Raw genomic sequence first — 144,179 nt, 5'->3', positions numbered from 1 at the left:
ATTGTAATGATGAAGAGAGAAGGTCCAAAGTTCAACAGAGATAACTTCAAAGTTTGGAAGGACAGAATGAAGATTTACATCAGAAGCATGGGTGCTCAACACTGGAGCTATGTTGAGAATGTTTTTGTTATTCCTATCGGTACTCTCACTGATGATCAAAAGAGAGAAATACAGGAGAATGGGCAAGTCATGGAAGCCTTATTCAACAACTTATCTGACATTGAGTTTATTGATGTCCAGGATAAAGATAATCCCAAAGAAGTATGGGACACTCTTGAGAATATCTATGGCGGTGATGAGCATGTAAAACAAGCTAAGGAAGAAAGCCTTAGAGGGAAGTTTGAAGACATGCGGATGGTTGAAGGTGAGACCGTTCAACAGTATGGAATACGGATCAAAACTATTGTTGGAGATATCAAGAGTGCAGGTGGTAAAATGGAAGATTCCACTGTGGTAAGCAAAGTTTTGAGATCCTTACTACCGGTCTATGCAATAAGGGTTGCTGCTATTCAGGAGTTGAGATCAATAGACAAGACTAAGGTATCCCTAGACTCTATCATTGCAAAGTTGACAGCCTATGAGCTAAATAGTATTGATGGCAATGTTCAAAAGACCGAATCAGCTTTTAGAGCTTTTGCTATACCATCCAGAAAAGGAAAAGAAGCAAGCACCAGTGGTGAACAAAGACAAAGAAGAGAAATGGATGATGAGGAGATCCTAATGGAATTTGAAGCTCTTCTTGCCAGGAAAATTCCTAAAGGAACCGGTAAATACAAAGGTAAGCTCCCTTTGAAATGCTTCTCTTGTAATCGGATAGGACATATTGCTATAAACTGTCCTAATGGTGACAACAAGGACAAACCGAAGAGGTTCAAGAAATTCAAAGGAGGAAACCGGAGAAATTGTTTTGTTGCAGTTGATGAAGGTGTCATAGATGAGGAATCAGAAGATGAAGAGAATGAAGATATTGTATTTGTTGCAGTAAAGGAAGATGTGTCAGACAAGAAGGCTCTTGTCTCCCACTTTGATAATTCCAATGAGTGGATTATTGACAGTGGCTGTTCTCATCATATGACTGGTGACCGGAGCAAGTTTCTATCTTTGGAAGAATATGATGGTGGTGTGGTTTGCTTTGGTAATGATGCACCATGTATGGTCTTAGGAAGAGGGTCCATCTCTCTGAATGGAAAGAGCAGTGCCGACAATGTGTATTGGGTGGAAGGTCTCAAACACAATCTATTGAGTGTTGCCCAGCTGAATGACAGTGGAGTCACTCTGGAATTCAAAAATGGAGCGTGCAAAATCAAAGGAAAGAATGGTGAATTGATGGCCACCGGTATGCAGACCAAAGGTAACTTATTTCAGCTGAATGCAAATGTAAGTACATGTCTTATGGGTAAATTTGATGATAGCTAGATATGGCATAGGAGACTCTGCCATGTAAACTTTGATAACATTGTGAAGGCCAGTAAGACCAAGGCAGTCAGAGGATTGTCGGTGCTGAGCAAACTGGAAAATCTTTTGTGCAGAGAATGTCAACTGGGGAAAATGTCTTCCTCAACTTTCAAAGGTAAATCTTTCACAACAGACAATTTACTTGATCTTGTGCATACTGATTTGTGTGTTCCTATGAAAACTAGGAGTGTGCAGGGAGATAGGTATTTTATGATTCTTACAGATGAATCTCAAGAATGATGTGGGTCACATTCTTGAAGGACAAGTCTGAAGCCTTTAGAAAGTTCAAAGCTTTCAAAGCATTGGTAGAAAAGGAAAGTGGTAAAAGAATCAAATGCCTTAGAACTGATCAAGGAGGGGAATTCACTTCCGGTGAATTCAACAAATATTGTGAAGATAATGGCATCAAGAGGCAACTGTCTGCCCCCGGACTCCACAATAGAATGGCTTAGCAGAGAGAAACAACCGGACTATGGTTGAAGTAGCTAGAACTATGTATCCAAGGAAAAGTTGCTCACACCTTTTGGAAAGAAGCAGTGAGCATTGCAATCTACACAATGAACCGGGTACTCATCAAGAAAGGAAAGGATAAGACTCCTTATGAGTATTGGACTGGTAAGACACCAGTGGTAAGCTACTTTAGAATGTTTGGTAGTAGATGTTATATCAAGAGGAGTGAACATCAGAGCAAGTTCGATGCAAAATGTGATGAAAGAATATTCCTAGGATATTCCACCAAGAGCAAAGCTCTCAAATATTTCAACAATAGGACTCAGAGAATTGTTGAAAGCATCAATGTTAGAGTTGATGAAAATTCTGGAAAACTTGAGGAAACCAGAAGTAAGCAAGTAAGAGATGAACCGGTAGTAACCCTCTGGGAACTGATTGCTAATCAGCCAAGTACCGGTAACAGTGTTCCTACACCGGTAGATGCTGATGCTGATGAAGATGAGGATGAAGAATAAAAGCAGGAGGAATCAGTCAAGAGCATTCCTCAATATGTCAAACTGAATCATGATCCAAAGGAGATCATAGGAGATAAGGATGCATGAATCCTTACAAGAAGAAAGGTCAGAGAGAATTCTTGTATGATCTCTGAATTTGAGCCTAAATCATTCAAAGAGGCACATAAAGATGAAGACTAGATCAAGGCAACGAAGGAGGAACTTGACCAGATAGAGAAGAATGGTACAAGGTCTTTGGTATCCAGACCAGAGCATAAAAATGTCATTGGTACCAAATGGGTTTTCAGAAACAAGCTGAATGAGGATGGCATAGTGGTAAGGAACAAAGCCAGACTAGTATGTAAAGGATATGCTCAAGAAGGAGAAGACTATGGAGAAACCTTTGCCCCAGTAGCCAGATTGGAAGGAGTTCGTATGCTTCTTGCATATGCAGCTTTTAAAGGATTCAAGGTATACCAAATGGATGTAAAATATGCATTCCTAAATGGAATACTTGAAGAGGAGGTGTATATAGAGCAACCAAATGGGTTTGCCCTATCAGAAGACAGTGACATGGTGTGTAGGCTACATAAAGCCTTGTATAGACTGAAGCAGGCACCTAGAGCATGGTATGAACGCTTGCACTCCCATCTTGTGAAGATTGGATTTGAAAGAACAAGTGAAGATAGCAATATCTACTTGAAATCAGAAGGAGATCGGATTCTCATCTGTGAAGTATTTGTTGATGACATCATCTTTGGAGGTGATGACAAGATGAGTCATGAATTCGCTGATGAGATGAAAAAGGAGTTTGAAATGTCACTCATAGGGGAGATTAAGTTCTTCATTGGACTACAGATTCAACAAATGAAAGATGGAATCTTTATTACTCAGTCCAAGTATGTCAAAGAGGTGTTGAAGACCTTTGGCATGGAAGATAGTAAACCTGTTGGTACACCAATGGTGACTGGTTGTAAGCTATCAAAAGAAGATGACTCAGTGGTGGTAAATGAGAAGGATTACCGATCAAAGATTGGTAAGTTGCATTATGTAGTGCATAGCAGACCAGACATTGCACATGCAGTGGGTATTACCGCTCGGTTTCAGAAAATCCCTAGAGAATCCCACTTGGTAGTAGTCAAGCAGATTCTTAGATATCTGAAGGGAACTATTGACTATGGGTTATGGTATCGATACAATAATGATTTCAACCTGAAAGTGTTCACAGGTGCTGATTGGGCTGGTAATGTAGATGAACGAAAGAGCACAACCGATGGTGCATTCTTTCTTGGTGGTAGACTGGTCTCATGGATGAGTAAAAAGCAGAGTTGTATCTCTCAGTCTACAACAGAAGCAGAGTATGTTGCAGCTTTTATGAACTGCACCTAGACTATTTGGATGAAGCATGTATTGAATGGATTCAAAGTTCCTGTATCTGAACTGGTAAGCATATTTTGTGACAATACAAGTGCAATTAACATTCCCAAGAATCTGGTTTTGCATGCTAGAACCAAGCACTTTGAGCTCAAGTATCATTTCTTGAGGGAGAAGGTTCAGAACAAGGAGGTTGTGTTGGAACATGTTTCCAGTAAGGAGCAGTTAGCAGACATATTCACCAAGCCTCTACCAAAGGCTATATTTACCTATTTGAGAGGTGAATTAGGGGTGCTGCCCCTTCAAGAGGTGAAATGAAAAATATGTGCTCCACATCAGTTAGCTATGGCAGTGTTCAATATTTTTCAGGATTGATGTGTTGAAAGATGCTATTCCTTAGAGGGAGCAGCATAATGAAACAGGGAAGCTTGTGCCCCCACTTTGGCATTGTTGTCAAAGGGGGAGAAGAAGTGAAGTAGAGAAGATATCTGCAGTATTGGGAGAGAAGGTATGAAGTGGACAAATATCTTTGTATATTGCCATCAATTCCAAAGGGGGAGATTGTTGGCATATGTGAATCGACATGAAGACATGATGACATTGTATGTTGTCATTGATGTCAATATGTTGGAGAGTGAACCGACAATATGCTGAAAAGTGAACCGGTACAATGTGATGAGCCAGTATATGTGCAAAGAAGTGAACAGGTATATTGAAGCTAAACAGTTGGCAAAGAGAACCGGTATAGTGGTATAAACCGGTATATTGAGCAATAGGTGAAGTGGTATGTTTGTCCAAGAGAACCGGTATGATGAAATGTGAACCGACATATGGAATGTTCTTTATGAAGACTTAACATGATATGACTAACCTGTTGGTAGTCTTAGCTTAAGGGTTTCCGGTTGAAGTGTTCCAAGCCTGTGTGATTCAACCGATGACATTGTATGATGAGTTAGAATTGTAATGAAGATTAACTTGAGTGCGTGAAGGATCTTGCATGAGGAAGATTGATCCTATCTACCTCGAGAATATGTGAAGTCTCTGTAAACAGTGGAGAACGCGTGATGGGTTACAAGCCGCCATGAAAGTGGTGAAGAATGAACGATGGAGAATGTCTTGAGATTCAATGCAATGTGTTCAATGGTCAGGATTGAACTGTTTGAATTACTTAATCTAAATGTTTTAGGGTTTAGGGTTTATGCTACTGACCTATCTGTTTCCTATAAGGTCGATGTTGTGTTTCTTTCTGAGGTTGTTGGCAAATGGTGTGTGTGTATCTAAGTGCAGAGATATGTGATTCTTGCCAGACTAGATGAGATAAGAGGATTGATTCCTGCATTGTGTGTGTGCAGAAGGAAGGAACTTAAGTGGATCTGCATTAGGCATTGAGTGCTATTATTAGATCATTGTAATACCTGTTGATCTTTAACCACTTCAACAGTTGGAAAATCCCTTAACCGGGTAGCTTTAATCAGCTTGTTGTAAATCCTTTAACATGGTGACTCAAACTAATTGAGTTCTTGAAATCCTCTAACAAGGTAACCTCTAACAGGGTTTAACCCTTAACCGAGTATTTAGCCATCCCTTAACTAGGTGATCCCTAACAGGATCGGTTCTTAGCATAACCTGTTGTAACAGTCTTTAACCAGACTAGGCTCCTAACAGAGCAGACTTCTAAAGAGTTCAAAAGTAGCTTGTGGGTATTCATCCCCACCGTGGTTTTTCCCAGTTGGGTTTCCACGTGAAAAATCTGTTTGTCATTTGTAGTATTTTTCATGTGATGATTTAAGTGATTTGTGTCTGAAGGTAAATCATGTTGAACTAGCTGTTATTATATTTCTGATGATAGATTACCTATTCATGCATAAGGGTGAAATGGAAGTGTAGTATTAAGTTGAGTGGAAAGTTAAGTGATTAACCGGTTAATGCTTGTCACAGTCATTCTTAGCTTTACCAATTGCAATCTATTTCAGACAGGGGTTACTGTCTATTAGACATTTGCAGTGTTTGTAGTCAAACCGGTTTGTGAAAAAAATTTGTGACTGTACTAATTCATCCCCCCTTCTCAGTACCAGTTTGGTACTTATTGTTCATCATTGAGTTATCAAGAATAATGTTAAAAATGGTAGTAAAAAATTGATCCATTATCCAATTATAGATTAACCAACAAATATCCTAAATAAACACTTGAAAGGGAGAAATTTAAAAGTTTCATAGAAATTCTTGGTCTCACTATAACCCTTGTAGATCAAGGGGGAATAAAATATCATGTAAATATTTTATAAATTATTCTTGTTCTTTTTGTAGAATCTAAACAATCAGTTTGAAGATGAATTGAATAGTTCACTTCATTAATTTATTTGCATATTTTTTTGATTAAATGGTAAATAGGTTTTATCATGTTCCTAAAGTCTATAATCAACAAAATGTTAGATTAAGCAACTGATCAATATCAACCAACAAACAACTAGACCATGCTATGAAAGGGCTTGGAATCTTGTACAACCTATCTAAACTATTTCCCTTCCTCGTAACCCACACACCCTTAACTTGGTGATGAAATTCCAAAATAGATTTAGGAAGACGTAGTTATGTGTAATTTTTCATTCAATAAAATTACTATTTTGGGTTCACACTTTCATACATTTTCATATCTGTTTTTAGTCCATTCTTGACCTATGTTAATATATATTATTGATTTACAATATTTATTCTTAATTTAATTTTAATATTAATAATACAAATTGTTTGTCTTTAATTCTAATTACTCTCAAATAAAGTTTACACATAATTGCACTAAATGAAGAAAACTTATCGAATTTTTAATTCTAATTTTAAATAAGCGGATTCCAATTTATTGAACAATAAATCTAATTATTTCAATTTTCTTAAGACAAAAATATTGCTTTATAATAAGAATTAATATTGGGTGGCAAAAACTACTCTTGAAGGCCCTGGTTGAGCTATTTGCTGGTGGGCTTTGTGTCCATAAACTTGACAAAATTTATTACTATATAATTAGACAATAATAATCTAAATAATCTAATGCTAAATAATCAAATCATATATTAATGCATATCAAACATATCATTCGATAATCAAAACACACCTATAATTATTAAAACAACAATATCTATCTCATATAGTAAGATCTAATCAAATAAGAATAAATCTATCTCCAAATTACAATTGGACATGCTAAACAACCAACATACCTATCTTTAGAGGAATATAGGTAAAGTACGCTGAAAGATATTATATTTTTTCATTATTCTACTTAAAAAAATTATATTATCATGTTATAATTAATATTAAATTATTATTATATTGTGACATTGTAATTAATATTAAATTATTATAAGATTGTTATTAAGTTTTAATATATTCTTGTTTTTGATTAGTAAAGCAATGTTAACTAGGGCGCTGACCCTTAACATAGTAAAAAACTATCAACTGCATACAAACAACATCAAAAATCATGACTATGGCAACAAAAACAACAACTCGAAGGTAGTGAGGAACAAAACATAGTCACATAGGCCAAAGAAAAACCTATCAAACCGGAAAACACCCAAAACTCCAATCAAGGAATGAGAGAGATGCCCAAATACGGACAAAGGGGGGTTTGAAGGAGGGGAGAAGACTTCCCCTTCCTCCTGCGAGAAACCACAGTCCGGGCAATGCTATCATTAGGACCATCAAAAGAGAGATCAATCGGGAGGGACCCCACATGGTTAGAATCAAAAGTGTCAACAGAGTGCTACAATAGAACAACAAGGGGCTACTGTAGAGCAACAACAGGTTGTGGCGAAACAACAACAAAAGGAGATCTAGCAGGAGTAGATCGTGGAAGCGAAGCTGGAGTGACCAGAGTAGAAACCATAGGGGTGAAAGATGAGTCCACCAGAGGAGCCTCGATAGTAGCATTAGTAAGGGGCACCTCGTCCTCCTGAGAGGAGCCATCCGAATCAGGATCAACAACATGGACAGTCAAGTGATCAGCAGTAGCGTCCTTCCACCAAGTGGCAACACCTTTGTGGCGTGAAACAAAGCAGTCTGAAGCAAGATGACCCATAGAGAAGCATTTCCTACAACGAAAGGGGACCAAAATCCAACAACTGTGACCAAGGTCTATCCCCCACCATAAGAACCACATCTCCCGGGAGAGGCAAGAATATGTCAATGTCCACGAGGATGCAGGCAAAGGTAGTGTGGTCCATTGAAGACGTAGCATCATTGACCTTCAAGAATCGGCCAATAGAGTTACCGATAGCCTCATAGCAGGAGTGCTCCCAAAAATGAAGAGGGAGATTTGGGAGGCGGACCCAAACTGGATGCACATTAAGCGGTTTAGTGAGAGGGTTAAAAGAGGTTGTCCAAGGCTTAATAGAGAGGGAGTGCACTCTCCAAGCCCATAATTTTCTCAAAACCAAATCCTGATCAGCCGAAGAAGTGAAAGAAGCAACGAAAAAGCGCTTAGCACAAGGAAAAAACTCAATTTTGTGAGCCATCAAGGGCTTCCAAGAGTCACTCACCCAGCGATGGAGGTCCAATAGTGAGGGCCAAAGCTCAGCTAATCTACACACTAGAGAACAACGTTGGTAGAACCCAATGTTGTCCAACACATCATGTCCACAAACCACCACAGGGGAGGATTTGGCAAAGGGAAGAGGACGAACCCCCTTGGAGGGTTGGGCAATAGGTCTGGCCACACGAGCAAAGCTACGTTTGCCAACAAAATAAGGTTTGGGTAGAACCTTAGCACCAACAACATCAAGAGTAGCCTGCAAAGACGCATCACCAGAAACCAGAGAGTCAACACCATCAACTCCCCTCGAAAGGGCTACAGGAGAATGTGGGCATGGAACACCCACACCACAGGCGACAACACCCACCACACGGGGCAAGTCCACAGGAACGGGAACCATGTGGGGAGCAATACCAGTGGAAGCACCAACAACCCCAACCCGAGGGGGAAGAGGCGGGAAAGAAGAATCGCTGAGGGAAAGAACGACAGGAGCAGAACCCACCGTAAGGGGAAAAGACCCCACCACCAGGGGATCATCCTGCTCAGACCCAGTAACAAAAAGGGAGGCAACGATCAAGGGCACATAGGAGCAGCCCACATCACGACCCATAACCACAACAACTCCAATAGTAGCGCCATAGTCCAACGCAGAGGAGCCGTTGCGAGTAGTGCAAGAGTTTGAAATCGCCTGGGCGGGAGACATGATTTTTTATATTTCCATTAAAATTTTTAGAAAAAAATATTTTTAGTACAAAATTATTATTATTATATTTCTATTAAACTCTTGATAAAAGCAAAAAATCTACTATGACTACGTTATTATTATATTATTATATTGATGTTAAAAAACTAAAAGAAAAAAACTGGAATGAAAAGACAAGGATGTCAAATTTAGTGAGTGTAATACACCTTCCACATAATATTACATATCACTACCTCGGCTCCCTTCTGAAAATCTAATCAATTCCAATACGAGCCATGCTTTGCATCGTGTCAGCTTGGTTGACACTCTCTTCAAATTAATATCATACCACAGTTTGATCAGACTGTTACCTGTAACTAATTTCTAGCCATGTAGTCTGTCTGTCTGTCTACTTCTTGAATTAATGAAGGTAATGTGGGGCCATGAGTATGCCAAATTGAGATCAAGTGGGGCAAAGTACCTTTATGGATTTAGATTTGTCCTTGACAAGTTGAAATAGTGATACCATTGCTTCTCCAACTGAGATAGTGGGTAGGTCTGAAGTTGTCTCTTCATCCTATCTAAGGTAAGAATTACTTTTCTATCCCTCAGATACATCTTATTCTTTTCTGATTATATCTCCTGGTTCAATAATCTGAATTTGTTGTCTTCAGTTTGAGATCTTACTGTTAATATTGTTTGTCTGGTGCAGAAGATCAAATATACAGTGGTGAACAGGATGGGCTAAAAGCGTGTGTTCATCTTGGAATAGATGGATTGAATTATATGGCACATAGATTTGATGGTGGTTCAACAAACCTTTTGTCATACTTATACTCAGGGTTGGCGAGTCATAAAATCATGTAGAAAATCCCCATAGTGGTAGTAATATTCACCTTTTCTATGGTGTTTAGAATCTTCCTTTCTTCGTTGATGGTGTAGTGATTATGGGTCACTAGCCTTATACAATTTTGTCTCATTATATTTTGTCTACCACACATCTTGATTAGCTATAGGGTTCTCTAGTTGTCTTCTTTCTTTTTTTTCAAATAGAAACAACTCATTGAAGTAAGTTTTTCTACTTTTTCAAGTGTGTGAATGATATTATCTTAATATTCTATTTAGAAAACTATTCCACAACCTTTTGTATAAAGGGTAAGCTTGGGAATAAGAGAGCAATGGTCTTTTTATGCTTTTCTTAATCTCTCCCTTTCTCTATTCGTTTGTTCCATCTAACTTTAATTTTTAAAGGTAATGACAAGATCATTAATTTCTTGAATTAAATTTAAAATCATTTGATTGTTGTAATAATTATTTTTATGACATTAATTTGATCAACTTATTGAATGAATGATTTAAAATATGGATTGTAGAGTGACACATGTTTTCAACATACTATCATCATGTCACAACAAAGTTTTGGTGACCATGGGAATAAAAATGGAGTATTCTCTCCACCATATTGCACTAAAAAAATGATCTTGGAATGAAATAATATTGTGGTATAAATTTTGGGGCTAAGTATTGTACACTCTGCAAGTCCTATTTTGTAATATTGGAACATCATTGTAATTTTGAGATAGTAGTTATGCATAGTAATATTGTAATGTTGTATGTATAGATTATTACTCTAAGGACACCTACATTATTCCTCACACTTGCATTAAGTTTGGAACATTGAAAAAGCTATTTTGGAGTCAAGATTGGTACCCATGTTAAGTGAATCTAGGTTCCTAAAATAGGGACCCAATTTAAAAAGCTAGTGTCCCAAGATTGGGGGCATATCATGCAAACTACGGTGCATGTATTTGGGTGATAATACCAATTTTTTATTCTCATGTTTTTGATTAAAAATAACAACAAAACAAGGGTGTTGATCCTTTACAAAGACGAGCCAAAAAGGCTACAAACAACTGGTCAAGAACATACCTCTGACAACAAAGAACCCATTTACAACACACTAGCAGATCAACTAGTTACCCACCTTAGGGGGTAGAAGTTTCACCCACAACTTGGGGAAGAGTTTGGGAAGAAGTGATGGTATGATGAAAGAATAAGTATCCGGTAGAATACTGAGAGGGGTGAATTGGGGGGGGGGGTGAATCAATATATTGAAAAACTGATACAAAGTTCCCAAGCTCAAACTCAGTCAAACAAAGTAAACATATCTCAGTCAAGATCAATATTCTTAGGAATACTTGACATTAATCGGTTTAACTGTTATGACAACTTTTAACAGTAAACACCTTCAATCTTGTAAACATCAACAATGCTTAATCTTAACTCACCATATTCATCTCTCATTGCTTCTACTTAACATGCCTTATCAGAAATTAACCGAATCAACAAATAAGATCACAACCACAAAAACATTCACCACTTGACACAAATGTTTATACGTGGAAAACCCAAATAGGTAAAAACCACAGTGAGATGGGACTCACAAGGATAGCTATCTGAACTATTTCGAAGTTCGCCCTGTTAGGAGCCAAAGCTTGTTAGAGATTTACAATAAGTCCTCTTAAGAACGAATTCTGGTTAGGAATCACCCGGTTAAGGGATTTACAAATATGCCTTGTTAGAAGCACAATACCCTGTTAGGAGTAACCTTGATGGAGCATTTAAGAATCCAAGCTAATGGACCACCTTGTTAGAGGATTTAATGAGTAACCAAGCTTGTTAGAGCTTACCCGGTTAAGGGATTTTACTTCTGCTGTAATTGTTAGAAAACAACAGGTTTTCTTGATCTGTCTGAGTAGCACTACATTTGCTTGATCAGATCCTTCTAAGCTTCAATCTGCCTTCACTCAAAAATGCAGATCCATTCACTGGTTGGGCAACTACACACTCAACAGGTTTTCTACCAATCTTTCCAACAACCTTTACAAACAACTTCATCGACCTTAAATACAAATCAATTAGGTCGGTAACACAACAAAAACCTAATTCTCATCATTGAGATTACAAACAAGTCGGTTCAATCTTGACCATTAGAAATCATGACAATCTCTTCACATTCTTCAAGACAATTCCAACCGCTCCATGATCATCGCTCCATTGGACTTTGTAACTCATCACACACTGTGCATTAAATGAAATCCTCTTTGCTCCTTCCCTAGACAATAAGCAAACACGCCAAACCAATTTGAATTTATCCTCATACAATGATCACACGTGTCTCCATCATTACCGCTCATTAGATAATAAACCAACAAACTTGATCGGTTAGGGTTTAACAACTGATAGGGTTTACCGGTTACATTACATAGAGAGGTTTGACCCTTTACACCCCTTCATCGGTTCAACTCACAAACTTTACATACCGGTTACAATATCATCTACAACTCTCTTCTTACCAGTTACTAGCCAATATAAAAAACAACAATATCAACAATAACATGAATACCTTTTACCTGTTCAATTGATATCAATGACAACATATCATTAATGCAATCTCTATGCAAAATGCCAATAAACTCAAAATGCCAACAAGAAGAGGAAGAACGATCTTTCCTCCTTTGACGAACAACAATCCATGCAACACTATCATTTGAAACACCAACACAAGGGGGAGCAAGATGAATCCCCTTAGTGGGATTGCCAACACCAAGAGGAGGATGCTGACCAAGCAACAAATTCACCACAGAAGGATGGATCAAAATAGGAGCAATATATAGAGAAGGGTCTACAGGTCCAGACGAGAGCACACTAGTAGCATGAGGTGAAGGAGGCACAATATTCTCATGTTGAGTATTAGACATGTACATCATTTCTATCGATGATATTTTATCAAGACAAACTCTATGAATTGAATTCTTAGGTGAATAGTTTCACACACATAGGTTGAGTGAGAGTACTTGGGCCATTCTTGTATGCTTGAAGAAGGCATATTTTTCTGCTACACAAGAGATTTAGTTTAATTTATTTGTATACCCAATATTATATTAATACACTATTTTTGATAAGGTAGGTAGAAAACTAGGGCGATGAACCTTTACAACAAAGGCCCCAAGAGATAAGAAACATAGGCCATAACAAGCCACTTACAACACACAAGCAGAACTTCAAACAACCCACATAACGAGTTGGTAGAAGTTACACCCACAACTTACACCCACAACTCGAGAATGAGAATAAATCTAGGAAGAAGGAAGACCTTTCCTCTTTTGACTAACAATAGTCCATATAATAACATCATCCAACATCCCAATACAAGGGGAAACAAGAGGTAAAACCTCCATGGATGACTTATTAGCACATGGAGAGGGTGGAGTAAGGTGATGAGACAAAAGGTGAAAAATAGAAGCAATAGGTAGAACAAAAGCTATAACAACAACAATAGAACCCATGGTTGCACCATAGACTAGAAGCACACTCACAAAAGATGACACACAAATGAAAAAAGGTGCAACAAGAAGCACAAAACAAGATGAACAAAAAAGAGGTTTTGAAGGCAACACTATTTGCACAAGAGGGGTCTAGTAGGTTCCATAAATAAGGGCGTAAGAGTCAAACCCAAAGTGAGAGATGAATCATCATCCTCGAAGGAGACACTTGATGAATCAAAAGCCTATAAGGTTAAATGATCGTTAGTAGCATCCTTCCACCACATAGTAGAGCCCTTTCAACATGAGAGAGGACAATCTGTAGCAAGGACAGAAAATGGAGAAACAAAAATGACATTGAAAGAGGATACTCTCATAATCAAGAGGTTAAGTCCAAAGCATATTCCCAACAACCAAAACCACATTTCTAAATGGGTTTAGAAACATCTATACAAATGTGAGCAAATGTGGAGTCAACCTTGAAAGAAGTAGAATCACCAACTTCCAAAAAGTGACAAATAGAGTTGGTAATGACCTCATAACACTTGAAGAGCCCCAAAAATGTAGAAGAAAATTTGGGAGTATAACCCACATTGGGTGCACATTTAGTGGCTCAGTAAGAAGATTAAACTTGGTTAACCAGGGTTTAATAGAGAGAGTGTTCCCCCAAACCCACAACTTTCCCAACACCAAATCTCTATCCCTAGAGGAGGAAAATAAAGAAATGAATTTTTTTTAGCAAATGGGAAGAGTTCAATATTATCTTCCATAAGAGGCCTCCAAGAATCCAAAACCCATTTATATATATCAATATTAGAGGGCCACAAATTGGAGACTCTACAAACTAAACCCCTACGCTAGTAGAAGACCTCATTTTTTGTTAGGAAAATGGTGTGTCAACCTTGCATTTAGATAAGGTTACTATTTATAGTAATTGTACATTTGAGCACAGATTGGTCCAAATTTTTCTCCAAATTATAGATTGGCTAAATAAGCATGTTGATAAATTTTCATTAGAAGATCATGCCTAGATTTGAAGATATTAAGGTTTTCATTTTTTAAAAATTTCATTTGAAAGTTTCAAAGTCAAATTTGAAGGCCTTAGAGGATTTTTTTCGGGCCTAAAAGTGGTCATAACTAATTTAGCTGGTTATAGCTTGATAGAGATCTTCACAAGATTTTCGACGCTTCAAATGGTTTGTCAATCGATACCTAGATCAAAATTTGTGGCCTCCAAAAGTTGGGTCTCCTGAAATGAAAAATATAAAAATGTGTTGGACACATAAAGGAGCTACAAAAGGGAGTTACACATGTTGGTGTGTGTTTTGACACATCATAGGGTATCTTGGATTGGATATAAGTTGGGCACCATTTTTTGGGTGGCTTCAACCCATATTTTTGTAATACCGTTTGATAGTTTCATGTATTTCATCCCCTATATATTAGGTGCATGTGATGGAGGTTATGCGTAAGAGTTTTATAGCTATTTAACTTTGGATATTTGGATGGCGATACTTTCGTGATAAGCTTTATTTGCATGCATATTGTAATTTATTGTTGATTTCTGAATAATATATTGGGTGGCTTTTGGAGTGTGGGGTTTTTCTCTGAAAGGGTTTTCCCCACATAAATCATTGTAGTGTGGTATGCGTGTAATTTATGTTTATTTTTATTAAGTTTATGTAACTATTACAAATATTTAAATAGTTTTCATAACCCTCCTCTCAAGGTTAGTGTAGGAAGTTGTTTCTCTACCTTAACTTCCTTTGAAGTGGTATTAGAGATTGATCACCCATGGTTTTAGTTCTGGGTTGTTGGGTTTTTTTAAACTAATCCAAATTTGAGTGGGAGCTTATGCAAAAGATATTTTGTGATGTTGTTGTAGGAATTTTAAGATGACAAGTTCATCAAGAATAATAGAGGTGGAGGAAATGTTTGAAAATAATTTTGAGATGTGGAAGTTGAAGATGGAGGACCTATTAAGAGATTGAAATATGTGGGAAGCTATTGATGAGAATACCTTTAGACGTATAGATCCTATTGCAATTGCACATAATGATGTTATAGATCGTAAATCCAAGGGTCTAATCAGATTGTGCCTGGAAGACTCTGTTTTAATCAATGTCCATAAAAAGTCCCCTACAAATAAGCTATGGAAGAAACATGGTGAGATGTATCAAGCCAAATTTTTAGGGAATGAGATTTTCTTAAGGAATAAATTGTATTCATTGAGAATGGAAGAGGACAGAAGAATTACAGACCACTTGGAAACATTCTATATGTTGGTGGCTCAATTGGCATCTATTGGTGTCAAGATGGATGAGAAGGAGAAATGCCAGATCTTGCTTTGTTCTTTGCCTAATTTGTGGGATTATCTTGTTATGGCTATCGACAATATTTTTGTTATTTTGAAGACTGAAGATGTGGTAGGCTCTTTGCATTTTGAAGAGACGAGGAGGAAGGTAGCCATCAATTCTAAGAAGTCCCTTAGTGTTTGCAAAAGACCTTAAGGAAAAAGGCAAGAAGAATGAGAAGCATAATAAATCCAAGTTCAAGGAAAAATTTAAGTCTCCTGGAAAGTCCAAAGTTGTTTTCTGAAATTACAATAAGCTTGGACACTTCCATAAGGAGTGCAAAGAAGAAAATAAGAAGAAAAAGAAAAAAAAAATGATTCTGATTTTGAGTCCAAGAAGGAAGATGCTGATGCGTTCATTGCAACTTTGGCCACTCATGCAAGTAATGACATATGATTAATTAACTTAGGTGCATATTTTCATAAGACATATGATTGAGATTGGTTTTTGAATATGAAAAAATTGGAGGTAAGGCTGTACTTGGGTGATGATTCTCATTTAGACATTGTTGGGTATGGTAAAGTTAGAACCAGGTTTCCTGATGGTATAATAAAAATGATTAATGGTGTTTTGCATATCCCTGGATTAGCACAAAATTTGTTATTATGATAAAACTAATACATGTGGGCGTGCAGGTAGTATTTTCTAATATAGGCAAAATGGTTAGAGATGTTATGGCGATTGCTAGAGACCTATCATATTTGGATCATTATATAATTTGGATGCACATATTGTTGAGTTTAATAGTACATATGTGAAAGTAAATCTGTCAATAATTTGTTGTAAGAGATTGTTAGGGTTTAGGTAGTCCATAACAATAAACAATGTTAAATACAATACAAAATAAAAGAGGCAAAAATCAAATTTCGCAATAACACATAGATTTGATGTGGTTTACCCAATGTGGCTACATCTATAGAGAAACATCTATCCACTTTATTTTATTATCTAATGCAGATAAAATTACAATCTGATGCTATTTCACATGACACAACTGTTAGGATTAATGATAGTCCCAAAGATACTGAGGGGGGGGGGGTGAATCAGTATCTAATCGGTTAACAAAATATTTAACTTTGTTAAGAACTTTGCATTCCAAAACAGTGTATCGGTAAATAAGAATTAATGCAGTAAACATGAACAGTAAAGACAACATAGAAAACACACCATAACACGATGTTTAACGAGGAAACCCGGCCTGGGAAAAACCTCGGTGGGATTTGTGACCCACAATATTCACTCACTGGCCAATGAATAAATATTACTTACAATGAGGGGCCTGAACATGCAGGAAGGCCAATTGCCTAGAGCTCACTGCTCAATAAGAGTCACATTGACTACAAAAGTGGATTATGAAATCCAATACAATGTACTACTTCAAAGTAGCATCAACCATGCCAGGTTCAGTACCAGTTTAAGCTCATTCTATAACCAAAACCTCCACTATCACTTATATCACCTTATACATACTTTTTTACTATTTCTTACACAAAATGACCTATAAGATCTCATACATATATATGAGTCTTTTACAATATGCCTTGTCGGCTTTACAAAAGATAATTACAATTAAATACAATAAACAAAAGTTTATTCCCTGTCGGCTGGGGTGGCGGTATGCATTGTTGCCGCTGCCGGTGAAGTGTCTACCGGTGTATGTAGATGTCTATGCCGGTGCCGGTGCCTGCCAGTGGCTTTACTAGATGAGTGCTAGAAGGTTGCCAGATGGTTGCCAGAAGGTTGCCATCAATGACAACACCATCATTCTCATAAGAGTGTAGAATGCCAACAATCTCCCCCTTTGGCATTGATGGCAACACTCATGAGAAAAATCCAAAAACTGTTTCCAAAAAGTGAAGTCCAAAAAGTTACCAAAAATATGTGCTCCCCCTGAGCAGATGATCTCCTCTGATTAAACATTTTTCTCTGTCCACTACTCCCCCTTTGACATCAATGACAAAGGTTGTCAAAATTGTCAAATGAGTGCAAAAATTTCAACTCAAAGTTTGTAACCGGTTGGTTACAATCTGAAATATGTCTGCCAAAACCAAATTTAAACTTTGCATGAATCTGTTGCTATCGTTTAAGGTTGCCCGAGTCTGTTGGATCGTGCCAGTGAGATGATGCATATGCTCTTTTGGTAATCTTTCTCCTTGAAGTAATGCCTTAGAGATCTCATTTCTCTGAGAGACAAGGTTGTCCAATTTAGGACCAAGTTTATACTTAAGCTCTCTGGCATTAGCCTTAATCCTTGCCTTCTCTTTCTCAAATTTCTCCAACTTTTCTTCAAAACCTGCTATTTCTTGCTCAATAACTGATATAGGTTCAGATGAACCAATTATGTTATCAGCTATGTCGTCTATCTCCTTATGTACTCTGCTTATTTCTTTTTCTATGTCTTTTGTCAAAAGATGTGCCTTGCAAGTTTCTCTGTACAACTCCTTATATTCCAAAATTGTAGTATTAAGTGCTGGTAAAAGTGTGTTTATATGTTCTGTGCACTTCTTTATTGTATCCTCAAAGAATTTTTCCTTTTCCTTCTCAATTTTCTCTTTGAATGTGTCCTCATTTACCTTATCAACTGTTATTACATTGTCAGTAATGAATTTGGACAATGTGTCCAATTGACCTAAAGAATCCTTTACATGATCTATATTACATTTTGGTGCAATCAACTTAAGTATTGGTATTGTGTTATCAATTGCTTTGTAAGCCAATGCATTACCGTCAGTTATCTTCTTGATAGAGTATGGGAGTACTTCTGTCACATTAGTAGGCCTAAATTCACTTAATGAAGTATGTCTTACCAACTTCCTTGATTACCTCTATGCTTCCAACATTTGTAACCATTTTTCTTGTATTATCCTCCGATGGATCAGTCTGAGTTTGCATTTCAACTAGCAATGGTTTGGGTTTCTCAGTGATTACCAGTTTCACTACCTCAATATGTACCTGTGCCTCTGTTGGTGTCTCTGTGGGTTTCTCTGTGTGCTCAACTATCGGTATCTTTGTCTCAGTAGGTTTCTCAGTGTTAGCATTTATACCATCAATATTCATTCCAGTATCCAATGGTTGCTCAGTTTGCAGTGTTTGGATCTCAACCTCAGTAGTCTCTGCCGGTTGCTCAACAATGTTTCCACTGTCAACAATGTTATCCTTGGCCTCTGTATTGTCCTTATCCACAATAATGTTCACTTCCTGAGTATCCACATTCATGGTGAATAAAATTTCAGAATCAGAATTAGTGTCATCATGTGTTACACTTTCACTTTCAGTAACCGGTGGATCATCAGAATGAACCGGTGTAGTATCCAAGGGTGGTGGTAAGTTGTCAGTTATTTTGATGTTTGGTATTCCACCAGCTTTACCTTTCACTTTGTCCTTATCGTTCTGATAAAATTTGAATATTTTCTTTGGCTTGTTCAATTCTTTTTGTTTTTCTTTTTCAACAAAAAAGATATTCCATTTATCAGCCATCTCCTCTGCAATCTCATTTATTCTACCTGCCATCGAACTAACTTGCTGGTGACCACTAGCAAAAGCGGATCTATTAGCTTCAAAAATTAGGTCATCAATCTCTTCTTTTGAATTAACTGGATGTACAACTAGAAGTTTTTCAACCTTGAGTTTCTTTTCCAATTCCATTAATGCAATCCTTTTTGCATCTAACCTTCTATATAATTCATTTGGCAAGTCATCCACAACTTCAATTAAGACTTTCTTATATATGTCTAGATGTAAGATAATACTATTTTCAATGCTTTCTTTTTTTGAATCCTTGAATGTGTTATACAATTTGCTCACATTAGCCAAATTATCGTCATCAGTTATTTCATTTAGTAAATTATCCAATGGTGGTATAACTTGTTTCTATTTCTTCTTGGGAGTTAGTTTCTTTGCTGGTCGCCTTACTGCCTGTTGTTTCTTCCTTAAACTCCTTGTTCTCTTGGGTGGAGGAGAGGGTACCGGTGAAGGTTTTCTCTTCCTTTCAACTCTTTTGAATTCAGCTGGTATCTCACTGTCAGAGGATGTGCCAACCGGTGAGATGTGTGCCTTCGGTTGCAGTCCTTCCAACTCACTAGCCTTTATACCAGTAATGTTCATAACATTTTCTTTTATTTCCTGTAGACACCTAAAATTGTCATGTCTAATTAAATAAATATTTTATTTATTTAATTATCTAAGCCTAATTCTTCTATTAATTAAATAAATTTTTATTTATTTAATTAATTCATTTATCCTCTTCTAGCCTTATTTCTCATTTAAATAAATACATTTATTTATTTAAATTATCCCTTTCCTAAATTAAATAAATATTTTATTTATTTAATTGTCCTACTTCTTCTATTAATTAAATAAATCTTTATTTATTTAATTAATTCATTATCTTTTTCTACACATGACACATGTCATTCATCTCTTATTTCCTACACTACCTACCTCTTTCATTATTTTGGTATTTCTTATACCTACCCTCTAATCCTAGCCGACCTCTCTTTTTACACCTCTCAATCTTAACCCTCCATTTCTTATTGTGTCTTCTATTTAAGGAGATGCTTTCTTCATTGACAAACCCTAATGGTTAATGACATATCTTAATGACTGATTTTGGAGGACTTGGCTACACTTCAATTCTACTTGCAACCACATTCCGTTCTTTATTGAGCTCTTGTGCACATAAAAATCTGAGAGCAAGCATATCAAACAAGATCAATGGAGATAGGAAGAATGGAGATCAAAACCCTAGTGGACATGTGATGGTATAATCTTTGTGATTTTGAGTTATTTTGCATTGTCTTAGGTTATCTTCATGTGTTATGGTGGATCTTTGTTCATTGTTAGGCTAGGGTTTGGTGGTTGAATCCATTTTAGTCTTTCAATATTGTTGTTTATTGCTATCCATTTTCACCATATACATTTTGGCACGCCCGGTGGGACTCTTGTCCCTTTGCATTTAACATTTTGTTGCAGATTTTGCATTTTTGAAGTTGCAGATCGGACGATTTCGACGAAATTTTAGGTTTTTTCCGCGTCTGCGAGTGTTCGGATCGCGTTTTTGTATTTCAGAGGCGTCTGTGATATCTTGGATCGCGTCTGTGTTTCTGTCATTTTTATTTTTGCAGGTTTCCGAAAGTCGCGTCTGTGATCCCGAATCGCGTCTGTGCACCATCTGATCGCGTCTGTAACAGAAAGAAGCGTCTGTGTTCTGTGACCGCGTCTGTGAATAACAGAACTGCATCTGTGAATAACAGAACTGCGTCTGTGTCAGACAGACGCGTCTGTGTCTGGTATAACAGCGTCTGTGCATTCTGTTTTGCAAATTTTTCAAGTTTTTTCGATTCGGGTTTTCGGATTTTGTACTTAGGGTTTCAGATCTGGTTTATTTTTGGCTAACCTTTGCAGATCTAGCTAACCTGATTTGTGCAGCTTGCTTTGGAGGCAAATACGTTTTTGTTGAAGGCCCCTTTTCACAAAGTCTTTTGGGTTTTCTAAAATTTACCTAACTTGTGTGCTTGCAGGAAGGGGTTATCATTTGAAACAACCCAAACTACTAACAATTTTGTTGCAGGGCCTTAGCTAGGGTTTTGTAATTTTTGTTGTGTGCCTTGTTTCATAGCTTAGCAAACACTTCAATTGGTGCACTAAAATTGAACCATTGTCTTTTGTGTCTTGAGCAATAGGCTCTTTTTGTTTACTCTTTAGAGGGCCTGTCTTCCCGTGTGGTCATTAGGACTACTAGTGAGAAGAGAACGACCCAAGTGGTAGCAAAAGAAAAGCCATCTTCTTCCAAGCCACTATAATCAAATGTATTCATGGTGAAAACTATGAATAACGTGTGCTGATTAGTTCATACCGACACTATGTCTCCCCATAAACCCGTTTGATCAAATTTATTTGATCATTTGTAGGGCGTAACCCCTACCGGCTGGGAGCCTTCTGTATTTATAGAGCTGAAAGTGCCACATGTATGGCCACACGAGCGGATGCCCTTACTAGCACCATTTTGTTTTAGATGCCCAAATCCTTCTAGTTGTTGAGGCAGGAGGTCGGACCTCTGGTAGCGGCCCACACACATACGGTTCTTAGTAGAGATACAAAGTTCGCCATGGGGAGTTTTCATGGGGACTGATGCTTGGCTGACCCGAGAAGTGAGTGCCGAGGGTGGAGCCAGTGAGGTCAAGCATCTAAGTATCCGCTCTGAATAGCGTAGCCTCGGGGGTAAAACCCCATGTGGGATCAACAATTATTGTCCTGGCCAGCCATAAGAATTGTGCTTGACTTATGATAAACATTCAAACAATCAAGACAAAACAGCAAAACATTGTGTCTTTTGTGTCTTCAAGTGTATGCAAAAAACTTTTTACATCAAACAACACACTTTTTGGAGTCTAAACAGTCTGCAAACATTGGGTCATCAACACTGTGTCCTCTTGTCACGAAAAACAGTCAAAAAATCAGATTTGGTCACAGCAAAACAAATTCATAGATAGGAAAGATCGCACTAAGGTTGCAGAAACGCGTCTGTGTCGGTTAAAATCGCGTCTGTGTCTGATAAGCGCGTCTGTGAAGTACATAATCGCATCTGTGTTTTTATCAGCGTTTGTGTCGAACAGAGGCACGTCTGTGTCTGATAAGCGCGTCTGTGAAGTACAGAATCGCGTCTGTGTCCACAATTGCAAAAAAACTGTTACAGTCTCAGCAAACATCAACAGAAAATCCCAGAATCACGTCTGCGTTAAACAGAATAGCGTCTGTGTATTAAAACCGCGTCTGTGAAGTATACAGAGGCGTCTGTGTCAGGATTTGAAAAGTTTAACAGTCAAGCAAACAAAGAAATCAGTTTCGGCATACTTGAGCTTCCTAGGTTGTCTCTTCAGGTTTCATCTAGCATTCAGCTTGTTCTAAGGTCTTACACAGTCCATCATTGCTTCATACCTCATTTTACATTCATACTAGTCTAAACTTGAGTCAAAAGGTCACTTGCTTGTCCTCATCATACTTTGTCAACACAACTACACTTTGCTAAGTGGTCCCTCATCAAGGTTTCTTACCTTTGGGTCTCATTTGGTCTTACTTAGAGTCAAGGCCAGCTTACCTCATCAAGAGAAACTATCCTCTCTTTGGAAGTCACACCTACTCTACTTCATACATACTTGGTCTTACACTTTGGACATTGCAAGTAAACTTCAGATTCATTTACATTCCATACAACTCTTGGTCTTACATACTCTTGTCATTTTCGTCTAGTCTCTCACATATTGCTAAACACCTAGTTCATGGTTGAAACCCGTCTTCAAAAATCTAGGAGAAAAGCTAAAGAAGCTCAAGGGTCCGCAAACATGAGTTCTTATGAGTATGACAATGATGTCTTCTACAATCCTGAGCACACTACATTACCAGACATGAATGTTTATAGACACAATCCAAATGTGGAAAGCGCAAACGTTATACACAACGCTACACACAATGATAATGTGGACAATTCTTCAATACTATCAGCAGACATACAAGAATCTATAATGGATCCTCAATTCAATAGATTGGTTGAAGAGATAATGAGGAGAGATCGTCAATACTTTCTAAACATGATGGCACAAAGTGGAGCTAAAATACCACATGATTTTGACTTATCTCAACTTATGGAAAGTAGACCTTCACAACAAACTCAACCTAATAGTGGGGGACCAAATAATATGATGCCGGAGTCACCATCAGTTTTGCTTCAGAAACCAGCAATCCCACATACACAAGCTCAAATGCATGATACTTACACTCAAAGACCATCATGGAGGCCTTATGTTCAATCACATGCTCAAGATATGGGTCAACCAAGACAAATGGATACTCAAGGACTTCCTCAAAATTTTGACACAAGGAGACCTCATGCCAAAATTGGGGGCAACACAATGGAAAATGAAAGGCCCATTGAATATGGTTTATATACACAAAACAGATATGGGGTCCCTCAACAAGAAATTATGCCAAGTGCTCCATACATGTCGCAACAATATAGACCTCCATATGGACATGTCTACGATCAGTATCATCCATACATGCAACAAGCTCCTCCTCAAATGGGTGTTTCAAACATGGGGTATGCTACAAGAAATCCATCTCCTCCCAAAAATAATTTGGAGCAACAAATTAGAGATCTACAAAAGAAAGTGGAAGACATGGGCACATCAAAACCCACATATACTATGAGAGATATATGCCCTTATCCATTTGATAAGAGCATTCCAATGCCTCCGTTTCCTCCGCACTTTGCAACGCCGAAATTTGACAAATATAGAGGGAGAGGAGACCCCAAGGCACATATAAGACAATTCTTCACAGCTTGCATTGAGGTAGCAGCAGAAGAAACATACTTAATGAGGTTGTTCCCACAGAGCTTAGGAGATCAAGCGATGGAATGGTTTTCTCAATTACCTTCTGGTATTAAGTCATGGGGCGACTTGGCAGAAGCATTCATTCAACATTTCTCTTACAACATTGAAACAGATGTCTCAGTTACTACCTTGTGCAATACTAAACAAAAAGAAGGAGAATCTTTTGCGTCATTTTTACAAAGATGGAGAAACTTAGCTAGCAGATGCTCTTGTGAAATCCCGCAGAAACAAATGGTGGAGATGTTTACACAAAATGTTAACAAGGCTATTGGCTATGATCTCAGAAAAGCTTGTTTGTCTACATTTAAGGATGTCATTGAAAAGGGCCTAGCAACAGAAAAGGTCTTGATTGAACAAGGAGTTATCAAACTATTTGAAGAAAACAAAGAGGACTTTAAGGGAAAGGACAAACCAAAGTTTTGGAACAAGAACAAGAATACAGTTAATGATGGTGTTGTTGATGCCAACACAGTGAGACCAAAGTTCGTCTTTTCTGGATCAAGTTCTACCAACAATCAAGTGAACAATCAAACGGCTGCTAAACCACGAAGGAGATATACTCCATTGGGAGAACCACTTGAATCAGTATTCAAAAAGCTTGTAGCAAACAAAGTGATCACGGTCCCAGACTTTCCTCCATATGAACCGAAGGTAAAACCAAATTGGTGGAATGATGATGAATATTGCGAGTTTCATAAGAGCAAGGGTCATAAGACAAGTAATTGCCATCGATTGAAAAACATAGTACAAGATCTCATTGACAGAGGAGATATTGAGATTGAGGGACATTCATCTAACCAAGAGCATGAGGTGTTTAAGGAACCATTCCCAAAACATGACAAGGGAAAAGGCAAAGTCACAGATGATCAAGCCAATTACACCAGAACATCTTACAATTATGATTCCACTATTAATCACATCTCAATGGACAATCATATTTCTACCATTACTATCAAAAATAAAAATCCTGAGAATCCTCCTCAGCGACCCAAAATTGTCCTGAAAGGTGTGGGATCTTCATCCACATCTACCTCTGAATGTCATGTTACAACCCGTCGAGGTAAGATCACATTGCCAGGTACCTCTACTAAGAATACCAATCTTTCGTCAACTAAGCCTGAGTACGATCTTGTAGAGCAATTAGGGAAAACACCCGCACTCATCTCTATTCTTGAGCTCTTACGTATATCTCCTGCACATAAAGCTATCCTTGACAAAACCTTGAGAGATACTGCTGTCCCTACTGATCTGAACGTGGATCAGTTTCAAGCCATGGTGGGATACCTATCTGTTCCACACTCCCTCACATTCACAGAAGCCGATGACGCCTCCATAAGTCAGCCTCATAATGCACCTCTACATATTGAAGCCTTCATACATAAACACCGAATAAAACGAGTCCTGATAGATGGAGGAGCAGGTCTTAATATTTGTACATTGAGCACCATCAGACAATTGGGATATTCTGACAAAGCTGTGAATTCTATGAACCAAATCACCATTAAGGCTTATGATGATGAAGAGCGTTCGTCCAAGGGCACGGTCATCTTACCACTAAGAATAGGGCCAGTCACAAAGGACGTGATTTGTCAAGTCCTGGATCTAGACCTCACGTATAACATATTGCTAGGACGTCCGTGGATTCATGAAATGAGAGCAGTCCCATCAACGTACCATCAGTGCATAAAATTTCCTCATAATGGAGTCGAGGTAACGGTCAATGGTGATCCAAATCCATTCATATATTGCAATAACTTGAGATCACATACTGAGATTATCATTCCCAACAATCGTGAGGCTACTCCTTCTTCAGCATATATTGATCCTGAGTCATTAAAGCCCTCGACATCCAAACAAGGTGAACTTAGAGCCAAGTTTCAAGACAAAGGCATGGGAGAATACACTCTGAATCAGACAATGTTCTTACGACAAGTCATGAACTCCCCCAAGGAATATGGGAGGCCACATCCTAATAAGCAAATCTCCATCATGCTACTCAAATGGGATCCTACCGTCTTTCAAAAATGGGGCGAACTAGAGGAAGAAAATTTATATAAAATGCTATATAAGGACGCTGAAGATGATACACATGATCAAATTATAATACCCTATGAAAACTATGGTAAAGGTTTCAAAATTCTGCAGAGATTCGGGTATGATGGAAAAAGCCCTCTCGGACTACGCAAAGTAGGTGTCATGGAGCCTTTACAACCTGAGCTAACTACAAGAAGGGAACGCTCCAAGGGGCTTGGTTTTCTAAATCCCAAGGTTCAAAATAAGAGAACAAAACAGATATGGCGAGTCAAAGTGGCTGAAGTTCAACAAGAGGATAATTATTCCACAGACTCCAATGAGTGGGAATGGGGTTCGGACAAATCCTCCAGCGACTATGAACTCAATGAGACATTTAGAGAGCCAGATGAACCTACAGAGGAGGAGGAGTTTTACAAGAAATTCAGAGTTGGTCAAGAACCGACCCATAAGGATCCCGCACAAGCTTCGTTTCAAGGCCCTAGGTCAGGATCACATAGGATGAGGACACCTATCCCTGAGGGTGCTACTAGTGATGATAATTTGGACTCACTCACGATCGAAACTGATGAGGAGAGTGCCATTGATGACCTCGATGACTATCTTGACATACCTGAATATAACCACATCTTCACTATTAGCCTTGCGGACTCTAAAAACACTAAAGACCTTCCCCTCGTTCACCCCCAACTCATTGACTGGGATCAGGATGGACCACCACAGTTTGATACATTTCAAAATGACGAAGCTATTGTTGATTATCTCGGCATTCGCGAAGCTCTTCCTCTTGGAGACCATAAAGCAGGATACGCCATAGAGCTAAATAACATGGCATACTTTTGTGAGGGTGTCGGGCCTTCTAGTCGCAAAAATGTGAAAATAAAAACAAAACAAGGGTCTTATGGCGAAAACCACACTGTGGCGCTCTCTGACTCTAAAAAAGTAAAAAGAAAGGACGTATCTGAGGGTGAAAACCTCTCTGGGGCGTCCGAAGATGGAAGGCTTGACATTCTCCCAGCATCATACGAGGAAAAATCATCCATGTTGGTAGAGGAGACTATAAAGACAAACATTGGTACAACAGAGGTTCCACACAACATATTTTTGGCTCAATCATTGACAGAGGCCGAGAAAGCAAGGTTCATAAGCTTCTTTAAGGAACGACAAGTCAACTTCGCATGGTCTTATGCTGATATGCCTGGACTAGACCCCGACTTAGTAATGCATCATTTAACAGTCAAACCGGGGGCAAAACCAGTAAAATAGAAATTGAGGAAAATGCATCCACAAGTGGCATTGTTAGTCAAGGCAGAGCTGGAGAAATTACTAGATGTTGGATTCATACGCCCAATTGATTATCCTGAATGGATTTCCAACTTAGTACCTGTTAGCAAACCAGATCGCAACATCCGAATATGTACAGACTTCAGGGATATCAACAAGGCTTGTCCGAAGGACGATTTCCCACTACCAAACATTGATTTAATTGTTGATCTCACAGCAGGCCATGAGATGTTATCTTTAATGGATGGATTTTCTGGATATAATCAGATCAAGATTGCACCTGAAGATCAACATAAAACATCATTCACTTGTCCATGGGGAACCTTCTGCTGGAATGTCATGCCCTTTGGGCTAAAAAATGCAGGTGCCACGTATCAACGAGCCATGACTACTATCTTCCATGATCTCATGCATGTAACGGTGGAAGATTATGTTGACGACCTTTTGGTTAAATCAATAGACAGAAATACACACTTGGATATACTTTCAGTTACTTTTGATAGACTGGAAAAATACAAGGTAAGATTAAATCCAAAGAAATGTGTCTTTGGAGTAACCTCCGGGAAGCTCCTAGGATTCATTGTGTCTAAAAGAGGAATAGAAGCGGATCCAGCAAAAGTCAAGGCTATCTTGGACATGCCGCCACCCAAGAATATCAGTCAACTTCGGTCTTTACAAGGGAGACTCCAGTCCATACGAAGATTCATAGCACAACTTGCAGATAAGTGCAATCCTTTCCAGCACTTGCTACACAAAAACATCAAATTCAAATGGGATGAGAACTGTCAACAGGCTTTTCAGGCACTCAAGGACTATCTTTTGAACCCACTAGTTTTGATGCCACCAATTCCAGATCAACCATTGCTACTTTACATATCAGCTACTCCGACAGCACTGGGGGCACTCCTAGCACAACAAATACCTGACGGCAAGGAAAAAGCAGTCTACTATATCAGTCGCACATTGGTGGGATATGAGCTAAACTACACACCAATTGAGTGTGCATGTCTCGCTGTGGTCTTCGCTTCACAAAAATTACGACATTACATGCTTACTCACAAGACCAAGTTGATTGCCAGAATTGATCCACTAAAATATCTTCTCAACAAAGCTACACTTACTGGGCGACTGGCCAAGTGGGTAATGATTTTGAGTGAATTCGACATTGAATACGTGGACAGAAAAGCCATAAAAGGACAAGCCATCGCAGATCAACTGGCAGATGCTCCCATGATAGATGATGTTCCTCTACAGTCAGAATTTCCAGATGAGTCCATTCTAACAATATCACCTGCAAAGCCATGGCAACTATACTTTGATGGCTCATACACACAGCATGGGGCAGGAGCGGGTATACTCTTTATAACTCCCCAAGGTGATTCTATACCAAAGTCATACCGCTTATCATTTCCTTGCACCAACAATATAGCGGAATACGAGGCATTAACAATTGGGTTAAGAATTGCAGTTCAGTGGAAGATCCAAGAACTTCGTGTTTTTGGGGATTCTCAACTTGTCATCCGTCAAGCAACTGATGATTATCAAACAAAAGATGAAAAGCTAATGCCTTACAAACAACTGGTAGATGATCTGAAACAGCACTTTGCAAAGATAGAGTTTGAGCAGATACCAAGAGAACAGAATCGTGCTGCTGATGCCATGGCTACAATTGCTTCGCTCATTGATCTACCGCAAAATGAGACTCGTTATGAGTTCCTGGTTGACAACTTGCTGATTCCGTCGTATGAGATCACTCCTACGGAAATGATATGTGTTGTTGGTCCTGAATCCCAGTTATATGGTTCCATATTCACATACCTTCGCGACAACATCTTACCTCCCGATTTATCGAACAACCAACGCCGCACTTTCATCCGCCAATCCTCCCGATACGTTATCCTAGCTGATATCCTATACCGACGAGGTCTAGATGGCACCCTCCTTAGATGTTTAGAGAGTGACGAAGCTCAGATTGCGTTACGAGAAGTGCACGAAGGGATATGTGGTCCGCATACTAGTGGTCCTACCTTGGCCAAGAAACTTATCAGGACTGGATATTACTGGCCTACTATGGAAAAAGATGCATATCAGTTTGTCAAGAAGTGTAAGCAGTGTCAAATTCATGGAGACCTCATACATGCACCAGCGCAGGAACTACAGCCACTTGCATCTCCTTGGCCCTTTTGTCGATGGGGACTCGATCTCATAGGCAAGATTCACCCTCCTTCTTCCAATGGACATAAATTCATTATCACAGCCACAGAGTATTTCACAAAGTGGATTGAAGCCATGCCTCTTACACAAGTTACTGGGAAACAAATCGCTACTTTCATCCTGAACTACATCATTTGCCGATACGGGATCCCTACTTCCATTATCACCGATAACGGGCGTCCTTTCAAGAACCAGGATGTTCGTGAACTCTGTGAGCGCTTCCATATCTCTCATCGTTTCTCCACACCATATTACCCCCAAGGTAATGGCCAAGCTGAGGCGTCTAACAAAACAATTCTCAAAATACTTAAAAAGACAATCGACGACGCTGGCCGTAACTGGCATGTCCAACTCAATCCCGCACTTTGGGCCTATCGTACCAGTGTCCACACACCTACAGGAGCTACACCTTACTCACTTGTATACGGTGCTGAAGCCATCTTGCCTATTGAGGTTGAGTTACCTTCTTTACGGGTCTCCTTGAGAAACATAATCAACGATGAAGACTACAGGGTCTCTCGCTTACAAGAACTAGAACTGCTGGAGGAACGACGACACACTGCTTTTAATCATCTCAAGGCTTACCAACAACGAATGAGTCGCAGTTACAATCACAAGGTCAAGCCTCGCACATTTGAGGTAGGCGACTTAGTCCTCAGAGAGAACCCCAAGAATCAGCAAGATAGAGAAAAGAAGGGCAAATTTGAACCCAACTGGCTTGGTCCTTACATCATCACAGCAGTATATGGATCTGGGGCATATCAGCTCTCAACTACAAAAGGTGAACCCTTGGAGGATCCTATCAACAACATGCACCTTCGCAGGTTCTACACATAAGCTCTTTTTGAGTATTCTAATTCAAAAATACAAAAAAAATCAAAAAAAATTTCAAAAATACAAAAAAATTATAAAAACAAAAAAAATCGTTACTTGGTGAAAACCTGGCAAACAGGCGCCTTGTGACAACAAAAAAATTGAAAAATCCAAAAAAGTAAAGAGAAATAATTTCGTCCAACGGTGAAAACCACTTCGGTGGCGCCCTGGGCAAGTACCATGGTGAAAACTGGGTCACCAGCGCCATGCGTAGGGACTTTGCTCCTCCCTCCTTCAGGATTCACTTTCATCCTTTCACTTTGCACACACTCACAACTTATTCGCTCACAATAAACTTACCCATTCCCATCATGGCTTGTTATTGATCTACCCAAGATCGGTTAGCCATCCATAACCCTCCCCTTTCACTCCCTTTTCCATCCATAATAAATCAGATCCTATCTGTGACTACGGCCAATTCCTACGTCTAGTGATGGGTGTGGAACTGAGAACATCACATGTTTCGAGGAGTATAGTTTCTTTCAGCTTTCTTCAGTCTATCCGCGCACAATCCGCAATAAAGCAACATATGCATCGCAAATCCGCAATAAAGTTTCGTCTTCTCCACAATAAAGTATCAGTTTCATGGATTCAGTCAGTTTCCAAGGAGACATAGCAGCAACAATGGGCTTCAACAAATCAAATCTTTCAACAGACTCAGACAACATATGGTTCAGTGCTATCTATCCTTTTTGTGAAAGTGAACATTGTGACCACAATCGAATAAGACTTAAACAAGTGACAAGAGACACTAAACTTGAGGACTACAGTGGATGTTGGTATCGAGTCTTGGTTTGCTTTTGATTTTATCTTTTTGGTGACATGTCTTTTAGCTTTTCCAGGATGTCTTTGACTAGAGATTCTATCTCCAGGATGTCTTTGACTAGAAAGGCGAGGATGGGGTATCGTCACCTATTTGCATTTGCTGTCTGTGGATTGTCTTTTAGTAATGCTATGACTTGTCCAAGGATATGAGGACACTGTGAGTCTAGTATGAACTTTGGCATTCCTTGTTTGTGACTGTCTTATCTCCATGCAAACAGGTACAATGACTTTCTGGGCCGAACAAATGCCTCGATTGTCATAACCTATTCTGCCATAATAAAGCTCAATGATGATAACGCACAAGAAGCTCTTTCATGTTCATATCTTCTGTCTTCCATCCCCCTTTCTTGATTGACTTCCATTGTCCTTCTCGAGTCCGCGTAGCCCGCTATCACATGACTGAGTATAATGACACACCAAAAACATTTGCATTTCATATAGTTGCACCTGCATCACCACATATAAGCATTTCATACATACATATAGATATCACAATTGCATCACATCCTGCATACACATGTTAGCACATCTCACATTCTCATTAAGTAAATAATCATTTGCATTATCATATTCCTTTGCATTACATACATTCACATTTGCATCATGCATCACATATACAACATAAAAGAACAAAAATATATTGCATTGCATCATATAAGCATCCATATCATAAAACATGCATCACATAAGAACATTTCATCACATAAGGTACACATGCATATAGCTGCCGCAAAAATGGATCATCTCTCATATATAATCAAATGTGTCATAATACAATGATGTCAAAAGAATCATATGGCTACAAAAGAATCACCCGCAGGTGTCTACAATACAATAATGGTACATATACTGATACAATGGGAGCCCACTATAGCTATGAGGAACTCCCTCCCTCGGAGCCGCCTCGCCTCGACGGAGTCTGAGCTGTAGATGGACCTGCCCCGGGATCCCCCTGTCTCTCTGGTGGTGGTGGAGGCTCCATAACCCCACCGCTGGATGCCTGTCTCCTGCGGCTCCCTCCCGTAGCCGTCGCTGTGCGCGTTGATCTATGGAAGCTCCTAGCCCGCTGATCTGTTGGCACGGCTGCATAGTATAGATCCCTCCAGTAGGCGATCTCCTCTCCGGCTCACAAAACATATGCGTAGCCTGCCCCTGCATCCTCTGCTGCCCGCCTCCCTGCCCTCAGAGCTGTCTCGGCCTCTGTATATCTCTGGATGGCCTGATCCCTCTCCCGCTCTGTATCTCAGACCCTGATCCTGAGGTGGTTCCTCTCTCGAACCAAATCCTCAATCTCATCTGCCTGGCCCTGGCAGATCTCCCGCAGCCTAAGCACCTCATCCTCCTCAGAGTCTCCGCTCTCCGTCTCTGCCTGTGACTCCTCCTCTACAGGTGCCTGTCCCTGTGCCTCTGCCTGCACCTGTCCCTGTGCCTGTATAGGTACCTGTGGCTGTACCTGTCTCTGTCCCTCTGGCTGCACCTGTCTCTGTCCCTCTCTGGGACCCTGTGCTGCTCGCACCTGTAGGGGCAGTCCACCCCGTCCTCTCACCACTGGAGCTGCTCTCTCCTGTCCTCCCTCCCTCCGAGGTGCTACCCGTCTCTCTCCCACCACTCCCCTCCGCCTCCGCCGGCCCCTACCTCCATCCCCTCCTCCATCATCATCCTCTCCTCCACCCTCTCCATCCACTGGCTCTGCTGGATCTGTCAATCTAGGAAATGGATGCTCTGCCCAGTACGCAGAGTACTCTGCGTCCATCCCTGCATCCTCTACCTCTGGCCACATGTCCCATGGCATCGGCATCATCTCCGCTAGCTGCATAACTGCCTGATCATATGATAGCAGTGGGCCAAACTGCACCTGATCTCTGACCGTACGGGCATACATGCCCGAGCCTCGGTGCATCCTCTGAATCCTGCCATACTGCCTGCATACCCTATCCACCAGCTGTCTCTCTAATATATAGGGTGTCCGCCCAATTAGATACCTGCTCCGGAAGGTGTAGGGCAGCTCCAATGCGTCGTCCTCCCACTCCTCGCACCCTAGGTACGGCCTCCAGATCACCATGTCAATGTCATCAATGACTCTCCTCCAGTGCTCCAATCTCCCAATCCGAGGCTGGGATGTAATCATGGCATACAGGTGCACAAAACTCTGTCCCTGTCCTCTGCCTCTGAAGTGAATCGGCCGTGTGATGGGAAGGTGCTCATAGGCCCACACCTGCAAGAGAGTCATGCCGCAGCCCAAACCCACTGATCCATGGTATACAAACTGATGCAGCTCATAATACAAATGTGCTAGGACACATGGCCCCCATGCATACCTAGTGTGCTCTGCCATCAGCGTCTCCAAGGCCCCTCCCCAGCCCACTGCCAATCCTCGTGTGACCCTGTCTGGACACAAGTATCCACTGATGACTCCCCCAACAACTGCCGGCAATGCTAATCTCGTGGCAGTCATGGTGTCCCAGGCTACATGACCTGCTCACATCTCCAACTCAGGATCCTGAAAAACCCATCTCAAGGCCTCTCTGTCACCGTCACGGTCGTAGGGGATCAACTCTCCATCAATGGGAACATGTAGTATTCTGTACACATCCTCCAGTGTCACTGTCATCTCACCCATCGGCAGGTGAAACGTGCATGTCTCTGAGTGCCATCTCTCGGCCAACGCAGTCAGCAACCCCATGTTTGCCCGAAACTCGGGCACATAGAGCATATGTGTGAGACCCATCTCCTCAATGGAAATCATGTCCTGGATAGACAACTCTGGTCGCAGTCTCTGTGTCGACGGGAATCTCTCCCGTGACTCCAACATCGGCAAATACTCCTGCAGTCACACAATCAATCTTGTCAGTTATCGTGGCATTCACTGTTTATCACAAAATGCTACTTGCTATCTAAATGCATATGGCTATCTACCCTAGTGACACTCACTGTTCATCACAAAGTGTTGCTATTTGTCCTAGTAGTACTCCCTGTTCATCACAAAGTACTACGTGTGTGACATTCCCTGTTCATCACAAAGTGTCACTCACATTCGCACTCCCTGTTCATCACAAAGTGCTGTCTATCCTGGTGCTCCCTGTTCATCACAAAGTGCCTTAATCTATCCTAATCTTCCTAGAGGACCTGCTTGAGTGTATCCTCTCAGCAGCTTATCCAATCGACAGCGTATGTTCATCACAGAACTGCCGATTTGACCTAAAAGACTAAAACCATGCATTTAAACACACAAACGCACTGTTTAAACACACACACACTTTTAACTCATAAACGCGCTTATAGACTGCATACACGCGCCTCTGCAACACAGACGCGTTTTCTGAACACAAACGTGCCTATGCCAGACACAAACGCGACCAGGGAACACAGACGTCCCTGCATGACATAAACGCTACTAAAAATCACAGACGCTTCTACATTTCACAAACGCGTCCGCATTCAACACAAACGCGACCAGGGAACACAGACGTCCCTACATGACATAAACGCTATTAAAAATCACAGACGCTGCTACATTTCACAAACGCGTCCGCATTCAACACAAACGTGGTTCCAGGCACAGACGCGCCTGGACCCGACACAGACGCGCCTGTTGGACACAGACGCGCCTGGCGCTGACACAGACGCGGTTGCACGTTTTTGCACTTTTAAACTATCCTATTCCTAGCACATTTATTGCTCCTAAACATGCATTTATGACAAAACTCGAAATGCGTGAAAGTACGAGGAGGTTTTCGGGTACTTACCGGCTCTCCTGCATTGGCTGGTCGCTGGAATCGGCGGACACGGTCGAATCTATGAACGAATGCCATCGCTGCTGACTGCTGCTGCTCTTTTCTCGCTCTGCACTGTGATCTTCTAAGGGTGTGGATGACAATGAGGATGTCTTTTGCCCGTGGTCTATCTTATAGCCTACCCTAGCCCTGCCCTTCATTTCCCGAGTCAGTATTCTTCATCCTGTGACTTTGTCACATTATCCAATCAGTCCATTCTATCCCGTCTTTCTTATCGAGAGATTGTCTGCAATCTTTTCAGACATTTTCATCCAATCTCTCGAGGGGGCATATAATTCCTTATACTGGGGCAACTCTGTATCAGTTCATCTTATCTTCTTTGAAACAACGCGACAAGCCGCATTGTCTCAAAGAGGGGCAAAATGTAGACACCTAAAATTGTCATGTCTAATTAAATAAATATTTTATTTATTTAATTATCTAAGCCTAATTCTTCTATTAATTAAATAAATTTTTATTTATTTAATTAATTCATTTATCCTCTTCTAGCCTTATTTCTCATTTAAATAAATACATTTATTTATTTAAATTATCCCTTTCCTAAATTAAATAAATATTTTATTTATTTAATTGTCCTACTTCTTCTATTAATTAAATAAATCTTTATTTATTTAATTAATTCATTATCTTTTTCTACACATGACACATGTCATTCATCTCTTATTTCCTACACTACCTACCTCTTTCATTATTTTGGTATTTCTTATACCTACCCTCTAATCCTAGCCGACCTCTCTTTTTACACCTCTCAATCTTAACCCTCCATTTCTTATTGTGTCTTCTATTTAAGGAGATGCTTTCTTCATTGACAAACCCTAATGGCTAATGACATATCTTAATGACTGATTTTGGAGGACTTGGCTACACTTCAATTCTACTTGCAACCACATTCCGTTCTTTATTGAGCTCTTGTGCACATAAAAATCTGAGAGCAAGCATATCAAACAAGATCAATGGAGATAGGAAGAATGGAGATCAAAACCCTAGTGGACATGTGATGGTATAATCTTTGTGATTTTGAGTTATTTTGCATTGTCTTAGGTTATCTTCATGTGTTATGGTGGATCTTTGTTCATTGTTAGGCTAGGGTTTGGTGGTTGAATCCATTTTAGTCTTTCAATATTGCTGTTTATTGCTATCCATTTTCACCATATACATTTCTTTTACCTGCTTAGAAGCATCTTATATGTATTTCTATCTTTTCTTCCTTTGCTTCATTGTTTTCACATTACTTTCAATTGTTTCAGCACTTCCAAAAACTTCTTCTGTTGGTTCTCTAGGTGCATCTAATAAGGCTTTTGCATAAGTCTCAATTATGTTGAGATCTACCTCATAACCCATTTCAATTACCGGTAATACAACTTCCATCCATGTTTCATCCTTCTTGATTACAAAACAGATTTCTTTATCATATTTATTCACTATACTCTATGGTAGTATTTCTCTTGTTTTCATCTTGGTTTGGAAAGCTTTGAAATATTCAATTATATTGTTTTCCTTAGTAGTACCCATGCCGGTGAAATCTTCTTGCAATTGTTTTCCTACTGGTATGTCATATCCAAAGTCTTTCTATCTAATACCGGGGATTTCCTTTGTGAAATACAACATTAAGCATACTAAGAGATTACCAAAACAAAATGTTTATTTCTTGTCTCCTTTTATCTTTTTCAAGTTATCTATTAGTTCATCCTTCAACCATTCACAAACATCAATTTTTGCATTATTGTTTACCATTTCATAAGCACTATTAATGCAAAGACTAGAAACTGAATTAAGTTTGTTTGCATGTGTAGTCTTGTAACCTAAAATCATACTTATGAATCTTACATTGATGTCCTTGATGTCATTTACTCTTAGAGATCTACTATCAGATGTTACTCTGGTTAAGGTCATGACTTTGTTGTAAGGAAGCTTCTTTGTTTTGTCTAGTCTGCTGCCGGTTGAGGGTAAACCTGTTACTACCCTAATTGCTTGCCCGGTGAATTTGCAGACATAATCTAACCAAAGAAATTCTCCATGTGCCCTACTTAGGACAATTCTCACAACTTCCTCCAGAAATTCAGGGATGTTCAAAATTTTCACAAAACCTAAAGTCTCCACAATCTTGTGCTCGGGTTTAACAATGCCATTTTCATCGCAAATTACAGTTCTAAACATTTTTAACAACTCCTCATAACCTAATTCTTCAATATTGCAGTGAATATATATCCTAGGGTCTTCAACATAAGCTACACCTTTAGGAATCTTTGAAAATGCCCCTATGGAATCATCTTGCTTAGCTACTTCGGGAATAATTTTGAATACGAGCCTAAGGCATTTTATGTTTTCCACGATAGTAGGGTTTGCAATAAATTTGAGAGCAGAAGAAGAAGCCATTTGAAAAATACCTTTATCTGCCTGATAATATCTGAATGCTTGAAAGAAATCGCTTCACACCTTCGCCTTGAATGCCTTCACTCGGATTTCGCGCTCTTTGCTAATTTGAATGCTTGGTGAATCATAATATGAGGGAAAACCGATGATTTATAATGACTTTTCCTTCAACAACCGCATTAAATGCTCATCGATTAAGTGAAAACTTAACACATCTGTCAGTAGAGAAGAAATCTATCTTCTCACCATCAACCAAGGGTAATCGGATTTCGCGCTCTCTGCTAATTTGAATGCTTGGTGAATCAAAAATGAGGGAAAACTGATGATTTATAATGACTTTTCCTTCAACAACTACATTAAATGCTCGCCGATTAAGTGAAAACTTAACACATCTGTCGGTAGAGAAGAAATCTATCTTCTCACCATCAACCAAGGGTAATCTGCATGATATTCAACTTGTTGCAATAACCCCAAGGGTTACTTCTTAGTGGGATAAAGAATCTCCTGTCGGTGGAGTAATACTCTGTTCTACCGGTGAAGAAATAGTCTCATCAACATTCTAATCTGTCTTCCTAATCCATTGTTTTGAAAATTCTTGCTTTACCTCATCTACCTTTTCTTTGCCTTTCAAACTGGGTCCTTATTATTCGCTGGTGAAGTCTTGCTTCTACAAAATTTTGCAATATGTCCCATTTTGTTACAAGCATAACAAGGCACATTATTCTTCTGAATAGCCTTTCCATATCCTATGCCGGTTTGTGTTCTGTATTGATTAGATAAGTGCCAAAATCTTCCACAAACATAACATTTCACATTCATTCTGCAGTTTTATGAATCATGACCAATTTTGTTACATTTGGAACATTGACCGGTGGGTGCATTGATGTTCTGATTGTTTCTGAATCTACACTAATTTTCTCTATGACCATATTTGTTACAGTTAAAGCATTTCCCATTAAATTTATAAGCATTAGGTTGTCTTACCGGTTTACTGTGATCATGATTGTTTGTAGTACCAAAACTTTTTCTAATTACAAATCCAAGTCCATTAGTATCTCCATTAGGTTTTTGATTTTTCAGCATGTTGTCAAATTCCTCTAAGCTTTTTTGGAATTTCTCTTTGTGTTGATTTTGAGTAGCCAACTCATTTTTCAAAATTCCCATTTGTCTCATAAGTTCAGTTTTATCATGTTGCATGTGAATCGGATCTGTCTTCAACATATCATTTTCATGACTGAGTCTTAGATTTTCATTTCCAGCGTCATTGAGTCTCCTAGTCAAGTCATCTTAATTCTTCTTTCTATATTCAATGTCTTTACAAAACCTCATAGTCATATCTTGCATTTCATTTCCCATAGTACTGTTTTCTTGTCTCAACTTGTTCACAAGTTTATTAAGAGTTTCTTTTTCATCATTATCATTTTGCATCTTCTCATGAAGTTATTTTCTTTTATTTCTAGCTATAGTAAGATTCTCCTGAAGTCCTTGAATGAATTCCCGTGCAGTCCTTAGATCATCTTCAAGTTTGATATTTTTCAACTTCTCTGCATCATAGTCTACAAGAGCTCCTTCCAATTGTTTTCTTAAGTTCTCCATCTATACATGTGTCAAAATCTTCCTCAAGCTGTTAAGATTTTGAAAATAGAGGACCAGGATCTGATACTAATTGTTAGGATTAATGATAGTCCCAAAGATACTGAGAGGGAGGGGGGGGGGGTGGGGGGTGAATCAATATCTAACCGGTTAATAGAATATTTAACTTTGTTAAGAACTTTGCATTCCAAAACAGTGTACCGGTAAATCAGAATTAATGCAGTAAATAGGAACAGTAAAGACAACATAGAAAACACACCATAACACAAGATGTTTAACGAGGAAACCTGGTGTGGGAAAAACCTCGGTGGGATTTGTGACCCACAATATTCACTCACTGGCCAATGAATAAATATTACTTACAATGAGGGGCCTGCACATGCAGGAAGACCAACTGCCTAGAGCTCACTGCTCAATAAGAGTCACATTGACTACAAAAGTGGATTATAAAATAAAATACAATGTACTGCTTCAAAGTAGCATCAACTATGCCAGGTTCAGTACTGATTTAAGCTCATTCTATAACTTAAACCTTCGCTATCACTTATATCACCTTATACATATTTTTTTACTCATTTCTTACACAAAATGACCTATAAGATCTCATACATATATATGAGTCTTTTACAATATGCCTTGTCAGCTTTACAAAAGATAATTACAATTAAATACAATAAAAAAAAGTTTATTCCCTATCGGTTGGGGTGCCAGTATGCATTGTTGCCGCTACCGGTGAAGTGTCTGCTGGTGTATGTAGATGTCTATGCTGGTGCTGGTGGCTTTACCAGATGAGTGCTATAAGGTTGCTAGATGGTTGCCAGAAGGTTGCTAGATGGTTTCCAGAAGGTTGCCATCAATGATAACACCATCATTCTCTTAAGAGTGTAGAATGCCAACAACAACCACTTATATATCATGCCCTTTTTGGCAGTTTACAAAGGTGAATTTATATGCCAAAACAATAGCCAACTCCTTTATTAAATAATGGGCAATTTTTGCTTCATGGGATTTTCCCCCCTGCACTCCCTTAATTGATTTGGGGGAAAAACACAATTGACAAAGTGACCAAAATTTAAGCCCAACAACATGATCAATTGCCACATTGTAGTGTCCCTCTCCGATTCAGTTGTTTCTCTTCACATGATTTTCGCTATGCAAATAAAGCGGTGTGTGCGAAAGGGTTGTCAATTGTTTGCAGTGAGGGAGTGATTTTGATGAGGGAGAGAATCATGATGATATCTTTCATTGTCATCTCATCCTTCAGATGTTTTTAGATGTGTTTCCTAGTGAGATTTTAGGTATGCCACCTAAGTGTGAAATTGATTTTCAGATAGATTTGGTTCCTGAAGCAGAGCCTATATCTAAGGCTCCTTATCAGATGACTAATTAGGAGTTGAGTGAGTTGAGGTTATAGTTGGAGGAGTTTCTAGCTAAAGGATTCATTCATCTTAGAGTCTCTCCTTGGGGAGCACCTGTGTTGTTTGTTAAGAAGAAGGACTGATCTCTTTGCTTACGTATTGATTACCGATAGCTGAATAAGGTAACAGTGAAGAATCATTATCCTTTGCTGAGGATTGATGACCTCTTTGATCAAATTAAGGATGCTAGGTCTTCTCTAAGATACACCTTAAGTCAGGGTATCACTAGTTGTGGATTCATTAGGCGGATATTCATCAGACAACATTCCGTACTCGATATGGTCATTATGAGTTTACAATGGTACCTTTTGGGCTTACTAATGTGCCCTCAGTGTTGATGAGATTGATGAATGGAATTTTGAGGACCTATCTTGATAGGTTTGTACATGTGTTCCTTGATTATATATTGGTGTATTCGAGGATTGTGGGTGAGCATGAGGACTATATGAGGTAGGTGTTGCAGTGTCTTTGTGATAATCAATTATATGCCAATGTGGCTAAGTGTGAGTTCTTTCAGACATAGGTTAAGCATCTTGGCCATCTTATTTCAGGTTAGGGTATCGCAGTGGATCCCTCTAAGATTCAGGCTATTGTGGATTGGCTAGCACCCACTAATGTGGGTGAGGTTCACAGTTTTATGGGCCTTGCAGGTTATTATCATCGATTTGTTCAGGGATTTTTGAAGATTTCTCATCCTATCACTTCTGTTCAGAGGAAAGGGAAGAAGTTCGTATGGTCAAATTAGTCTGAGGCAGCTTTTCAGATCCTTAAGGAGTGTTTGACCGGTGCACCTATTCTAGTAGTGCTGGATCCTTTAGGAGATTTTATGGTGTGCACGAATGCTTCTTTGGAGGGTCTAGGAGAAGTTCTTATTTAGGATGGTCAAGTGATAGCACATGTCACTTAAAATCAAAGATCAATAGTTGAATTATCCCACTCATGATTTAGAGTTAGTGGAAGTAGTGCATGCTTTGGTGAGATGGAGGCATTTTCTTCTTGGGTATCGGTTTGAGTTGCATAGTGATCATTGCAGTCTATAGTATATTTTCAAGCAGCCGAAATTGAATGCTAGGCAGAGGTGTTAGATGTAGTTTCTTTGTGAGTACGATTTTGAGGTGAAGTATATCCAGGTCAAGGAGAATGTGGTGGCAAATGCATTGAGCTATATGAGGCATGAGGTTTTAATGTTGAATCTCAACATGGATTTGAGGAGTCAGATTCTTAGTGAGGTGTTTTTAGATGCTTGGTACCAGAAGGTTAGTGCAAAGATTGATTCAGGTAGAGCTCTTGAGGGGAGATATGCATGTTATTCATTGGAGTCCGATGGTACTCTTCAATATTTGGGATGTATTTATATTCCACCTTTTGATGAACTTCAAGTTTTGATCTTGTCAAAGGCTAATCATGCACCTTACTCGACACATCTAGGTGTCAAGAAGATGCATGTAGATCTACAAGAGTTTTATCATTGGGCCGACACGACGAGTCATATATATATATATTATTGTCTTGTTGCTTGGAGTGTCAACGAGTGAAGGTAGAGCATCAACGTTCTCAGGTTTGTTGTAGTCAAACTTGGTTCCAGATTGGAAGTGGGACATCATTTTGATGGATTTTATTGTTGGATTGCCTATGTCTTCTCGTCATCATGATGCTACCATGGTCATCGTTTATAGGTTGACCAAGGTGGCACATTTCTTTCCGATCCGATATTCCTATGTAGCAGAGACAATGGATTGGATTTCCATGGAGGATATAGTGAGGTTGCATGGTACTATTCCTTGTCAGATTATATCAGATCATGATTCAGTGTTCACTTCAGCATTGTGGACCTCTCTTTAGCATGATTTAGGAACCCAGTTGAACTTCAGTTCAAGGTATCATCTTGAGATAGATGGACAGTCTGAGAGAGTTAATTAGGTTTTGGAGGATATGTTACGAATGTATGTTATGGAATAGTAGTCTCACTAGGAGGATTATCTCTATTTGGTGGAGTTTGCATACAATAATTGATATCACAGTTCGATTGATACGTCTCCTTTTCAAGCTTTGTATGGGTGACTATGTCATACGACTTTGAGTTGAGATCATCTAGAGGATAGAGTGCTTCTTGGTTTAGAGATGTTGAAAGATATGGAGCAATAGGTGACACATATTAGGGATAATTTGATGGTTGTGCAGGATAGGCATAAGAAGTATGCGGATACTCATCATGTAGATCGATAGTTTTCAGTGAGTGACAAGGTGTTTTTGAGGATTCGTCCATGAAAGAGTCCTATCCATTATGGAAAAGGCTCTAAGTTGGCACCTCATTTTGTTGGACCATTTGAGATTTTTGAGAGGATTGGTCCTATGGCTTATTGCCTTGCCTTGCTACCCAGCTTGTCTTGCATCCATGATGTGTTTCATGGATCAGTTTTTAGGCCATATTTTCCTGATGTGACCCATGTTTTGGATTGGAATGCATTGCAGGTAGAGGGAGAGAAAATTTCTTTGGAGCTCGTGTGCATTCTTTAGCATCAAGGGCTGACCCTCAGGGGTCACAATATAGAGTAGGCAAGGGTCCAATGGGACTCAAGTGATGATTCTTCAGTGACTTGGGAGGATGTAGCGTAGATGAGAGAGATTTACCCCTATTTGTTCTTAGGCTTCCAGGAGTAATCCTAGGCAAAGGGGGGGAGGATGTAGTGTCCCTCCTTGATTCATATTTTTTTTTATGCATCGATAGACTTGTTTAGATCCTTTGACGATGCTTTGACCAATACTTATGACTTTATTTATATCTCAGATGCTTATTTATGATGCTAGACATTTTATATGGATATTTGGTATATGATTGTGTGAGGGAAATTATCCTCAAACATAAATGATTGAAAGATAAATATAGTCAATCAAGAAAACACAATTAGCTCAAAACACCTCAAGATTAGGATGTTGAAAAGAAAGAAAATGAGGCATAAGAACATAAACAAGAGAACGAAAACTCCATTTTTGATATTTGATTTGATTATCCCATGGTAAGATGTGTGCTCTTTGACACAACAACTATTCAATATAGCTCTATGATGTGATTATGTTGATTGGATTCAAGATATGAGGATTGGATGGTAAGATATGAGGGTAAAACTGAGCATTATGACAATCTGGATGTGTTAAGTGTGTATGAAATTCTCCATTATGACAATGTGAATGTATGAAGGTGGAGGATTTGCTTGAAAATGAGGGGGGATTAAATAAGAGAGGAAGGAGAGGAATGGATTGGGAAAATGCAACACTTGTCCTGAAGGAGGAGAAGTGGCAATCCTAGGATTGACAAGTGGAATAAGATTCCACACTTGTCCTCAAAGAGAACAAGTGGCTCAACAAGGGAGGACAAGTGTCCCTTAGAGGGACAAATCTCAAAAATGGGATTGACATGTGTCCTCAAGGACACATGTCCAATTTGGGAGGAAGCCACCCAAAAATAGGATCAAATTTCCTATTATTAAGGAAATCAGGGAATATGGGTGTGCACACACATGTGAGGGGAGGTTAGGATAAGGTTAGTTTGGGAAGATAAGGTTGGTTAGAACTCAAAGGTTATATTGGAGGTTAGGTTAGAGGAGGGTTAGTTAGGTGGTTAAAAGTTAGGAGACATGTGATCTAAAGTTCCAGAATATTGAATTTAATTAAGTCAAATAAGTGGGAGGAATAGGGGGATTAATTAATTAGATTAATTAATTCAAGGAATTGGGAAGGGGGAATTAATTAATTAGATTAATTAATTTAAGGGATTGGAAAGGGGGAATTAATTAATTAATTCAAGGATTGGAGTTAATTAATTAATTGGATTAATAAATTGGCTAATGGGGCATGCCTTCATTTAATGAAATTAATTTAGCCAAATAGGATAGGATAGGAATTAAATTTGACTAAATTGATTAGCCAAATTTAAGTGTCTACATTTTTCCCCTCTTCGCGGTGGCGCTAGAATAGCGTTGATGCAAAGACAATAAAATATCAATGATTTAAATAAAAGGGAGCAAGAAAATGCCTCAGGTGGATGAATAGACTGCCAGGGATGCCCCATCAAGAGGGTGCATGGGGAAAAAAGGGTTGGGCGACGTCTCAAAAGAAACATTGCCCCAACGGATAGGACAAAAGGAAAGAAGTAGATGAGTAGGGGATAAAATAAAAATGCAATGGAGATCGAGATAGAACCATCACACAGAGTTACAAAGACCCTATAGGAAATGATGCTAGACTAACCCCAAGAAGAGGATATGCCCTAGTGTAACATGAAATAACAGGGACCTCATGAGGGTACAACAAGGGACACATCCAAAAGACATGCCAAGAAAAACCAAAAGCAACAAGATCACATCCTGAGTTGTGTTATTCCTAGTGCACCATGATATAAAGGATTGTGGCGACCAAGAGGAAACAAGACCCGAGGATCTTAAAAGATAAGCAAAGATAAAAAAGAATAAAAGACAACACGAGTGTCTCAAATATCTTTTGTCAAAGGATGAGTGATTGGATAAGGATTTGATGATGTCTAACTTGAGGTAGGATACTGTTGGCTTGATGATGATTGTAATATATTCATCACTTGTTGTCATTGATGTAACACTCTCACACACACATATGATTACATTGACTACCAATGTAACTTCAATTGGTTTACACTGTCAACTGGTATGTTTAAGGTTTATCTCTAACTGGTACTTTGTGTCAACCGATATGTGCATAAGAGACAACCTATGGCTACACTAAGTCGACATCAAAATGAAGATGAAGATGAAGATGGAGATCAAGAGGAAGATTCCAGGGAAACGGTTCACATGTTTTGTTCCAACCGGTATTGACTGTTCTAACCCGTATCTTATTTTGTGATGAGTTACCGGCACCGATTTCTTGGCAGTCACTTTTGTGATGAGTTTTGATCACTTGTCTAGATACACTACACCTAGGAAATTGTGTTTTGATTTCCTTAGGCCAACATAAGATTTGAATGTCTATTTTAAGACATCTCAGTGAATCATTTGAAAGATATAGAGAACGAGTATGGTTATGATGTTATGTGAATACTGATATGCATCAAGAGTGAAAGCTTTTGTTGAAGAGCGATAAGTGTTAAGATGAAGAGCAGTGTTGAAAGTACTTAGAAGGATGTGATCAAGCAAGTATTGTGCTACTCAAAATAGATCAAACCATTCTTGTTGTTTTCTAATCATTACAACATAATCAAATCCCCTAACCAGGTAAGATCTAACAAGCTTCATTGTACAAATCCTTTAACAAGGTGATCCATTAGTTTGGATTCTCAAATCCTCTAATGAGGTTACTCCTAACATGGTAGTACTCTTAATAGGGTATAAGCTTCTAATCAAGCTTTGGGATCTCTAACAAGATTTGCTCCTAGTAGAGAACTTTGTAGACCGTAACCGGTGAGTTATCTATTACTGCAGATAGTTAACTTGTGAGTTCCATCTCACCGTGGTTTTTACCTATTTGGGTTTTCCACATATAAACACTTGTGTTATGGTGGATGATTTACTTTTTGTGGATGCTGTTATATCATTTTGGATAACATGTATTTTATTAAAATTCTTGGTTAAGTTCATCTACCAGTTAGTGTTTGAAGTAGTGTTTTATTTGGTGTCACTGATTCACCCCCCCTCTCAATGCTTTTCAAGTCCATCAGATACATCCCGCGTTGACTGATGATGGGTGTTGTTGATGTGAGAACATTATATCTCAAAACAACATCAGGATAAAAGAGTGATGATGGGAGGACAAAAGGGATCTGATATGATCATGATGACAAAGATGCTCAAAGATGATTGTTGAAGAGAAAGCTAAAAGGATACAATTTTGAAGACAAGACTGACACACATGACATGTAAAAGGGACACCTATATAGAAGGGGAAAAGAAAGCAAGGAGAAGGATGAAAAATATACATGATGAGAAGAGACTATGCATAAAGGACCCAGCACGGGCGGTATTTACAAGGACTATGAATAAGAAAAGCATGAGGTGAAGAAGATGAAGGTGAGGGAATGTAGGTAGCATGGGATACCACACTGAAAAGAGGTGGATGCGATAGAGATGAAGACGAGGGCAGGTAACAACATATACCACGCCATGGAAAGAGGGATGAGAGGAGAAAATGGATAATGGAACTACCCTTTACACATGGTGCCTATTGCCAGGTTTTCACCATATGTACATGTCCAAGGCGCCTATTTGCCAAGTTTTTACCATTGGACAAATTTACTTTTTTTTTTGTGGAATTTTCTAATATTAGGATTTTTTTTTGGTTTTTTTATGATATTTGGAACATGAAGTACAGTACCACGGGCTAGGCGTATAATATTTTTTAGGTGTAGGATGTTGAGAGGATCATTGAGAGGCTCCCCTTCTGGAGTTGATAATTAATATGCTCTCGAGCCATATTTTGTTGTGACTACATATGGACCGAGCTAGTTGGATTCAAATTTTCCTTTCTTTTCTCGGTCTTGCTGATTTCTGGGGTTTTCTCAGAGTACGAGATCACCTACTTCAAACTCATGAGGGTGAAGCCTCTTCTGATATTGCCTCCTTAAGGTGGATCTAATATATTTGCATAAGATCATAGGCTTTCTGACGTTGCTCATCAAGGAGATCTAGCTGAGCTAGTCTCGCCACTCGGTAGTCTTCATCGGAATTAAACTATTTCAAGGATATGTGTAGTGATGGCAATTCAACCTCAATTGGTAAGGCTGCTTCTACACCATAGATAAGGGAGTAGGGAGTGGCTCTAGTAGGAGTCCAGATGCTGGTATGATAGGCCCAAAGGGTGGGGATTGAGATGGAGGTGCCAGTCACGACTAGTTTCATTAACAAATTTCTTTAGGATATGAAGCAAGGTTTTATTAGTTGCCTTGACTTGGCCATTCCCTTGGGGGTAATATGGTGTAGACCAATGATGTTGAATATGGAATGTGTAACATAGATCACACATGTGTTGATTTTTAAGTGGGGTTCCATTGTTAGTAATGATGGTGGAGGGAATCCCATAGTGACAAATAATATGATACAGGATAAACTTGGACACCTAGACAATAGTGGTGAGGGTGAGGGGAATGGCTTCCACCCACTTGGTAAAATATTCTGTTGCAACAATGATAAACTTGTGTCCATTTGAGAAAGGGGGATGGATCTTACCGACGAGGTTGAGTTCCCATGTAGAAAAAGGCCATGGTGTTGTTATTGGCTACAAATCCTGAGCTGGAACATGAATCAGGTGCTCATGCTGCTGACAAGGCACACATTTCTTGACAAATTCACAACAATCATGTTATATAGTGGGCCAATAGTATACCACTCTTAAGAGATATTTTGCAAGAATGCATCTGCTCGTATGAGTGTCACAAGTTCCGGCGTGCACTTCTTTCATAGCAAGATTAACCTCAAATGAATCGAGACATCTAGCGAGGATGTCATGGTAGCCACGATGATATATATTATCTCCTACAAGTGTAAATTAGACACAATGGTGGGTAAGGTTTCAACATTCATTGCGGGATATGTTAGGTGGAAGGGTACCATCTTTAAGATAAGCATATATGTCATGGTACTAGGGTGATTGGGGTCCAAGGATGTTGCACACCACTTTTGTGTGCGATGTCTCAAATGCTGGTTGAAGTAGTTGTTCGACCAAAAAATCATGTTTTTGACTATTTGATTCCATGTGGAGAAGAGATCCAATAGTGGCCATTACATATGTTGCTTTGTTCTAATCCCTAGGGATTTGGTCAAAGACAATATTTTGAAAATTCTTCTTAAGGTCATCAACCATTCTTTTGTATGGCTGGAGATTGTCATCTTTGGTTTGATATTCATCATTGACCTATTAGATTACTAGTTGGGAGTCGCCATAGACCAGGATATTTGAGATGTTCCACTAAATAGTTATTTTTAAATGAGTGATTAGTCCTTCATATTCAACGATGTTATTGGTGCATGGAAAAGACAACTTGAAGGACTTGGGAATAAGATCGCCTTGTGGAGTGACAAACAAGAAGCCTGCCATTGCTCCTTTTTTGTGTATGAGAACCATCAAAGTAAATCTTCCAGGGAGGTTGCGATGTGATCGTGCATACATACTCATCCGGGGACTCTATGACTAGTGGATAAGCATCAACCAAGGGTGTTTTGGCCAATTGATCAACAATGACCTATCCTTTGATCGCCTTTCTATCTACATACTAGATGTTGAATTCACTAAGTAACATGACCCATTTAGCCATGAGGCTAGTGAGGGTTTTTTTGGATAGCAAGTATTTCAGGGGATCAATTATGCAGATGATCTTGACTGTGTGACTCAACATGTAATGGTGCAACTTTTGTGAGAAAAAGACAACAACTAGACATGCTTTTTCAATGGGAGAGTAGTTTAGCTCAAAGCCGACCAAGGTTCAATTGATATAGTAGATTGCTCTTTCTTTTTTCTAATCATCATGTTGGGAAAAGAGTGCCCCCACAACTGTTGGAGTGACTAAAATGTATAAGAGAAAAGGGCGACCTGGAATGGGTGACATTAGAACTAGAGGATGAGCTGGATATTATTTTATCTTATCAAAAGCTTGTTGGCACTAGGCATCCCACTTGAATTCAACACCTTTTTTGAGAAGGCGAGTAAAAGGATAAAATTTATTTGCGAGTTGGGTAATGAAGCAGTGAACAAATTGTAGCTTTCCTTGGAGGCTACACAGATTTCACAATGTTTTGGGAGGAGGCGTCTCTAATATTGCTTTGATCTTTTTAGGATCAACCTCGATGCCGCGCCTGGAGACTATGAAACCTAGGAGCTTACCCGATGTAACTTTGAAAACACACTTTTTTGGATTTAGGCATAATTTATACTTAGCCAAGCATTCAAATATCAGTTCTAGGATAGCTGGATGTTCCACTCTTGTCTTTGATTTACCAAATATTTTATCTACATAGTCTTCTAGGATCTTATGCATGAGGTCATGAAAGATCACTGTCATGGCATGTTGATATGTGGTGTTGAAATTATTAAGACCAAAAGGCATGACTTGATAGTAGAAGGTGCCCCATGGGGTAGTGAATGTGATCTTATGCTGATGTTCTTCTGCTATTTTTATCTGGTTATACCTTGAGAATTTGTCCATGAGGGAAAGTATTTCATGTCCCACTGTTAAATTGACAAGGATGTTGATGTTAGGAAGTGGAAAGTCATCTTTGGGACATGCTTTATTCAAATCCCTAAAGTTTGTACATTCTCTGATAGCACCACAAGGTTTTAAGATAGGTACCATGTTGGAGATCCATTCTAGATAGTCAATAGGCCAGATGAACTTGACCTCTAGAAGCTTTTCCAACTCTTCTTTGACTAATAAGGCAATTATGGGATGCATCTTACGTAGTTTTTTCTTGACCAATTTAGAATTCAAATCAAATGCTAAGTGATGGATGACTAAATCAAGATCAAGACCAGGCATGTCTACATAAGACTATACAAAGTTAATAGGCCACCTATGAAGAATCTTAGAGAACACCTGAAATTCATCCTTAGATAAAGAGGCAACGACATGGGTGACACATGGATTTTCTGTTCTGACCAAATTTATCTCAGTGGTTTGGTCTATGGGCATTGACAATCTCTCAGGAACATGATCATCAATAAGGGGAAGAAGAGAATCCTCATCTTCTGGTGCCTCTAAGAGATTTTCACTAGAATACATCCTTTATTTTTATTATTTTATGGTCTATAGGTGCCTTCAAAAGGTTTTCATCACAAGACTCTTGATCTATTGATTCATTTTCACTTTTGCAGTTAAGGAATCCCTCTTCCCCAAAATAGTCTTGAGGTTCCAGCTTGTAGACTATATTCTTCTCAGGATGTTGGTAGGCTGCACACTTGGTTGCCCCAAGAAATTGTAGGAGCGTTGTGTCATTTTGGAATGTATCTAGGTGTGCAACTATTTGGCCCCAATCAATAAGTTTAGGATGGCAAAGGGGAAGGTCAATTAGGTATATGGATGTATCAAAGAGGTCAGATATGCCAATGGATGAGGATCTATCTATATTGTCATACACTTGTTTGACAACCTCCTCATGCATGTCTTCAATGTCACCTGAAATATTTTCATTGTTTTTAGGATTACCTACCGAACTTGAGGCTTCATGTGAGGGATGTCCAAAACCAAGCCCTTGATGGTGAAAATTAGTGGTGGGCTCAATAGGTCTTCTGACTCCTTGTTCTTCTTGACCTATTCCGCCACCTTGGTAGGCCCATTTCTGAGTGGTGCATTTGTGGCAGTAGTATATTTCTCTTTGAATTAATTAATCTGAGTGTCATTATCGACAAAGACATCTTTGAAGAGCCACTGGTTGATGTCTCCTTCTATGACCTTGTAATTGAGCTCACCATGAGACTGGAAAGTAGTGCAACCATACTAGTGAATTACAGGTTCTTTCTTTTTCTGATCCTTGGTAGGTTTTCTATGATCATGCAGATGTAGAGGTAGAGTGTCTATTGTGAAGCTGCCTTGTAGGGCATATTCGTCAAAACCAACGTCATTGATTTTGAGTTGGGAGAAGGATGATAAATGGAAGTCTTTTCTTTTTCCACAACGAGTATGACATCAAGGTCAAAATATGAGGAAGATGGAGTTGTAGATGAAGTTCCACTGTTGATACCCGAGAAATGATGGGAATATGGTGATGATGCCTCAAGAGCACGACAATACTCAAACCATTGAGCATCACCACAGATTGTGATTTCGTAGCCTTGATAAGTGAATTTGAGGCATTGGTGGTAAGTGGAAGGGATGACCTGCATGGCATGGATCCATGGGCAAATGAGGCAGATATTGAATGGAAAATAAAGATCAACGACATGGCATAATATGCTCTGTATTATGGGGCTTACCTGAATTGGGAGATTGATCATCCTTATTGAGCTTCTCTCAACATTGTCATAAGATTTGATGGTAATGCACTGATTGTGCATATTTGCGATAGTGTACCCTACTTGAGTAACAAATTTAAATGTGCAAAGATTTAGGATAGAACCATTATCAATCAAAACTCATTTCACTTTGTATCGTTTGACTATGGCATCAATATTAAGCGGATGGATATGGTAAGGATCTAGGACCATGGCATCAGAGTGAGTGAAATTGAGATGGTACGTGGAAGATAGATGTGCGACCATGGATTGAAATTATGTAGGGTCTATATTGTTAGGGACACGAGTCTCTTGTAATATTCAAGTGAGAATCTCTTGATGAGTAGGTGAGGTCTTTAGAAAAACCATGATGGAGATATGTGCATGAGTTTTTCCTAAATGTTCCAGAATGTTATATTGCATAGACACAGGTGTGACTGGGATATCATTAGGTAGGAGATCCCTGAGGGCTGACATGTGGGCTCTTCTAGTGGTCACGACATAGTGAGTATTGCCTCCTTTGACATGAATCATGTTAATATGATCATCTGCTTGAGAAATATAACCTATTGTAGGACCATAATCAAAGGGTGTGTTATTGTAATTGATGTTGTTGGTTGTGCAAGCCTGATTAATGTTGGACGTGCTAGCCTCTTCCTGATGCTTAGGAAGAGAATTCTTGTACCTGCCTAGATTGGCATTTGGGGTCTTTCCTATGATAGGATCAACAATGATTTTGCCTTAGTCAATGAGGTCCTGGACCAGGTGTTTGAGCTTTATGCACTTGTTTGTATCATGACCTTGGACACGATGATAAGCACATTACTCATTATCTTTGTACCAATCAGGGTTAGGTTTGGACTCATCGAATGGTGTTGTTTGAGGATGCAAAACCATGTTATGTTGCTCCATATATTTAAGGATCACTTCTAGGGGTTCTTCCATGGGTGTTGATAGCCCTGAAAATGATTATGCAAAAATGTGGTGTTCTTGACATAATTTTGGTCATTCTGAATCACTGTTGCTCTCTGTTTTTGCCCTCAGGGTTTATGGTTTTTAGATTTTTTATGTTCCCTGGTGAGATTTTTGTTTTAAAAACCCAAACCTATTATAAACTTGCTTTACCTTTTTATTTTAAGCATGAGGGTCTGTTCCATCGTCAAAAGGGGACCATGTTCATTTCCTAGGTGTTATCTTCTACCGACCTTTTTATACCTTTTGTATTATGGTCGGGCCCCCTTTTTATGTTTCTATGGGTTTTCATTTTCGTTAAGTCTGACTTTGATATTTCAGATTAAATCTCCATGATTAAATACTGAGAAACTAAAGGTCCCATGAATTTACGCTTGTTTCAAATAGATGAAGATGTTATGACCGAAGCGAAAAAGATGCTCGAAGGCTAACGACAAGTATTAGGCGAACTTTGTAAGATACACATAATGAACGAGCATATTCGATGACCCTCGTAGTCCCATGATGAAAGATGCAGGGAGATTAAGGACCACGACATCATGAGATGATGCCACATGTCCCAGGTGAGTTGAACAAGTCCGATAGCAGGGCAACTGATAGTGTGGATACTCAAGGATGATTTGGCAGTGCTTTGTCAAGTTTTAATGGGCCCACTTGCTACGTTGGAAGGTCAATACCAATATTGAATGATGGTGATCATGCGATATGCTGTGCTGGACAAATCAATGGTGGAAACATAAAAAGTTTTAAAAAGGAAGTGATTCATACTGTTTCATTGTTGTTCAGGTGAGAAAGCAAAGGCAAAAGGAAATAGGCCTGTCGACATGGAATAAACAGAGACAAGTCGAGACAAGTGGATGAGGATGAACTCTCAAAATGCCGATTTGAGAGGTATTTTCTTTGTTTGATTTGAATTAGTAGGACAAAGCATGCAGTACCCAAGGTGGAAACATCTACAAATTTTCATTGCCACCACAGAAAGAAATCAAGATCCTCAGAGAGATGAAAGGGATATAGATGATTTATGAGCTAGAAGTGAGGTGATTCGATGAGTATGATTTTTTGAATCCATTTATTGGTGGGATGAATAAAAAAGCATTGGAATGATGATTTTTCCCATGCATGAACACCACCAAGAGAGACATTTTCATTATAAATACAACTATGTGGTGTCTTCAATTGGCTGAAAGAACAAATAATTCATTATCTTCTCAGAAGGTTTTGAACAAGATGAAAGTGATCTTTGAGCAGTATCGTGCTAGGAGTTACACTAACCTTTGTGATACCAGATGGATTTCCTCCAAGAATGAGTATGGTTATAGTTGATGGAGTCTTGAAAATGGGGAGGATAGTTGATGGAGGCTTAAAACTAGTTTCTTATCAGAACAAGCCCTGCAAGAATCATCCTTCGTCTCTCCTCTGTCACTCATTGGTAGAGGGTTAAAGAAGGAGCCATACAGAGGAAAATGAGTAGAACAAGGTTGGGGTTGGGGTGGCAACCGATCATCTCAGCATGGGCATAGAAGCTACAATGCCTTCCCTTCACTCTATATTCCTTTGTGAGCTCCTCTTTCCATTTTCTCTGATCCTGGGCATGAAGGTTGAAGCTCCTCCTTTAGTTTAGGGGTGACTTTACTTCTTGTCAGGATTTAATTCCCCTTCTCGAAGGGGAATGCTTTGCAGAACAAAGATGATGCATCTCACGATCCATTTGGAAGCATCTCCAGTGATAATGGCATAGCTCAAAAGGTTTTTGTTTCTACCAAAATGTAGTTAGGAATTTTAGTTCTACTTCATCGTGACCGCCAACATGGATAGTCTTTTGGGAGATTGTGAGGAATATTTTGTAACAAAGTAACAAGCGATCTTATAAGCTTGTGATAGGTGTCTCCTCTGGCTTGAAGCTTGTTACTCCCTTGTTTCTATAAAAGGGAAATTAGGGCCACAAGATAAAGGTCAATAAATTTGGTCCAGATGTTTGGATCCAAATCCTTGGTCATGTGTAGTAGGTCTAGGTGAAATGAGTAGGCTATAATAGGAATTTTCAGAGCAAATAAAAAGGTTTCTGCGTCTTAGTTTGTTGAAAGTTCTTGAAGGAGTTATATGTAATATAATTTGTAACATGAAATAGCTTATGAAATGAATGAAAGTATTGTCCAAATTAAATTTCTCGAATGTATGACTCTGTTATGTTTCTGAATGAGTAAGATCAAGGGTTTTTCTCATTCGTTGCATTGTTGTGATGCATGTTTCTTATATCTTACACTCTGACCTAAGAGGTCGGTTAAACGGCTTCGATAGGAGTTGTAGACTAAGGGGGCTTATACAGGGATTCTGATAAGTATTTTGGGTTGGGATAGACAGATGAGATACATTGTAAGGCAGTGTTATCTTGAGATATTTAGCTATTATATTAAGGTTTCTATTGCATTTTTATCTTGCATTCTGCAATTTTAGTTGCCCAATGGATAAGACACTGATCGTGCTTACAGTCATTTTTCTATAACATTTATTTACTCACAACTCATCGACAACTTGCTATAGCTTTGATAATATTAGAATATCTTTTCATTTTCTGTGTATGATGTTGTTTGTTGAAAAAGTCATCTCGCACTCCAAAGCAGGTTGAGGATCACTAAGAGCTAGCCACTTTGTAGCATTCTCCCTCTTTGTTGAGCCCCCTTTTAGGAGTGAGAACATCTGCTTTGTTTTAATGTCACTTGCAAGTGTGGTGTAGAGATTGCAGAAGCATTAAGGGAACACCCTCTCGGGTTTTGTAGAGCCCGAAGTGTAGAAGGATAATAATAAAAAATTCTTGTTATATTGTTGGTCCAAGTCCCTGAGTATCCTAAATTGTCTAGAGGTTGGCCTCTCCATGCATGATTCGAGGGCCTGACTTGGTTTCTGTCCCTGGGGCAGTGCAAAAACCCCGCCAAGTGCATTTTGGGGAACCAACGGGTGTGAAGTGACGTCTTGGGCCACTATAGTCTATTTGTTGGGGAGGATCTTGAGACATGATGATCGTATTGGTTTGATCAATCTGCACATTTTATGTTTGTTCTTGTGGATGCATGGGCATAGAAGGATTAACATAGATTGTTGTGAGGGTGGTATATTTGTAACCACAATCATTTGTACTATTGGAATCAATGACCCCATCACCGACAACGTTCTTGTTTTTGTTCCAATATCTTTGCTTGTCATGATTAGACTTATCCCCATATTATTTATAGAGTTTAATGACTGCATTGCTCAAACCCTATTCCACTTTCAACCCTTTAGACATGATGTATTTAAAGGTGTTTGTAAAATTGAGTCGAATGTGATATGCAAGCTTTGGGTGGAGATTTCTGATGAAAATTGGGACCAATTGAGTGTCCGACATCGTACATGGGAGATGGCCAGCAAGGGTTTTCCATCTTTGGGTGTAATCTAGAAGACTTTCAACCTCGTTTTGTTTGTTTTGACATGAATCTATCATAGAGACATCGTTCTCTATATTGCAGTGATAATGAGCAACGAAGTGCTCAGATAGGTCAATGAATGTAGTGATAGAGCCAAATGGTAACTTATAAAACCATTCTAAAGAAGGCCCACTAAGACTCTTGGAGAACAATCACAGAAGATAGTTGTCACACCATGCCACCTCCTGACAAGCCATGAATACTTCTTTGATATGATGACATGGATCACCTTTTCTTTGTACTTATTGAATCTTGGCATTTCAAAATGTTTAGGAAAAGGTATTACCATTATGGACTTGTCGAATAGGTAAGGACAAAGTTCCTCAAATTTCAAAACCCGTACAAAGCTACCCTCTTGTAACATTTTGAAGGCGGCCTTCATTTCCTCCCATTCTCTATTGACAATAAAGGAATCAAGAGACAAAGTAGTAGATTGATATTAAGGTCCTTGTTGTGCCACTTGGTGTGAAGACATTGTAGACACCTAAATTTGACTAATCAATTTAATCAAATTTAAATCTCTCGACCATTCAATTAATTAAATATATTAATTAATTGGCCCATCCTTTGAATTAATTAATATCATTAATTAATTCCCCATTCCCAATCCTTTTGAATTAATTAATCTAATTAGTTAATTCCCTTTTCCAAATCCCTTGAATTAATTAATCTAATTAATTAATTCTCCCCTTCCATTTCCATAAATTAATTAATTCCCTTCTCTTCCCCTTTTATTTGGATTATTTAAATTCAAATATCCTATTTAGGACACATGGCTCCTAACTTTTAACCACCTAAACCTCCTCCTAACTTTTAACCACCTAAACCTCCTCCTAACTAACCCTTCTAGGATAACCCTCCTCCTAACCAAACCCAAACTAACATTATCCTATCCTATCCTAACCTCTCCTCACATGTGTGTGCAAACACATATATCCCTAATTTCCTTATTATTAAGAAATTGATCCTATTTTAGGGTGGCCTCCTCCCAAGATGGACATGTGTCCTTGAGCACACATGTCAAGCCCCTCTTTGACATGTGTCCCTCTTGAGAATACTTGTCAACCTTTTTTGAACCACCTATCCTCTTTGAGGAAAAGTTTTTCCTTCTCCCATCCTCTTCCTTTCCTCTCAAATCCTATTTAATCCCCCCTCATTTTGGAGAAAATCCTCCACTTTTTCACATTTGCATCCTCATAATGCCAAATTCACTCCACTTTTCATGCAATACATAATTATAATAAAACATATCACCCTCCGCTTTCATACATTCATAATGCAATAATGCAGAATTTCGTCTATCATTTAGCATCCACATTGTCATAATGTCAATTTTCATCCTCACATCCACTCATCCAATCCTTGCATCTTGAATCCATTTTGCACATCCCGCATCATGGAGAAATCAAGAATAAGATATGTTATGAGACACATTTGAACAAGGGATAATCAAATCAAAGGTTGAAAAGGAGGTTTGGATTCACTTGTTTATGCTTTTATGTCTCATTTTCTTCCTTTCTAAGCATCCCTATCTTGAGGTGTATTGAGTTAATGGCTTGCTTGATTGTTTTCATTGTTATTTCGATCAATTTAGTATATCAAGCATATTTAACTCACAAATTTTATAGCATGCCCGGTGGGATCTCCTTTGCGGGTCAATCCAATCTTTTTTATTGTTGTTTGAAGTGATTTTAAGGTTATAGGTTCAATCTTGTCAATTTGGGGCTTTTCGAGGTAGTTTCGAGGCCTTTCTAGGCAATTTCAACACTCTTGTGCTCAGGCTAGGAGAAGTTGTGCCTATGTGAGAATTTCTTGTGCTTGTGTGAGAAGTTATTGCACTTGCGCTTGAAATTCCTGTGCCTGTGTAGGGTTTTGGGGCCATTGGTCCTAGTTGCCGAATTTGACAAAATCACTCAATTTTTCATGCTTTTAAGGCTAAAATGGGATTTTACATGGATTAATTAGGCTAAAATGGACTCGTATAGATATAATTAGACTTTTTTTGGGAATGAACAACAATCTTTCATTCTTGGTTTTAGTGCAATTTTGGCTTTAAAATAACAAGAATTGTCAATTTGGGGCTATACAATGAACACTTAATCTTGCAATCTCGCTTTAATTCAATGGAAATTAGTCTAATTAGGGTTTGAAAAGGTTTATTTGACTTACCTAGTATAATTAGGATGGAAATTAACAATGAATTTCTTGATTTGGGTCATTAGGGTTTCTAGGTGATCTAAGTCCTACATTTCATCCTAAGAGGGCCTAAAACTTCTGCATTTCTCGTTTTGTGAGTGGCATTTGCTTCCTTAGGAATGAATCCATTATGGTAAGTTGTAATTTGAATTAAATAATTATGTAATGGTGAATTTGGAGCTCCAATAGGGCTTATTTTCTCAAAATTAGGGTTTATATGCTCATTCTAGGCTTTATTTGTGCCAAATTGACCTTTGATTTGACTAAATTTCACTCTTTTGCACATGCACTGCAATCCCGCACCTATTTTGGGAGAATGTATGCTTGTGTGATAATTTATTGTGTCTGTGTGAGAATTTCCTATGCCTATGTGAGAAATTCCTGCACCTATGCAAAGTTTTGAGATAATTTATCCTAGATGCTCTAACTTGTAAAATTGATCAATTTTTGATGTTTTTCTTAGCAAAAATAGAGTGGTTTACTGAAAAATTTGGTTGAATTGAATTCACATAGCACTAATTGTTAGGAATTGCATGCAAAAAATATCAATTATATGCAAATAAAGATTAAACAGAGGAATGAAAAACACCTAAATAATAATAGAGAGGAGATAATTTTAACATGGTTCACCCAAATTCGGGGTACGTCCACCAAACAGAGAGTCCAATATTATTATCCAGTAAATCAAACCGATTACAACCAAAAATCCCTTGTAACTCAATACCACTGCAAAATGCTATAAAATTATCGACAAAAAAACCTAACCCTTAGCCTTTTTATCAAGACTTATGTCAGTTACAAAATTAGGGTTACAACATGTTAGCCAATAGAAAAATAACACCTGACGCCTTTATAAAATAATAAGTCTTTTTGGCCTCGTAGGGCGTCGCCCCTTCTGACCCCGCCCTCTATCATGAAGGGGTGCTACCCTTGGACCTCACAAGGGGCACTGCCCCTTGACCCCATCTTGGGGTGCTGCGCCCAAACCCCTGTAAAAAATATGGGGGGAAATCATGCCAGTAGAAGTAGGGAAAATTTAACCTCCGAGTCTGATTAGGCTCCATATAAAAACACTAATTAGAATGGAAATGAATAATGAATTTATTGCATTGAGTCATTAGGATTTCTAAGTGGAAGGGACCCCACAAGGGACGTTGCCCCTTGACCCCATCTTGGGGGTGCTGCCCCCAAACCCCCATAAAAAATATGGGGGGAAACGACACTGATAAAAGTAGGAAAAATTTAACCTGCATGTCTGATTAGGATTCATATAACAACACCTATTAAAATGGAAATGAACAATGAATTGCTTGCATTGAGTCATTAGGGTTTCTAAGTGGAAGATTTCTGCATTTCATTCTAAAAGGCTTATAAATTCTACATTTTTTGAGATTAGGGTTTGCAATAATATTCCTAGCTATGGATGCATCACAAGGTGATTGAAATTTAGTCAATTTATTGTAGTCATATTGAATTTTGAGCTCAAATAGGGAAAATTTCTCAAAATTAGGGTTTGCAAGCTCATTTTAGGTCTCAATTGTGTAAAATAGGTCTCTATTTGGCAAAATTTCACTGTTTTGCACAAGAAATGCACTCTTGCGCTTGTGTTTGAAGTTCCCGCGCTTGTGATTGATGTTTTTTCTCCTGTGTGAGAAGTTCTTACACATGTGTTAGAAGTTTCTATGCCTGTGTGAAGTTTCTGCACTTGTGTTTCTCTGTTCTGTGGCTATGTAAGGGTATAAAGGCAGGTATAATCTTGAAATTTAGTTTTAAATCATGTCAATTTCACTTCATTATCAGAGCTTATGTTTTTTATGTTAATAATAATCTGTGTATCACCTTGGTGATCATTGGAAGGAGACTTACTTTGAAACTACTAACATATTTGGTGTAGGACGTTGTCAAAGACTATTTTTTCAAACCGAGTGTCTTTACTAGTTAGACAAAATTTTCAATTGGGTTTTAAAATTAACCAAGGTATTTTGTTTTTGGCATGTTTATGCGCTCATAGGGTGGACCCACATTTACACCTATTATCCTCTCTCCTTGCCTTCGTGAAACTTGGGTGATGAGAAAGCTGGTTAACGACACCTATTTTTATCTTTATTAGCGAATCACCTCTTGGGGGAATCATCACCTCAAGGGAGTGTTTCAAAATAGGGGCACATTGGGGATAAAATCTCTCCCATCTTGACCTTGAATAGTGTTTTTTGAACCGCTATACAAATACCTGGTCAAATGGACAAAGTGTTGACTGATTTCATCATATGTGGAGGCCTTCTCTGCACCGATAAGCTCAATTAGAGCCTTAAATGGCTTGCTTCACAGATTCATTGGACTGAAGCCATCAAAAAATTACTACGAACCAATGTTATAGTGGCTCCAATCCTTCTACTTGTTGGCTCAGGCATTATGATATGCACATGCCAAAGATACCCCTCATGTACCCCCCAATTGGAGACAAAAAATTTCTCTAGATCCTTAGATCTCTAAAAATTTGAAGCTTGGCATGCCCGAGAAGTGTGTGCCAAGGGTGAAGATAGCAGTGCCAAGCTTCTATCTATCTTGTTGGATGTGGTATTTTATGGTTACAGGATTCAACAAGTATCGTCTTTGACTATCCTAGGAGGTGCATATCTGATTTTCATTATTATACTTGTGTGTTTGTCGTGATTGGTGTCAAAATAATCTTTTGTCAAATATCAACTCAAAACGTCAAACAATCTCACGTCACTAGGTCCTAGCTTGGTCTCATCCTTCAACACTTGTCATTTTGATCTATCAATTTTGCGTGAATTATCCCGTTATGCTATCAAAATTTACCTAGGTCAAGTGTCAAATCAGTTCATCTTGGTCGCATTTCAAAGATGACATCGTCACTATCGTATACTAAGGCTTTTGACTTACATAATCAAACTTTTATCGTCTCAAACTTTTCTCCCTTATTCCAATCAAACATTTCTAATCAGATCTCGATTATCATTTATAGCTTGCATTATCATTATCATCCATCATCATCCCTTGTCTCCCAATTTGCATCATCATCACCTTCTTCTTGGGTCATCAATCCAAATATTAGGCATCCAAAATCAAACATCAAACTTCAACCTCTTTCCAACTTCAAAGTCAGTCCCCCATCTCATCCTAACCTTTAGTCTATCGTTCATCTTCATCTTTCATCTCTCCAACTCATCAACTAATCTTCATGTCACAATTCTACTATGATAAGTGTGGTCATCCCTCATTTTCTTCCACTTCACCCTATGTTGATGATGATGAGGGTATGATTGATCAACCTGATGAGACAAATGTCCAAGTCATGTCACAATTCTACTGTGATGAGTGTGGTCATCCCTCATCTTCTTCCACTTCATCCTATGTTGATGATGACGAGGGAATGGTTGATCAACCTGATGAGACAGATGTCTAAGTCATGTCGCAATTTATTATGATGAGTTTGGTCATCCTTGTTGGCATTTGCATGAATATTTCACTAATGATATGTTATGTTATCATTGATGTCAATTAACCAGTAATGATATTATTGTAATGTTGTTTTGTAACCAGTAGGAAGAGATAGTGAAAGGAAATTGTAACTGGTAGGTAAGTTTGTGGAGTGAACCGATATTGCTAAGTATTGTAGAGTTAAACTGGTAAACCCTACCAGTTTTTTGATAAACCCTAACCGATTAAGTCTGGTGAATTGGTTATATTGGTCTATGATCTGATGGAGAGCGGTAATGATTATGACACGTATGCATAATATATGAAGAGAGTTTCAAAGTATTTTTGGCGCATTGAGGTAACAGTTTTTGTCTTGGGAATGAGAAATTATACTGCATGTAATGCAAAGTGCATGATGAGTTACTAAGTTCGATGAAGCAGTGATCAAGGAGCAGTCAAGGCTTTCTTGAATGATGTGTAGAGATTGTTATGTAATCCAACGGTCATACTTGAACCGACTTGTTTGTAATCTCTATGTGAACTAGGTTTTTGTTGTGTTACCAACCTAGTTGATTTGTTTATAGGGTCGATGAGTTGGTTAGTTTAAGATTTGGCAAAGTTTTAGTTGAGTGTGTGGTTGCTGAATGAGATGATGTATCTACAGTTTGAGTAAAGGAAGATAGGAACATAAAAAGGATCTGAACAAGCAAGTGTAGTGCTATTCAAACAGATCAGCAAACCCTTGTTGTTTTCTAACAATTACAATAGATTGAAATCCCCTAACCGGGTAAGCTCTAACAAGCTTGGTGCTATTCAAATCCTCTAACAAGGTGATCCATTAGCTTGGATTCTAAATCCTTTACAAAGGTTACTCCTCACAGGGTATTGCTTCTAACAAGGCATTATAGTCAATCCCTTAATCGGGTGGTCCCTAACAGAGTATATTCTTAACAAGACTTTTTGTAAAAGCTTTAATAGGCTTGGCTCCTAACAGGACAAACTTCAGAAAAAGTTTAGATAGTTATCTTGTGAGTCTCATCTCACCGTGGTTTTTCCCATTTGGGTTTCCACGTCAAAAATATTGTGTCAAGTGGTGAATGTTTTTGTGGTTATGTTTTCTATGGTTGATTTTCTTAACTACTTAATTCACTTTGATAAGTCATGATAACCAGCAGCAACATGAAATGAAGTTTTACTTATGCCAGTAAAAGTATTTGGATGTTTGTGAGTTTCAAGTTATTTACTATTAATCTGTTGTAACAGACAACCGGTTTAGCTTGACAGTTTTTATCTTGACAATGATATTGCATTGATAGTTCTAAGTTTACTTTGAGAGATTGATTTTGAGATTGATGAAGTTTATCCATTTTTCTATTTACTGATTCACCCCCCCTTGAGGTAAAGATCTTGTAGATCATGGTGTAGAAGGAAGGTCCAATGTTTAATAGAGAGAACTATAGGATATGGAGTGATAGAATGAAAATTTATATCAAGAGTCTTGGAAATCAATACTGGGAACATGTTAATACTAAATATGTTGCACCTATTGGGATTATGACTAATGATCAGAAGAAATAACAACAAGAAAACAATCAAGCACTGGAGGCTATTATAAATTCTTTGTTTGATGCAGAGTACGTAGATGTCCATGATCTGGAGACTGCATATGAGGTATAGAAGAAACTTGAAGAGATTTATAGCAATGATGAACATGTAAAGATTGCCAAGGAAGACAGTTTAAGAGGAAAGTTTGATGACATGTGGATGGATGAAGGTGAGAATAACCAATAGTATGGTCAGAGGATAAAAGAGATAGTTGGTGAGATAAAGAGTGCTGGTTGTAAAGTGGAAGATGCCACATTGGTAAGGTGTTGAGAACCCTGCTACCAGTCTACGATATCCGAGTTGCAGCCATTTAGGAGTTGAAATCTATTGACAAAACTAAGGTAACCCTTGACTCAATCATTGGTAAGCTTACTACTTTTGAATTAAATGGTTATGATGGTAGTATTCAGAAATCTAAATCAACATTTAGAGCTTCTGTTTCTAACCCATCTATGAGGAAAAGTAGAGATGTTAGTCACAGTTATGAATCTAGATCCAGGAGAGAAGTTGATGATGAAGACAGTTTGGTTGAGATTGAAGCATTGTTGGCCAAGCGGTTGCCCAGAGGTACTGGTAAAAAGAGAGGTAAATTACCTTTGAAATGTTTTGCATAGAACAAGATTGAACACATAGCTGCTAACTGTCCTAATGGTGATAATGAGCACAAGCGAGAGAAATTCAAGAAGTACAAGGGTAAAGGCAAAAGAGATTATCTTATTGCAGTTGATGGTTGTATCACTAATGATGAATCTGATGGTGACGCTTAATGAAGACATTGTGTTTGTAGCCATTAAAGAGGAAACATCTGATCATAAGGCTTTAGTTTAATGAATGGGTAATTTTGATGATTGGATCATTGATAGTGGTTGTTCACATCATATGAACGGTGACCAGAGCAAATTTATTTCCTTGAAGGAATTTGATGGCAGAGTTGTAAGATTTGGTAATGACTCACCCTGCATGGTTAAAGGTAAGGGAACTATTTCTCTTATTGGAAAGAGTAGTTCAGATGATGTCTACTGGGTTGAAGGTCTAAAGCACAATCTTTTGAGTGTTGCACAACTCAATGACAAAGGATATTCATTGGAGTTTAAAAATGGTATGTACAAAATCTATGGGAGCAAAGGTGAACTGATTGCAACTAGCAAGAATACTAAAGGTAACTTGTTTCACCTGAATCCTAAAGTCAGCAACTGTTTAATTGCTAAAGTAGATGATAGTTGGCTTTGGCATAGGATATTTTGTCATATAAATTTTAATAACATTGTTAAAGTGAGTAAGTCAAAGATAGTGAGAGGTTTGCCTCAGTTGGACAAACCAGTTAATGCTCTATGTAAGGAATGTCAGTTGGGAAAGATGACATCCTCAACTTTTAAGAGCAATTTTTTTTCAGGGGAACATCTGTTAGATTTGGTTCATACAGACCTCTGTGGACCAATAAGGACTAAAAGTATTCAAGGTGATAGATATTTCATGATCTTCACTGATGATTGTTTAAGGATGATATGGGTAACATTATTGAAGGATAAAACAAAGGCATTTAGTAAGTTCAAGGCATTCAGGGCCTTAGCTGAAAAGGAGAGTGGAAAGAAGATAAAGTGTACGAGGACTGATCAAGGAAGAGAATTCACTTCTGAAGAATTCACTAGATATTGTGAAGAGAATGGTATCAAATGACAAATTTCTGCACTGAGGACACCACAACAAAATGGTATTGCAGAGAGAAACAATTGGTCAGTTGTTGAAGCTGATAAGACGATGTTGATACAAGGAGGTGTAGCAAATTTTTTTTGGAGAGAAGCTGTCAGCACAACTATCTACACATCCAACAAGATTTTGGTAAAAAGAGGTAAGGAAAAGACTCCTTATAAATACTAGTATGGTAGATCACCTAATGTTAGTTATTTCAAGATATTTGGCAGCAAATGTTTTATTAAGAGAGGTGACTATGTTAGCAAGTTAGAGGCTAAAAGTGATGAAGGTATATTTCTTGGTTATTCCACCAAGAGTAAGGCCTACAAATGTTATAACAACCAGACACAAAGAATCATTGAGAGTGCCGATGTTTGAGTGGATGAGTATCCTAAAGCCTCAGAGGAAACCAGTGTGGAGAAAAATGATGAGGATCCTTGCATTTTGTTTTTGGAACTAGAACCTGTGAAACTTGAAATCGATAAGGAGAATGCTATTGTACCAGTTCAACTGGAACAAGTAGATTCAAAAGAAGAAGATGATAATAATGAAGAAGAACCTAAAGATAATGATCATGTTATTCTGAGGTATGTGAGACTCAATCACAATCCTGAGTAGATTATTGGAGATAAGGATGCTAGAGTGTTAACTAGAAGAAGAATCAGAGAGAATTCTTGCATGGTCTCCACTATTGAGCCTAGAACTGCTAAGGAAGCATTTGGAGATGATCATTGGGTTAAAGGTATGGAGGAGGAGCTTGAAAAAATTGAGAAGAATAACACATGGACCCTAGTACCCCAACTGGTAAATAAAAATGTGATAGGTACTAAGTGGGTTTTCAGGAACAAGCTGAATGAAGATGGTGCTGTAGTTCGCAACAAAGCTAGATTGGTTTGCAAAGTTTATGCACAAGAAGAAGGAGAAGATTACGGTGAGACTTTTGCACCAGTGGCTAGACTGGAAGGTGTCATAACTTTACTTGCATTTGCAGCACACACGAGATTCAAAGTATACCAGATGGATGTAAAGTCAATATTTTTGAATGGAATACTGGAAGAAGAAGTATACATTGAGAAACCAGATGGTTATGCTCTGAATGATGAGAAAGACATGGTATGTAAGTTGCATAAAACATTATATGGATTAAAGAAAGCACCGAGAGCATGGTATGAAAGGTTTCATTCACACCTAATGAAGATAGGTTTTCAGAGAACCAGTGAAGATAGCAACATATATCTCAAATCTGAAGGAGATAAAATACTGGTTAGTGAAGTGTTTGTAGATGATATCATATTTGGAGGGAATGATGACATGAGAAATGAATTTGCAAATGAAATGAAAAGTGAGTTTGAAATGTCTCTAGTTGGAGAGATAAATTTTTTCATAGGTTTGCAAATACAACAAATGAAGAGTGGTATTTTCATTACACAGTCTAAGTATGTGAAGGAAGTATTAAAGACATTTGGTATGAGTGACTGTAAACTAGTTGGGACACCAATGGTTATAGGTTGTAAGTTGTCTAAGGAAGATGAGGCCACATCTATTGATGAGAAGGAGTTCATGTCAATGATTAGAAGATTGCACTATGTTGTTCACAATAGATTGGATATAGCTCATGTAGTTGGTCTAGTTGCTAGATTTTAGAAGAATCCGAAGGAAACACATTTGATAGCAACCAAGAGGATATTCAAATATTTGAAAGGTAACGTTGACTATGGATTATGGTATCCATACGAAGGAAATTTTGATTTGAAGGTGTACACAAATGCAAATTGGGCAGGTAATGTTGATGATAGGAAAAGCACAACCGGTGGAGCATTCATTCTTGGAGGAAGACTTGTTTCATGGAGTAGCAAGAAGTAGAGTTTTATTTCACAGTCTATAGCTGAAGCTGAGTATGTTGCAAAATATATGAATTGTACCCAGGCTATCTAGATGAGGCAAATTTTAGACTGTTTTAAGATGAAGTTTACAGAACCTTTAAAGATCTTATGTAACAATACCAGTGCCTTAAATATTTCAAAAAACCTTGTCTTGCACACACAAACCAAACATATTGAATTGAAGTATCATTTCTTGAGGGAAAAAGTGCAGAGTAAAGATGTGATCTTGGAGCATGTTTCTACCAAGGAGAAGCTTGCAAATATATTTACTAAACCTCTGCCTAAGACTACTTTTGAGTATCTTAGAAGTCAGCTAGAGGTTTTACCCCTTCATGAGGTAAATTGAGCATGATGTAGAATACATCAGTCCCAGATCTACTTGTAGAATTTTACAGCAGGATTGGTGTAGAAGTGGAGTTATTCCACAGGGGGAGCATCAAGTTGCAAGTTGTTGATGCTGAACAGTGAAGTTTTACATTGCATGTTTTACTTTCAATTTGGCATTGTTGTCAAAGAGGGAGAAGAACTATGTGATTATGGGAGAAGAACTAGTGACAAGATGAAGACAAGGAGAGTACATGGTAAAATGTAAACCAAGATTCCTATTCACAATCACAACAATCAATGGTATTGATATATTTGTATTGCCATCAATGCCAAAGGGGGAGATTGTTGGCGTTTGCATGAAGATTGCATTAATGATATGTTATGTTGTCATTGATGTCAATTAACAGGTAATGATATTGTTGTAATGTTATTTTGTAACCGGTAGGAAGAGCTAGTGAAAAGAAACTATAACCAGTAGGTAAGTTTGTGGAGTGAATCGACATTGCTAAGTATTGGAGAGTTGAACCGGTAAACCCTAACCAATTAAGTCTGGTGAATTGGTTATATTGGTTTATGATCTGATGGAGAGCGGTAATGATTATAACATGTATGCATATTGAATGAAGAGAGTTTCAATGTGTTTTTGGCACGTTGAGGTAATGGTTTTTGTTTTGGAAATGAGAAAGTATACTGCATGCAATGCAAAACACGTGAAGAGTTACTAAGTTTGATGAAGCAGTGATCAAGGAGCTATTGAGGCTTTCTTGAATGATATGTAGAGATTGTTATGTACTCCAACAATCATACTTGAACTGACTTGTTTGTAATATCTATGTGAATTAGGTTTTTGTTGTGTTACCGACCTAGTTGATTTGTTTATAAGGCCGATGAGTTGTTTAGTTTAAGAGTTGGGAAAGTTTTAGTTGAGTGTGTGGTTGCCAAACTAGATGATGTATCTGTAGTTTGAGTAAAGGCAAATAGGAGCATAAAAAGGATTTGAACAATCAATTGTAGTGCTATTCAAATAGATCAACAAACCCCTGTTGTTTTCTAACAATTACAATAGATTGAAATCCCCTAACTGGGTAAGCTCTAACAAGCTTGGTGCTATTCAAATCCTCTAACAAAGCGATCCATTATTTTGGATTCTAAATCCTTTACAAAGGTTACTCCTCATAGGGTATTGCTTCTAACAAGGCATTATAGTCAATCCCTTAACTGGGTGGTCCCTAACAGGATGTGTTCTTAACAAGACTTTTTGTAAAAGTTTTAACAAGTTTGGCTCCTAACAGGGTGAACTTTAGAAGAGTTCGGATAGTTATCTTGTGTGTCTCATCTCACCGAGGTTTTTCCCATTTGGGTTTCCATGTCAAAAATATTGTGTCAAGTGGTGAATGTTTTTGTGGTTTGTTTTCTATGGTTGATTTGCTTAACTACATTATTCACTTTGATAAGTCATGATAACCAACAACAACATGAAATGAAGTTTTACTCATGTCAGTAAAAGTATTTGGATGTTTGTGAGTTTCAAGTTGTTTATTGTTAATCTATTGTAACAGACAACTGGTTTAGCTTGACAGTTTTTATCTTGATAGTGATATTGCATTGGTAGTTCTAAGTTTACTTTGAGAGATTGATTTTGAGATTGGCAAAGTTTATCAGGTTTTCTATCTACTGATTCACCCCCCCTCTTAGTAGTTGACCGGATCCTTGTTCTTTCATTATACCATCAGTCCTTCATTTGCTTCCACTTACATCCCTAATCCAAATCAACCATCTCATTATCCCTAAATTCATTACACAATCCCTCATCATAGTATTCCATCTTATCTCACTACTTCGTCCAGTTCTAATCTTCCATCTTATCTCACTTATCCATCCAGTTCTAACCTTCCATCCTACCTCAATCCTTCATCTAATTCTAATTCTCCATCATCTGTCACATAGGCTATGACTAGGGGCATGATTTACACAATGCCATTATCATCTATGCCCCCACCTATCCAATCAGTGCCACAAGTTGTCAGTGCTTCACATAATCAACCTCAAGTAGCATCACAACCTAATGTTTTATCTCACTACTTCATCCAGTTCTAATCTTCCATCTTATCTCACTTATCCATCCAATTCTAACCTTCCATCCTACCTCAATCATTCATCTAATTCTAATTCTCCATCATTTGCCACATAGGCTATGACTAGGGGCATGATTTACACAATGCCATTATCATCTATGCCCCCACCTATCCAATCAGTGCCATAAGTTGTCAATGCTTCACATAATCAACCTCAAGTAGCATCACAACCTAATGTTTCACAAACACGATTTAGTTATCTACATACACCGCCTTCATCCATTATTGTGATGAAAATTAATGAATTGGCAAGTGGCACCAGTCACACTCCCCGATCATATCTCAACTCACCATCCACTTTATCCTATGTTAGTCCACCTTCATCCATTTCATCCTACCACAATCCTCCACCATCCATTCCCTCTTCCATTTTGGAAACTCCCCTTCCAACTCCCACACCTATCATTCCTCTCCAACTTCCTAAAACCATTGAAAAACTTTGATCCATTGAGACTCTTCCATCACAATCCCCATCACCTACACCTACCATCATTCAAAATCAAGCCAATGAACTTCCCATTCTTCCATCCACTCCATCTATCCCAGCTGTAGAGACTCTCATCCCTCCATATACCCTAGTTAAGGAAATCCCCATCCTTCCATCCATTCCATCTATCTCAGTTGAGGAACTCCCCATCCTTCCATCCCGTCAATCTATCCCAATTGAAGAATCTCCCATCCTTCCATCTACTCCATCTATCCCAGCTAGAGAATTTCTCATCCTTCCATCTAGTCCATACACCCAAATCATTGAACCTTCCATCATTTTTTTCATTCCATTTGAAGAGTCTACCCACTCACCTCTCATCACACCATCCACACCAATCCCCTTATGCCAAACTCTTGTTATAGAGCATGTTGAAAAAAATATTTATCCAAATCAAGATCCTACCATTCCATCTCCTCCATCTCAAGATCCCTTATCTTTTCCTCCACCAAATCAAGAACCTACTAGTACATCTACTCCATCTCAAGATCCCTTATCATTTCCTCCACCAAGTCAACGTCCTCCCATCCCATATACTCCACTCCTTGATCCTTAATTACATCTTATCCAAACCATCCCAACACCATCACTCTATCCCCTTGGTTCACTTACATTCATCCATGGTAGTTCACTCACAACAGAAGAACATCTCATATACACCACCCATTCTCCTCCATCTAATAATGGGCTCACATATTGTTACCCAGAGAACAAGTATCCTACTTTAGATAAAATGCTAAAAAAAATGAACTATCAAGGTAAAGGCTTAGGCCTACATGATCAAGGTACTTTGGAGCCCATCCATGTCAAATCATATCTAGGATCTCAAGGTATTGGTTACATATCCCAAGGCACTTCAAATAAAAATGCTGGTACAACTAATCCAAAATCCAAGTATGCTTTCAAACCTACCATCTCATCTTCCCCTCATTCCTCCAAATCATTTATTGCCATCCCCCCTCCTCTATCATATAAAGACAAAACAACCATCCATCTTCCTCCTTCATCCTCTAAATCCAAGTTGGGTCCCTATATCCCAAAATCCACCTTCATACATTCCCCACATGAAAAATCCATTTTGGGCCCTTATATCCCAAAATCCCATCCTCCATATTTTCCTACTCGTCCCTCCATACACAAATACACTATCTCCATCACCCATCGTAAACATCCTATTCCTTTCATTCCTAGTAAAGATCAACAAACACACATGTCCTCACATTCCATCCAACATCCTACCTCCATCACTTCACCTATATTCCCTCCATCTCCTCCATGTTTGCACACTCCTTCCAATGCCACTCACAACAATTTAGATGCCAAATTATAAATTCATAAATCTAAACATCCACAACAATATGAAGATGACCACTTTCACTCTAAAAGACATGCTCCCACAAAGAAAAAAAATGATACAAAAAGGCAATGAATCCCAATGGCCGCAAAGGCCCACTAAAGAAAAAACAAAAACAAAGTGGATCCCAAATAAAAAAGAAGCAATGCATCCAAAATAAAAATCTCCAACGGCATCCCAAGTTTCTATTCCACCAGCTAAATATTCTCCCCCTCCATCTCCTAAATCTATTTTGGGTCCCTATGTCCCAAAGCTCCCTGCCATAATTCTTCCATCCTATTCACATGCTACATACATCTCCCTTACCACCTATCTTCCAAATCCATTTATCCTCATCCATATCCCTTATAAAATACCCTCCAACTCCATTTATCCTCATCTATCTCTATCCATGAATTTCCTCCCCAAAATCTGAAAATTCTAGAAAAAAAAGGAAAAAAAATATACAAAAAAAGTAAAGAGAAGAATTCATCCAATGGTGAAAACTTGGCAAAAAGGAACCTTGGGTAAGTACCGTGATGAAAACCTAACAAATAGGCATCATGCGTAATTCCCCTCATCGTTTTTCTCTCCACACTTAGGGGCAAGTTCTTCGGGCCATCTAACCATTTCCTCCTCCATCTCCATCTACCTACCATACCCATCATTTGGGCCATCTAGATAATTTTGGGAAGAGGAAGATTACTAAATTTAGTGATCCAAGTACAGAGAATGATTTGAAGATAGACAAGATGTTTTTAATTCAGGAAGCTGATCTGAGAACGGATTGAAGATAGAGAATAAAATTACCTACAACAGAGATCTCCAAGATAGTTGACTTGAATAAAATATTAAAATCCCGCATTTGGAGAAATGTGAAAGGTGCATAGACATGAATGAATTGAGCAACATGTGTGATGAGATTTGACATTGACAGGTGTGACCGTTGAGATAGATACAAATGTGGAAATTGAAATATCTCACCAAGTCGTTTGTAGAAACTATGTGTTTGTTGTAGAAAGGGTGTGTTGCTTCCAAGAGAAATTAGGAAATCTACTTAGGTAGAGAGTGTAAGCATTGAGAAAGCACAGAGTGCTCTGAAAAGTGAAGTTGTAGCAGAGAGTTTAGTAAGTGTGTGGCTGCTGAGAGAGTGTAACATTCAGAAAAAGAAAAATAAAAAGAGATCAAGAAAGGAGAAATAGAGAAGGAACTTCACCAGGAAGAGAAATTCATTCTCATGATATGAGAAATGGGTAAGTGTTACAAAACTCATTTGTAACAAGGCTTTATAAATATATTGTATATTTTGATAATCGCTATAAATCTTTGAGTGGGTGCTCATAGTAGGAATAGGTGCTCATTTGAGTAGGTGTTCATAAAATTAGAGGTTGGTGCCCTAAAGTTCATGGGTTGGTGCTGCTTGGGTTGGTGCCCTAAAACTTTGTAATCGGTTAGTTACTATGAGGCTGGATTGGAGCAGTAGAATCCAACAACTATTCTCACCGAGGTTTTTCCCACATTAGGTTTTCCTCGTAAATTTAGTGTCATGGTTTGTTTTATGTGTGTGTGTATTCTTGATTAATTTGTAGTCTCAGTATTAGCACAGATAGTTAAATTTTTAAAATTCACTGATTCACCCCCCTCTCAGTGCTCATTTGTGTTCTTCAATAGGAGCATCCCTCTATCAAATACTTTTATAGGACACTAGAAATTTCCATTGACTCATGTCCACATGAACGTGATTTTTTTAAAAAAATTATTAGGAATCCTAATTTTAATATTCTATTAGAAATTTTTAGTATTAAAACTTCACCAATATTCTAAAATAAAATATTTTTTCAAGTACTTCTTTGTGTTTCCAATCGCTCTTTTGATTCCTAATTCTAATTTGTTAGTTTATTCTCACCATTGATGAAAGCACATGGGTTCTAGTGTTCTTGTTGGGTGAGGGATTCATAGGCCATGTTTTTAATATTTTATTATCTCCTTCAATCTCTATAGCTACGAGATAGATCAAATTAAGTCATGTAGTTTCAATTGTAGTTTACATCATTTTCCACCAATGGGTGACATGATTTATGTAATGATACAATCACATTTTCCTCCTTGGGCATAATAATGAAAGAATGACAAATTCTGGGAGACCAAGGAATAATTCAAGGAAAAAATGGAGCAACGGTTTTCATACTTTGAATACTTGGTTGGATCAATTCAATCATCCACATTAATTTATGTGCCTCCATCAATACATTTGATAAGGACACATCCTTAATAAGATAGTTTGGTTATCTTGTCAAGAAAATAAAATATTGGATAAATGACCTCTACACCATTAGAATTAAGTTCTTCTATGAATTATTTCTCTTATATCATAAAAAATACCATGATGAACTAAATGCTATGACAAAAAATGAGAAAAAATATAATTCCAAGATACTTGAGAGTTTGGATAAAATTTATTACAACTCAAATAAATGGCTAAATCAAAATTGATACTCTTACTATAGAAGTAGTTCTTGATCAAACTAATCTAGGTGCAAGTGTAGTGCCCTTCCGTGACACACTTCCTTTTGATGCATTTGATGAACATTTATGGATTTGATTAGACTCTTTTATGTTGGGATACTCTATGGTGACTTTTATACATTATGCTTTTATGTTGAATGGTGATATTCTTAGGATTATGATGATGTTAGGATTGTGTTTGGTTATCTATGCTATTTATTATCATGTGATATGATTTATATTTATTGATCATGATATTTTGCCATGTGCTAGCATATTTTATGATGACCTTAGATATGATGTGGATGTTATTGATGAAGCTATGTGTAAAGTGTGAAAAATTAGGGTTTCCACCATAAGATGTAGTAGAACCACTAATTTTTACTTAGGGACCTTTACATTCAAAAGAGGGGTTGAATCCAATAGATTAGTCACAAAACAACAAGGATAAGGACTGAAAATACTGATTGGATTCAAGGTGTGAATTTGTTTACCCTCTTTTGTAAGTTGAGTTGCTGAAATTAGGGCTATTGAAAATGAAGATAAAACATAGAAACAACAAGCTACAAATGCGAGACTGAGACACACACCTGGATCTAAGAAATATAAGAAGATTTAGATCTAATACCCAAAGGAGCACCTAAAATGTCAGGACTATGGCGAAATTCACCATGGTCCTCTAAACTTTTCAAACACCAAAGGGGGATTGATTCCTCATTATAAATAAAGCTTATCCTGAAGATCACAACTCCGTACCTGTTTCCTACACACAAAAAGAAGGGGAAATAGGTTGGGAATAAGGGTTTGCCTAATCAAACCTCAGTTTAAGAATCAACCTTCATTGAAATATTTCAAATACTTAAATAAATAATGGAAGGATATATCTCAGATCTACAATGATTAATAATGATGCTTTGCTTCTTGAATGTAATCACATATGTTGTATAAAATGGAATGAACATGACAAAACCTTAATCACACACACATGCTTACATATGAATGATGTAATGTTACTCCACAATTGATGAATGAAGAATATGTAGCCTTGAAGATCTCTAGAAATGCTTGATGATGAATGCTTCAATGCTTGAATGATATATTGCTTGAATGGGTGCCTTATGATTCTCCTATTATATTCTTGTATATGAAAATAAGAGGGGAAAGCCTCCTTAATAATTTTCTCATCAAAAAACATGTTAATTTTTCAACATAGGCTGACACGGGGCTAGGTTTCCCGCTCAAATTAGAAAATGCTTAAAGGGTTCAAAGGGGGGCCCAAATAGGGAGCACCAAGGCGCCACACCCTGGTCCTACCCCATTTTAGGGTTGGGACAAAGGGGACATATGGTGTATGAGGTGAAAACAAGGCCATCTTTACATGATGTAAGCATAATCAGGTCTTAATTAAGCATTGGGAGATGAACACTAAGGTGAGGGCCCAAAATGTGGACTAAATTATAAGGGAGTACAATTTAGGATGCTACACTATGATATTGCCATGTTGTCTTATGACTATGGACATGAAAGGGATGATATCACATCACTCATTTATGAGTGGGGTGTGATGTTGCGATTCTCTTTCACCTATTTGTTTATTTTATGTTTATATATATGTTGCAAACAAACATTTGGTGTTATGCAAGATATAGGTACTAGGCATGGACTCCACCTCATCTCACAGGTTTGAGCATGCCTTTAATCCCAATGGTAGTTGATTGGAGGTGACATAAGTTCCTTCACACTCAAAACCTAGTTGGTGTCTAGTCAGTTCTAGTGTTTAGCTTAAGTTGCCTTGTTAGGTGCTATGTGGTTTAAGTATGTTGTATTTTATTTAATGGTTGAGTTGGTTGATTTTATAAGTTGTGGTGTTTAATTAATTATGTTGCATAGCCCTTTTGTGTAGTTAATAAATAATGTCATATATGTATATATATTTATTGTGAGCATATAATATTATATTAAAGTTGTTTTATGAAAACTATATTATTTAATTATCTATGTATATTTATGAATTTAATTATTTATTGGTATTTTATGATTTATTGGGGAGTTATAATTAGCAATTATTATTATTATATTTTTATTTTAATTATTGATTGGGTTGATTGGGTGTTCGAATGAAAGTTGCCATTTTGATTTGCTGTGTGAGCGGAAAGGATGGAGTTTTTGAGTCTTACATGTATTTTTGGTATTTTGGGGGAAGTTTATGAATTTTTTTCTAGATAATTTTCACGGGAATAGTTTTTGAAGCTTTGGTTTTTGAAAGAAGAAATTGTGAAATGATGTATTGAAGGTCTTCATGTTGGATTCAAAGGTTTTTTTTCTTGATCCTAGATTGAAGAAGTTTTTCTTGTGTGCACTTGGGTGTGGGATTGAGGAGTTTGCTTGGATTGTTTGATGGTTGTGTATGCACTAGAGAAAGTTGGGTTTGCTATGTGTGGATCATTTGTGTGAAGGTCTGATCATGAGAATGCCACATTCTCAAGTTATTTAATCAATCCTTCCTTTATCCAGCTTGGTGGATCTTTTTATCTTCTTGTGTTTGTATATTTTTGCTTCAAATTTGTATAAAGATTTTCTACTATGTGTATGAATGATATTTCTTAAGGCTTTGGGAGAACTTTTGGGTCTTCGTTTTGCATTTCAATGATTTGATGAATAGAGTGCTTCTTTCTCATTTCCTTTTTGAAGTTGTTTCAATAACTATTTTCTGTGGATTGAAATTTTGATTTCATGTTTGTTAAATTACTTGTCTAGATGGTAGTCACCCTCTTTTTAATTGGGTTGATGTCAGATTTTGCACTTTGAGCCTTTCTAGAGTTTGTTTAGTGGTTTTAAGTATTTTCGTATCATATTTTACTCTCTGTACATATGCACCATAATATTTAGCATATGCACTAAAAAAAGTTATATGTGCACCATAGTATTTAACATATGCATAATTATATGTCTCAAATGCGCATCTCTGTGTCTTAAATGTGCAATTCTGTGTCTTGTATGTGTTAAAAGAAAGTGCAAATATGCTAGTTTAAGTAGTAAAAGTGCTAAAGGAATCAGTAAATGCACTAATTTTTTATAACAAATATGCTATTATGTGGTTTTTCTATTATTGGCTTAATTTTTGGAGTCTATGTTGTGCCAATTCAAACTACAGGCTTGTATAGGTTCTTTGACTTTCAGTTGTGTCTCTTTTTAGTGATTCAATTGTCTGATTGTGATTATTTTGGGTAATTTCCTATATTTTATAAGTATTCATTCAATTAGGCTTGGTAGTTTTACATCTAGTATCAGAGCCCATGTTCATACACTGGGTACTCTAGATTTAAATGAGCCCATTGTGCATGTTCGTGTAACTTAGGTTAAACCTTTAAAGTCATTTTTTCAAGTTTACCCCTTGTAGCAGTGTTGATGCCTAAAATTTCTTTTAGACGACAACCTTATGAGAAATTCATTAAGTAGGGGACCTATTGCACCTTAATGAACTACCTCCAGGATTTTAGAAGCCAACTCTTCATTCATGAGAAAGGGAAAGGGAGAAAAAATACTAAAAATTAAAACTACCCTAGGCAATATGCCAAAAAATAGAATTTAAACCTCAAAAGAACAATAAACCATACACAAAATGCATAATTCAAAGGCTAGATCATCTTTTATCACCATAACATTCAATCAAGATTCACCAACAACATAATATATTTCAAGAACAACTAAAACTGAAATAAAAGAGTTTGAGACATGATTCAACCAATAGAAGTTATGCTCAGTGTTATAAAAGCTTAGATAGAAATAAAATATTAGTCTTCCTTCAAGATGACATAAAGAATAACCATAAAGCATAAAGAGTGATATGGAAAGGTTAAGAATTGGTACAATCTGAATGTCTAGTGCAAAATAATAATACTTAAGTCTGAATTGCTGAGCTAAAAATTTGTCTTGAGTGTAAACCCCTTGAAATGACAGAAAAATTATCCTTTATAGTCCTTAGACATGAGCACAAATCTCCAGATAACAACCTTCCTCTTAGATCACGTGAATGGTCCCTCCTTTTCTTTAGCCTCCTTCCCTTATGGCATGTCATGATGGATCCCTAACCATCTCAACAGTAGGACAACTTTGCGATCGATCTTTACCTCCAAAATTAATCCTTGTTGTCAGCTACCCTTTACCCTTTTCCTTATCTTTTGGCACCTTTTAAAAGGAATGGACTTTGTTGACACATGACAGCAAAATGGGCTTCACACCCTCCTTCTACTTTCCTCATTCAAAAGGCTCACAAATCTGACACATGGCACTTAGGTGGGGACTATGGATCCTACTCTCTTCTCTCTTTAAGGAAAGCCCACCCACTTGACATGTGGTGGCTCTAACTTGGAAAAAGTGGGCCCCTCTGAGACAAAAAATATAAATGTCATTGGGAGGTATGTGGTAGCGTAGTGGGACTCAGTGTGAGCAAAAAGAAAATGCCTCTCCAAAACCCCGCCCACTTGACATGTGGTGACACGAGGGAGAAGCTACAAGCATAACGAAGGGGCTCGATAAAACAAAAGAGAGACAAGGGCCCACATGGAACTAAGAATTTATTCAAAGTTTTGTGGTGACTCATTGGGATGATCTGCCTACAGATCAAGAACCATTGAACTCTGGTCTCGCAAACCAGCTCCCAAGCCTGAAAGGCAACTCAAAGCTGAGAGAGAATTTTTTAGAGGAGCCCACTCCTCGGCCAATGTGTGTACTTGAACATGCAAAAATAGATAAGCTTGATCCAACTGAAATATTTCTCTAAAGGGAAAATCTACCAATAGCCCGAATGCTTTCTCAAGAGAAAAGTTAAAGCTATGCCAAAGGATGTATAACATTTTCAATGTCAACAATGTTAGGAATGTCTCCAAGTGTTTATAGATATTGCTGATCTTGTTGATGCTACTCTAAGAGCTGCATCATTTTCTCTTCTGTTGCTGTTGATTTGTTTGCATGAAAATGAGATGGGATACCAATCTACACAAAATATTCAAACTACCTCTTAAGCTGGGAGGTACTGGTCCAGTCAATATGCCAAGGCAATAGTTGGTATGATTTTCCACCCTATGACAATTGATGAACTCATTAGCCTTCTGGGATACACTCTTGTGATCCTCCATGCCTATTGCAGTAAGAGAATCAACTGATGCTGTAAACAACTTCTCAAACAATATCTCAGACTCTTGCACATTGGATGCAATATCTTGCAAGATTTGTTCAACTATATCTTCCACCTTTGAACTCAATTGTTGTGCATCTACAACAAACCACAATGCTGGCCAAAGAGATGTGACAACAACCTTGATCCTTTCACAATACAAAAAGTGCAATTGCTGGACAATGGGAATCAAATCAAATTGAGTGGTAGATGTCGCACTTGATGCTTGGAGTAGGGTGATTTGAGAATCCTTAGACCATACTTAAATAATTAAACTTTAGATCCTCCCCTCCAAATCCAACTTTTTCTATTGGAGCTCAAAAAGTTTCTCCTAAAGGGTCTGTTCAATCACCACTTTGGCTTCTCTCTCCTTTTTGCATGCAACTTGGGATTCACAGAGCTCCCTGTAGAACTATGACCGCTTATAAATTAAATATTTCTATAACTAAACCTAGGTAGTCGAGGAAGTAGAATGTTCTTTATGGGCTTGAGAGAGCTTAGCCAGTTTATCACGTAGCTGACCATCCAATGCCTGTTTGACGTGCTTTTCTTCTACCAGCAAAACCTAATGTTTACTTAATTTTGTTTTGAATAAATCTGTCTTAGTGTTAACGCTATGAAGATAATTTTAGAAATGGGTTATGTCTGTGAGACTTGGCTTCAATTGGGAAATTTATTGATTCTTACTTTATAGCTCTTTGGACAAGTTCTCTCTCTCCCACGGAGTCCTCTGGAGTTGGGCTGCCAGGTTATTGAGCTGCTCTTGGAACTTGGCTTTCTCTTCTTGATTCTACTGAGATAAAGAAAGAGTATTTTCTTGCAACTCTTTAGTTAGTTAGGCGACCTGCAAGTCTTTTTCTTTTTCCTTCATCATTAGGAGCTCAATGGTACTTTTTACATTCTTTAACTTCGTCTCTCTCTCTTTTCTAGACAATGGGAGGTTTATAGAAAGTCCATCGTCACCACCTTTTGTGTCCCTTCCATCAATTTCACTTTATCTTGGATGCAAGTTTGGCTTAGATTGATGAACATGACCTGAACTGTGTAATCCTCAGGTCACATATGACCCTCCGACTTGATTATGTTGGGTGTCTTAGCAGAAACATGACGAACTATTGTGCTTCATCAAAAAAGTCTCAATAGATGGCTCTGTCTGTTTGACAACATCTTTATTGTTGGCATTATGTTGTCATTGATGTCAACTGATATAGGATGGCTACTGATATAAGAGATGTATGTACAACACTGTCATTGATGCATACTGGATGTGATATCTTTGATGTCACCTAGTATTGCAGGTCCCCGGTAAGGGAGAGAATATCATTCAGTACAATGGCCATTGGAGTCACTGGTACACAAGTTACTATTTGAATCATGCTGAAGATATGGATAGGAGACCAGTATGATATAACAAATGATACATGATGACATTTGCAAGAGAGCAAGATGCTGGTCGGTGATTGTGATGAAGAGGGGGAATGGTATCTAAATCACATCAACACTGGAGGAGAAGTAGGTGTAGGTCACTGGTATGCTGTGTGGATGTCAATCAATAGGACTCCCACCAGATGAAGAGAAGACTAACCATATGAGTGTGCCTCAACCAGATCACATGTGCCAATTTGAGGATATGCTTCAAATAGGGAAGCCACATTGGTGCATGGAAGGATGTAGATGACAAGGATCCACTCCCATCGATAAGTGGAGCTTATCTCCTATTATGCATGGTGTGCATCATAGTCCTCTGAGATAAGAGAAAAGAGTTTAAGATAGCTGATTGAAGGCTTACACTGGATCTACCGGTGAAACAAAAGGATGCCTCAGGTACATGAGGTTAGGGATGTGCACTGGTCAACATGTGATGACATGATGTGCTACCGGGACATAGAAGGAAGAGTAAAGAAGTGATGGGTTTGTCACTTTGACAAACCAGTTGAGATATGTTTCGAGCTGTTGATGAAGAAGGAAAGGTTGAGCAGCCGTAGAGAGAGAGTGCAACCAGTATGTAGATGCCTCTGATGGAAACAATTGAAGGTTGATGACATGGTGTCATCAAAGTGCCTACCAGTAAGTATGAGAACTAGTAAGAGAGCAAAAAGGCTAAGTGATTTGCTCCTTTCTGATAAAGATGAGCATATGGTGGAGTGATACATGTGTTGACCAGTTGAGTGTTCCACCAAAAGAGAAGCAGAGTGCAAGGTTGATTGTAGACCGGTTAGGGTATAACCGGTATGGTTTGTTAACTGGTAGATGAACCTGGTTTTGAGGTTGGTCGGTGATCCTATCCAGACTGACATATATGACCTAGAAAAGGTGGATGCTGACAAAGTAGCCATGTGGAGTTTAAGTGGAAAGAATGAATGCACAAGTCAGTGTGGTGTGTTGGCAAAGTGTCTGTTAGCAAGGTAGATGGTGGCAGGTTGACATTTATGTCGACTGCATGATTTATGGGATGTGTAGTAGAGGTTTGTGGATCAAGGTCAAACAGACAATAGAGATCCAGGATAAACTATTTGAGAAGATCAAGGAAGGTGAAGGAAACTGCGAAACCATTCTTGGTGATCGACCAAGAAATCAACTGATAGATTAAAAGCAAATTGCTAAATATGGAAGGCGTGTTCTGGAAGGCATGACAATGACAAGATTGATTGATGAGTTGTAGTTCATCAATCAAGGTGATCAGATCTCGTGAGATATAATTGGATTTGGTTTTCCTTGAGTTCAATGAAGAAAGCCTAACCGTCTAAAGTTTGAATTAGTTTTTGGTGAGAAAAACCAATTTATAAATATACAAGCCAAAATAGATGTAGGCCACCGCTGAATGAGAGGGTGTTGTTGCTGAAGAAGTGAATTTAGTCAAGTTCTCAACAACAACAAGAAGAAGAGATTGAGTGTGAGAAAGAATAGGGTTGAAGAGTTCAACCAAAAATAGTGAGGCAACCGACAGTCAACCATTGAGTCGGACAGAGTTGAAAGTTGGTAGTGATGAAACCGACAGAGAAGAGACAAAGGATTAAGAGAAGGCAAGCTAAGAACTGACAAGGATCAGATGATAGACATCTGACTAAGTTATCAAGACTGGTAGTGAACAATAGCAGTGTGATAGAGAGAAGAGAGAACCAATAGAGATAGAGAGCTGAACTGACAAAGAAGAAGAAGAGACTGAACTGGTGAAGGTGCAACAAAGAGTAAGTTGCATCAGGAGACAAATTTGCAGTTGAGAGGTGAGCAGAGAACCGAGAGAGAATTGTAGAGAGGAGAACCGATATAGAGATTTGCAGAAGGGTTACAAAATTCATTTTTAACAAGACCATTACTTTTATAATTGAATATACTTATAGTAGACCACTGATTTGGAGCTCAGTGCAAGGGTTGTAGCTGTGTGTGTGAAAAAGAGTCTATAGCTGCAAGCACAACACTTCAATTAAGTCATTATATGTATGGTTAGTAAATAATAATCAATCAATAATAAACCAGAACAAAGCGACTAATTGCCTTCTAATAGATGTGAGTATAAGATTGCTCTCAAATTTTTATAAGCAATACCAGTGACTAGGCTACACCAAGACAAAGGATTTAATCTATATGATATTAACTATATGGATGCAAGATGGATGAATAATTCAAGCAAATAATCAATTCAAGCAATAATGGATGCAAGCAATCTAAAAAGTACAATGATCTTCAATGACTCCAGAGTGAAATTAGCATGATAATAATCTCCAAGCGTGTTCTCAAAAATCTCTGGGGTGAATTGAAATGAGAGTTGAAGACTGAATTTATAGAGAATTGCAAGAGAAAAGCTCAATTTAGGATTAATTGAAAATAATTGAGAAATAAGGTTTAGTTAACCTTGAGATAGATTCCAATTATAGATTAATTGAAATGCATTCAAATAAGAAGTTCAAGTTGCATTGGAAATAATAATAAATTAATTCCATGCATTTGTGATAAAAATAGATAATTCTTTTATTTATTCAAGAAAAGAGTCTTTTCAATGCAACTGAACTTCTTTTTTCTAAAAAGCTTTGAGTTCCAATTTTAGAGAATAATTCAATAATTCAATAAAATTGCTTTTCTGATTTCAAGTTCTAAATTTAGAAAAAGAAATAATATCTCAAGTTTGATTTCTCTTTCAATTCAATTCAACTCTTGCTTTGTAATTAATTCCTCTTTTGTAATAAATTAATTCTTTTTGCATGATTAAATGACAAATTTATTAATTAATTAAATATGCAAGGATATTTAATAAATTAAATAAGATAATTGATCAAAATGATATTCTTGGAAATGATTCAATTAATTAATTAATATTGAGTAATTGATTTGCCAGGTGATATTCGATGATTAAAGAATTAAGAATGTGCTCAAGATTGATTTAATTGCTTTTGGTTAGGACCTTGGTGATGTTGTCGAGATTAGGGGCCTATGGTTTAGATGACCATTTTTAGGGTATTACATTTGCCCCTCTTTGAATTAATGTGTGAGCAACGTGTTGGTTCAAAGAATGTGTGATGTCTAGAAGATGCCAGTTCTGAACTTGAATGATCATGAACTAGATGAAGAGCAAGGTGTTTAGCTTGATTCAAAGTGACAAATCTGAATGAAGTCTGATTAAAGCGATACCAATCTCGAACTTGATTGAATTGAAAAATGATAGAAAACAAAGATACTGAACCTGAACTTGATTGATCAAGAAGCGGATCTTACTGATCTAGAACTTGATTGAACTTAGATGCAGTGAGTGATGATAAAAAAAAATCGATCTTGAATTTGATTGATCAAGATATGATGAGCTAAGGGTACAATTTTCATGTCCAACAGAGCAAGTTGAAAAATTAGGTTTTTGGCTATATATGAGACGAAAGTGTCATTTTCAAATCATTTTAACCCTCCAACTTTGAAAATTCAAAAAGCCTTCTGCAAAGAAAATGGTGGTCCCTACCCGTCAGCATCGATTCAAGCACTAGAGACATCATAATCGACCCCGAAACTATGAGCCAGCGGTAAGTGATTGATCTTAAGCCTCTTTATGTTCAATTTTGAATTTTTTTGCTCATTTTTCAAGTTTTTCGCATGTGTGGGGTTGGGTTTCATGTTTTATCGTGCGAGACAGGATTCTGTCTCGTACGAGTAACTATTAAAATTTCTTTTGTCGTTTAAGGTCATTAGAATTGTCATTCAAAACACACCCTTGTATCGTACGACAGGTCTGTAAAAAGACCATGTTGTCATGCAGAGCCCAATAGTTTGTTGTTTGGGGTTGTTTTATCGTGCGAAGGCTATTCTTGACTCGTACGAGATGCTGCCCCTCTGTGTTTTGTCTTTCGAGAGACAATGAGCATTTTTGAAGGTCTAAATGTGAAAATTTGATTTTGCATTTGACTTAGTTGGATTTGCATGATGTTTTACTTCTCTTGTAGGTTTATTTGGAATGTTTTCTGATGCTTCGTTGTTGGGTTTCTGGCAGGTTCGATTACCTCCTATGCTCTTTAGATGCGTTTATCCTCCTACTATGGCATTAGTTTGACATTTATCTAAGGTTGAGAAAGCTCATATTGATGTATGTGGTTTGATTCATCTTCTTGGTTTACCAGATATCCGTGTGAATCATGGTATGCTCATGGCATTGGTAGAGCATTTCCATTCAGAGCATAACATGTTTTATTTGCCGGTGGGGGAGTTGACTATCACTCTCAAGGATTTATATAGGATCCTCCATATCCCTTTTGCTTGGGATAAGGTGGATTACAATTCAGGGCACTTTCTAGGATTACAGGTAGTGAGGCATGTCTTTAGTGATCCTGACATTTTGACTCGTTCCATTAGTTGGGACTATTGATGAGCAGATATTGTGAGGAGTTTCCTCTGGCGTGTGTTCTAGCAGGATTTATAGGCTATTTTTTGATGCCAGATAGAGGGCAGCAGGGTTTCCAGTGTGGTTGGGGCAGGATGTTGATGAAACTGATGGAGACCCCTTAGAGGCTTGAATGGGGTTCTTGCTTGCTTGCTCACATGTATCGCGAGATGCATGAGATCGTATATAGAGATGGTCAGAGCATGGCCATAGGTGTATATATTTTACAGGTTTGGGCTTGGGAGCATCTTCCCATTTGTCGACCTATAGTAGATGATAGTAGAGAGCTCGGGCAGCCGATTATATATAGGTATGCTGGTTATATTACGTAGCCCCATTTGGGCAAGACAAATTTTTGGCGGCGACAGTTAGACGATTTGATAGCCATAGTGTGGAGATTGTATAGAGGTTTGGAGCCATTGGATGACTGGTGGCTAGTCCACAGGGACCTTTTTGTCACCAACCCACTTATTGGGAGATCAAAGACCATTGTGGAGCGGTTCGTCATTTCTCAAGTGATGAGGCAGTATGGTCAGCCTCAGGGGATCTCGTAGGAGTTTACAATGTATGCGCGTTACATAGATGAGGAGAGATAGGGATGGTCTCCATGATTATCTTATGCCTTGGCCATGCAGGAACGGACTGGTCTACAACACCTCAGATGAGATTATATGGATGATTTAGCAGATGCAGGGGTATTGCCCTAGTACAGAGAGTGGTTCCAACAATATCCTTTTCCTAGGTTTACTGATCCAGGTGAGCAAGTGCCACACATTGAGGATATTGAAGATGATTCTCCTGCATAGGTATAGGGATAGGGTCCAAGAGAGGGCTAGAGACAAGGATAGGGACAGAGAGCCGAGGCTTCAAGGTGGACAGGTGGTGATCTTGGTGCTAGTAGCAGTAGGGTTCCAGCTGAGGGTGGACAATAGAGGGATGAGGGTGGATCCCTTGGGAGAGTAGGAGTGAGATTGGGTGGAGCTGAGGAGGAGTGAGCACCTCCGAGATAGGTCCGACAATGGCGAGAGGAGTAGGGTGGTACTAGAGGTGGAGATGGGGGTGGAGAGCCAATGAGAGAGCAGGAGACAGACATAGGACGGTCGATGAGAGCATGTCTTGCAGAGCTGCAGTCACAGTTGATACTGGCTCAGACTTAGCTGGTGGAGCGAGATCGCCAGCTTACGGAGCTGAGAGCAGAGTGCGATTGTTAGGTCATGATGATGAGAGCAGAGCGAGACACCCTCCAGCAGGAGGTTTTGCATCAGAACAATAGAGCAGCCTACTATGTCACATCATATAGTGTGGTAGTTCTAGTAGCGTAGTAGATGATTCCTTATTCTCAGTATATGGCATGTTCTGAGGGAGCTCGGGCACCTTGACAGGATCCCAGTCATCAGGCTCCTCCTCCTCCACCAGGCGATGAGGGAGAGGCTCAGAGCTAGATATTCTTCTTGTAGCTCAGGTATATTTTTTGTAGACACACCCATTTTTTTGTAGCCTATACGATTCTTTCTCTGATGGGAGTTTGTATATGTCATTCGACATCATTTTGTACCTTTAGAATTGACATGATATATATATATATATATATATATATATATATATATATATATATATATATATATCTATACGAGATCCGATTTGACTTCGTTATACTTGTGTTGATTCATTTATGAGATGTCTTTTATATACTGTATTCTATATGTATGCAATTTTTTCAATATGAATGTATGTAATGCAAATGATTATAGATGTCTATTTTTGTTTCTTTTCATATGCAAATAAATGAATGAGTATGAGTAATGAGTAATGCAATGTTTTCATTTTTCTATGCAATAAGATGACTGCAGATGAGTGACTAATGAAATGTATGAAGCTATATTAAATGTTATGTATGCAGCTAAAACATCTCAAAACATAAGTACTTGATCGAAGAAATGATGATAAATAGATCACTTAGCGTAAGAAATGATGATGCTTTCAACTCTCATTCAAAAGATAAAAAGATTATTACCACATCGAAATCACTCTAAATTCACAAAAATGTAGAATGATATGAAAAATGATATACGAAATGCAACCTAAACCTAGTCACTGGTTTTAAAATACTTAACATTCATCACTGAGCATAACGAAACACAACAGGCATGTTAGAGTTCTTTTCTTTTTCAATGTGAAATATTTATTATCTTGTCCGCAATGACCCTTTTTTCGTTCATATCCTTGGACAGATTTCACAGGGACCCAAATTGCATCATAAAGAAATTCCCTCAAAACAAACAAAGTAATGATATGGACCTCCCTATAGCATACAAATAAGTGGAGTCAAGGTATGTGAAGTGATTTCACCTTGATGTGAAGGCTCTTATCACAGACACCCAACTAATTTTTATGTTTCCAGATCATTGGGATTATTCCTACAAGCAAAAAACAAAGAAAATATTATGCCCCCAATCCTTGCTCCTCTTAGTCACAATAGACTTCCTCGAGTTACTCAGAGGGATAATAATCGAAAACCAATATAAAAGACAACACACAAAGAAAATTTTCATTCATACCTCAAACTGTTTAGTGATTGTTTTCTATTATGTTGTTTTGCTTGTTTACTCAGTGATAAAAAAACTCTTTGGTAGTTAGGAGACAATTGACTGACTCAGAGTGGATGACCAGGTTTCACTAACGGAAAGATGACTTGGTTGACACTGCTTAGGATATGTAATGTGCTCTGTCGAGTAACCTAAGACTAGGATGTTGATCAATTTCAAGTCATGATGGTTCCAATAAACAAGGATGTCACGAAAGTGACTTAAAAATATGTACAAGTGAAAGCAAAAGATGCATGAAAACGGGAAATGCCAACGTTGCGTTGATAGATGGAGTGCTTGAGTACAAGAGGCGCCTGTTTGCCAGGTTTTCACTTGCTTGGTAGAGATTCATTTTTTTTTTTTACCAAGAAAAAGATGCATGAAAGCGAGAAATGCCAACGTTGCGTTGATAGATGGAGCGCTTGAGTACAAGAGGCACTTGTTTGCTAGGTTTTCACTTGCTTGGCAGAGATTCATTTTTTTTTACCAAGGTGTTTGTTTACCAGATTTTCACCAGGGCACTTTCTCTCTTTATATATATTTTTCTTTCTTTTTCTCTTTTTTTTTTTTTTTTGTATTTTATGATTTTTCTGATTTTTAAAATTTTTTTTAGGACTTTTTCCAGCTGTACATGTTGATAACATAGAGAATGCTAAGCAAAGAATTTCTTCAAGTGGATGGTGTTAATCAGTTCATAGAGCTATTCTCCTTCTGAATTTGAGAGTTGATAGGCACCAGAGTCGAATGCTGCAGTAACAATGTAGGAACCCAGCCAGTTGGGTTCAAACTTCCCTTTATTGTCGTGAAATTGTTGATTTTTTGGATTTTCTCTCAGAACTAGGTCACCAACTTGGAATTCTCTTTGTCGAACTTTCTTATTATATCCTCTAGACATTCTCTTCTGATACACTCTGAGATGATCAAATGCCACTTGCCGACGCTCATCCAGCAATTAGAGTTCTTGCAATCTAGATATTCTATGATCTTCATCAGTAATAAGACCTTGCAAAGAAACTCTTAGAGATGGTATTTCTAATTCAATAGGTAGTACTGCTTCGGACCCATACACCAAAGAGAAAGGTGTAGCCCCAGTAGGTGTTCTAATACTTGTTCTGTAAGCCCATAGTGTAGGGTTGAGCTGCAGATGCCAATCCTTCCCGAATTTGTTCACTATTCTGTGCAAGATAATCAGTAGGTTTTTGTTAGACGCCTCAGCTTGTCCATTACCTTGAGGGTAATATATTGATGACCAGTGTTGCTTTATTTTGAATTTCTCACAGAGCTCATCCAGATCTTTATTCTTAAACTGTCCTCCATTATCAGTCACAATGGATGAAGGTATCCCATACCTACAAATGATATAGTTTAGGATGAACAAGGCAACTTGTTTACCGATTGCTTTGATGAGTAGAACCACCTCTACCCACTTGGTGAAATACTCAGTGGCTGTTATGATGAATTTATGTCCGTTGGATGATGCAGGATATATCTAACCAATAAGATCAAAGGCCCATTGCTGAAAAGGCCAGTGTGTAATAAATGGTATGAGGTCCCTTGCCGGGGCATGTATGAGATTTCCATGAAGCTGACATTTCTCACAAGTCTTAGCAAATTTTATGGCATCTTTTTCCATGTCTAGCCAATAGTAACCAACCCGTAGTAGTTTCCAAGCTAAAGTAAGGCCATTCGAATAAGATCCACAAATACCTTCATGGACTTCTGATAATGCACGTTTAGATTCTTCAGATTCTAGACATCTAAGAAATGTACCGTCCAAACCTCGTCTAAATAAATCGTTAGCTATAATAACATACTGTGAAACATTTCGGGTTAAGCTTCTTTTCTCATTTCGGGTAAGATTTCCAGGGATAATTTGGTCGCGTAGATAGGAATAGATGTGGCTGTATCGGGATGAGTCATGTCCAATAATAGTACAAACTATTTGGGTCTCAGGAGAATCATAGGCGGGGTAATATAACTCTTCCACCAGGAAATCAAAGCGAAAATTGGACTCTTGTAACTCAGGTATAGATGCCAAGGTGACCATAGCATATGTTGCTCTATTTACAGATCTAGGAATCTATTGGAATGATACAAAAGTAAAATACTTCTTAAGATAATCAACCATCCTCTTTTAAGGCATCGATTTCTCATCTCGAGTCTATTATGTATCGTTGATTTGATTATCCACCAGCTGAGAATCTCCATAGATATGTAATTCTGCAACCTTCCATTCAATAGCTAGTTTTATCCCATTCACCAAAGCTTCATATTCTGCAATGTTGTTTGTGCAAGGGAATAGAATCTTATAAGACTTTGGGATTGAATACTTCTAAGGAGTAATGAATAATATGCCAGCACCTAAACCATTTTGAGTAAAGGACCCATCAAAGAACATTTTCCAAGGTTGTTGAGTGAGGTGCATTATAGATTCATCTAGAAACTCTATGTGTAGTGGTCAAGAGTCTTCAAGTGGAGCTTCAACAAGTTGATCAACAATTACCTATCCTTTTATGGCTTTTTGTTCCACATATTCAATGTCAAACTCTATAAGGATCATGACCCATTTCGCCAATCTTCCTGTAAGTGTTGCCTCATTGAGAAGATACTTGAGTGGATCAATTTTGGCCACCAACTTGACTGAATGGCTAGCATGTAGTGTCTCAATTTTTGTGATGCAAAGACTAATGCCAAGAATGCTTTTTCTATTATAGTGTAGTTCATTTCATAAGAAACCAATGTCCTCCTGATGTAAGAAATAGCTTGTTCCTTTTTGTTATCATCCTGTTACACTAGAAGTGCCCCCAGTGATGAATCAGTTGCTAATATATATAAGATTAGTGGTTTACCCTGAATCGGTGGCATTAATATCAGTGGATTTGATAGGTACTCTTTGATTTTCTAAAGATGTTGTTCACACTGCTGATCCCAGTTGTAAATTACTCCTTTTCTCAATACCTTTGTGAAAGGTTGAGCTTTGTCTGCTTGTAGAGAAATGAATCGTCTGATGGATTGGAGACATCCCTGTTGACTTCTCATTTGACTGATGTTCTTCAAAGGCGGCATGTCCATTATAGCTTGGACCTTCTTAGGATCAACCTTGATTCCTTTCTTTGAAATGATGTAGCCAAGTAGTTTACCAGATGTCACTCCGAATGCACACTTCTTTATATTTAACTGGATTTTGAACTTTTCCATTATGTCAAGTATAGGACCTAACTCTTGAATATGTGTTGATCTTTTCATAGTCTTCACTAAGGTGTCATCAACATAATCATTCATATTCTTATGCATCATATCATGAAAAATGGTTGTAATTTCTCTTTGATAGGTTGCTCCTGTGTTCTTTAGCCCAAATGGCATGACGTTCCAACAAAAGGTTCTCCATGCATAGGTGAAAGCTATCTTTTCTTGATCTCTAGGAGCTATTTTAATTTGATTGTATGTGGAGAATCCGTCCATTAGTGAGTACATTTCATACCCAGTAGTCATGTCAACTATCATATCAATGTTTGGTAATGGAAAGTCATCCTTCAGACATGCTTTGTTAATATCTTTAAAGTCAGTACAAACTCTGATAGACTTGTCTGCCTTTCACACAGATACTATGTTTGAAATCCATTCGGCTTAATCTATAGCTCTAATGAATCCAACTTTGAGCATTTTTTCTAGTTCAGCCTTGACTAATAGTGCTACATGCGGGTACATCTTATGGAGTTTTTGCTTAACTGGTTTTACTCCTAGTGTAATTGAAAGATGGTGCATAATGAGATCAGGATCCAAGCCTGGCATATCAAAGTACGTCCATGCAAAGTTTATTTTCTTTTCTAAGAATAGCTGAGTGAACTCCTTCAATTCTTCTGCTGATAGTGATTGAGCTACATGAATGATGTGTGGTGTCTCTTGACTCCCAATGTTCACTGGCTGAGTTGGTTCGATCAATATAGAGGACCTTTCCTAGAAATGACTTTGCAGTATATCGAGTATCTCACCTTTAGGTGCCTCAAAGAGGTTTTCACCTTTAGGTATGTCCTTTATTTTCTCTTTTTTAGATTTTTACACCGCCACAATGTGGTTTTTGCCATGTGGCGGTGTTTGCCATTAGATCATTTATTTTTATTTTTCTTATTTTTGCGACTAAGATACTTGATATTTGCTTCAGTCATATTTTCACTCTGTTCACTGGTGGAAGAGTTTATAGGTTCGACTGCGTTGAGATAATAGGCTAACATATAGTCATTGGCAAAAGTAGGTATAGTCATGGGCTGGTTTTGTAAAGTACAGTCAATCAATTCAGGATGTACTAAGGATAAATCTTGGATAGGTTCAAGAGCATTCACGGTATTGTTATCATAGCGGCGGATCAAAAAGTCAAGGTCCAGAAGAATACATTGCGTGTCTTGAGAACAGGAAGAGTTAGATCATGATTATTAAAGTTCACGTTAATAATTAGTTGATCTAATCCGATAGACACACTTGTAACATCGTTCACTATGCCAGACTGGACATCATATCATTGTTTAACAACATAAAATCAATAGATAGATTTTCATTGTTTGTATCAGCTGATTCAAAATTGAGGCTGAGTAGATATTGTCTTGAATAAGACTATCATCAGAGTCATTAGATGAAGTTTCCAAGTCTTCTTCAAGTGATTTAATAAGTGTATGTATGGTATCAACACCAACATCTTTAATGCTGCAAGTTCCTTCATATTGTGGTTCATTTTTCATTTGTATTTGACACACCCGTTGACATGATCTTGATGTTTCTATGGTTTGTTGTCTTCTACTCCATTCAACTTCTTCTGGACTGATAACTGGTTCTTGTTCTATAGCTTCCAACTCTTCTTGTGTAGTGCTATACCTGATTTGCTCTGTTTTAGGATAAGGGCACATAGATGAGAAGCTTTATGGTATTCTCCCTTCTTTCAATCCTTGTTCATAATTTGCTTGTCTCCTTTGTCTAATTTCCTATATTTCTTTCTCTAGTTTTATGCGCATAAGCTCTTGAGTATCATTTACGACACCGCTAGATTCTTCTGAAGTTCCTGTAGTGGATGTGTCTGAAAGATAGTCAGGACCACATTCATACTCATTTGAGTCAGTCTCTGAATCATCTACTTGCTGCCTGCCAGTATATGTGACTGGAACTTTTAATGGTGCAAACAATTCTCTGATTCTTACTACTTCATCTCTTATATCCTCAGGGACCTCAACTTCCTGTATTATTGTAGTTGATACCATTGAAGCTTGAGCATTGACTATTTCTTCTTTCTTGACTGTTGATTCCTCTTTCTCTTTTCTACACTCTGCTTTTGTTTGTTTATTGTTTTCTTCGTGTAATGTTGAAGGCGATATATTTTCTTGGAACTTAGACTTAGAAACATGTTTTTGGTCTAATGTCTTTTTTGGATCGTACCCTAGTCCAACCTTATCATTTGTAGATTTTGTTTGCAGCTGAATTGGTTCAGTAATACCTTCTTTTTGTTTGCCCAAAGGACCAGTACCTGAATACCCCATGCATTGGATAATCTTGTAGCCAGGACCATATTGGTTTGAGGAACTCTCACAATGTCGTACCTCCTCATTTTGACTATCTTCCTTAAAGAGCCTGTTAAGAACAACATCCTCTTCTATTTCATCCACCAAGGAGGTAGAAGACTATACAAAGAGACCATCATATATGGTATTCGGAGCTAAAGTTTGTGTTCTCATAGCCTTTGATGGTTTGCCCAACTATTTTGGTGATGGAGGAAGAGAAACTAATGAAAGTATTGGTTCTATCTTGTAGCCATCCATGCCAATATTTGTAATCTTTAATCTCTTTTCTAAGTCTTTCATCAGTGTTTTTGGATCTGCATTTGGAGAGGCTGCCCTATTATGAGGCACAAAAGTATCTGCACCTTTTGTCAATGCATTATAGATGACATTTTTATCAGCTGGAATATTGACTTCAACTCCATTATAGGGGAATTTTAAGCATTGATGGTATGTTGACGGTACTGCCTTCATTTCATGAATCCATAGCCTACCTAGTAAAATATTGTATGACAATGGAATATCAAGAACCTGGAAAAGGACTTCTCTCTCGACCGGTCCCACTCTGATTGGTAATGATACAAGACCTTTAGAGGTCCTTTCTTCTTCATCATAGGATTTTATTGTTATTTTCTTGTCGGGATCAATGACATTTGTAGAGAATCCTAGTTGTGTAAGCAGACTGTAAGTACAGATATTCAACCCCACGCCTCCATCTATCAAAACACGTTTGACTCTGTGTTTGTGGATCATGGCTTCAATATGCAATGGCTGGTTATGTGGATGATTTAGTGAGTTGTCATCTTCTTCAGAGAAGGTCAGATAGTGAGGTGAAGTCAGATGACCCACCATAGACTGAAACCGATCAATGTCTAAATCTTTTGGAATGTTGGTGGCGAGCAATGCTTTGTCTAGGATCTCTTTGTGAGCAGATGAGAGTTTTAACAATTCAAATATTGAGATTTGAGCATTTGTCCTTTTTAATTGCTCTACAATGCTATATCCAAAAGATGACGATGAAGTTGACCTTTTAAATTTGTCCAAGGTTGATTCTTTTTGTTTGTTTGGCAAGGCTGGTGGGTTGGAAGAACTAGCTCCTTGGAGAGTGACTTTCTTCTGAGAATGGGTCATAGCTCTTGCATATCACGATTCATTTGGTTTATCTTGGACTATAATCACATTGAAATATTCTGAGTGGGAAGGCTCAATCATGTTGATAACGTTGTCCTGACTGGCATAAGTATAATTTACCTTAGCACCTCCTTTGGTCTTTGAAGAATCACCATGTTCGTAAATAGGCAAAGGGTCCTTAAATGCTTTATGATCTGCATTGGTCGAATGATTCCCAACAACAACTTTACCAGCGTCTATGAGATCTTGAATCTCATATTTTAGCTTCATGCAATTGTTTACGTTATGACCTTTATTCCGATGGAAGTCACAATATTCATTTTCTCTCCACCATCTTGGTTTGACTTTTGGATCATATGGTCTGGAGTTATTTGGCAGTGTTATCAAATTTTTTAAAGTGGATTCATATGATTCTTCAAGAGGAGTAAAATCACGCTTAGGTTTAGAGAGCCAAGGTTTTTCTTTGAACCATTCTTTTGTTTTCTTTGACAGATTTTCTGTTGCAACCTCAGCAGCTTTAAGTGCTTGTGTACCACTAGCCAAGTTGAAAATTGTGGGCTTTGAGTTAGCTTTGATAGTGTCTACTACTCCATTGTTAACAACATTCTTGTTGTTGTCTTTGTCAAATTTCCAATACTTGTTCTTCTCTTTAGAGCTAGATCCTAGTTTTGTTTCTTTCCAAGGCGTGATATCCCCCTTCTTTATGAGCACATCTTCCATTTGAATGGCATTATCTACCATTTTGTTAAATGATGGGTGTACTTGCATTTGTATGCTAAATTTGAGTTCGGGGACCAATTTATTAACAAATATATCCATTTTTTCAGATTCTGGGATAGGTCGTGGATACCTAGAGAACATCTTTCTCCAGCGTTGGAGGAAAGTAAGAAGAGGTTCCCCTGTTTTCTCTTTAGTATTGCAAAGATCGATCATAGTCACAGGATGTCAAATGTTGTATGAGTATTGTTGTAAAAATAGTTGGATTAGTTCTTCAAACATTTTTATTCCTTTGGGTAGACTTGAGAGCCATTCCATTGCTTGATCCCCTAAACTCCTTGGGAAAAGGCGCATGAGGTATGTTTGATCATGCATGAACTCCATACAGGCAGCACAAAACTCTCTGACATGATCTTGGGGATCTGAGGTACCATCATATTTTTCAAATTTTGGGATCTCCACTCATGTCGGAAATGGAGGCATGTATAGATTCTTGTCAAATGGAAAGGGACATATTGTTTCCAGAGAATATGTTTTGGGGACTTGTCCTTATTTTTCAATTCTGTGACCTCCATCCGTAAGGCTAGTAATTGTTTGTGTACCATGAGTATAGGCGAGTCTTCCTTTTTAGTAACAAGTGTTTGAACATCATATCCAGTAGGAAGTTTGGCACCTTGTTTTTCTACTTCTAAGAAATAGTCTTCCTTCTCTCGGGTCATGATAGCTTTCATCATTTTTCTAAAGTCTTTGTTTGTCCTTTTGACAGTCAAAGATTTCTTTTTCTGGAGGTTTAGTGTCTTCGTCAATCTCACTTGATGATGAAGAATCATTATCATTTTTTGGAATGTCATTATCATCCTTGTTTCCATCATTATGTTCTGTCTCATGTATAGTAGGGGATTTAGGTTCATCAAAAATTGGTCCACGTGATGACGACGACATGTCAGTAAGTGGATCCTTCACGTAGAATGGATTATCTTGATATTTGAAGGGTTGTTCTTTGCCTTTGGCTTCTTTCTTATGAGAACTCCTGGTTTGTGTAGGCATTTTTATGGATTAGTGTGACCTAAAGTTGTTTGTGATGTAGAGGTCAAGATCAATTTCAGAGCTAGTTGTTCTGTTTAGAGTAGTATTTGGGAGAAACAAATGAGATTCAGTCTGGTTTTAGGAATGATCTATCCTGTATAAGATGTTTATCTAAGTTGATTCTAAGAGTAGTGTAAAATTCAGTCTGGTTTTAGGAATGATCTATCCTGTATAAGACATTATCTAAGTGACTAAAATTTGATAGGTAGTTGATTAAACTAGCTAAAAGATGATCGACCAAATCGTGCAATGCAAATGGCAGAGGTACATTGTCTTGATCTGCTTATGCTTAGGAAAATTGATAACTAGTATTATGTTCACTGTAAGATATTTTTAGGCAAGTTTGACTATTCTGTTCTGACAAAACCAGAGACTCGTATGATAATATTTTCTGAACCGGATGACAATTTAGCAGGTATAGGATGACAAAAGTTCTATTTCGTATGAGTTGCTGCCTCATACCATATGACAAATGGGTATGTGCAGGACAACAAAATACTCAGAGTAGTTCTATTTTGTATGACACAGGATACAGAGCCCGATGATAGATTAAAATGACTCGTACAACACAAGATTAGGTCTAGGATGACAAATCAGAAGACTCGTACGACACAGGATCAAGTGCAACACGATAAATAAGCAGACTCATATGACTATTCACAGGACAAAGCCTAGAAATTCTGAGTTTTTTTGATTGCTGAGTATGACAACTGAGTACGACCAATTCTGAGATGGACTGATTTTTGACCAAGATATACTAGTTTTGGATAGAATTTTGATGGACAAGTTTTTGACATGGACAGAGTTTCAACTTAGGATGGACTAGTTCTGACACAGACAGAGTTTTGACTTAGGATGGACTAGTTTTTGACATGGACAAAGTTTTGACTTAGGATGGACTAGTTCTGACATGCACAAAGTTTTGACTTAGGATGGACTAGTTTCTGACACAGACAGAGTTTCTAATCACTGAGTTGTTTCTTGTCTTCTCCAATTTTTGGTGTTCCAATTTTTTTGTTTTGGGGATGAAAACACAGAAAAAACGTAGTATGTATAGTAACTCCAATCTCAACATGAAAACCCTAAGGAATTTGGTGAGGAAAGAAAACCTTTGCTTGTAGACTCAGGTACACACCCAATAGCTAATCAGAATACGACCACTGAGTCTCATGCAATGGATTCTCAAGACTGTATTATCCAACTCCAAACGCTAATGGGGGCATGAAATGACAAGCATCTTGGGAGAGTTACTATCTCTCTTGCACAAAGATTATCTCCCTTTCAAAGGTGAACTGGGTAGCTTCTAATTTTAATTGGAACTAGTCAAGGATCCATTTGGCACGTCAAGGTATAAAATCAATTAAGAGGTCTCCCAGCCTTGATAACCAAGGTTTAATATACCTGAAGGTACAAAGGAGAGCTATTCCCGAGCATTTCCGTTGACTTGATTTTTATCAAATCACGTTTATTTTATAGTGGGTTGGAGTACTTGGCGTTTAGCCATTCCTACTTTTGTCATTCCCCTCACACCGACCGTAACGGCTTTAAGAGTTTTTCAACCCCTCGAGAGGACAGGCCTGCTAAAGATGTACAAATCTCAAACAAAGAAAAAGCCTCAAGGGTTTGGATTTCTGATTGTCTAGAAAAAGATAAGAACATACTCTCCTACCTCTCATAATCTTCTAAAAACACGAAAGACAGATTTGTTCTTTAACCAGATAGAAAGTTAGGTTCCTAAAAATGAATTTAAAGAATACACGATGTTTAGTTGATTCTCCTTAGGCAACCTGCAAAGACAACGAATCAGTAGTCATATTGTCTTTGTGCGACAAGCATATTCTTTGACAAGCGTTCTGCAAAAACTGATTAGGCTGTGAAAAATTCTGAGATAGACAGATAAACAGTAAGGGTCAGTCGTTAGAATAATCAATAAAAATCATGAAAATTTGCCTCTTTTTTCTTTAACTAGGAAATACAGAGTTGCACGATAGTACAAAAACTTGTACGATACAAGATCCCAACTCGTACAAGATAGGATTCCAGTTCGTATGACACCTGTAGTTTATCGTTTGAGCCTATTTGAAATGTCGTACGAGATGTACAGACGAAAATCCAAAATCTGGAAAATAACAAAAAAAATAAGCAGTCAGTCTTGGAGGCCAAAAAATGTAGTCTTCATCCCCACGGTGGGCGCCAAAGATGTGTGTTTGAAAAAGGGTCTGTAGCTGCAAGCACAACACTTCAATTAAGTCATTATATGTATGGTTAGTAAATAATAATCAATCAATAATAAACCATAACAAAGCGACTAATTGCCTTCTAAAAGATGTGAGTATAAGATTGCTCTCAGATTTTTATAAGCAATACCAGTGACTAGACTACACCAAGACGAAGGATTTAATCTATATGATATTAACTATATGGATGCAAGATGGATGAATAATTCAAGCAAATAATCAATTCAAGCAATAATGGATGCAAGCAATCTAAAAAGTACAATGATCTTCAATGACTCCAGAGTGAAATTAGCGTGATAATAATCTCCAAGCGTGTTCTCAAAAATCTATGGGGTGAATTGAAATGAGAGCCGAAGACTGAATTTATAGAAAATTGCAAGAGAAAAACTCAATTTAGGATTAATTGAAAATAATTGAGAAATCAGGTTTAGTTAACCTTGAGATAAATTCCAATTATAGATTAATTGAAATGCATTCAAATAAGAAGTTCAAGTTGCATTGGAAATAATAATAAATTAATTCCATGCATTTGTGATAAAAATAGATAATTCTTTTATTTATTCAAGAAAAGAGTCTTTTCAATACAATTGAACTTCTTTTTTCTGAAGAGCTTTGAGTTTCAATTTTAGAGAATAATTCAATAATTCAATTAAATTGCTTTTCTGATTTCAAGTTCTAAATTTAGAAAAAGAAATAATATCTCAAGTTTGATTTCTCTTTCAATTCAATTCAACTCTTGCTTTGTAATTAATTCCTCTTTTGTAATAAATTAATTCCTTTTGCATGATTAAATGACAAATTTAATAATTAATTAAATATGCAAGGATATTTAATAAATTAAATAAGATAATTGATCAAAATGACATTCTTGGAAATGATTCAATTAATTAAATAAATATTTAATTAATATTGAGTAATTGATTTGCTAGGTGATATTTGATGATTAAAGAATTAATATTGTGCTCAAGATTGATTTAATTGCTTTTGGTTAGGACCTTGGTGATGTTGTCGAGATTAGGAGCCCATGGTTTAGATGACCATTTTTAGGGTATTACAATAGCTCCTTGGGTTGGTGTCCTAAATCAGGGGTTGTAGCTCCTTGGGTTGGTGTCCTATCTGGGGTTGGTGCTCCTTGGGTTGGTGCCCTAAATCAGGGGTTGGTTCTCCTTGGGTTGGTGCCATAAACATTGTAAATAAAGTTTCATTGTGAGGCTAGATTGGAGCAGTAGACTCCAGTAACATTTCTCACCGATGGTTTTCCCATCTTGGGTTTTCCTCGTATATGCTGGTGTTATGTGATGCCCTTGTGTATGCTTGCATTACATTGTCTTGGTTGATCTTATCAACAGTCCTACTAAGTATTAGGATGTTAACCGATACACATACTTGGGAGTTTTAGGGTAAATAATTTGGAAACCACTAATTCACCCCCCTCTCAGTGGCACATTGTGTCTAACAATTGGTATCAGAGCGTAGGTTCTTGGTTGATAAGATTTCTCCAACTTGGGTAGATTCTGGCTTAAGAATATAATGGTCTATTTAGTATCAATCCCATCTCTCGTATTTGATGGTTCAAACTATTCCATTTGGAGTTGTAGAATGAAAATCTACCTATCCTCTTTAGGGTATGATGTCTAGATGTTTATTGTAAATGGATGCTCTAGTAAAGTCATTCCTCCCACCGATTCAGATGCAGAAAAAAGAAACCCATGTAATGATGTAGCAATGAAGGCTATACTCTGTGGGTTATCTGATGATGTCTCCTCATAGGTGGATAGATGCAGATTGGAAAAAAGACTATGGGATAGATTGAAGAAGCTCTATGGAAATGAGCCTACTACTACAGAACCGGTTTGTGAAGAAAAAAAAAGAAAGGCAAATCATGTATCTGCAGATGATTAAGGAAGATCTTTTAGCGACCACAACAATGATGAAGAAGGAACTTACCTCTTCATGTCTCAAGAATCCAAGGATGAGAGATACACATCTGTGAATGATCATGCAAATCACTCTAATGACAAGATGTGTTTGGCAGTGATAGTGAAGGGGAAGAGGAAGATGAAGCAAAAGTTGATCTTGAAGTAGAACTTGTAACTGCACTTAAGGAGCTTAGTAAAGTGAGAAATGAGTAAAAGCTATTCAAGAATTCTTCTATTGTGGAGTAGAACCAGTTGATCATATGCCTTGAAGAATCTAAGAAATATGTCTCAGAATTGAAGAATCAACAAGATGACACCAAGGTATGCTGGTGTAATGATCTAGCATCTGAGCTAGAAGTAAAAGATAAAGAATATCAATAGATTGTAGGAGAAATGGAGATTATTTGAAATGACCTTGAGAAGTGTCAGGATGAGCTCAAGGTAAGAATTTGGTTTGATAGCAGCAGTGATGCCTTCGACAAAATGTTGAAAAAGAAAAAACATGCCAAGGATACCAGTGGATTAGGAAATGGTGTCGGTGAATGCCCCACTAAAAAGAATGTCCCCCACGATGACATACTATTTGTCTCCTCAAAAGGAGATAACAAGGGACAAACCTTCATAGCTAGAGATGCTCCTTGGAAGAAGGTAGATCTAACCATAACTGGTGAAGACATGCAGACAAGGATGAAGACCGATGCTGTAAGAAGGAGGAACAATATGGATCCCAAAGGAAAAGGGAAGATGGGAGAAGATAGCTTCACCGGAAGCAAGAACATGAGAAGACAACAAATAAGACCTCCTATGAGTAGAGGACAAGGAAATTATACTGCCCACAAGACAAAACAGGTGTTGGAAAAGAAGAGATCAGATGGAAGAGCCGTAGATCATGGACAATCCAAAATCCATTCTCAGAAAAGTAGAAATGGAGATGCCAAACCAGTAAGATCTCCCCATGCATGGCAGAATAAGTTTGTAAGTTATAAACCTTCATTCTACGGTTATTGCTTTGCATGTAATGGTTATGGCCATAAGGCAGAAGAATGTAGAAAGTGATCTAGAAGGAATAATCTAGGATCTCATAGATATAATGCATATGAGAAAAATGTATCAGGGAGAAGATACATGCATAATTCTTCTCTTAGTTATGCAAATAGTATTTGTTATAACTATAATAGATCTAGCCATAGAGAGGTTGAATGCAGGAAGAAGAACTTGTAGTCATATGGAAGCTGACATAGTAACTATACTCAACATAGATATGGATATAGAGAATATGGAGGTCAAAGACCTGCATGGAATTAAAAGAGAAATGTCCCTGCATGATTAAGAGGTCCACCGGTTTTGGTTGTCAGTCACAACAACATGACCAAAAGAAGATGGTCTAACCAGTATGTTAGAAGGTTCCCCAATCATGAGATTGGCATGGATGCTATGTGCTACTATAGAAATGCTTCCAGTTATGATGCAGAATCTGATAGAGAAAGGATCAATCAGATAAATAAGGTAAGACTTGCTCCCAAGACTGAAATTGGGAAGAAAAGTGAAGTCATGCAGGTGTGGAAAATGAAGCAAGAAGATGCAACCATGGACCGACATTGTGAATTCAATGCACGGGTGATATCTCCTAAGGCTTAAAGGAAATGCAGGACCTTAGGGGGAGTAGTACACTAACTTTGTTATTCACCTCCTCAGTGAAAATGGACACATGGAAGAACAAGCTGCTGCCGGTATGAAGGAAGAAAATGAGAAGATAAGTGTGTGTAGTGGCTACCTTGGCTACAAACCTGTAGATGAGAGATGGATCACTACTGCATGTGTCAATGGATGACATAGTTACATTTGGGATCAGATGCAAATTGACACAAGATGTCAGGATTTATAGGATAGTGCTTCAGTAGTGATGATCGACCGATACAAGAAACTGGTATGAGAAGGATGTTACCGGTATGTATGCTAACAGGTACTTACAGGTTATGTAAGATAATGAGGTTCAAGATCATTGCATTAGCACTGGTAGCATGGAATGAGGAGGTTATGCCTTAGGTAGTATTGGAAGAGACCCAAATGACATATAGCGGCCCGGTTGTTGATCATGTATGCATGCATCTTTTTGGGCTAACTGGTTTGATTTATGACATGATGATGACATTGGCTAGCATTGTGTACATCCAGGATCATGTCATAGGCTGTAGTGGATATAATGGAGCTGAAAGATCATCAGATGATCACATTTTCATAGCTCAACCGATATATGGTGAAGATTGGAGCTCCGGTTTTGTACCTGACAGGCAATAAGGACCTGAGATGTATGACTCATGGGGAGTTCAAGTGCTTATGAACCACAACCGACATACTTGCACTTATGGGTGTACTAGTTGCATCAACTGCAAGAAGATGGAAATTATTGTAGGAATACCCAAGAGAATTTCATTCTTAAGGGTATTTACTCTCCCAATTGGTTGTACTTATAGTACAATCATATTTGATTCTTAAGATCAATCAGTATTAGAAGAGTGGTGATGCAGTTTGACCAATAGGTTTGTTGTATTCACTGACACATGTTCTTTCAAGTGGTTTCAGTCTTGTATATGCATTAGGGTTTTGATCTGCATATACACTTGGTTGCTGAGCAATTGGTGTCAGTTGGTGGTTGTGCCCTCCATCTCAAGTGATGTGACTTGAGAAGATGTAACAAATAATGGTTGAAAGAGGAGAAGCATCTGATAGAGAAAAAGGGAGAGAGAAAACTGTGTTAGTGCCCGATAGAGACAAGGAGTAGAGAAACCCTAACAACGCCCTTTGCCATTGTTGTCAAAGGGGGAGAGAGATTCTGTAGTATTGCATACTACATGCATGAGAATCCATGGATCACACAAAGGGGGAGAGAGAATATGTAGTATGCCAGATACTACATGTGTTGACATCAATGCCAAAAGGGGATATTATTGGCATTGTGTTGTCATTGATGTCAACCGGTATAGGATGGCTACCGGTATAAGAGATGTATGTGCAACACTATCATTGATGCATATCGGATGTGATATCTTTGATGTCACCTAGTATTGCAGGTCACCAATAATGGAGAGAATGTCATTCAGTACAATGGCCATTGGAGTCATCAGTACATAAGTTAGTGTTTGGCTTGTGTTGAAGATATGGATAGGAGACTGACATGATATAACAACTGGTAAATGATGACATCTGCAAGAGAGAAAGATGCTGGTTGGTTGATTGTGATGAAGAGGGGGAATGTTATTTAAATCACATCAACACCAGAGGAGAAGTATGTGCAGGTCACTTGTATGCTGTGTGGATGTCAATTAGCAGGACTCCCACTAGATGAAGAGAAGACTGATAGTATGAGTGTGACTCAACCGGACCACATGTGCCCATTTTAAGATATGCTGCTCAAATAGGGAAGCCACATTGGTGCATGACATGATGCAGATGAAAAGGATCCACTCCCATTGGTAGTGTAGCTTATCTCCTATTATGCATGGTGCGCATCATAGTCCTCTGAGATAAGAGAAAAGAGTTAAAGGCAAGTGATTAAAGGCTCAAACCGGATCTACTAATGAAAAAAAAGGATGCCTCAGGTACATGAGATTAGGGATGTGCACTGGTCAGCATGTGATGACATGATGTGCTATCGAGACAGACAAGGAAGAGTAAATAAGTGACACGTTTGTCACTTTGACAAACCGGTTGAGATATGGTCTGGGTTGTTGATGAAGAAGGCAAGGATGAGAAGCTACAGATAGACAGTGCAATCGGTATGTAGATGCATCTGATGGAAACAGTTGAAGGTTAATGACATGGTGTCATCAAAGTGCCTACCAGTAAGTATGAGAACTCATAAGAGAGAAAAGGGCTAAGTGATGTGATCCTTTCTGATGAAGATGAGCATGTGGTGGAGTGATATATGTGTTGACTGGTTGAGTGTTCCACCATAAGAGAAGCAAAGTGCAAGGTTGATTGTAGACCGATTAGGGTATAACCGGAAGGGTTTGTTAACCAGTAGATGAACCCGGTTTTGAGGTTAGGTGGTGATCCTATCTAGACTGACACAAATGACCTAGCAAAGGTGGATGCCGACAAAGTAGCCATATGGAGTTGAAGTGGAAAACATGCATGCACAAGTCAGTGTGGTGTGTTGGCAAAGTGTTTGTCAGTGAGGTAGATGGTGGCAGGTTGACATTTATGTTGACTGCATGATTCATGGGATGTGTAGCAGAGGTTTGGGGCTTGAGGTCAAAAAAACTATAAAGATCCAGGACATACTATTTGAGAAGATCGAGGTAGGTGAAGGAAACCACAAAACCATTCTTGGTGATCGACCAAGAAATCAGCTGATAGGTTAAAATAAGATTACTAAATATGGAAGGTGTGTTCTAGAAGGCATGAAAATGAAGGAATTGATTGATGAGTTTCAGTTTATCAATCAAGATGATCAGATATTGTTAGATCTTATTGGATTTGGTTTGCCTTGAGGTCAATGAAGAAACCCTAACTGCCCAAAGGATGAATTGGTTTTTGGTGGGAAAAACCTGTTTATAAATATGCAAGCTAAAATTGATGTAGGCTGCTGCTGAATGAGAGGGTGTTGCTGCTGAAGAAGTGAATCCAGTCAAGTTCTCAAGAAGAAGAAGAAGAAGAGACTAAGTGTGAGAAATAACAAGGTTGAAGAGTTCAACCAACAACAGTGAGGCAACCAACAGTCAGCCACTGAGTCTGATAGAGGAGAAAACTGGTAGTGATAAAACCGGTAGAGAAGATTCATAAAGGATAGCGAGAAGGCAAGTTGAGAACCGACAAGGATCAGATGATAGAAATTTGACTAAGTTATCAAGACTGGTAGTGAACATAAACAGTGTGACAGAGAGAAGAGAGAACCGACAAAGAGCAGAACCGACATAGAGTTGGACTGACAAAGAAGAAGAAGAGACTGAACTGATGAAGATGCAACAAAGAGTAAGTTGCATCAAGAGACATAGTTGTAGTTGAGAGGTGAGTAGAGAACCAAGAGAGAATTGGAGAGAGGAGAACCGATAAAGATATTTGCAGAAGGGTTACAAAATTTATTTGTAACAAGACCATTACTTTTGTAATTGAATATACTTATTGTAGATCACTAAGTTGGAGCTTAGTGCAGGGGTTGTATCTCCTTGGGTTGGTGCCCTAAATAATGGGTTGTAGCTCCTTGGGTTGGTTCCCTAAATGAGGGGTTGGTGCTCCTTGGGTTGGTACCCTAAATAAGGGGTTGGTGCTCCTTGGGTTGGTGCCCTAAACATTGTAATCAAAGTTTCATTGTGAGGCTGGATTGGAGTAGTAGACTTCAACAACATTTCTCATTGATTTTTTTCCCATCTCGGGTTTTCCTCGTATATGCTGGTGTTATGTGATTCCCTTGTGTATGCTTGCATTGCATTGTCTTGGTTTATCTTATCAACAATCCTACTAAGTATTAAGATGTTAACTGATACACATACGTAGGAGTTTAAGGGTAAGGAATTTGGAAACCACTGATTCACCCCCCTCTTAGTGGCACATTGTGTCTAACATTTATCTCTTTTCTTCTGTGTGTGCTTTGCTCGAGCCATTTTGGTAGCATCAGCCTAATGTCTAAATTCAAATGGAGCTGGGTTATACTGGGTAGTGACAAGATATAAGTGAGGTAGGGTGAAAGGGATGGGGAAAACAATAAACCTAGATTGAGCTTGTTGTGAAAAATTTGGTACTAATGGAGAGAAAGGAAGAATGCTTTGCATTTGTCTCGAAAGTATGGAGGGTGGCGCCAAGCTCTGTTCAGATATGGAGAGCGCTAGACTAGATTGTGAGGACAAGTAGGACATCATAGAAATTTTAGCAACAACAAAGGCAAGAGAGGAAGCTGTAAGGACAAAAGATGGGGCAGTCCTTTGAGGTGTAAAAGCTACGCCCATTGCAGGGAGAAGTGCAAATATTTGAAAAGGGGTTGTTGTAGAAATAGGAATCTGAGCAAGGGTAGGGGACTGCATCAAAGGGACATTATCTTCCTAGGAGATAGGAGGGACTGAAACTAGTGGGCTAACTAAATATTGAGAGGACAGAAGAGGGGGCATAAAACATACTTGAGTCCTAGTCGTGGTCAGAGTCGGGCTTGATTCTACTGTTTGTTCGGAAGCCGCTCCTTGTGGAACATTCACCTTCTACCTCTTTTTTCAGTGGTGGATTGCTAATTTCAAATGTTTGTTGGGAAGGTTGAATATCTTGAGACCTCCTTTTTGGGGCAGGACTGCATGGTCAATGAACTGTAAGGAACTATGCCTCAAATCCAGGAGTAACACCGGGTTCCACCATAATTCTTTTCCCTTTAACTTCCCATAGCTTGAGAACTTGTTCTTCCTCTTCATCCTCTTCAGAATCACTATGCTTGTGATTCCAAATATCATCAAATGTATCATCTAGTGGGTTATCTTGAAAGTCAAGAGTAAGATCCTTTATCTCATGCTGGAAAGTCCAAAAATCTGCAATTTTGTTTTCCCACTAGTCCCTTTGTTCCAACTTCTTTCTGACGACCATATTGATTTTCTTAGTGGGGTCCATTTTTCCCTTTATCTCATAAAAATATAACCACTTAGGCCTTTCAATATAGGATATGGTAACATGAGCAGGGTCTATATGAATATCTAAGGAATCCACTAATGGGTTATGATGCTCCTCCTAGTAAGGACATGAGATATGAGTGACTCTAGTCTTGTTGTCTACTAGATAGTCGTTAGGGTCATAATGCTATTCATCTTGAACAAAAACCAATCCCAAATGTGCTAGCTTAGCTATGAAGGAACACAAATGGACCACTAAGAGGGGGGGGGGGGGTGAATCAATGGTATCTCAAAACTTGAACTTTATAAAGGATTAAAGCTCTAAAACAAAGATCAAGCAACAAGCCCATAAAAAAAGATATATGAGGAAAACCCAAGATGGGAAAAACCTCAGTGAGAAATGCTGCTAGAGTCTATTGCTCTAATATAGCCTCACAATGGAAATAGTCTGATTACAAAGTTTATGGGCACCAACACAAAGGAGAACCAAACCTTGATTTTTATGGGCACCGACCCAAAGGAGAACCAACCCCTGATCTGAGCACCCACTTAGATGATTACAAAAGATTTATAACAATTAAAAATTGAATACCTTGTTACAAATGATGTTTTGTAACACACCATGTTTTCCACACCTGAAACTGAAATTGTTCTTTTCAGCTTACAATCTTTGCCTTCTTCTTTTTTATCTCTGCAATAACATTCTACACTCTATTTGACTTTTCACCAACTCTTTTTATCTTTGCAATATCTCGTTGCACTCTATCTTGTCTTTGCACCAACTCTTCTTATCTCTGTAATCAGATCTTTGCTTTGCATAGTGTGAAATGCACACTGTATTTCTTATACTCTGTTTTATTACTTCTCTTTCATTTGGAACAATGCACTTTAGTTCACCTTCAACAACACACACACACAAAACTTAGCAATTTCTTCATCAACTTCATTCAATTTGATCATAATCCTTTTACTTCTTATAATTTTCCCTCCGAAGAAAAATTCAAAAACGCTTCTCGAAATCAAGAAAACAGTCTTCCTTGATTTTTGCCTTCTGATTTTTTGTCTTTCTCATATTGTCTTTCTATTTTCATCCAGCTAACTCGACGTTCTAGCATGAAATTTGCATGCAACACTCATTCTCGAAAATGAAACCCCTATCTATCATTTTCTTAACAACTATATCTTATTAGCAATCTCTTATTTGTCCCATACATGCCATGTCCTCCACATCTCCTTTTATGTTATCGAGTAAAACTTGGTCAAATGCCCATGTGGACCACTTCTGTGTTGAAAATTTGTAGAAAACACATAATGTTCTCAACCACTCAATTAACACCTGTAGGATGGCAGGATTGCGCACCTTCTTCCTCTTAATTACCCTGTGAGTCCATTTTTCATCAACCTTCCTTCCTACAGGCTGGTGGAATTACTTGTTTCCATGCTGTGATTATTACCCCACAGTGCCTTGTTTGTTTGGTCTTTCTTGCTATGGGATGGCCGGACGCTTCTCACTCTTTCGTTCTTATTACCCCACAAGGTCAGTTCACTTATATGTTCCTTTCCATAGGATCATGGGGCATGGTGCAAAACATGCCATTTATATCATGTGGTAAACAATTCTTCCAACTGATTACCCCACATGATTGCTTTTCTCTAATTTTCTCTGTCGCGGGATAGCGGGGCACCAATTTTAACATTGTGATAATTTCCCCACATGGTCATTTTTCTTCCATCCAAGTTACCGAGAGATATCAGGGAACTTCATTTGCTTCACTTTTTGTTATCTCGCAGGGTTATTTTTCTCACGTCCATCTTGTTGCAGGATGGCGGGGAACCCTATGGTGATAAACACAATGTGATATCTACACATATTTTAGCCAACCACCTTGGTCAATGCAAACATGTTGACCTATGAAATAGTTACCGTACTCTGTTCTTTGTCTGCACATGTAGTGATAAACACGTTAGGTTTTCCACAACATTTTTCTAAAGCTTTAATCAACAATAGTCAATTCATCTTCAAAGAAATAAAGACATCTTTCTAAAATGAAATCTTTCAACAATAAACTTAGGTGTGCAATGAGTAGTGACAAACATCTAAGTAGCTGACATGAAAAACTCCCATGCATTAATGCCAATGCCTAAACCAACACTTCTCCCCTTGCATTCTAAACTTGAATCAACTCTGCATACGTGTATTTTGACATCAATGACAACTCAATACCAATAATCTCCCCCTTTGGCATTGATATCAACTACACTCATCTTGTCCTCCTTTGACAACAATGGCAAAGGGTAGGGCAATCAAATGCCAACCTCGCTCAGCCATGTAGCTTCTCCCCCTCTGACCTTCTCTTAGTTGAAAATGTTAGACAATTCAAATAATTGGAAGACAACTAAGAGGGGGGGGTGAATCAGTTATCACCAGATTACCGTAATCTTAAGCAATTAAAAATTTAATACCAGAACACATAAGATCAATGCCAGAATACATAAACCAATTACCAAAATAGCATATATATCAATTAAGCACAAGCAACAATTAGAGAAAAAATACCATCCACATGACACTGAGATTTGTACATGGAAACCTTGGTAAAGGGAAAAACCATGGTGGGAAGCCTACCCACAATTAGATAATACTTCTGCAGTAAGCATGTGATTACAAATTGAGGGGCCTGCACTTGCAGGAAGGCCAACATCCTAGAGCACACTATTCATTACAAAAGGAGTCTCACTGACTACATAAAAATCTAGACTACAATCCGAAAGGAAGAATGAACTGTAGTGATAACATCTCCTATGCCTGAATACAGTTCTGGTTAAGCTCAATACCAGAGGAATTAACCCTCTTACATAAACCCAACTCAATCACCAATGATCGACCAAATCCTCTACATGAATGATTATTACATTATTCGCTCCTATACATCCTTTCCTTATCCCTTATATGATCTACAACGAGATCTTACATCATATATATACAAACCCTCAACCATAAAAAATAAGGTCGGCCACCAGATAATAAAGCAATTACATAATACAAAACATGTTGGCCAAAGACCAAACAAATAATATCCAATCCATAAGACATCCTAGAAACACATCAAGAAGATCAAACAACACATTACATTAAGCTAGTCCAAAACCTAGATAAACCCGGACCCAATTTAGGTCCACACATGCTAAAGAAATGATCCCAATTAGCCAAGTCTCGAACATGATCACCATCAGCATACTGAATCCCTACTAGAAGCCGCACCAACACCACTTATGCATAACATCAAATATCTTCAACAAAGCTCTGTTGGTGAAACCCTCACCAGATCAACAAACCAGGCTTACCAGCATATAAGATAGCATCCGATCACCAAATCAAAACCAATTGACTGTACATGTATCTGAGTAGAATGAATAGTAGATCTAAGACAATTCCAAAAACCAAAGCATACAGGAGTATACTGGATCATCATGATCTAATCCAACCAAAAATCAAACAACTTACCAGGACCAAAAGGATACGGGTAAAGTAGCCAAAATAGCTAGTGTTGACATCAATGATAAAACATCAATGCAACACAAAATAAATTCCTCCAAATGGCCAACAATATCCCCCTTTGGCATTGATGGCAACACTAGATGTGAAAAACATCCAAGTGCCAAGAAAATCCAAAGAAATCTCCCATACAAGAATATAGCAATGAAGTTTTGATCCATACTCTCCCTGTAGATGATATCTCAGTTAAGTTTTAAAAATTTCTCCCCCTAATGTATATAGCTCCTTAAGTTTTTCACATGAATATCTCTCCCCCTTTGACATCAATGCTATAAATCTGACAAAAATATCAAAGCAAAAACATAAACCACTGAATCACAAGACTAACTACTCCCCCTGAGTAGTAGCATCACCACATCAATCCGGAATGAATAATATCTCTAATAATGCATACCGGACTGATGCCAAATATCATCAATCAGTTCTTTGTCAGAGGGGAAGAAACCCCTAATTTGTCTCTGAGGTACTCAAATGATTCTTTAGGCAAAGGTTTAGTGAAGATGTCTGCAATCTGCTCTTCAGTATTCACATAAACCAATCTAACTTCATTTTCTTCCACCTTCTCCTTCAAAAAGTTATACTTGATAGATATGTGCTTTGTCTTAGAGTGAAATACTAGATTATTTGATATGTCAATAGCAGCAGAGTTATCATAGTGAATAACTACTGGTCCATTGCAATGCACTTTTATGTCCTTCAACATTTTCTTCATCCATAGAACTTGTGTATAGTTAGTAGAAGAAACAACATACTCAACTTCAACAATAGATAAAGAAGTACATGCTTGTTTCTTGCAGATCCAAGAAATAAGTTTCTTTCCAAGAAATAAATCTCCACCAGAAGTAATTTTTCAGTCATCAACATCACCTACCCAATCTGCATCTGTATATGCACATAAAGTAAATTCATCATCTTTACGGTACCACAATTCATATTCAGATGTTCCTTGTAAGTATCTAAAAATCCTTTTCACTGCACTCTCATGATTTTCTCTAGTATCACTTTGATATCTTGATGCAATGCAAATATCATTCATTATATCCGGTCTACTCTGAGTCAAATATAGCAGACCTCCAATCATAGACTTGTATCTTGTAGGATTTACCGGTGCAGATTCATCTTTCCTTGTCAGTTTCTCACTTGTAACCATAGGAGTACTAACCAGTTTAGAATTTTCCATACCAAATTTCTTCAACATCTCCCTAGCATACTTAGTTTGATAGATGAAAATACCTTTATCAATCTGAGTAATCCGCAAACCTAAGAAAAAATTGATTTCCCCAATCATAGACATCTCAAATTCTTTCTCCATATTGTTTAAAAATTCCATGCACAGCTTATCTTCACCTCTAAAAATAATGTCATCAACAAAACCTCAATAATTAGTATATCATCATCAGTGACTTTATAATATAGATTACTGTCAGCATTACCTTTAGTGAAACCAAGCTTTAAAATATATTTGTCCAACCTTGCATACCAAGCTCTAGGTGCCTGTTTCAATCCATATAAGGCATTATTTAACTTGCAAACCATGTTTTTATCATCTAAAAGTGAAAAAACATTAGGTTTCTCAATATAAACTTCCTCACCAAGATCCCCATTCAGAAAAGCACACTTAACATCCATATGATAAACCTTGTAGTTTTTATGTGCGGCATAGGCAAGAAATAATCTTACAGCTTCAATCCTAGCTACAGGTACAAAAGTTTCACCATAATCAATTCCTTCCTTCTAAGAATATCCTTTACAAACCAATCTAGCTTTATTCCTCACAACTTGTTCATCTTCATTTAATTTATTCCTAAATACCCATTTAGTTCCAATAACATTCTTATTTTTAGGCCGGGGAACTAAAATCCATGTGTTATTCTTTTCTATCTGATCTAATTCCTCTTCCATAGCTTTCACCCAATATTCATCTTTACATGCTTCAATTACTGATACCGATTCAACTTGAGAAATTAAACATAACTCATTAGCTGCCAATCTTCTTCTTGTCATCACTCCATTGTTCTTATCCCCAACGATTTGATCTTCTGAATGATTTAATCTCACATACCTGGGGGTCTTTTGATTCTCTGTTCCTCTTTCCTGTTCTTTAGTTACTGTTGAATTTTCTGATACTGCCAGAGTAACTAGTTCAACATAATGTTTTGCTAAAGGTGTTACTAGTTCAGTTATGATCATTTCCACTGCCGGTTCTTGCTCATAAATTCTGTTTTGACTTTTATTTTTCTCATCCACCTTGACATTAGTGCTCTCCACAATTCTCTACAACCTCTTGTTATAACATCTATATGCTTTGCTTTCATTAAAATAACCAATAAATATTCCTTCATCATATCTAGGATCAAATTTTCCAATGAAATCATCTCTCTTGATATAACATTTACTACCAAAGATTCTGAAATACTTAGCTGTAGGTGTATTGCCAAACCATAATTCATACTAGGTGTCTTATCGGTTTCCCCTCTGATATGAGTTGTTGAATGTATAAACTGTTGTGCTCACTGCTTCTCTCCAGTAGGTATGAGGTATATTAGCTTCCATCATCATGGTTCTAGTATAATCCAAGATAGTTCTGTTCTTTCTTTCCACAACTCCATTCTGTTGAGGTGTCCGGGGAGCAGAAAATTGTCTCCTTATACCATGCTTCTCACAAAAGTTATTAAACTCACCGGATGTGAATTCTCTACCATGATCTGACCTTAAGAACTTAATCTTCAATCCTATCTTAGTTTCAACCTTAGCTTTAAATATTTTACAAAAGCCTCAAATTTCTCCCTTAGAAAAGTAGCCCACATCATTCTAGAATAATCATCAATGATTAGCATAAAATATCTATCACCTTGAAATTTTTTGATTCTAGTAGGGCCACACAAATCAGTATGAATAAGATCAAGAGCATCATTAGATTTGTCTTGTATACTCTTAAAAGAGGTTCTGACTTGTTTTCCCATTTGACATTCTTTAAATACCGGATTATAGGGCTTCACAATCTTAGGTATATCTCTAAATGCCTTAGTTGAATTGATCCTTACAATGCAATCAAAATTCACATGACATAGCCTTTTATGCCATAGAAAACTCTCATCAATTTGTACAATCAAATGTGTATTCTCACCATAATTCAAATGAAATATATTACCTTTTGTCTGAGTACCGTTTGCAATCTCCAATCCAGACCTATTAATAATTTTGCATTTTCTATCCTTGAATTGTAATTGAAATCTCTTATCCAACAATTGTGCTACACTCAAAAGATTATTCCTTAAACCTTCAACATAATAAAAATTATTAGTATTGTGCTTACCATCTAATGATATAGATCATTTTCCTTTGATCATGCATGCTTTGTCATCTCTAAATCTAATAAGACCGTCATCAAATTCTTGCGAAGATAGAAACTTCCTTTTAACTCCAATCATATAATGTGAACATCCACTATCTATTACCCATTCATTCTTATCTTTAATTTTAGCAGCAAGGGCATTCTCTTCTAGTACCAGATCATCTTCCTTGATATCCAAGAGCACCCATTCCTTTCCATTGCCATAACCACTAGCAAAGTCTTGTGCCAGTTTATCATCAGAATCAGTCACACCTTCCTCATCCGCAAAGTAACATGATTTATCTCTATTTTTTCTATACTTATGCATATTTTGATAGCCAGGATTATGATTAAAAGATCTTCTAGCTCTTTCTTCAAATATTGAATTCCTTTCAGGACATCTAGATGCAAAATGACCTATCTTATTACATGCAAAACATTTAAAAGGTAATTTTCCTTCATACTTACTTCCTACTGGTCCTTTAGGTACTCTTCTAGAAAATAGGGCTTCACGTTGCTCAAATTCTTCATATTTTCTCTTCATATCATCCAATTCCTTTGCATACAAAGCTTTCCAATCTTGCTTGCCGATTGATGATGTAAATACATGAAAAGAAGGTTCAGACTTCACATCTCCAGAAGGTCCAAATTCTTCAAGCTCAAAAGTAGATAATTTCCCAACCAAGGTATCCCTATTGACAAAAGTATTAGCCATTGTTCTCAATTCATTAATTCCAGTAGCCTTCATCTTGTAAGCCGATGATAAAGCTCTCAGAACTTTAGAAACTATTTCATCTTCACTCAGAGTTCCACCACAACATTGAATTCCCATGAAAATTTCATTTACCCTTTCCATGAATGCAGTAATCCTTTCATCTTCTTCCATCTTCAAATTTTCATATCTCACTCGGTAACCATCAATTTTAGCAATCTTAACAGTAGGGTCACCTTATTTAAGAGTCTCCAACATGTCCCATATACCCTTTGCTGATGATTTGTCAGTCAATCCCATTGTTTGTTGATCAGAAAGTGCACACAAGAGGGCTTCTCTATCTCTACAATCATTATCAAGCTCCTTATCCAAGTTTTCCGGAGGAGGATTGCCAGATGCCAAATTAAAAGAAGTAACACCATTCTCTATGATTTCCCAAATTTCCTTACCAAGACATCTCAAATGAGTCTCCATCCAAATCTTCCATACTTTGTAATTTATTCCATCAAGCCTAAGAATTTCTCTCCGAAAGACAGTAGCAGATGAACTAGATGAACTTGAACTGTTAGTCACCATAGGATCTTCCTTAAGTGGTCAAGCTTTTGCTGAGAGGACCAGAGCTTTGATACCAATTGTTAGACAGTTCAAATAAACAGAAAACAATTGAGAGGGGGGATGAATCCATTGTCACCATATTACCAGAACCTTAAGCAATTAAAACTTTAATATCGGAACACATAAGATCAATACCAAAATACATAAACCAATTACCGAAATAGAAGATATATTAATTAAGCACAAGCAACAATTAGAGAATAAATACCATCCACATGACACCAAGATTTGTACATGGAAAACCCAGTAAAGGGAAAAACCATGGTGGGAAGCCTACCCACGGTCAGATAATACTTTTGCAGTAAGTATGTGATTACAAATTGAGGGGCCTGCACTTGCAGGAAGGCAAACAACCTAGAGCACAATGCTCATTACAAAAAGAGTCTCATTGACTACATAAAAATCCAAACTACAATCTGGAAGGAAGACTGAACTGCAATGATAACATCTCCTATGCCTGAATACAGTTCTGGTTAAGCTCAATACCAGAGGACTTAATCCTCTTACATAAACCCAAATCTATCACCAATGATCGATGGAATCCTCTGCATGAATGATTATTACATTATTCGCTCCTATACATCCTTTCCTTATCCCTTATATGATCTACAATGAGATCTTACATCATAAATATACAAACCCTCGACCATAAAAAATAAGGTCAACCACCAAACAATACAGCAATTACAAAATTACAAAAAATGTCGGCCAATGGCCAAAAACTAATATCCAACCCATAAGACATATCGAAAACACATCAAGAAGATCAAACAACATGCTACATTAAGCTGGTCCAAAACCTAGATAGACCCGAACCCAATTTAGGTCCACACATGCTAAAGAAATGATCCCAATCAGCCAAGTCTTGAACACAATCACCATCAGCATCCTGAATCCCTACTAGAAGCCGCACCAACACCATTTATGCATAACATCAAAATATCTTCAACAAATCTCTACTGATGAAACCCTCATCAGATCAAAAAACTAGGCTTACCAGCATATAAGATAGCATCCGATCACGAAATCCAAACCAACTAATTGAACATGTATCTAAGTAGCATGAATAGCAGATCTAAGCCAATTCCAAAAACCAAAGCATAACGGATCATCATGATCTAATCCAACTAGAAACCAAACAATTTATTGGGACCAAAAGGATATCGGTAAAGTAGCCAAAACAACTAGTGTTGACATCAATGACAAAACATCAATGCAACACATACTCAATTCCTCCAAATGGCCAACATAAAACACTCCCCCTGTGACAATTGCATTGTGATAATATAATGAAACTATAAGGATCCGTTCAACTATTGAGACGGGGGGGGGGGGGGGGGATGAATCAGTAGCTAGAAAATAAACTAAACTTTCACCAAACAAACTTTCAACTCAGAATCCAATCACTAAACTAATGGGTTTAGTCACTGTATCAAAAAATGCAACTGCACTGTCAAACTTTACCGATTGACCAAAACATCAATGATACAATGCAACAGATCTGAAACTTGAATACCATTTAACCAAAATATTAAACTACTTCACTAATATCAGTAATAGCTCATTTCAAATCATTTCCGGTCATCTAAACATATCTAAGTGGATTTACTAGTCATTCATATCAACCATATAAAAAATGCATCCACAAAATTATTCACCACTTGACACAATGATTTTTCATGTGGAAACCCAAATGGGAAAAACCATGGTAGGGATGGATACCCACAAATATTTTGAGCTCTTCTGAAGTTTTCCCTGTTAGGAGCCAAGCCTTGTTAGAAGCTTATACAATAATATCCTATTAATAATAGATCTAGTTAAGGACCACCCAGTTAAGGGATTGACTACAATAGCCTGTTAAAGGTAATACCTTGTTAGAGGTAACCTCGGTGGAGGATTTCAAATCCAAGCTAATGGATCACCTGGTTAGAGGATTTCAACAAGAAGCTTGTTAAAGCTTACCTGGTTAAGGGATTTAATTGTTGCAATGGTTAGAGAACAACATGTTCTTTGCTGATCTGGTAATAGAACTTCATTGCTTAATCAGATCCTTTTATGCTCCTATCTTCCTTCACAACATTCTGCAGACACACCTTCTGGTTCGACAACAATCACTATCAAACCTAGCCAAATTTTCCAACACTACATTGAATCAAATCATCGACCTTATAAGAAAATACTTTAGGTCGGTAATACAACATAAAACCTATAAATATCATAGAGATTACAAACATATCGGTTCAATCTTGACCGTTAGATTACATAGCAATCAACTACACATTGTTCTAGACAACTTCAACTGCTCCTAGGTCATCGCACATTGGATCCTGTATCTCATCATGTGTTTGTCACTTCTTACTATGCAATTGATCATTCCCAAGATAATCAATTATCTCTACATGCCAAATCCACTTCAAAACTCTCATGTGCATCATACATACATGGCATCTTCATCTCCAATCATCATTTAGTGATAGATCATCACAACTGATTCTCCAAGATCCATCGGTTAGGGTTCCTCTTATCAACTGGTTAGGGTTACCGGTTGATCTCTTTGCTTCAATAATAATATCAGTTTCCTTCACTACTTTACTACATCATTACCGATTGCAATACATATTCATTACCGGTTACTATTGACATCAATGACAAAACTATACTTCATCAATGCAATCTTCATGCAATTCCAACACATTGTACATATGGTTGCAATCATAATGGTTTTATCACATACACTTCTGCTGTACCTATGCATCTACAACACCTGCTATCATTTTTCTGATCCTGTTAATTACTGTCTCCCCCTGAGAACCATATTACCACACAGGTTCAAGGAAATATAGTTAGAAGCTATGAGCTCCCCTTGAACCACAAACCTCTATGAGCCTTTAAGTGCTGAAGGAGGGAGGGAAAACACCCAACCTCAGTCTTAGATATTCAAAAGTTCCCTTGGGTAGAGGTTTTGTAAAAATATTAGCCACTTTCTCACCTGTTCTTACATATTCAACTTTGACTTCCTTTTCAACTACCTTCTCCCTCAAGAAATGATACTTAATTTCTATATGTTTTGTCCTTGAGTTCATAATAGGGTTCTTGGAGATGTTAATTGCACTTTAATTATCACATTTGATGGAGATTAGATCTGCATACTATACTTGGATGTCCTTGAGTGTTTTTTTTATCCAGAGAACTTGTAAACAACATGTAGTAGCAACTATGTACTCTAATTTAGCACTAGATAAAGAGATGTATTCTTGTTTCTTGTTGTGCCATGAGACTAATCTACCACCAAGGAAAAAGGCACTACCACTAGTGCTCTTCCAATCATCAATGCAACTTGCCCAATCAACATTTGTGTATGCTTCTAAGCTAAAATCACCATTCTTTGGATACCATAGACCATAATCAAGTGTACCCTGCATATATTTAAAGATTCTTCTCACAACATTTACATGATATTTCTTTGGGCAAGCTTGAAATCTAGCCACCATACACACTGCTTGTACTATGTCAGGTCTAGAGGAAGTTAGATACAAAATACTTCCAATCATAGATCTATACATGGTTTGATCAACATCAGGTGACTCATCATTTTTACTCAACTTGCATCCTATCTCCATAGGGTTACTAATAGGCTTACAATCCTCCATTTGGAACTTTTTTTAACATGTATTTTGCATACTTAGTTTGGGAGATGAATACACCTTTATTCAACTATGATATTTGCAGTCCAAGGAAGTAGGACAACTCTCCTAGCATTGACATCTCGAATTCTGATTGCATTTGATCAGAAAATTCCTTGCACAAACTATCTTTATTTCCAACAAAGATAATAGATTACCTTGCATTTTAATGTATAAATTATTGTCAGCACATCCCTTCTTGAATCCTTGTTGATGTAAATACTTGTCCAGCCTAGAGTACCATGCTCTAGGTGCCTACTTCAGCCCACACAATACGTTTCTTAAACTGCATACAAAGTCTTCATTATGATGCAATTAAAATCCTTCAGCCTTCTCAATGTACACCTCTTCCTCCATATTTCCATTTAGAAATGCAGACTTTACATCCATTTGATACAATTTATAACCTTTATATTCTGAAAATGCTAGAAACAATCTTATGGCTTCACGTTTGGCAACATGGGCAAATGTCTCCTCAAACTCTATGCCCTCTACTTGTGAATATCCTTTACATACAAGCCTGGCCTTGTTTCTTATCACCTTGCCATCTTCATTAATCTTGTTTCTCTAGACCCATTTAGTGCCCATGACATTCTTATTAGCTGGCCTTGGTACCAAATCCCAAGTTTTGTTCATTATTTGTTGCATGCTTCCTCCTTGTTTGTACACCTCCATCCTTGTTGCCTATGATCTGATATTCATGATGACATTTTTGCACATACTTGTTGGGTGGCTTCTTTGTAGTTTCCTCTTCCTCATCTTCATAACATTGTTCCTCAATCTGATTCACAAAACTTTTATTTTCTTTTTGCAACTCTTCATCAATTTTTACATTCACATTTTCAACAACCTTTTTGAGACATTTGTTACAGCATTTGTATGCCTTGTTCTGAGTTGAGTAGCCTAAGAAGATTCCATCATCACACCTTGCATCAAAACTTCCCAATCCATCTTCATCTCTTTTGATAAAATATTTACTCTCAAACACTTTGAAGTGCTTAACAATGGGCTTCTTGCCATACCATAATTCATATGGTGTCATCTTGTTGTTCACTTTCAAATGTGCCCTGTTTAAGGTGTATACTATTGTATGGACAACCTCTCTCCAGTAGACATCAAACAAATTTGACTCATTTAGCATTGTCCTTACCATTTCCTTGTCTGTCCCATTCTTTCTTTCTACAACACCATTATGCTATGTTGTTCTGGTAGCAGATACTGTCTTCTAATTCCATGTAGTTCATAATATTCTTCAAACTCACTTGATGTGAAATCACCTCCTCGGTCTGATCTCAAACATTTCATCTTGTATCTACTTTCTCTTTCAACCATTTTCCTAAAAAAATTGAACCTCTCAAATGCTTGTGACTTTTCCTGCAAGAAGGTAACCTATGTCATCCTTGAATAGTCATCTATGAGCAACATAAAGTACTTATCACCATTTAGAGATCTTGTTCTTGTAGGACCACATAGATCAGTATGCACTAGTTCCAATAGTCTTATAGTTGAATATTCCTTTGTCTTGAAGCTCACCTTGGTTTGCTTTCCTTTTTGTCATTCATCACAAATAGTGTTTGTTGGTTTGGTAATCTTTGGTATGTGTCTCATATATCCCTTTGAGATTATTTTGACAAGATTGTCAAAATTATATGGCCTAATCTTTTGTGCCATAACCAACTTTCATCTACTTGTCCCATCATCCGTTGTGTCTCATAGCATTCCTTCAAGTTGTACACATTACCATCAGTCCTTTTGCCTTCAACAATTAATTTCCCATTGCTTTCTTTTCTTATTTCACATCCATTGGAGTCAAATGTAAACTTGTAGCCTTTGTCACACATTTGACTTACATTAAGTAAGTTGTATTTTAAACCTTCAACATAGTATACATAATGTGCCTTCAACTTACCATCAATGTTTAATGTTCCTTTTTCTTTAATTTTTATGGAGGAGTTGTCACCAAATCTCATTGAGCCTCCATTCCAATCTTCAAATTTGATAAAATATTTCCTATCTCCTATCATGTGATTAGAGAATCCATCGTCAACAACCCATAGGTTTTTCCTTTTTGTATGCAGTGCTTTTTGCACAATCAGACTTGATTCATTTTTGTCATTTTTCTTTTTTATCCACACTTGCTTGGTTTCTTTTCTCTTCTCCGCTGCAACACTTTGATCAGATGTGGTTTTTGGTTCCACAACTGATGTCTTTTTATGTTTAAGAGCTCTTGACTTGTAGTGCTTTTCTATATGACCATAGTTTTTATAGTAGTTGCATTTTACATTTTTATTAAATGATGATACAAAAAGTTTGCCACTTGATTGAAATTTTTTCCTTCTACACTCATAGCTTTTATGGCCAAAATCATTGTAGTGATAGCATACAACATTAATATCCCTTAGAGAAGCAAAATGATTCTTTCTTTTATAGCTAGGAGGAGATATATGCATAAGTCTACAATCTGAAATTTTATGTCCATATGCATTACATTTATAGCAATAGCCATGAAATTAAGAAGCATACCAGTTGTTATTGTTGAAAGTATTCCATGTTTTCCTAATTAGAGAAACATATCTCGGTCTTGTAAACTTCTTACTCATATCCTTAACTCTTGTGAAGCCATCATCATCCATCTTCGCCTTTCCTTTTGGATCAACATGATTGTTTCTTGTAGCAGCAACAACATTCTTCTTCTTTGGATCAACAACTTGTGTCTTCATGCTTTCAATAGTAGTATTTAAGTCTATCTTATTTCTTGGAGCATTTCTGACCTTGAATGTTTGCTTATGATAATTCATGCTTGAAGATACAAAAGTTATGTCTCCTTTTGATGCTTCAGCACTGGTGGAACATTGTCCATCCTCATATCATACACTCGTAGAATCCTTTGAATGTTTTTCTTCTTTGGCATATCATCCAATGCATTGTGCTGCTTTCACATTTTAGCCTCAACTTGAGATCATCCTTGCACTTGTCAAGCTCTTTCCTAAGATTAACAACTTCTTGTTCTATCTTTTAACGCTCCTTTTCTTTGGCTTCTAATTCTGATTTTATAACTTCATATCCTCTTGGCTTCTTCTTGCTGAGTTTTTAAGCTACTGATATTCATTTTAGATTCTTCAAGTTTCTTACTCAATTGATTTTGCTCCTTTATGGCTGACTTCTTGTATTTTAAATACTCTTTCTTTATGTTGTCAAGTTCTTCAAGTGCACGTATTATCTCTCCTTTAAGATCAACCTCAACATCAACATCCTCTTCCTCGTTATCATTCAAATTTTTAGGTTGTGGTCCAATTTTCTCCTCATCAAGGACCTCTTGAGCCATGAAGAGATTAGTTTGTTTTTCATCATCACTTCAATACTCCACTAACTCACTTTAAACATCACAAACATCACTATCAATAGTGTAGATAATTTTCTTCTTTTGAAAGTTTCTTCTCCTAGGATTATAAAACTTTTTACTTGTATCCCTGACATTACCCTCATTATTATCTTCCTTCTTATAAAGACATTTAGCAACAAAATTTCCTATTTTACCATAGTCAAAACATTTGAAGGGAAGCTTTCCTCTATACTTACTTGATCCTTTCTTTAATTTTCTTACAAAGATAGCTTCAACATTATCTGATTCTTCATCATCTACACAATTTTTAGTCTCCTTCCCTTTCTTCTCAGAAGTGAGGGAAACTTCTTTCTTTGACGATTCAACACTTGTAGTTCTCATTTCATATGCATATAATGAACCAAAAAGTTCATCCATGGAGAAAGTTTTCAGGTCTTTAGCTTCCTCAATGGCAGAGACCTTAGTATCATACTTTGTTGTTAAAGACCTTAGCACCTTCTTCACTATTAAATCATCTTCAATATTTTCTCCATGACCTCTTACTGCATTTATTGTTTCATCCACCCTTTGTAGATAATCAATAATATTTTCTTCCTCTTTCATCTTCAAACTTTCAAACTGAGCTTGAAGATGCTACAATTTAGCCTCCTTCACTTTCACATCTCCTTCATAAATTCTCTGCAGCTTGTCCCAATTTTATTTTGTAGATGTGCAGTGTATAACTTTGAAAAACTCTGTCTGATAATCCACTAAGGATAGTGTAGTCACTCAAAATTGGTCATCACTCTTACATTGCTAACCTAATTCTTAGCATGTCTTCTATGTCACATTTGATTTTCATCATATGTTGGCATTGTGTCATTCCTTTGGTTTCAATTCATTTCAAATCCAACCCTCATCAATCTCGTTCAATCACATTTGGTCCTAAATCATTATAATTGGCATTTTTTTTTCATTTTTAAATCATTCGAATTGGTATCATCTTGACAATTAGACTTAATTCCCTCTTTGTTGATAATTAATCAGTCATTAATTATCAACCTCAATATCAATTAATATTATCAAGTCATTATGAATCAATCTTATCAGTCTCTTATCAAAATCATTATCAATTTTGGGTCTTTTTCGATCCTTTGTCCTATTTTGTTGTTAAATTCAGTCAATTGTCATTAATTTTCATCAATTATTAGCCAATCAATCATCACTATTGGGACTTAATTCATCATTAGGGTTGGTATCTTAATTTATTCAAATCATTTACCCTAGGTTAATTAATTAAATAATTAATTAATCCCCTTTCTTACTAACATGTCCCTTTTTGAATAAATAAATATATATTTATTTATTCACCATATTTTTGTCCATGTCACAATTAATATTTTTTTTAATATTAATTGGCTAATTTGATTTTATGAGTGAAATTAATAATTATTAATTATTAATTTCCACCTCACTCAAATGTCTTCACATAAGTGATTCACTTTCTAAAAAGTGAATCACTTGTCTCCTCTCTCAAAGGCAAAGTTTCCATTTTCGACCAAGTGTCGAAAATGGAATTGTCCTTCTAGCTCATCTTCCACTTGCCATCAAAATGACAATTTCCCAAGAGACTCCCCTTTGCATGCGATGTTGACCGTCAGATTGAATCGATCTCATCCGTCGAATTCTTGTCTCATCTCTCTCCAAATTCTATAAATTGGAGGCCTCTTTCAATCATTTGAGGACCATGTCTCTAGTATCCTTATGCTATCATTTTCGAATTATAATCTTGCTTGCGTACACTTGCATTTTGGAGGTGAGATCCACAATAATTTGGAGGAGAAAGAGAAACAATGGAGGTCAAGGAATGAGCTCAAATATATGGTTTGCATAGTATAATAGTATTTTTATTTCCTTCTTCTTTTGAATGTTTTGCTAGAATTATCATATACTAGGTTATGTTTGTGGTTGCATAGCTTATGATGTATTTGATGTTTTACAATATTATTAGCTATAGATAGCATTCTTAGCTTTAGCATTGTGTTCATATTCCCTTTTTGCATCAGGATCGGTAGGAGGAGTGGAAAAGATAGTATACCCATTTTTGAATGACATCCAAACATAATATCCTAGGGATGACAAATAAGTTTCCATTCTTCTACTCCAAAAAGCATAGTTGGTGCCATCAAACATTGGTACTTTAGTAGTGAAGGATTCATTCCTAGCCATTGTGTTCACAAACTAGAATCTACCCAAGCTAGAGAAATATTTTCAAATAGGGAATGTAGGGCTTTGATACCAATTGAAGGAACACAAATAGACCACTGAGACGTGGGGGGTGAATTAGTGGTATCTCAAAACTTGAACTTTGTAAAAGATTAAAGATCTAAAACAAAGATCAAGAAACTATGAGCAAGGATATCAAACTAAACTTCACACACACAGAGAAAGAAATCCCATAGCACAAGATATAGGAGGAAAACCCAAGATGGGAAAAACCTCAGTGAGAAATGCTGCTAGAGTCTACTACTCTAATCCAGCCTCACAATGGAAATAGTCTGATTACAAAGTTTATGGGAACCAACCCAAAGGAGCACCAACCCCTGATTTTATGGGCACCAATGCAAAGGAGCACCAACCCCTAATCTAAGAACCCACTTAGATGATTACAAAATATTTATAACAACTATAGATTGAATACCTCGTTACAAATGATGTTTTGTAACATGTTATGTTTTCCACACCTGAAACTGAAACTGCTCTTTTCAGCTTACAAGCTTTGTCTTCTTCTTTCTGATCTCTGCAATAGCATTCTACACTCTATTTATCTTTTCACCAACTATTTTGATCTTTGTAATAGCTCTTTGCACTCTATCTTATCTTTTCACCAGCTCTTCTTATCTCTATTCTAATCAGATCTTTACTCTGCACGGTGTGTGTTGTTCGCCAAAACTGGTTAACCCAAGTTCACCTACAATCTTTCTATGAAATGGCCAATTTCAATCTATGAAATGCATCAGGAATTGGACAACATAACATAGGACCCTAATGATCCTCCTGCACTTCAGGTTTCTGCTAGACCTAGGGGGGACACCCTTTGATGCATAAAATACAACCAATTACATACATATGGAAACATCAAACAATAAGCAGATATATCATTCCACAAGCTTAACAAGTTAGAAAAACACTACAGATTGGCTGGATATGTATAAGCAATATATGAATAAGAGCTTGGAATGAATAGAACACAACCCCTAAACAAGAAGGGAAATAGATTTTATTTAAATTTGTATGAATCGAAAAATATCCCCAAATTCTTCAAAGACCAGTGCCTTGTTCATTGGGCATGGAGTCACACACAGAACTGCAAATACAAATCTCAGCTGCAAATTTGTTTTCCTTATATAATATTCCTGCATCAATACCTTATACCAATGCATTACTTGATTCATCCACAAAATTATCAGATCTTGGATACATATTCCATTATTGATGACTGATTACAAAATTTAAAACCTTCACTGAAGGATACCTACAAACAATCACAACAATCTCCTTGAGATGACAAATTCCAGCCTCTTTGAGGATTCAATTTGTAACAATGAAATACATGCCTAGAGATAACCTTGTGTGAAATATACTCATGCTAACATAAGTAAAACCCACAACTAGAAAATAATCTGCAATACTGAAATGCAGCTCTATACCCTAAAAAACCAAAGAATTTTGGGTCAAGAAATTCAGAACTGGAACTCCAAATTTCTGGTACCCTTACAATTGAGAAGAAATGAGAATAAAAAGAGGAGGGAAAAGATACATTGCTAAGTGTCCTCTTTCCCCAACTGAAAAAATATTTCCTTTCTCCTTCTCGTGGAAACTTCTCTCAAAATATCTAAGATCTATTGAAAAAAAAAGCATGAATGAATTCCTCATCCCAAGGGCTTTCTGATGGTATATGATATGTCTATGTTTGAGCAAAAATAACCCTCAGGCAAATTAATCACTCATGTGAGCCCATCACTTAATTTTTTTGATTTTTACCTATAGTCTAGACTATGCTATTTAACTTTGATTTTTAGCCTGATTTTAATCTGTGCCCTGCCATGTGGCGACCTGCGATTCGCCCATGAATCCTACTAGGATGACACCTCACCTATCTACCACCTCACCTGCCTTGCAGACCGCCATGTGTCCGCCATTGGACTACAACTAGACTTGCCATCTCATCGCCACCTCACTTGGACCCACCAGCTCACCTGCCACCCGGACTTGCTAGCTCATCGATCGCTAGTTCGTGAAGGGTAATCATCAAGCTTCTTCGCATAGCGAATCAGCGACAGTCGTCCGATGAGCTGGTAGGTTCGGGTGGCAAGTGAGCTGGTGGGTCCGAGTGAGGTGGCGATGAGTTGGCAGGTCTAGTGGCAGATAGGTGGCGGTCCGCAAGGCGGGTGAGGTGGCAGATAGGTGAGGTATCATCCCTATAGGATTCATGGGTGAATCGCAGGTCACCACGTGGTAGGGTGCAGGTTAAAATCAGGCTAAAAATCAAAGTTAAATAGTATAGTCTAGACTATAGGTAAATATCAAAAAATTTAAATGATGGGCTCACATGAGTGATTAATTTGCCTGAGGGTTATTTTTTCTCAAACATAGACATATTGTATACCGTCGAAAAGTTTTCGGGATGAGGAATCTAGTCATGTAGTTTGTTTCAACAGATCTCAAATATTTTGAGACCAGTTTCCATGGGAAGGAGAAAGGAATTATTTTTTCAGTTGGGGAAAGAGGACACTTGGCAATGTGTTATGCAGATTTTGATATTTTCCCTCCTCTTTTTATTCTCATTTCTTCTCAATTGTAAGGGTTCCAAAAATTTGGAGAAATGCTCTAGATTTCATGGTTTCCAGTTCTGAATTTCTTGACCCAAGATTGTAAAATTCTTTGGTTTTTCAGGGTACAGAGCTGCATTTCAGTATTGCAGGTTGTTTTCTAGTTGCAGGTTTTACTTATGTTAGGCATGCGTATAATTCACACAAGATTGTCTCTAGGCATGTATTTCATTGTTACAAATTGAATCCTCAAAGAGGCTGGAATTTATCATCTCAAGGAGATTGTTGTGATTGTTTGTAGGTATCCTTCAGTGAAAGTTTTAAATTTTGTAATCAGTCATCAATAATGGAATATGTATCCAAGATCTGATAATTTTGTGAATGAATCAAGTAATGCATTGGTATAAGGTATTGATGCAGGAATATTCTATAAGGAAAACAAATTTGTAGCTAAGATTTGCATTTGCAGTTTTGTGTGTGACTCCATGCCCAATGAACAAGGCATTGGTCTTTGAAGAATTTTGGGATATTTTCAGATTCATACAAATTTAAAGAAAATCTATTTCCCTTCTTGTTTAGGGGTTGTGTTCTATTCATTCCAAGCTCTTATTCATCTATTGCTTATACAGATCTAGCCAATCTGTAGTGTTTTTCTAACTTGTTGAGCTTGTGGAATGATCTATCTGCTTATTGTTTGATGCTGCCATATGTCTATAACTGGTTGTATTTTATGCATCAAAGGGTGTCCCCCCCTAGGTCTAGCAGAACCTAAAGTGCAGGAGGATCATTAGGGTCCTATGTTATGTTGTCCAAGTCTTGATACATTTCATAGATTGAAATTGGCGATTTCATAGAAAGATTACAGGTGAACTTGGGTTAACCAGTTTTGGTGAACAACAAAAATGGTGACTCTGTTGGGGAAGTGATGTAAATTTTTTGTCAAATTAAAGCCAGTTAGTCCAGGCATGTCCATTTGAGGAAAGAGTCATTAAAGTGTTGTAAATCTTAAAGTATTTATAGATCTATAGTTATTTGCCTGGTAGTGCTGTGTGCCAAGTGTTGAAAATCTGTTATCCTTTTATCTTTGTGTAAGTCCAGATCTATTCATGTTCTATAAATGATTTTATAAATTCTCACAGCAGTGAGTGGCGACTCTGAAAGATCTCTTCACCAGTGTGCATTATTGTAAAAGTTTTAAAAGATTCAGTGAACTTACAACAAAGATTTAGCAGATGCTTGGAGTTGATTGAAGATCCCATAAATTTATTGAAGATATTTTCCTTCATGAAGGAGGTGGTGACTTTGTATAAAGATCAGTGTACAATGTTAGAAGATCTGAGAAAGATCTCACCAAATATCAAAGCAGCAACAAATTTACTCCAGGTATTCCTCATTGTTGAGGTAATTATTTGTTCCTTATTAGGTGAAAAGGTCACCATAGAAAGGAAAAGAAATATATACTTCACATATTTCCTATTTTGAAAAGTTTCAGTTAAAGCATGGGTGAAGTATTTTGAATAATAGGGAAGGGAGACTCTAGCTGCAATAATTCTTATTGGTTGGAAATAATGAATGTATTCAAGCAAGGTTGCAACTAGTAATGGATTGTTGTAAAAATTTCTCTATTAAAGGTTATGTGCCATTCTGTTTTGATGGCATACCTGGTTACCCGAATCTGATTCCAAGTAACATTAGGAAGAACTTACCATTGTTTAATGGGGACCAGTTACAATCAACAAGAATGCATGTGCAAAACTTTGTTGATATAATGAATGATTATGATATCTATCATGAGGATGTTTGCATGAAGTTGTTTGTGCAGAGCTTGAAAGGGGATGCCAGGATTTGGTTCTTGTTTTTGTAGGAAGCTTCTATTCCCTCATGGGAAGAATTAGTTGCATCGTTTCTCAAGAAATTTACTAAGAGAATAAATTTTAATGATATGCTGAGGAAGTTGATGGAGATTAGAGTTGGGGAAGGTGAATTAGTGCCAATGTTAGATTTTCCAAAGCACTGGCTGAGATCCCACAAGGGTATAAACTGAATGACGAAGTGTCTTTAGTGATTTATTTGGTTGCCTTTGGAAGTAAGATGAGTTACATGTTGATGGATAAAGAGCCAAAGACATTGCATCAAGCATTTGTGACAACCATGGACATAGAGAAAAATTTAAAATATGGCATTCCTAAAAGACTTTTATCTGCTGGCGTCCGTTGTCATAGTGTTTGTAATGCTGCAACTAATTGTGAAGTGAGAAGTAATGTTCAAAGCTCTAGTATTCATACTTGTACTGGCAACACCAATAATTTAATTCCAAATGAAAATCAAAGTTGTTTGGTGCAAACAATGGTTGATCAGTATATAGATATGGATAATGTCAATTGTGTTAAAGATGAAGTAAGAGTATTTTCAGTTTTCACTTCTTATAATCATGTTGATGATCTTTCTAATATGAAAGTTGTGCATAAAATTAATTCAGAAAATTTTAATGGTACACATGATTGCAATGAAAATACAACCCACATTGATGAAAAGATTTTTAAAGAATGTCACATTAAACAACAAAGTGCAACGCAATTACAGAGGATTGCAGAACTTAGAAAAGCTCTTGAAGTTGTGGACAAGAAAGTTCAAATGTTGGAGAGCCTTAGAGTTATTAATGAAAACCTTCTGCAATATGGTGAAGAGGATTTTTCAGAAAAAGGACTGTGAACTGAATGCTTATACACTTGATGAACAACATGCTGATCTAACAAATAGTTTTGTGACATAAAATTTAAGTGAACATGCTGGATTCTCATCAGATGAAGTAAATGGCAGTGATATTCATCTTTATTCTTTGATTGATGATGAGTGTTCTATTGGTAAAGAAGATCAATTGTGGCAAGATAAGTATGACTGTCTTGATTCTGAGAATGATGGTCATAGGATGAAATTTTGTGGTTGTGAAACATTGAATGCTGAAGATAGTTCCAGCCCACTTTCAATTTCTTCTTTGTCTGATGAAGATGATTATGATGATAGGATGGATGGTATCTTTAGTAAATTTTCTAATATTTTATTCAATGTTGATATAGATATGGACCAACCACTTCATTGTCACAATGTTCATAAGGGGATTCTTCATTTGGTTTCTAACCCTTTGTATGAGGAAATAATTGATCAGCCAGATGTTGTAAATGATGAACCAGTCCATGATGCTGATACCATTCCATGCAGAAATGACATGTGTCAAGATGAAGTTTTTTGTAATGGGTTGCTTACTAGTATGTTTGAACCCCATCTTGAAGTTTTTCATGCGAAGATGAGTGAACGTTCAAATTTTATTTCAGATTATATGCTTGAGCCAGAGGTATGTTCATTTTTTCAAGAGTGGGATATTAAAGATGCTGATTTATTGCACTTAGTAGATGATGAAAATAATGGATATGTTTCAATGGTTGATCATGAAGGTAAGGTTCAAAATTATGCTCATGATGAGTATGCATATAATGCTGATTGGAAAAGCATGTTGAAATATGTGTGTCATAATAGAAATATTTCTCTGATGATCAGTGTTTGTTTCAGATTGTTTACATTATTAAGTGATGAGAATCAGATTTTTGATAAGGGAAAGAGTTGGTTTCAGCTTTGGTGGCTAGGAGCCATATGTAAATAAGTTTTATCTATATTGTACAATTGCTTTGCTTTAGTTGTGTGGTTTTCAATAAGGAACCCTTTGTTTTTTGAGAAGAAGAGAAGTGATCCGTTTTTAGGTGGTATGCTCTACCATAGATTCTAAATTCTTGTGTTGATCTTTCAATCAACCATCCCCAGTCAGAGCCACTATTGGGACTCCTTTAAATATGAGTATCTTGAGAGGCCCATTTCAAAATTTTTCTCTGCACTTTCAAAGGACCACCTAATGAGTCAACCTGATAGGCCTATTTTGAAGAAGTGTAAAATGGGGCCAGTTAATTATCAAAGGGTAAGGCTTGGGAAATGTGTCCTATACATTTCATTTGGCCTATGAAGTGTTTTGCAACTTTTAGAATTCAGTTTGGGTCAATTTATCAAGTACCCATTTGAAGGGGTGAGTTGAAAGTCCATCATAGGTGCAAATGCAAATTTTATTAAATGACCTACTTTGAGCGCCTATAACTTTTGACCAATAGATTGTCATGGTGAAATTCAAGGTGAATTGAGTTGTATGCATATAAGTGAGTCCACATGCCAAGTTTCAAGTCATAGCCAATCCGTTTGATCATTTTTCCAAGATGATTTCTTGAGCCACTTTATTCAGTTTTCTGCACTTTCATTGCTACATCAGTTGAAGTTGCTATTTTCATGAGCGCACTATTTGCACCCTATAAGCTTCTCGGTTGAAATGAGCATTCCAAGGTCTTATTTTTACTTCAAGGTACTTATGCCCCATATTTGGGGGTCTACGAAGATCGTTTGATATTTTAAGAAAAACATTTTGAGGTCCCTGCGCATTGATTTTATCAGGTTCATAGTGCTGATAGAGCTAAATGGTCATCTTGGACCGTTAATATTTCTTCACCCGCGATTCATCTTGAGAAACGGTTTGGCAGAGTGAATGTTATATATCAGACAATACTCCTGTCAGTTTGCGAAGTACAGAAAGATATTTTGACCAGTTTTAAAATTGCATCTTTGGGTTTAAATACGAAAATGTGGCGCAAGTGCCTGAAAGTTGCAAAACTCAGTTTACTGATCATGAAATGGTGCCGATCAATTCCAGAGCCATGTTCAAGGTTTATGAGGTGTTTTCAATGGTTAGTTGTATGAAAACAATTTTTTTTTTTAGCCAGACCCATTTTGGGGCCCGACCTGGCTCATGCCCGTGCACTAATCTTATGGCGAAATGTTCTTATTTCATGGCAATGCATATCAATACCGGCTCAACTGCAATTCACCAGTTGGATAGTAAGAGGCATTAAAACCTCCAACACCAAATGCAAATTGAGAAGAGACATTAAAAAAATGCAAATGCACCTAGTAGTTGGCGTGGAATGGATAAGGGTTTAGAAGTTTCAACAAATTGATTGCCAGGTGCCTTGCTAAATCCAATTTCTCCCCTGCATTCTCTCTTGCATGTTTAATAAACGTGGCATTATAAACTTTCAAGCAAATGCTATTGGTAGGTGTTTGGCCTGCGTGGTTGAAGAGACATTAAACCTCAGACAAATCAAATTTGTCAACATCCTTTCTTCGTGGATGATGGAAGGCAAATTAAAAGGTTTTCAGCTAATGCAAGTAGCAGATGTAAACGCAATTCCACAACCTTTGCCAGTTCTCCCTACCGTGCGTGGAAATGGGGAAGGTTTTTTGAAAATTTTAGCAAATGAAATGGGCAGGTTAAACCAAATCCATGACCCTTGCTGGCCTCCTCCCACGTACGCTGTTGAAAAGTCCACACAAAATTTCAATGCAAATTGGCAGGTAGAAACTTGTATCCTCTCTGCGTGGTGTTTAGAGAAAGGCATTGGAAATTTTTAAGCAAATTCACTTGCCCAGTGTAGAGCCAACCTTCCCATGTGTGGTTGAAATTCACTGAAGGAAACTTTTAAGAAAATGTAATTAACAAAATTGCTAATCTTCCCCTACCCTTGCGTTAGATGCAATGGTCTTAGAAACTCTTAGGCAAATCCAGTGGGCATGTGAAATGTCAAATTTTAACTTGCATGGGCTTGCGCTATTGGAAGTTTTAAAACCTCAATACAAATGTTGTGATGCATGGGAATAGCATGGTAAAGGCCATGAAATTTTCAATCAAATGCATTAGCAGGTGCAATGCTCTCCCCTACGTGGCATGGTCTTCAAACTCTCAAGCAAATGACAAATTGGCAGGTATAATGCCAAAACCCCCATTTTGGCGTGGTTTGCAAAATGTTAAAACTGGAAAAAGCACTTGACAGGTGGTGCATGGTTGTTGAAAAAAGCCTCATAAACTTTCAGCGAATGCAATTTGCAGGTGCAGAGCCTCCCTCCTCCAATGCGTGGTATGGTAAGAGGTATTAGAAATCCCAAGAAAAGGCACTTGGCAAGTGGAAGTGTGCGGGCGATGGTGTTATGAACCTTCAGCAAAAAGACATGGGCAGGTCTCAGAAATTTTCAAAAAATGCACAGTGCCAGGCATAAAGCCATTATCCCACATTGGCTAGGAAAAGGGATATTTTGGTATTTAAAATTAATGCTACACATAACCATAGTGTCAAAACCTTGAGGCTTTGGACGTAAGGTGCTAGCTCGACGCCCAGTGGACCCCATGCATGCGCACATGAGTCCCGAGGCAACAAAGAGATAGCTAGCGACCAGGTAGACCCCACGTGTGCATGATTCTCGAGGTAAGTGGGTTTTGCAGTAAGAGGGAAAATTAGCCAGCATAAAAGCTGAGGGAGATCCGATGGCTATCACTGATTCACAATGTGAAGCTGCCCAAAAGTTAACCATCGCGAACCAACGACAAAGAACGTGTGGAAAAGGGCATGTTAAAGATCGAGCAGGTTGAGGATGATCGGACGATCATCGCTGATTCTCTATGCGAAGGTGCACGAAAGTTACCCTTCACGAACCAACAACCGATGAGCTAGCAGGTCCGGGTGGTAGGTGAGCTTGTGGGTCTTGATGAGGTGGCAGGCCAGTGGCGTACATGTGGCGGTCCGCAAGGTAGGTGAAGTGGCAGACAGGTGAGGTGTCGTCCCAGGTGGTGCCATGAGCTAATCTCAAGGTGTCATGTGGCAGGGCGCAAAGGGTAAAAATGGCAAGAAATCAAAGTTAAATGTATAGTTCTGACTATAGTAAAAATTTGAAAAATTTAAATGATGGACCCAACATGAGTGATTAATTTGCCTGAGGGGTATTTTTGCCCAAATATATACATATTATATACCATCGGAAAGCTCATGAGACAAGGAATCCTATCATATAGTTTGTTTCAACAAAAAATAGATATTTGGAGAGAACTTTCCATGGGAAGGATGAAGGAAATATGTTTTAGTTGGGGAAAGAGGACACATGGCAATTTCTGATGAAATATGGTCTTTTCCCTCTTCTTTATATTCTCAATTCTTCTCATTTGTAAGGGTTCCATAATTTTGGAAAATGGCTCCAGAGTTCTGAGTTCCTAGGTCTTGAAAAGGGTTCCAGTTTTATGCATTTTGATTTTCTTGGTTGTAATGGTTGATGTTCCTATTATGTTGTCATGGAGTAGATACATTTTGTAGATTGTTTCTTAGTTTCAGGTCACATATATGTAAGGCATATATGCAATATAGTGGATTGTCTTCAGGCATTCTTCAATTTCAATAAATTCAGTCTTCAAGGGAGTTTGAAGTTTATCTTCTCAAAGTGAGAGTGTAATTTCTGTTCTTAGGCATCCTTTACAGAAGGGATTTAAATTCTATGAGCAGAACTTATGGATTTGGGTTAATGTTTTGATATGCATGATCCTTTGATGAATTTAGAATGTGTTAATGCCAAACATTAATATAGGGAAATCTTGTCAATGAATTTGATATGCAACTTGGATTCCATTTGTGGTTATTTGTATTGACTCTATGCCCAGGATGAGGCACTGATCTGTTACAGCTAAAGGTCATTTGCATAAATTTAAAACCAAATCAGAATATATTTCTTTACTTACTGTTCTGTTGAAATGTCCCACCTATCTCAAGCTCAAATGTAGTTGAGAGTCAATGTGAATGTAGCTAGTTTGCAGTACTTTCCTTATTGTTGAGCTATGTCTGAGATTTTTGCTTTAATGGTGTTGCTGTGTGTGAGTTTTAGACTATATTTGAAGTGCATCATAGGTAAACCCGCCTAGGCCTTGCAGAGCCAGAAGAGAAGAAGGATTAATATCCTTTTTAAGTTGGTCCAGTTAGTCTTTTGAAATCATAGTTGAGGTTAGCTACCTTTCAAGATTTGGTTGCAGATTATATTGGTTGCTGATTTTGTTGTTCAACATAAAAAGGAACCAATAGTGTGAAATACATGATTTATTTCTTACACTCTATTTTCTTACTTCTCTTTCATCTGCAACAATGCACTTTAGTTTTCCTTCAACAATACACACACAATACTTAGAAATTTCTTCATCAACTTCATTCAATTTGATCATAATCCTTTTACTTCTTAGAATTTTCCTTACAAAACAAATTTTCCCTCCAAAGAAAAATTCAAAAACACTTCTCAAAATTAAGAAAACAATCTACCTTGATTTTTGCCTTCTGATTTTTTGTCTTTGTCATACTGTCTTTCTATTTCCATCCAACTAACTCGGTGTTCTGGCATGACCTTTGCATGCAACACTCATTCTTGGAAATGAAACCCCTAAATGTCATTTTCTTAGCAACTAAATCTTATCAGCAATTTGTTATTTGTCCCATACATGCCATGTCCTCGACATCTCCTTTTGTGTCATTGGGTCAAAATTGGTCAAATGCCCATGTGGACCGCTTCTGTGTCGGTAATTTATAGAAAACACATCATTTTCTCAACCACTCAATCAACACCTGTAGGATGACAGGATTGCACACCTTCTTCCTCTTAATTACCTTGCAAGTCCATTTTCATCAACCTTCCTTCATACAGGCTAGTGGGATAACTTGTTTCCATGTTGTGATTATTACCCTGCAATGCCTTTTTTGTCTGGTCTTTCATACCACGGGATGGCGAGACACTTCTCACTCTTTCGTTCTTGTTACCCTGCAAGGTTAGTTCACTTACTTTTTCCTTGTCATGGGTTGGTGGGGCACGGTGCAAAACATGCCATTTACATCATGTGGTAAACACTTCTTCCAATTGATTACCCTGTGGGATTACTTTTCTCCAATTTTTCCTGCCCTAGGATAGCGGGGCACTAGTTTTAACACTGTGATAATTTCCCCTCATGTTCATTTTTCTTCCATCCAAGTTGCCATGGGATAGAGAGGAACTTCATTTGTCATGGTATAGTGGGGAAGCCTATGGTGATAAACACAACGTGATATCTACACATCTTTTAGCCAGCCACCTTGGTCAACACAAAGATGTTGACCTATGAAACAATGACCACACTCTATTCTCTATCTGTGCATGTAGTGATAAACACGTTGGGTTTTTCACGAAAATTTTTAGAAGCTTTAATCGACAATACTCGATTGATTACCAAAGCAATCAAGGCATCTTGCTGAAATGAAATATCTCATCAATAAACTCAAGTGCGCAATGAGTGGCGATTGATGGTATGATGAAACAATAAGGATACAGACAACTACTGAGAGGGGGGCTGAATCAGTAGATAGAAAACTGACTAGAATTTCACCAAACTCAAAAACAACCTCTCAAGTCAAACTCAGAACTAACTGGTTTAAACACTGAACTACAAACTTCAATATCACTGTCAAGTATACTGGTTGACTGTCATATCAAAATAACAGTAAAACAACTCTATAACTCTTGAAACCATTTAACCAAAACATCCAAATACTTTATTGACAAAAGTAAAAGCACATTTCAGATTACTGCTGGTCATCTTATCATATCTAAGTGGATTTAGCAGTTAAGCAAATTAACTGTAGAAAACATAACCATAAAAACATTCACCGCTTGACACAATGATTTTGACGTGAAACCCAAATGGGAAAAACCACGATGGGGATGAATACCCACAAGTATTCTGAACTCTTCTGAAGTTCACCATGTTAGGAGCCAAGCCTGTTAAAGCTTTACAAAAAGTCCTGTTAAGGACAGATCCTGTTAGGGACCACCCGGTTAAGGGATTGACTATAATGTCCTATTAGAAGAAATACCCTGTTAGGAGTAACGTCGATAGAGGATTTGAAATCCAAGCTAATGGATCACCTGGTTAGAGGATTTAGATAACACTAAGCCTATTAGAGCTTACCCTGTTAAGGGATTTGACTATTGTAATTATTAGAGAACAACAAGGGTTTGTTGATCTGGTGAATAGCACTACTCTGGTTGATCAAATCCTTTTCATGCTCCTATCTTCCTTCACACATACTACAAATACACCTTCTGGTTTGGCAACCAATCACTCTTACATTCAACCAAAATTGCAAACACTACAACAAAACAACTCATCGACCTTATAAACAAAACAATAGGTTGGTAACACATCACAAACCTAAGATCTCTTAGAGATTACAAACAAATTGGATCAAGTATGACTGTTGGATTATATAGAAATCATTGCACATCATTAAAGACAATCTTGACCGCTCCTTGATCACCACTTCATCGATCCCTGTAACTCATCATGCAGTTTCCACTTCATGCAATGTACTCCCTCATTCCCAAGATAAAACTGTTATCTCTACGTGCCAAGAACCATTTGAAACTCTTCACATACAACATGCATATGTTGCATAATCATTACCGTTCATCATTTGATCATAAGCCAATACAACTGATTCACCAAGCTCCATCGGTTAGGGTTTGGCACATCAACAAGTAGGGTTACCGGTTGATCTCACTGCTTCTCAAGTAATACCAGTTTCCTTCACTAGATCACCTACTGGTTGCAAAACAACATCATAACATCATCATTACCCGTTATAATTGGCATCAATGACAACATAATAGTTCATCAATGTAATCTTCATGCAAATGCCAACAATCTCCCCCTTTGGCATTGATGGCAATAAGAATACCAATACCCTTGATTGTGATGATTGTGTATAGAAATCCTGGTTTACATTTTACCATGTACTCTCCTTCAATTGAGTCTCCATGTCTTCAACTGGTAACTGGCTAAAGATCTTCTCTCTATCAATCATACAATTCTTCTCCCCATAATCATATAGTTCTTCTCCCCCTTTTACAACAATGCCAAAGTGAAAGTAAAACATGTAGTATCATACTTCACTATCATTGATCTGTACTCATTTTCATCAATAGATGTGACATCATCCTCCTTAGACAGTTTACAACCTGTAACCATTGGTGTCCCAACTAGTTTACAATCACTCATTCCAAATGTCTTCAATACCTCTTTCACATATTTAGGCTATGTGATAAAAATACCACTCTTCATCCGCTGAATTTGCAAACCTATGAATAATTTTATCTCTCCTACTAGAGACATTTCAAATTCACTTTTCATCTCATTTGCAAAGTCATCACTCATGTCATCATTGCCTCCAAATATGATATCATCCACAAACACTACACTAACCAATATCTTATCTCCTTCAGATTTGAGATATATATTATTGTCTTCACTGGTTCTCTGAAAACCTATCTTCATCAAGTGTGAATGTATCCTTGCTCTCGGTGCTTTCTTCAAACCATATAGTGCTTTGTGTAGTTTACACACCACATCCTTTGCATCAGTCAAAGCATAACCATCTGGCTACTCAATGTATACTTCCTCTTCCAGTATTCCATTTAGAAATGCTGACTTCACATCCATCTAATATAATTTGAATCCTTTATATGCTGCAAATGCAAGTAGAGTCCTAACACTTTCCAATCTAGCAACTGGTGCAAATGTCTCACCATAGTCTTCTCCTTCTTCCCATGTACAACCTTTGCATACCAATCTAGCTTTGTTTTTGACTACTACTCCATCTTCATTCAATTTATTTCTAAATATCCATTTAGTACCTATCACATTTTTATTCACCGGTCTGGGTACTAGGGTCCATGTATTGTTCTTCTCAATTTGGTCAATCTCTTCTTCCATATCTTTAATCTAGTGATCATCTCCAAATGCTTCCTTAGCATTTCTAGGCTCAAGAATGGAGATCATACATGGATTCTTTGTAATTCTTATTCTGGTTAACACTCCAGCATCCTTATCTCCAATAATATGGTTAGAATTATGATTTAGTCTCACATACCCTAGAATGACATGATCATTATCTTTAGGTTCTTCTTCCTCACTATCATCATCTTCTTCTGAATCTACCTATTCCGGTTGAACTGGTACTACAACATTTACTTCACCAGCTTCTGGTTTCACCGGTTCTAGTTCTAAAATCAGAATGTAAGGTTCATCTTCCTTCTTTTCCTCACTGGTTTCTCTTGAAACTTCAGGACACTCATCCACTCGAACATCAACACTCTCAATGATTCTCTATGTCTAGTTGTTGTAACATTTGTAGGCCTTACTCTTGGTGGAGTAACCAAGAAATATGCCTTCATCACTTTTATCCTCAAACTTACTAACATAGTCACCTCTCTTGATAAAACATTTACTGCCAAAAATATTAAAATAAGAGACATTAGGTGATCTACCATACCGGTATTCATAAGGAGTTTTATCCTTACCTCTCTTTACCAATATCCAGTTCATAGTGTAGACAGTTGTGCTGACAACTTCTCTCTAGAAAGTTTTTGCTACACCTCCTTTTATTAGCATCGTTCTAGTAGCTTCAACAACTAACCGATTGTTCCTCTCTACAATAACATTCTACTATGGTGTCCTTGGTGCAGAAAGTTGCCTCTTAATTCCATTATCTTCACAATATCTAGTGAATTCCTCTGAAGTAAATTCACCACCTTGACCAGTCCTTAGACACTTTATCTTCTTATCACTTTCCTTTTCAGCTAAGGCCCTGAATACCTTGAACTTATTAAAGGCTTCTATTTTGTTCTTAGAGAATGTGACCCACATCATTCTTGAGCAATCATCAGTGAAGATCTTAATAATCTACCACCTTGAATACTTTTAGTCCTTATTAGTCCATAGAGATTTGTATGAACCAAATCTAACAAATGTTTTGCTGAGAAAGATTTGCTCTTAAAAGTTGAGGATGTCATCTTTCCTAATTGACATTCCTTGCACAGAGCATTCACTGGTTTGTCCAACTGGGGCAAATCTCTTACCGACTTAGACTTACCGACTTTGACAATGTTATCAAAATTTATATGACAAAATCTTTGATGCCAAAGCCAACTATCATCTACTTTAGCAATTAAACAGTTGTTAACTTTAGGATTCAGGTGAAACAAGTTACCTTTTGTCTGCTTGCTGGTTGTGATCAGTTCACCTTTGCTCCCATAGATTTTGCACATTCCATTCTTAAATTCCAATAGATAACCTCTGTAATTGAGTTGAGCTACACTTAAAAGATTGTGCTTTAATCCTTCAACCCAGTAGACATCATCTGCACTGCTCTTTCCATTAAGAGAAATGGTTTCCTTTTCTTTTACCATGCAAGGTGAGTCATTTCCAAATCTCACAACTCCTCCATCAAATTTCTTCAAAGTAAGAAATTTACTTCAGTCACCGGTCATGTGGTGTGAAAAACCACTATCTATGATCCAATCATCAGAACTATCTATGCGAGAAACTAATGCCTTCTGATCAGATGTCTCCTCTTTAATGAAAACAAAGACAATGTCTTCATTAGAATCTCCCTCAGATTCATCATCAGTGATACCACCATCAACTGCAATGAGACAATCTCTTTTGTCTTTTCCTTTGTACTTCTTGTACTTCTTACGCTTATGCTCATTGTCACCATTAGGACAGTTAGCTGTAATGTGTCCAATCTTGTTACATACAAAATATTTCAAAGGTAATTTACCTCTATACTTACCAGTACCTCTGGGTAACCTCTTAGCCAACAATGCTTCAAGCTTGATCAGACTATCTTCATCATCAAATTCTCTACTGGATCTAGACTCATAACTGTGACTAACATCTTTGATTTTCCTCCAAGGTGGGTTAGAAATTGAAGCTCTAAATGCAGTTTCGGATTTCTGAGCACTACCATCATAACCATTTAATTTAAATGTAGTAATTTTACCAATGATGGAGTCAAGAGTTACCTTAGTTTTATCAATAAAATTTAGCTCCTGAATAGTTGTGACTCAGATAGCATAGACTGGTAGAAGGGTTCTCAACACCTTACTAACCACTGTGGCATCCTCCACTTTACCACCAACACTCTTGATCTCACCAACCATCTCCTTGATCCTCTGACCATACTATTGAATATTCTCACCTTCATCCATCCACATGTCATCAAATTTACCTCTCAGACTCTCTTCTTTGGCAATCTTCACATGCTCATCACTGCTATAGATTTCCTCAAGTTTCTTCCACACATCATAAGTAGTCTCCAGACCACGAACATCAACATACTCTGAATCAGAAAAAGAACTGATAATGGCCTCCAATGCTTGATTATTTTCTTGTTGCTCTTTCTTTTGATCATCAGACATAGTCCCACTAGGTGTAACATATTAAGTAACAACATGTTCCCAGTATTGACTTCCTATACTCTTGATATAGATTTTCATCCTATCACTCCATATTCTGTAGTTTTCCCTATTAAACTTCGGACCTTCTTTCTTCATCATGTTCTTCTAGATCTTTACCTCAAGCTGTTAGGCTTAGACACTAGAGGACTTGAAATGCTCTGATACCAATTGATGATATGATGAATCAATAAGGTTCCAGACAACTACTAAGAGGGGGGGGGCATGAATCAGTAGATAGAAAACTGACTAGACTTTCACCAAACTCAAAAACAAGCTCTCAAGTCAAACTCAGAACTAATTGGTTCAAATACTAAACTACAAACTTCAATATCACTATCAAGTATATCGGTTGACTGTCATATCAAAATAACAATAAAACAACTCCGAAACTCTCAAACCATTTAACCAAAAAATACAAATACTTTATTGACAAAAGTAAAATCACATTTCAGATTACTACCGGTCATCTTATCATATCTAAGTGGATTTAGCAGTTAAGCAAATTAACCATAGCAAACATAACCACAAAAAAATTCACCACTTGACAGAATGATTTTTACATGGAAACCCAAATGGGAAAAACCACGGTGGGGATGAATACCCACAAGTATTCTAAACTCTTTTGAAGTTTGCCCTGTTAGGGGCTAAGCCTGTTAAAGATTTACAAAAAGTCCTATTAGGGACCACCCAGTTAAGGGATTGACTATAATGCCCTATTAGAAGCAATACCCTGTTAGGAGTAACCTTGGTAGAGGATTTGAAATCCAAGCTAATGGGTCAACTGGTTAGAGGATTTAGATAACACCAATCCTATTAGAGCTTACCCTGTTAAGGGATTTGATTGTTGTAAGTGTTAGAGAACAATAGGGCTTTGCTGATCTAGTGAATAGCACCACTCTTCTTGATCAGATCCTTTCCATGCTCCTATCTGCCTTCACACATACTGTAGATACACCTTTTGGTTCGGCAACCAATCATTTTTACATTCAACTAAAATTGCCAACACTACAACAAAACAACTCATCGACCTTATAAACAAAACAATAGGTTGGTAACACATCACAAACCTAAGATCTCTTAGAGATTACAAACAAACCAGTTCAAGTATGACAGTTGGATTACATAGAAATCATTGCACATCATTCAAGACAACCTCGACCACTCCTTGATCACCGCTTCATCGATCCCTGTAACCCATCACGCGGTTTCCACTTCATGCAATGTACTTTCTCATTCCCAAGATAAAAACGTTATCTCTACGCACCAAAAATTGTTTGAAACTCTTCACATACAACATGCATATGTGGCATAATCATTACTGTTCATCATTTGATCATAAGCCACTACAACTAATTCACCAAGCTCCATTAGTTAGGATTTGGCACATCAAAAGGTAGGGTTACCAGTTGATCTCACTGCTTCTCAAGTAATACCGGTTTCCTTCACTAGCTCACCTATCGGTTGCAAAACAACATCATAACAACATCATTATCGATTATAATTGACATCAATGACAACATAATAGTTCATTAATACAATCTTCATGCAAATGCCAACAACGATAAACACACTGTGTAGCCGACATAAAAAGATCCCATGCATTAATGCCAACATCTGAACCAACACTTCTCCCCTTGCATCATGAACTTGAATCAAATCTGCATCTGTGTATTTTGACATCAATGACAACTCAATGCCAACAAGCGATCAATAAATGCTCAACCTTAATATTTTGCTTTGGGAGAGAGATAGTTACCAAAGACTTGGGGACATCATACATAATGGTTTGATGCTTTCTTGATCTATATGCTTTATCAACAATTGAGAGTTATTTGAATAACTCTATTGCAAGGACTCTCTTAGTCAGACAAGTTGGAAGCCGGAAAGGTTGATCATCAAAACCATGCACTTTTATTATTAAAAAGTCTGCCCCCAAAAACCAATCGCATGGGTTTTTCGACCTGGACATCCATTCAACTTGTCTTGAGGAGAAATGAGTATAGGGCTTTTCATGGCTTAGGTCCTCCAAAATAGGGGTCAAGAGACAATCATAGAACGTATATAATCATAAGTGAAGGATAACATACATGAGTCCAAGTTGATACTGAATTTCTTCTCTTTTTTACATCCATCACAGACAAATGCATATGCTGACTAAGAAATCTAGGTTCTAATATAAAAATATAAGAGCAAGAATGGAAAGGTACCTGAATTTAACTTGGGACTCATAATTCTTGAATTCCTTAAGCATGCCCTTTTGTATAATTTCCACAAAGTCAAAATGGAAAGGAGCCTTTTTCTTCCTCAACTTAAATGCTAAGGCCATATGAAATTCTTGTCCTTGTAGATCTGCGTTGAGGCCAAAAAAAAAGCCAACATAGAGAACACATCTCGTGCATCCTAATTAAAAGCTTTCATGTTCAGTGGCAACTCCTTTGACTTTGTATGCAACTGACCATTCCAAAACTTCGTTCCTTGAGACCTAATACTCCTCCATCTTCGTCTTCCTAAATCATTCAATCTCTACTCCCCGAGATGGGATACATATAATATCATTTATGTTATTTACATTGATAACTACCCATAGGGTTTTATCCCGGATCACTCTGTCTGCATGAAAATTAAGAATGTTTGCATGCAACAACACAGGACAATAATGAACAAACAAGACCATGTATTATGGGAGACCACAGGGCCATAGTCAGTATCCCAGAGAATTTATCTCTTTGTTATTTATCTTATCTTGTATTCTTGCAAAGGCACCCTCACATAGAGTCTTTGGATTATCGAGCCAATTGGGGTCACAGATATTATCAAACTCATCTTGCATGAGGGCCGAGTTTATATGATTTACCTTCAAAGCTAGTTTGATATGTGGGTACTTTGGTATCTCTAGAATTCTTACCGAGGAATAAGAAACATACCCAAACATATCTGAAATGGTTGAAGGAGTGGAAGTCCCTTCTCCTCCCATTGAACTTATTTATAACGCCATAGTATCCTTGCTCTGCAAATTACTTGTATGATTTTTTTTTTGCGTTGCAGCCTGCAACTGTTTGGCTTTGCTTGAAATGTTACACACAGCTAAACACAGTAAATTTTTGAACAAAACTTCTTTTACCCTATGGGTAACCTTAGAGTAACTGCATAGTAAGGTGCTACAATCAAATCATGCAGATATTTCTGATTTTCATGTGAAATTAATTCACTAATAACGCAATAATTCTACCTCACTGTAGACTCGATTATTTTCCCTTTTTGGAAAGCCAATTTTTTGAAACAAGAGCCACAAATGGATAGTACAGGCCTTTTCACATTCCTTTCATTTATATTTAGACAACTAAGCTTAGCATGAGTCATTGAAGGCCTATTTTTTTGCAAATTTTGAACCTTATGGTATGACGTGTGGCACATGTTTGGATAATTTCACGCTTTCCAAGGATGCTGCTACCAACACATTATATTTTCACCACCTTGGCTTTCATATGCGAGTCATCAATTGAGTTGGATTCTTGAGGATTTCATTTTGACATAATCCTTGTATCACGATCATTTGGATTAATAAGCCTAGCCTATAAATCAATTATGTGCTATAACAGAGAAACTAACTTAGGCTAGCTTATGAA

This window comes from Cryptomeria japonica, chromosome 9 (genome assembly GCF_030272615.1).
Source record: "Cryptomeria japonica chromosome 9, Sugi_1.0, whole genome shotgun sequence".
NCBI lineage: Eukaryota > Viridiplantae > Streptophyta > Pinopsida > Cupressales > Cupressaceae > Cryptomeria > Cryptomeria japonica.
Note: the sequence above shows the minus strand (reverse complement) of the source record.